Raw genomic sequence first — 121,926 nt, 5'->3', positions numbered from 1 at the left:
CTTGCCTGAGCTCCTTAATTCTCACGCGGCACTGCTGTGGGTCCCTGTTGTAGCCTCTGTCCATCAATACCTTGGAGATTTTTTCAAATATATTGGCATTTAGTCTTTTGGAACGGAGTTCTGATAGCATGGATTCGTCTCCCCATGAAGCGATCATATCCAGTACCTCCAGTTCGGTCCATGCTGGAGCTCTTTTGCGATTCTGGGACTGCATGGTCACCTCTGCTGATGAACTCGCCACACTGGTCAAGCAGGAAATGAAATTCAAAAGTTCCCGGTGCTTTTTCTGTGTACCTGGCTAGTGCATCTGAGTTGAAAGTGCTGTCCAGAGTGGTCACAATGGAGCACTGTGGGATAGCTCCCAGAGGCCAATCTGTCAAATTGTGTCCACACTACCCCAAATTCGACCAGGCGATGTCAATTTCAGTGCTAATCCCCACATTGGGGAGGAGTACAGAAATCGATTTTAAGAGACCTTTAAGTCGACAAAAATGGATTCGTTGTGTGGACGGGTGCAGGGTTTAAATCGATCTAATGCTGCTAATTCAACCTAAACTCGTAGTATAGACCACGGCTAAGACAGTGGAGAGCCAATAAACGGAGATCATAGATTGTGGACCAAGGACACTTGAAAAGAAAATAATCCAACTGAGATCCCCAAATGTATAATAATGGGTGTGGTTCCAACCTGACTTCCACAGGGTTCACTGGTGTAACCCCTTGACTACAGTATAGTTACTGCTGATTTACTCCAAGGTAAATGAGATCAGAATTACACCCAATGATCTTAGAAAAAGCAAGAAATCAGGAATGGTTTTATTGAGAGTTTGGTTGTAAAACTGTGTAGGATAAAGTGACAAAGCAAGAGTAGTGCAATGAATGGAAGATGAGTCCTAGACTGGAATAGTTTAAGGGCAGTATGCCAGGCTCTGCTTTCAGTTTACATATGCCACCCCACTGGAGCCAAAGCAGCAGCACACGTGGAACTGAGAATTTGGCCCAAGGGAGTTACACCTGGGATTGAACTCCTGAGTTCTAATCTTGGCCATGGCACTGACTCTGTGTAGGATTGGGCATATCCGGGGTGGCTTTCAAAGGGGATGTCTGGGACATGCAGGAGAGAAGTCGTATTGTCTTTGGCCACTCAGGTAATTGAATAGTTTTCAGAGGTGAGGATGTGCTGTACTCAATGCTTGATAATCCAGATGCCTCTCTGGGCACCTAGGCGGCCTTAATGCTCATGTTCCCCCACTGCACTCAGGCAGCAGGATTTTCAGAAGGAAGCTGTTACAGAGTACCTAACTATGTTTTGCTCAGTTGTTGGCAAATGCTGGAGATTCGCGTTAGTATCCTGGGCTTCCAGCAGGAAACCAGGCTGGGTCTGTTGTTTTGGGAGAAACACAGAATTAGGAATAATTTAGGACATCACAGAAGGACAAGGGGCTTGTCCTTCATTTTTAATCTACCTGCTCAGGGTATCTGTAGGAGGAGTGTGCAGAAAAGAGATGGACTCCACATAAAGGGTTAGTGCAGGATATTTTCACACACAAGCAATCAGTTTCTTGTAGGAATGTAAGTCCAAATCAGGAAATAACCTTTGCCAGCATCACAACAAACTGCCCAGGGGTCTCTGTCACCCCTCAACATGGTGAATTCCACTCTGTGAGCTACGAGACTGACTGTGAAATGGCCATGAGCTGAGGACACTCAGTTTTTTCAGTACACAGGATCAGTACCCAGGGTCACCACCTGGGGAGAGCTCTCCTCGGATTACCAGAATTCAACTGTGCCCCATGCTCAACCAGCTGCCTGCCATCCTTGGACTTGGGTTCTTCCGAAGAATAGGCGCCAACATCATGGAGGAATTCATTCAGAGTGCCAGTTTCAGTGGGGACAGGGGAAGGGGGCTTCGGGCTCGGGCAGGGGATTGGGGTGCAGGAGTGGGTGAGGGCTCTGGCTGGGGTTGCGGGCTCTGAGGTGGGGCTGGGGATGAGGGTTTTGAGGTGCAGGAGGGGGCTTCAGGCTGAGGGGTGGGTCAGAGGAGTTCAGGGTGTGGGGCGAGGATCTGGGCTGGGGAAGGGGGTTGGTATGCAGAAGGGGGTGAGGGCTCTGGGGATGAAGGGTTCAGGGTGTGGGAGGGGGCTGTGGGTTGAGGCAGAGGGTTGGGGTGCAGGGGTAAGGGTTTCATCTGGAGGTGCAGGCTCTGGGGTGGGGCCAAGGATGAGGAGTTTGGGGCTTTGGGTTTGGGGGTCTCAGGATTGGGGCATGGGCTTACCTCCGGCGGCTCCCTATCAATGGCGCAGCAGGGCAGGGCAGGAGGGCTAAGACAGGATTCCTGCCTGTTCTGACTCTGCACTGCACCCCAGAAGCGGCCAGCAGGTCTGGCTCCTAGGCGGAGGCATGGCAGGTGGCTCTCCGCACTGCTCTCACCTGCAGGCACCGCCCCTGCAGATCCACCTGTGGGAGTGCTGAGGTGGTGTTCGGGATGGGGGCAGCACACGGAGCCCGGTGGCCCCCTGACCTAGGAGCTGGCCTTGCTGGCCACTTCCAGGTTACAGCATGGTGCCAGAACAGGTAGGGACTAGCCTGCCTTAGCTCCACAGCACCGTCGACCGGACTTTTAACAGCCCAGTCAGCGGTGCTGACCGGAGCTACCAGGGTCCCCTTTCGACCAGGCATTCTGGTCGAAAACCGGACACCTGGTCAACCATCCCAGTACCAGAAATTTACTTCTCAACAATTAGTACTGAGTAAATGTAAGATGGAAAATAATTTGCTTAGAAATTACCTAGTTGATTGTTCTACTCTCCCTGGGCAGGCAGGGCCAAACACACCCAGCTGCCCCTGGCAGAGAGCAGCTCTGAAACTGATTTCACAATATGCTTTTCTATGCTAGCGAAGGGGACTATATAGTGTGGCTGGAGCCCAGAGAAAAAGTTCTGCAGCGACAGGAAGGAGTTATGTTTGTCTGTTCCTGATTCAGGATGAGACTTCTTCCATGCTGCTCTGGTAACACTCTCTCTTCTTCGTCTTTTACCACTGGCTGCAATGCATTGTGCCCGGTTTCTCAGGGATGTAAAATTACATTAGACAGAAGGGCGAGAGCAGGGAAAGGTTCGGTGAATCAGCCCTAGCTTTCAAAGGCAGGGTAATTTGTATCTGATTAATCTTCAGACACATCCGATCACATCAAAAATAGCTCAACTCCTCTCTGAAGATAACATTCCCAGCAACATGTGCCTCAGCCATTTCACATTGTTTACAATTTAGCAGCTCACTTGCAGTCGCTGCATCCCCCAGGCTTTGTATTTCTTCATATAGCAAGGGCTTAGACTTGTGGTGTGAAACTGACCACTTTATTAGGTGTGACTGAGATGATGTTGCTCCTAATGTTTGGCTGATACACATCGTTGACTGTGTTCTACTGCCTCTACGATCACATTCTTCATTTTAGTGTGTTATTTACAAGAATGATTAGCCCTAATCTATAATTTTACAGCTATAAGGAGCTTTAAGTTAAGTAGTGAATAAAACCTCACTCCTATTCTTCTCACAACACCCTGGTGAGGCCTGTAAACATTGCTATCCCCACTTCTAAGGGTTGCTGGGCCATTAAAAGTCCGGTCAGAGGCGCAGCCGGGCTAAGGCAGGCTCCCTGCCTGCCAGGGCTCTGCGCAGCTCCCAGAGGCAGCGGCATGTCCCCACTCCATCTCCTACGTGTAGGGGCAGCCAGGGGGCTCTGCCCAGTGCCCCTACCCCAAGTGCCAACTCTGCAGTTCCTATTGGCCAGGAACTGCAGCCAATGGGAGCTGCAGGGGTGGTGCCTGAGGACAGGGCAGTGCACAGCAGAGATATCTGGCTGCGCCTCTGCATAGGAGCCAGAGGGGGGATATGCCGCTGCTTCCGAGAGCCACCTGAGATAAGCACCGGCTGGAGCCTGCACCCCTGGCCCTCTCCCACATTCCAACCTCCTGCCCCAGCCCTGATCCCCCTCCCACCCTCCGAACACCTCGATCCCAACCCAGAGTACCCTCCTGCACCCCAAACCCCTCATCCCCAGCCTCACCCCAGAATCTGCTCCCCCAGCCAGAGCCCTCACCCCCTCTCATATCCCAACCGACTGCCTCAGCCTGGAGCCTCTCCCACACCCTGAACTCCTCATTTCCGGCCCAACCCCAGAATGCACACCCCCAATCGGAGTTGGAGGCCTCTCCCTCACCCCAGCCCCCTGAGCCAGCCTGGTGAAAATGAGCAGGTGAGTGAGGGTGCAGAGAGCGAGCAATGGGGGATGGAGTGAATGGGGGCAGGGCCTCGAAGAAGGGGAGGGGGCAGAGGGCGGGGCAAGGGTGTTCGGTTTTGTGCGAGTAGAAAGTTGTCAGCCCTACCACTTCTCAAAGGGAGGAGCTGGGGCAGTGAGGATAGTATTTTTCAAGTCTCAAATGGCTTTTTGTGCACTGTGTCTGGGTCTCATTGTGTGGCTGCCTGCCCAGGAATTTCAGAGCAGGTGTTTAGTCAAAGTCACATCCCCCGAGTACTCAGAGGACTGAATGCTGCAAGAAGGTGGTCTGGGGCATTGTTTACAGGCACAGCACAAATACGACAGTGAGCTTAGATTCACAAGAATGATCTGTGAAGAGGACTTTGACTTTTAGATGTCTGAATTGGACTGGTGGATCATTAGTACACGTCCTCCAAAAAGACTGATAGGATATTGTTGATGTGCCCGTGTGCTAGGTGCTGTACAAAGACAGAACAAAGAGACAGCCCTTGTCCCAAAGAGCTTACAATCTAAAGTGCTGTCCAGTCAGAATAATGTCATTTTACATTCTCTTTGCTGTTGCTTTGCGTTCATGTACTTGACTACATTAGGTGCAGGGAAGCAGTGAATTGGGGCCATTGTGTTAAAGAACATAAATCAAGAAAACCTGCCAAAGTGGTAGACTTTGAAAAAATACTTGAAAGTTGGACTTTTTGCTGAGCCAGTTTGTTAAAACACTAGCTCTTTGGAGGTGTGGATAAAAAATACTGATGTAAATCACAGATTAAAATTACCCTGCCAAAACTTCTAAATACCTACATCTTGGATATTTGTGCACCTCATCTATTTAATGGGTGAACATTACAATATGGATTTTCTTATTCAACCATTTCCCATTCAGCATTATTTTCTGCTTTCACTGGATATTTACAACATTTTTTCAGGTCAGTCATGATCAAGTTCTGTTATGCTCTGATTATTATTGATAGACAAAACCTGAGTTGTGTAAACTGGGGGCCTTGGTTTAGTTTCTAGTGGAAAAAATGTCTCCACCTCAAAACCCCCAGCACAATTGGCACTAACTAGCACTTGTTGAAGCCTTAAGAGAAAGGCCAAGGACTGAACAGTGAATGATCTACCCTTTCCAGCTCTCACTCCAGGTCTGGTTTGAGGCTCATTGGCACATGTGAGGAAATGGTGTGGCAAATCTTATAATTTTGATGCCTGTGTTGCAGAGACAGGATTTTAGTCTCTAGCTGTCAATCCAGGTCTTTTCACCAGCGCTACATTCATTCAATGTCTATAACAAGGAACTTTGCAATGGGATCCTGCCTTGTGATTTTAACCCTTTCAGATTTCAGCCGATCTTTATATTTGGGCAATATTAGCAGACCCAAGCCACTGTCCTGGAACTGGATCCTCATGGGTAGAGATCTGACTGCAGGATCAATGTCCAAAAACTCCCAAGTTTAACCTACCACAAGGCTGGAAAGGCCTGATCCAGTAATCCATATCTTTGTTCTATAATCTGAAGCCAGATAGCATAATCTTCCAAATAATTTTTGGGTTCAGGTACTCATGGGTTATGGTTAGGAAAGATCCCACTGTCCTCGCCTGTCATTGTTGGATCCATTAGAAGTCAGAAAAACAGATTATTTGAGTGATCATGTGCTTGTTTTTCAAAAAACTAACTTGTGTGGCGTCGTGGTGCCAATGAAATACAGAAACATTTCTTTCAGAGAGGAGCCTATCCTATGCTGCAAAGTTCAGTTCTCTTTCCTCCACAGTGTGGATGTATTTTAGAACTGTGGTCCAGCTGTAATGTGTTTTAACATACATAAAGTTACAACTTTCTGTGATTTACCTCTTTAGGTTTCAAATTGCCGAAGAGATGTTAGTATGTGTATGTGCAAAAAGGAGAATGCTAGTGTCTTGTTGAAAATATGGAATAACTTGTCCAAGAAGAACCATTGTTTTTATTTTAAAGGTATGCTCCACATAGTGTATACAAAAAAAAAAGTAATTGCTACATATTGTTAAATGCTTTAGTTTGACTCATCTCAGTTTTATAAACAGCATTGGCAGGGGAACTAATTCCATCAGAGTCAGTGGAGAGAAAATTGAGGGAAAACTCTATTCACAACAAATCAAGATTTAACTGGAAAGTTATCATTACTGTATCAGAGGCTATTTGAAGGTCATGTTGCTTGGAATAACTGGAAGGCTTGTAACTGACAACAATAATCTTTCTGACAGAAGCTCACTCTTTGAAATTTAATGTGAAGTTTTCCATAGGCCCTCATTTCTTTTCCAAATAGCTTTGTATTTCCCTTTACTATGCTTCCCCTTTCTCTCTCACAATTAGCTTCATATTTCCATCATTTTTTAAAAAAAGCAAACAACTGAGGATGAAGGAATCTAAAGGGATGCAAGTTGTACCTTATTCCCACTCTCTCCACGTGTCTATCACCCATCCTTGGCCTTCTTGAATTATTTAGACTACTTTCTAAGACTATCTTGTGCCTTTAGGCACAGCCCTGACAAAGGGTAGATGAACAAGCTGGGGCCACCCAAGGAGTAGTCCTGAGAGAACCTGGGGACTTGGACACATCTGTAAGGCACAGTTCTCTCCCTATGTCCTCACTGCACAAGGGAGAGGAAGGGTGCAGTAATTTGCTCCTGGACTAACCCTTTTTTCTCCCCACCTATCCACTCCACATTCTCCTGTGCACAGCTGGAGCCCAGATCTGAGTAGCCCACGCAGGGCCTAAGGTGGAGTGCTACTTCGCTTTACATCTCTGCACAGGCACAACCTAACTCTCTTAACACCTAACACTTCATACCTTTCTCATAGGATCTGACCCTCAAGATGCTCCCTATTCTTCTCCCCCACATTCTGGCTTATCTTGCACTCCTATGTAATGGGAGGAGGATGGGGGAAGGAATGCGGGAAGCTGTGATTAAAAAGAGTAAATGTTCAGAACCATGTTCTTTGGGGACATGCTCCAGTTCTCAGAGGTGGAAAAAAAACCATGAGTCAGAAGGGAGTGGAGTGGAGTGGTAAATAGAACAGAAAAAGGACATGGTTACAGAAAATGTGGGCATGCCCATTGGCCAGAGTTTTTGCATGCTGAGCATTCAAAATGTCAGACCTCCTAGGTGCTCATCACTTATTCCAGCCACAAGCAGGAGTGTGTAGTTTCACTGGGCTCTCTGTGCAACCTCCACCCGAGCTAGCCTGTGGAAATGGGAAACATAGAACCAGGCTTTGGCTGAAGCAGCTCATGGCTCTGTGGCAGTCTTTGGCAGGAGCCAGTAGGGTACATACAGTACCTCCTGTCATAGGTGCTGACTTTTACTTTTCCCCAGGGGTGCTCCACTCCCGCTCCACCCCTTCCCCCAAGGCCCCGCCTTTGCTCTGTCTCTTTCTGCCCCTGCTCCGCACCCTCCGCCAAGGCCCCACTCTCGCTTTGCCTCTTCCCGCCCCCAAACCACCTATCAGCTCTTTGATCGCATCCCCAATAAGCTGTTTGGTGGCACCCCAGATTAGCTGATGCGGGGGTGCCACCAAACAGCTGGTGGGTGCTGAGTACCCACTATTTTTTTTCCGTGGGTGCTTCAGCCCCGGAGCACCCAGGGAGTCGACGCCCATGCCTCCTGCCCTTGGCATTCATCTGTGATGTTCTGGAGACCTCCCTATGTTAACACGGCCTCTGCCTCAGAATCTTCATCTGCTGTGGTGAGGGATCAAATATGGGGGCTGGGGCCCTTATTGTGGCTGTTTTCTCCTCAGAGAATCTGCCCATCCAAGAAGAAAAGGAGTACTTGTGGCACCTTAGAGACTAACAAATTTATTAGAGCATAAGCTTTCGTGAGCTACAGCTCACTTCATCGGATGCCGAGCTGTAGCTCACGAAAGCTTATGCTCTAAATTTGTTAGTCGCTAAGGTGCCACAAGTACTCCTTTTCTTTTTGCGAATACAGACTAACACGGCTGCTACTCTGAAACCTGCCCATCCAAGGAATCTGGGTTGGAGTGCAGAATAGATCAGAATGCAGGCTCTTTGTTGCCAGGTCTGTGTTTACAAGCTGGAGCAAAGCACTTTCAACAGAGAACATATGTATAAACCCATCCCCTGTTGTGGGACCAGCTACTGGTTGAGCACTGTTGACAGGGAGGGCAGCTCTAGCAACCATTCTCACAGTTACACCTGCAACGTCTATGGTCCAAATGCCAGGCAGAGGGAACTCAAACAAGTTCCACTGCTGGTCTTGCTTGTGCACAGAGGTCAATGGAGGAGATTGGTGAAGGCCGCAAGGCTAACAGCTATGTGGGAATTAACACTTCCTTGGCTATAAATAACATTTTCTATTAACGTACGTTCAATGATTCAGCATTTCTGAGACACATCACTAAAATAAAGTGTGTGGAGGTTTGTGAGGGATGGAGACTATATTTGGATCTAAAATAAAGGCGCCTATCAATGTGTGGAATGGATGAGACGTACGATTCTACTAAGCAGAGGGGACAGGTGTTAGCCCTGCTTCTAAATATCAGCTCAGCAGTAAACTGGATAGCAGAAGCCAGCCATGTTTAATCCATATATTGGTGGCCATTGGGAAATGGGAATGTTAATGGCCATTCTCTCTCTGTGCCAGAGCCGAGTACCTGGATTTCTAACTGAGAGCAATGGCTGAAAAGACTGATCTGGCACAATTGAGCGCCTGGGTTGCCTTAAGATGAGACTGTCTTTCTTTACGAGCTGCTTCCTATAACATCACACTATAGATTGCGCTTGTGATATAGCTTTATAAATTGTCAAGATAACCACAGTCCTCTTTACATAAGGTCGATGTAGAAGTTGTCATTTTGTTGGGCAGCTTTTGAGCCACCTGCTTAAGGCATGTATACATAGCACAAGCAAAAGATCATATCTTATTTTGATATGATTTCATCGCAAGGGTTTATTAGACTGAAAACAGCTTTTAATTACTAGTGACACTCTTAATCCACCTCTGCTTTATTTAGCCTAAAGGGAAGTTTCAAAAGGAAGTGTTTTTACCCTTTCTGATACAACTTCTTGGCATATATAGGTCATCTTTCTCTAGTTATACAGAATCCTTAAATGCAAAAAAAGTTTGGATGTATAAAATCACTTGGATCTGTTGATGTGCACTTGGCAGGAAATGAATATTACTGTTAATAGTGCGTTCACCCAGTATAATCTCTTGTGATAATTTGTAGTCAGTTTAGGATGATTGTCATGTGGAATATATCAGAATAATTTCAAATAATATATCTCTTTGATATTGTAACACATATCCTAGTAATGGGAGCATTCAATAGTAATACATTCGTAAGGGTTCACATGGATCCAAAAGCCATAGTAGGTTTGTGGCACAAGTGTCTATTTATATGTGTCTATCTTGCACACCTAAACTACAGACTCTTTCCCCAGTGCTGGATCATCTATTAACATACTTCACTCAGATTAAAAGAATCAAAATATAGAGAGCCAGATCCTCGGGTGGTGTAAACTGGCATAGCTCTATTAAAGCCAGTGGCTCTATCCTAATTTACATCTTCTTAGGATCAGGTCCATATAATTTGTTATTGGTTCTTACAAAAAAACAAACAAAAACCCCACCCCACGAAGGAATAAATTATGCTTTACACTGTTATTTTATCGTGTGACATGAGCAAAACAATAAAATAAATGTGTAGGTCTAAACATTGTGCAGTAAAGAGGAATTTAGTAAATAGTTTTGGATTAAGCAAATTGTTTTTAAATATTCTTTATCAAAGACAAATAGTGAGATAGTTTTGGCATCCCCAATGCTCTTCCTTAATACTACTTTTACCAGAAACCAAAGAGCGAGCATGTATGAGTGAATTAAGTTACATTCTTAAGTAGAGCGTGAAGAGAGTTTTTTCCAAAATATTCTGAATTTTTAATAGTGTAATATTACTGATAGTCCTTCCGATCTGGTATAAGATCAATGTAAGGCAGGGAAGTGAATGCCTGGTAAGGTTGCCAGTGTTGATTGGATGTATTCCTGGCAGTTTCATCACATGATATAATCTTTAATTCCTGGAGACTCCAGGACAATCCTGGGGGGTTGGTAACCCTACCAGGGTATGTTTGAAGATGACACTCCATCTGACTTATAAGTAAAAAGGTTTTATTTTTAAATTCTGACAGCACCTCTTCCTCCCAATATTTATTGAAATTGGGGGCAGGGGAGGAAGCATGTAATAAAATCAGCCAAGTAAGACAGGCAGTTTCAAAGGATAGGAGTATAGTCAGGGTTGGAAAGGTTTGATATATTTTTTTTTTAAAATGGATTTCAGAAGATAACATCAGGGACTTGAGCTATAAGATTCAATGTTGGATCCAATTTCTGAATACCCCAAGAACTGTGGTGTTTTGGTCAGGGGTTTTAGACTGGTATTTCTTTCCCAGGTGTGTGTAATTAAAAACACAACTTGTCAACTAGTACTTGTTACTAATTCCATATTTATTGTCTGTAGAAATTAAGATTCTTAAGACTCAGACAATATCAGAATAGTTGATGATCATAACATTTTATACTGTTCATACCAATGTTTAGATTCTCTGGTGATTGGTATCCTATACATTCCTTTGATACATTTATCAACTGACAGTTCTAATTGACAGCAAAAGGAGGAAGCAATTCTCTATAAGTGCATCAGGTAATTTTAGTGATAGACAATTTTTTGTGTATTCTTGAATGGAGGGAAATTGACTGTTACCAATATTTACTGAATAAAATCAGATCTTTTACACTAATCAGACTTCAGCAAGGGGAGCAAGGATAAGCAACTTGAAAAACACCTTCAATTTCTTGTGCTTGAGGAGCAGCTGCTCAAGCAACATGGGCTCTTTTCCCAGACTTTCACAGAATGCAGTGATGCAGATATGGGACAAACAAGTAACTTAAATCACATGAGCAGTCCCACTCACATGCCTGTTTGCATGACTGTGCAGCATAGGTCCTGGAACTAGGAGTCCTGGGGGTCCTACCGCACCCCTGGCTTGAAGTGGTTTTCCTCATATACAGGGTTTACAGTTTGGTTCAATGGCTCTCAGCACCGCCATTATACAAATTGTTCCAGCATCCCTGTTTAGTTTCCTCTCCTGAATGAAGTATCAATGAGGTCACTTAAGCAGCCTGCTCAAGGAGATGCAAAACACTCTATTTTACAGCTGTGTATCTCCCTTTAAAAAGGTCTTCTGAAAGGAGCACTCACACAAGGGTTTAAAGCAGTGGTAGGCAACCTGCGGCCCACAGACCACATGCGACCCATCAAGGTAATCTGATTGCAGGCCCTGAGACATTTTGCTGATGTTGACTGTCTGCAGGCATGGCCCCCTGCAGCTCCCAGTGGCTGCAGTTCGCTGTTCCCCGCAGGGCTGGCTCTAGGATTTTTGCTGCCCCAAGCAAAAAAAATTTTTGGTGCTCCCCCGCTCCACCCCCTTCCCCAAATCCCCAGCCCGCCTCCTCCCCCGGGTGTGCCGTATTTTCCCTCCCGATTGCTTCCTGCGGCTCCCCGCAACACACTGCCCTAGCTCACCTCCGCTCTGCTGTTCCCCTGAATACACCACCGCTCCGCTTCTCCCCACTCCCTCTCAGGCGAGGGAGAGGCAGGGCGTTCAGGGGAACAGGCAGAGCGGAGGTGAGCGAGGATGGGGGAGCTCAGAAGTAATGGGGGGGGATAGAGGAACTGCTCCCCGCCCCCAGCTCACCTCTGCTCCACCACCACCACCTCCCCCGAGCACACTGCTGCTCCGCTTCCCCTCCCTGCCTCCTTCCCAGGCTTGCTGCGCAAAACAGCTGTTTCGCGCACAGCAAGCCTGGGAGGGAGGAGGGAGATAGCGGAGCAGATGCGGCGCGCTCAGGGAGCAGGCAGAGCAGAGGCGAGCTGGGGCGGCGGGGGCACGTTTCTAGGGGCGCATAGCCGGTGCCGAAATGCCGCCCCAAGCACCTACTTGTTTTGCTGGTGCCTAGAGCTGGCCCTGGTTACTGGCCAATGGAAAGCTGTGGGGGGTCATGCATGCAGACTGTCAACGGCCTGCAGGTTGCCCAAACTGGTTTAAATGCTCTTACCTTTAACTCATAAAGCCCACCTAACAGTCCCCCAAACAAGACTTGAGCTTCCAGCAGCTGCTTCTTCTGCTATAAGGCCTCACACTTCTTAGCTGTCTGGAGAGCTCTGTAGCCCTTTCCCCTGTTTGCTTAGTGTCTTTCCCAGTCTTCCCTGCCTGGAAAGCTTTTATAGTTTTTCTCCTGTTTGTTCAGAGTCTCTCTGGGTGCACCTTTGCAGTAGCAAGTCTCATAGCCTGGGTTAACAATGTCAGGCTCGCACTATGGCACTGAAAAAGCTGTGTAAACATTGCTGCTTAGGTTGGAGCTCGGCTCTCTGCTCCAGGCTGAGCCACAGCTACACAGCTATTTTTAGCACCATACCACAAGCCTGAGTCTGCAGTCCCAGGCTCTGAGACTCACCACTGCTCACTGTGTAGAGCTACCTTGCCACATCTCCCTTTCTGGAGAGTTTTTTGTAGTCTTCTCCTGCTTGTCCAGGGTCTCACCCAGGCTTCCCTACCTGGAAAACTTTTGCCTAGTTCAGCTCACTAAGGCTGTCTCTACACTGGAGACCTTACAGTGGCACAGCTGTACCAGTGTAGTTGCGCTGCTGTAAGATCTCTCACATAGCCACTCTGTGCTGACAGGAGAGAGCTCCCCATCGACATAATTAAATCACCTCCTACAAGCGGCGGTACCTATGGTGGCAGGAAAAGCTCTCCTACCCACATAGCGCTGTGCACATTCCCACTTATGCCAGTGAAACTTATATCACTCAGGAATGTGTTTTTTTTTTTTACATCCGTGAGTGACCTAAGTTGTAGTATAGACATGGCTTAAAAGCTTCCTTTCTTCTCTAGAGCTGTTCTTTCTTCTCAGGAGCTTCTTCCCGCCCCCAGCCTTTTATTAGGCCCAGCTGCTCCTTTTTTTAATGACCTGTCTTCCAGCTACTTAAGCAGTTCACTGTTTCCTGGTGGACCTGGTTTGGTTCGTTCCCTTCAAGAAGGCTGGGCATCTGTCTCCTTTAAAGGGCCAGCCCTGTGACAGGTATATGTGGGCATGCAAATACCATTGCAGTTCTGTTGTGGCAGGGAAAAAAAATTGCAATGTGGTTGTGCTGAACTGTGTAAGGTCTAAATGTCAGGGGTGTGTGTGTCAGCACCCACTTGCACAAACATAATTATGTCTTCAGTGCTCATGATCTTTCTTTCTCATCCTCATGGTATCAGAGCACATTAATCATAAGAGTCTTTAAACATTTTGATTGCTCTGTGAACTGTTTCTGCCCCATTCAGAGAGTTAATTATTATTACTAAAAAGCACATGAAGAGGATATACATGAACAGAGGCCTTTTGATCCTGGATTATCTTTAGACTCTGAAGGCTGCTGTGGTGATGAAAGGGAACCATCGTTTGTTTTGGATTTTAAGTAACTAGTTAAAATTAATAAATAAACCTTTAAAATAAGACATTTTCTATCATTGTCAAGCTGCCTTTTAAAGGAGTCAGCAGCTTGTCTCTAGAGAGTTGTTCGTTGAGTAGGGCATTAGACTTCGCTCCTTGTTTTTTTACGTCTATATTAACAAATCCCTGTGGCTTTTTTTATTGTTTTAATTTTCTGCTGTCATTCGAGATATTACAGTGCCCTATTGATACCTTACATAGATACATCTGTGTCATGCATTGATATTTAAAGAATTCAGAGATGAACCCAAACAAAAATCCTGAATCCAAATGCTTCACATCTTTGAGGCTTTAAAAATCTGGGTCCAGATTGAATCTTGTGGCTTAAACCCATACTATTTAAAAAACAAGCCTCCAGCCCCAAAAGGTATACACTCCTTGGACATATCATCTTGTAGTCTGCTGTCCTCTTCATTCTGAGGTCCTCTTCCTTCCACTTCCATGTAACCCCAGAGTTGGCAAATTTCTTTCTGGTCCTGCATAGTTTGCTGGCAATGCAGGAACTTGAATGCTATGGACAACAACATTCAGTGGTGGGAAAAGGATAAACAAGATCCAAAGTCACCAGTAATTCAAGGCTTCACCCATCTCCCACAACACTTTTTCTCCCAAGTGCATTCCTTCCAATCTTGGAATTCCTGATCTTTCCCCCAAGTGTGGCAGCTAAGCTCAGAGAGTTTGTGGGCAGCAATCATCTGTGTTGCTGCAACTCAGCCTGCTGCTCTCAACTTCTGACTCACTGTTCCCTCCGGGTCTCCTCTGAATTTGAGACCATTTTCCATGTGACAGCACAGTATATTCAGTGGGTCTAAGCCTGAATCCTTTATTCATACTAAACTCTCATTGAAATTTGAGGGGTAGAAGGAGAGTCTTATGGTTAAGGCACTGGACTGGAACTCAGGTGATTTGGGCTCAATTTCTGGCTCAGCCTTGGGCAAGTCCCTTAGTGTTTTTGTGCTTCAGATTCCTCACCTGTAAAAATGAAGATGATAATAATACTGTTACGAACCTTAATGTTATAAGTAAGTTGAGATCAGTGGATTGAAGGTGATATATAGAAATGGAAAATAGTCAGTCAGTGGGAGTTTCGATTGAGAAAGTTCTGCTGGATAGGGCCCAGGTACAGCAATGTTTTTGTAAGGGACTTCTCATACTGTTGCTCTCTTTCAAACAGCCAAGACATTCGGATTATGATCTGTGTGTTTATTATAGACTTATATCAATAGCATTAGTTTGTTAGAATATCTGCAAATCATATTATACCCTCTTTTCAAAGTTTGCCTTCCTCTGTTGATTGGATTTGGGAGCTCTGTGGTCAAGAGACCCAAGTCTCAGGCACTGCTGCACTCACATGGACCTCCTTGCAGGATCACAGCTTGAGAGACTGTCTTTGCTGGAAGCTCACTTGGATACTTGCTTACACCAACATGGTGTTAATTTATATAAAACTGGTTCTACGAACATTTAACATTACAATCCACACATGTCAATTTGCAGCTAGATCTTTCTTTTTCCTAGAATGGGTTAATTCTGCAATCTTTGGAGGATTCTGCTGAGTCTAGGGTTGCCACCCATCCAGTTTTCCCCGGACAGTCTGGTTTTCGGCTTCTGTGTCTAGATGCCATTTGACAAGCCCTGATGTCCAGTTTTTTTTATTGGGGGGGGGGGGAGAAGAGATGGAGCAGGGGCTGGGCCTTGGGGGGAAGAGGCAAAGAATGGGGCAGGGCCTCGAGGGAAGAAGTGAGTAAGGCGGGGCCTTGGAGGGAAGAAGCAGAGCAGGGGGTGGGGCTTCGGGGGTCCAGAGAAAGGACAGCCCTTAGAAAGGTGGAAACGCTAGCTGAGTCTGTGTGCTCAAATAAAAAATCATAGGGCCTGATGCGGTCACATTTATTCAGTTGAGCAGACCCAATGGACCAGTTCCTGACAGGTACTGAGCACATGCTACAACCAGTGCCTTCAGTGAGAGTATTGCTTGGGTAAGTACCAGAGGTGAAAGTAAGCCAGTCCGGTCTGGTCCGGCGTACTGGCAAGAGCCAGTATGCCGTGCCGGACTGGACCAGCTTCCCCAGCGGTGATTTAAGGACCCAGGGCTCCTGCCACTGCAGGGAACCCTGGGCCCTTTAAATCACCTCTGGAGCTCTGGCAGTGGCGCTTGGGCGGCACTTTAAAGGGCCCCAGGCTCCCTGCAGGGCAGGAGCACTGGGCCCTTTAAATCACCGCTGGGGAAGTCGGGTCCGGTCCGGCACGGCATACTGGCTCTTGCCGGTACGCCGGACCGGACTGCCTTACTTTCACCTCTGGTACTTACCCAAGCAATACTCTCACTGAAGGTGAGAGTACCTACAATGCTCAGTACCTTTTAAAGCACCCCTGAGCCCTGGGTCTCCCAGCCGCCTCTGCAGGGGTGATTTAAAGGCCCCAGGTCTCCCAGCCAGAGCCCCGGGGCCTTTAAATCACCTCTTCCAGTTGAGGCCATGCCCCCACTCAGGACTCCGGCATACTGGTAAATCCTTTAAGTACTTTCACCACTGATAAGTACCGAATAAAAACTTCATTATCTGATCCATTGACTTTACTGGTTCAATTAGTGTGAGTTAGGTCTCAGGATCTGGCCTACAACATGGTTATAATTTCTTTGCATTCTTTTTTAAAGCATTGGTTGGTCTATATAGGGCTGTCAAGGGATTAAAAAAATTAATCGTGATTAATAGCATGATTAATTGTGCTGTTTAAACAATAATAGAAAACCACTTATTTAAATATTTTTGGATGTTTTCTACATTTTCAATATATTGATTCCAGGTTACAACACAGAATACGTTTACAGTGCTCACTTTATATTTATTTTGATTAAAATATTTGCACTGTAAAAACAAAAGAATAGTATTTTTCAATTCACCTACTACAAGTACTGTAGTGCAATCTCTTTATCATGAAAGTTGAACTTGCAAATGTAGAATTATGTACAAAAAAAAGGCATTAAAATAAAACAATGTAAAACTTTAGAGCCTACTAGTCCACACAGTCCTGCTTCAGCCAATCACTCAGACAAACAAGTTTGGTTGCAATTTGTAGGAGCTGCCTGCTTCTTATTTACAATGTCACCTGAAAGCGAGAACAGGCATTCGCATGGCACGGGTGTAGCCGGCATTGCAAGATATTTATATGCCTGATTGGCTAAAGATTCATATGTCCCTTCATGCTTCAACCACCCTGATGACAGATTCTGCTTGATAACGATCCAAAGCAGGTTAGACCGACACATATTCATTTTCATCATCTGAGTCAGATACCACCAGCAGAAGGTTGATTTTCTTTTTTGATGGTTTGGGTTCTGTAGTTTCCGCATTTGAGTGTTGGTCTTTTAAGACTTCTGAAAGCATGCTCCACACCTTGTCCATCTCAGATTTTTGGATGGCACTTCAGATTCTTAAACCTTGGGTCGAGTGCTGTAGCTATTTTTAGAAATCTCACATAGGTACCTTTTTTGCGTTTTGTCAAATCTGCTGTGAAAGTGTTCTTAAAATGAACATGTGCTGGGTCATCATCTGAGACTGCTATAACATGAAATATATGGCAGAATGCAGGTAAAACAGAATAGGAGACATGTAATTCTTTTCCAAGGAGTTCAGTCAGAAATTTAATTAACCCATTATTTTTTTAATGAGCATCAGTATGGAAGCATGTCCTCTGGAACAGTGGTTGAAGCATGAAGGGGCATACGAATGTTTAACATATCTGGCACATAAATACCTTGCAACGCTGGCTACAAAAGTGACGTGCGGATGCTTTCTTACTTTCAGGTGACATTGTAAATAAGACAGCAGGCAGCATTATCTCCTGTAAATGAAAACAAACTTGTTGTCTTCGCGATGGGCTGAACAAAAAATAGGACTGAGTGGACTTGTAGGTGTAAGTTTACATTGTTTTGTTTTTGAGTGCAGGTGTGTAACAAAACAAATCTACATTTGTAAGTTACACTTTCATGATAAACCGATTGCACTACAGTACTTGTAGTAGGTGAATTGAAAAAAAACATTTATCATCTTTACAGCGCAAATATTTGTAATAAAAATAATATAAAGTGAGCCTGTACACTTTGTATTCTGTGTTGTAATAGAAATCAATATATTGAAAATGTAGAAAAACATCAAAATATTTAATAAATTTCAATGGTTTTCTATGTTTCATAGTGCGCTTAATTTCGATTAATTTTTTTGTAGTTAATTGTGGGAGTTAACTGTGATTTAATCGACTGCCCTGTCTATATGTCTATTTAAACAAACATTGCAATAGATACTCATTTGATTAACTAGTTTCTTACTATATGTAGTGCTCCTGCCCTACTATGTCTGGACTAGAATGTTCTAACTTTGCACAGAGTTCAAGTTTAATATTTACTAAAAACAAATGGAAGGGGGAAGCAAAAACCTTATAATACAGTACAAACATGAAAATTATGCAACAGAGAGCAAGACCAAGCCTCTGTGATTGTGTTGACTAAACACCTCCTGCAAGGTCATGAGTGCCCTTGGTTAATCAGTGGGAGTTGATGATACTCAGTACCTTGTCATATGAGGCCATAGGGATATAATATTTTATCTGGGCCAATAGAGATGTGTTATATTAATTTCACAGGCATTTCAGAAACAGATACAAATCCTAATCAGAAACTGCATTAGTTAAGAAGATAATAAATACTTAAAGAAATATGCCAATGGCTTCAGGACTATTAATGAACTTATTTTAAAATTACTGGGCACTTCTAGATTCTGCAGACTCAATTTTCATCCAGCATCCAAAAATATGTGTGCACAATTTCAGGAGCACCTGTTTATGTAACCCTTTTGCCTAATAGGGAGATATCTCTTTAAGAGACCCCTGGTGGGGGGAGGGGGAGAGGTAGGAGTAACTGTGTCTGGGTCATTGTGTTTTTTTGTTTTTTTTTAAACTGAATATGTTTAATATGGAAAACCACAGAAGATGGTTTTGTTACAGCTGCACATTTTTCACGGATCATAGATGCAATGACACGTTGGCACCTGGATCACTGCAGCACAGCCAGGAAGCGGTTCACTTATACTGTACATTCACAATAACGGGCAGCAAGCAGCACTTGGAATCCAGCCTGAACGATGGAGACTGATGGTTGCTAGGCAGATTAAGCCACTCCACATCCAGAAGCTTCTGGAATTGGGTGTGTAGTTTTGGGTATGCTCCAATAAGTTCCCTGTTGTTAGGGTCAGACTTCATGAGGGCAAGCATTCAGGACAGCTGCATTGCAGAAGGCCATGGTTCTGTGTGAGTTGGGAGAAGCTAAGCCCAGAAGCAGAAAAGCAGGCTATGATCCCTAACTCTGAAAGCATTTTGCAGCAGCCCCTCTAACGGAAGCCTGGGCAATACTAATTACAGCAAGGGGAAATTGGGAGGGAAAAATAACTTCTATTTTAATTGTATGCTTTGAATGTTTTGATTTTAGCCAGACTCTTCTAGTTAAATTGTCTCAACTAGTCTGATTCACCAACTTTTCTTTAAACGTAGTAATGGGGAAAGAGTCATTTATATTTTGCTATTCTCAATTTTATATTTTCTTGTAGCAGGGTTTTCTTTAAATCTATACACGTAACTGAGGAAGCACTGGAGGGAGGCGGAGGAATGGGGACACGGGGGGGTGGGGAGGGGAGCTTGGCTGCCAGTGGAGGTCAGCGCCTATGGCGGACCACAGGAAATAACTCTGCCACGTGTTTTGAGACCCCTGGTTTTGAAGTACTCTTCCATAGCCACTTTTTTGGGGGATCCATAAACCACATTTTGTATTCTCATGCCAGCTCTGCAAAGCAGTTAACTATGAAACCCTATCCCCAGAGCTGTAGAAACACCATCAAGCTACTCTGAAGCCAAATAAATGAAAGTTGATGTTAAACAAAGACAGCCATGTTAACTTCAGCCCCATTTAAAATCAATGGGGAAACAATTAGTTTTGTACACTGGAAAAGACAAAAATAAGTGGAAAAAATATGTTGTCACAAACAATAGAGAGAAAAACCCTGCACCAGACAGTCCTATTTTTATGGAGGAGAAATCCCTATCATCATTCAAGATAATGCAAAATAAATGAAAAGTCTAAAAGTTAAAATGATGATCTAAGAATAAGGAGATCCAGGGGCCACTTCCAGTTATACCACTGATTCTCTGTGTTCATGCAGTTACTAATCTTGTTGGGCCTGATTCTCAGTTACTCTATGGACTCTTTGTGCCACTCTGGCAACATAAAAGGGCCTTCAAATGGGGAAAAAACAATACCCTGAGTATGTGTCCTACCTAGCTGGAGCAGAGCTGACGCTTCTTCCAGCCCAGCTGCTCCAATTTATACCAGGGTCTAAAAAAGCCCTTGCCTAGCCTCTCCATCCTGCCTCATATATGGAAATGGAGCAACTGAGAATCAGGCTCTCCGTCTGTTTCCTCAGCTGTAAAGTAGGAATGATAATACTATTGTACATGTCACTGGGCGGTCATGAGGCTTAATTAGCAAATGTTTGTAAAGCACTCTGAGGTCCTCAGATGGAGGGTATTGCAGAAGTGGAAAATATTTACTCAAGTAAAATAAATATATAATCAAATCAATAATACATAGTGCTTTGCATTTCTATAGCAAGGTGTAATGCAAATATCTCAGATTGCTTCAAGATATTAATTAATTTAGTCTCACAATAGCCCTATGGTACAAGGAAGTATTACGCCCAATTTACTGATGGAGAAACAGAGGCACAGAGAGCTTAAGGTGACTTGCTTACAATTATATCGTTCATCTGAAGGAGAGCTGGTAAAATAACCCAGCCTCATGACTCCCAGTTCTCTGCTCTAGCTGCTAGACAACACTCCTTCCAAACGAATAAAATTATCAGAAGCATTTAAGAAAATCATCCAGAAATAAAACACTACAACATCCCTCAGTTGATCCAATTATCTCATTCTAAAAAAAGTTTTTTAACACCTCCCACACGTAACAGCAATTTGGCAATATTAACAGTGCATAATCAAGAAACGAGGCTGTGCTACTGGGTAATGTATATCCCATTCTGTGTACGAGATTTTTATTTCATTTTAATAAATATAAATGTTTGGAAATGTTTAATTTTTAAGTGTCTACTGGACTATTTGTCATAATACTACTCATTATATTAGCCTAATATAGATGCTACAAATGTCTCACTGCAGAAACATCTGTAGGTAGATTGTATAATTCCTGGTGATGGTAGGTAAGAGGGTAGATTTTTGCATCTTTGTCGCTCTGATAGTTATTTTTCTGAAGGTGAAGAGCAACATGGGCAAGTAGTTAAAGCATGGGACTGGGAGTTAGATTTTCTGTATTCTACTCCTGGCTTTACTGACTTACTGTGTACTTTATTATCATTCACAGTACCTTATTGTATCACAGTTAGAAAACGGCATTGGGAAACTTTGCACTCTGACTAGTACCTCTGATGATATCCGAGCATAACACCCAGAATATTGTTGTAACTTGGCATCTTATTGGTTTAAAGGCCTGATGTTCAGTTCTGATAGATGGATTGTGAAATAAATGTATCTGCTGCATCTAAGAAACACTAACTGCTTGTTGACTAACAAATTTATAGAGCATAAGCTTTCGTGAGCTACAGCTCACTTCATCGGATGTATTTTCTAAGGTGCCACAAGTACTCCTTTTCTAACTGCTTGTTGACTCGCTGCTGAAATGAGAACACCCTTATATTATAAACTTATAAAATGGCTACAGATGTATCTATAATTCTATTGTATGTAGACACCTTGATACTATGGTGATTGGCACATTAGACATGCCTATACAGATATGTAGTATATGGGGTCTTTTATCATATCTGCAATGATAGTGCTGTAGTCTGGATTATAATGATAGAAAATGTGGACCAAATGTGAGATAGAGGGAGCCAGAAGGGGCCCAATACAAATATCCTTGTGACACAAGAACCCCTCAATGCTGCTATGTACATTCTGGTTACCAAAGAATGTCATGTGAAGTCATAAATGAAAGCCAGGGTCACTCTGGTCAGTAATATCATTGTCAAATGTATGTACAGATACTGTAGGAAGTTACATATCTATACTGAAAACATTTTAAAGTCTGTGTGAAGGCAGGGTTGACAAACAGGTTTTCAGTTAGACAAAGGATGTTTGTTCAAGTGTCTGTTTGGCAGCATGTAAATTAAGCATTGTAAGCTAACACAATGGATGGACATTCCCATTCAAAGTCAACAGGGAAGAGCACACAGCTAAAACAAGCAATGGTGAGGTTATATTGTCTCTGAGTACATACAATTAACTTTGGAGATATAAGGAGAAGGCAAAAAGGATACCCCCTTATCCTGCACCTAGGAAGTAAACTGGCAGTGTGTTTATAATCATGAAAATGGGATCACAATCAGTTTGGCTGAAGATGCTGCAGAAGGCTTTGGGTGAGATAAACTTCTTAAGTTTAGTCTCTAGAAGCATGTTATGATTTTGTTTTTTTTATATGTAATCTTTTGTTTACATTATCCTTACACACTATTTCTTGGATCATTGGTAATAAACTTATCCTTGTTTTCACTATAAATATATCTTAAGTGCTGTGATATTAAACAAAGTGCTGATCCTGAGCTGAATCATACAAGCTAGTATGTACACTGTTTCTTGGGGACAGGAGACCTGCTATTTCTGTGAATGTTCAGTGCATATGAGGTTGGACACTACAGGGGAACATTTATAAGGCACTTGGGGAGTAAGAGAAAAATCAGGCCCAGATATTTTCGGGTGAAAGGAACTGCTTATCCACCTAGTTCCTCCTCTTCCTAAGGTTAAGAATGACTAGTTTTCAACAGTTATGTCTGTGCTGTATGTAGCCTTGTAACTACTATGATTTTGTTTTCTGTGTACTGTACTGTTTTCTGTCCCACTTACTGAGGGTGTTACCCACTGTAAACTTTCTCCACAGGGACTACAATGGTAAACTAATAATGAAAAAATCAGGTGTTCTGGTACATAACACCTCAACCCTCTGAAAAATGCCTTCTACATTACTGTCCTTTGGTCATTCTCCTATTCCTCCCTCAAGTCATATTTCTGGGCAGAGTTCCTCTGGGCCATGTCCACTGGCTCCCTGGATACCTTTTGAGGAGCAGTGGGTGCTCTCTGCTCAGTGTCCCCCTCTGGATCCCTGATTTTTATTTGTTCTCCCTGAAATTATATGAAGCCTGGGTTTGGTGTCTCCTCCCCTTAAGATGAAGGAGGGATGGGCTCTTGCCTATCCCCAGTGCTTCAGTAGGTGCACTATGATGGGGTGTCTACTGCACACAAGGCCTGACTAGCTAAAAAAAAGGCCAATTAACTCTGTGATAGGCTGCACCTGGAGGAGAGTCAGGGCTGATAAGTCCTAATGGCTGATGAAACCCAGATGGGGGAGGAGCTGGGCTATGCATAAAGAGAGGAAGTTGGTGGTAAGGGGGAGGAATGGGACTCTTTAGAGAGGATGGGTGTTGGTAAGAGACAAGGAGGAGTCCTAAGGGAACAAACCCTAGGATCCTTCCTGGGAATATAGACTCTGGCAAGAACACGAGAGAGTGTGAAGTAGCCATAGGGAGCAGAGGAAGCTCCAGTGGTAACCTGGGGTAGGGGGACAGGTATCTGATGTTTAACCATAAAGTCTGGTCAAAAAGGGGACCTGACAGTGTCCAGTTAGATCTATTGACAGGATATCCAAAGTCAGTTACTGTGGGTGGGGGAGGCACTTGGTCATCATCTGCACCATTCCCTACTCAGATGGGGCTGTCTCTTACTTGCATCGGGTGGCTGCAGCAAGCGAGTCCCTCCTGACCCGGGGAGAGGTGGAGCGGGAGGGGTGTCTTTGGGGAAGAGGTGGGGCAGGTGTGAGGCCTTGGGGGGGAAGAAGTGGATGTGACACTATACCTCCAAGCAGCACCCTGCAACCTCCATATTCACCACTGTCATATAATTATGATATACTTTGTACAAAATATGCCTTGGGAGTAGGATGACCAGATAGCAAGTGTGAAAAATCATGACTGGGGTGGGGGATAATAGGTTCCTATGTAAGAAAAAGCCCCAAATATCAGGACTGTCCCTATAAAATTGGGATATCTGATCACCTACCTACTCGTGAGGTATCATTTTCAAAGTCTTGATCTGTTGAACATATATGCTATCATTGTTTGTGAAGTTATGAAGTTTTACTATGTGTGTTGTATTGAAATATATTGTGAGTTTAGGAACACCCACAACCAGCCTTTCAGGCACAACAGTGGAGTAGCCAGAGGTGCTGATGGCCCATTAAAGGGAAGCCACACTCCTAACAACTATCCCAGGAACTGTATACAATGGAGACTTCTCAGAGAGAGTGTATATATATATATATACACAACGGAGGCTGCTTGATCCACGTCATAGCAAAATATCTTTTCAGCAAGCTGGAAGAAACTATAAAAGAAGGGGAGCGACATCATGACTTGGCCTCACTCCCCCCACAACTCAACACCTGGAAATAGGTCTGCGGGACAAAGATTTTGAACTGGGGAGGTGGTCCCGTGATGGATGAGAGTTCCAGCCTGTATGTGTCCTGTTTGTACTATCTATCAGGGTTAGACACTTCTTGACCCAAATCCTGTTTAGTTTATAAAACTAAGACTATGAATTGGTTTTATTTCTTAGGTAATCAACTTTGATCTCTATGCTCACTACTTATAATCACTTAAAAATCTATCTTTCTGTAGTTAATAAATCTGTTTTATATAAACAGTCTGTTTTGGTTGAAGTGCTTGGGAAATCTCAGCTCTGTGTACAAAGGCTAGTGTATGTCCTCTCCACATTGAGGGAGGGGTGGACTGGGTGATGAACTTACACTGGTCAGGCTTCTGACCAAATCAAGATGGTATATTCCGAGGGTGCAAGGCTGGGGAGCTGGGGGAATTGGCTGGAGCCTCTCTATTGTTGGTTCATGAGTGGCTGGGAGAAGCATTCATGTAACTCAGTTGGGTGTGTTCCTGCCTGTGGATATCTGTGTAAGTGCAGTACCTGCCAGAGGTTTGTACAGCATCACAGTGTGAGAGGAATACCCCAGGTTGGTGGGGGAGAGGTCTCAGCAGTCCCACAGTTCAGGTTGCACCCCAGGAAAAGGTGGAGTGTGGGAGGTTCTATATCTCCTGCTGGAGTGTCTGGTTTTTAAATATTACAAAGTTGGCAACCCTAACCTGAGAGGGGAGGAAAGAGGGCAGAAGACTGAGGAAAGAAGGTAGGAAAGAGCCCAGGGAAACAGTGACAGGGTCTGAAATTGGGTAGGCTGTGGTTGCTGGGGCACAGGATTCCTGGGCTGGGATCTCGAGTAGATGGTGGGCCTGGATTCCCCTACTAGCCATTGGGAAAGTGGTATAGTCTGGGCAGTGAATTGGAAGACTGGCTGGGACAGTTAGGGACTCTGATACCCTGGAAGGGGAATACTATAGTGACCTGGCGGGAAGGCCAAGCCACGAAGAGGGAGCACGCTGTCATAAGGAGGGAGTAACCGGACCTCAGAGAGAGAGAGAGAGAGAGAGAGAGACCACAGGGTGAGCAACTGAAGGAGGGGGCATCAGACTGGTCAAAAGCTAAGCTCCAATGAGCCACAAGGAGGTGTCCCTGAAGTGAGTAATGAACCCTGTCACATCCACCTTAATATTTATAATCTGTGTGAAGGAGCAGCTGCAATTTTCTGAGGCAGAGTTAATGTAGTATATTACAAATGAGACACATGGTCTACTCTCTCTCATGGAAAACTTACTTTTTGTTCTTGTTTTCCCTCTGTGTAAAATAAGTTATTCAGATTGAAGCTATATATTTTTTATTTGTACATGGAAAATATCAATTTGTGGATAATATTATTCCACAAACACATTTATTTTAGGGCTAACTTGTGCCCTCCAATTTCTGAGATGTGCACATAGTCAAATAAAGGAAGCTCTGGAATGGTCTACTGCTGGTTTTTAAGAACTCACAACAGACAGTATGGAGCTTTAACAATACAGTAAATGTATTCTAAAATCAAAATTAAGATTTTTTTCTGCATAGTACTGTGCAAGCAAAATATTTCTGAGAAATAGGAAAACCAATTAGAACACATTAAGAATATGGGTCAGTTGGTAATAAAATTGATGCCATCAAGCCAGTGATAGGATATTTAAAGGAGACACAGAGTAGCTGGAGTTGAAGTGGATCCTCTTTTGTGGGGCAAAATGACCTTAGAAAAAAATTGCTTTAAGACATAGGAAGGATTTGGGTTTGTGTGTTGTCCTGGACATAATGTCATAATTTCCATTTAGTTCATATAACTTTGAAGTCTTATCTGTGCAGTTAATGAATATATCTTTAGACAATTTGTGCTCTGAAAGCCATTATCTAATCTTGATGTAATTAGCCTTTTCTGCTGAATTATTGGGAAACTGGGAATCTAATTTGCATATGTCTCAATTTTTCCTCATTATATATAGCACCTCATTGATTAGGATTAAAACACCCATTTATTCCATTTAATACTGCCATCCTGCTTTTACTTATTGTAATTTTTAAAATTCAGAAGAATTATGAACCTAAAACATAAGAACTTGTACCTTATTTCTACATCATCTGGTGTTTCTCATTTTCACGTAGAGTGTCCTTTATCGAGATCATGTTCGGCACTGGAAATCTACATGGAGACCATATTAAGGTGTGTGTGTGTGTGCCCATTTGTGACTGTCCTTATTGTCATGCTGCTTTCCCTGTGAACTAGTCCTTCCAAGGGTACAAATAATCCAAGTTTAGGGGGCACTGATAGGGTGGAGGTATATGTGTATTATTGTCCCATTCTTGAGGCTGGTCAAAGTTCGGGGCTCTGGAGGTGTTCCAGTTGGGAATAGAAATAGGCATTTCTTTGCAGTTTTGTTTAGCTACGAAGAATGTACGCACAGTGCACAGTGCATGGGGCATTTGACCTAGGGAAGCCAGAAGGGTTTAAACTACATCCAGGTCTAGGACAGGCCAAGGTAGCTGAGGCGCATGCTGACCTGAGTGGGGACAGAGACACAGGCAAGGTGTGACGAGAGGGACCACACCACTGCTAGTGACAGGAGGAGACTCTTGGTTCTAGCCTTGGCATCTCAGGGGATGGACCCATGATAACAGGGGTTCCTAGCCACCAGCTGGGACCTGTTGGGGGCACGTGCTAGGGAGCTGTGGCCAGAGGAGACAGTGGGGCCCGGCATCCGCCCGCTACAGTGAGGGGTCAGGGACCTGGGGTTCTCCAGCGGGTATTGCTCTCCCCCTCCCTGCAGGGGGCGCTGCTCTCATTTCCCCTTCCTCCTTCCAGGGGGCGCTACTATCCCGCCTCCTCCCACCTATCTTCTTCGCGCACCCGCTTCCTGTTAGTCCCACCCCCTGAGTCTGCGGTGCGGTAGTCTCTAGCTCCGCCCCTTTGTGACTCACTAGCTAAATCCGAAACGCGCACTGATTGGCAGACCTGCTTGTCAATCCCGGTTCGCCCCACCTCACTTCCCTGCTCGGGGCGGGTTGGGCTGCCAAGCCGGGATTAATCTTCCGGGGCGCGAAGATTGGTGTATAGGAATGTCAATCGTCGATTAGCTCCACCCCTCCCGGTCAGGTAGCCCGGAAGATGGCGGCGGCGGCCGGTTGCGTTCTGTGAGGGGAAGGGGGATTGCGGGGTCCGATGCCGCAGACCGCCGGGCCGTGGCCGAGGGGGGAAGCGGCCGCTGGGGGCGCTCGCCAGAGACCCTGAGAGCCAAGTCCCCGTGTCCGGCGTTGAACGTTGGGGCCTGGAGCGGGCGAGATGCGGTGGCGGCTCTGGGGACGCTGCGGCGGGAGCGGGCAGCGGCGGGGGGCGCTGCTGCCCCTAGGACCCGGGCTCGGACTCAGGCTTTTTTTCCTCTTGCTGCTGCTGCTGTTGCTGGAAGACGGGGAGGGGGCTCCACTTCCGCAAACAGGTGCAGGTGAGAAAGGGTCGCAAGCGCCTCGCCTAAGGGGGTCCGGAGCCAGGGGAGCAGGGCGCAGTGGGATGAGAGGTGAGACAGGTGGGGGGAGAAGGGGGGACCTATCGTGCGCGGTGGCGGGGGAGGGAGGAGAGACCTACTGGGGGGGGGGGAGTGGGGATGAGAGACCTGCTGTGTGTGGGGGGGGGTGCGAGGGGGGAGAGACTTGGTGTGCAAGGGGGTCAGAGGGGTTACGGGGGCGGGGGGAGGAGAGACCTGCTGTGCACGGGGGGTGGGGGGACTGTGGGGGCGGACTGTTGTGTGATGAGGTTGTGGAGGGAGGAGGAGGAGGAAGGAGACTTGCTGTGTGAGGAGGCTGTGATGTGTAGTGGTTTGAGAGGGCTGGCCGGAAGCGATGAGGCAGATCTGGAAGGCTGTAAACTGGGAGGAGCAGTAAGGATGGGGATGAGACACACACCATAATCCTTGCTGAGGGTGTTCATTGTGATTTGGGGAGGACAGGAAGGCTGCAGTCTTGGGGGCTAGGTGATTCATGGTGGGGGTGGGAAAGCAGGGTCAAGTGTATCCAGTAAATTCTCCCAATATAATTTTGGTAACATTTGTGCTATTTAGAGTTAGGGCGGAGCTGCTCCCCTTCCTTGTTCCACCTACAGGATGTCACATTTAGCTAGAAGAAAAGGAGTACTTGTGGGACCTTAGAGACTAACAAATTTATTGGAGCATAAGCTTTCGTGAGCTACAGCTCTCTTCATCGGATGTGCTCACGAAAGCTTATGCTCTAATAAATTTGTTAGTCTCTAAGGTGCCACAAGTACTCCTTTTCTTTTTGCGAATACAGACTAACACGGCTGCTACTCTGAAACATTTAGCTAGGTTTCAGAGTAGCAGCCGTGTTAGTCTGTATTCGCAAAAAGAAAAGGAGTACTTGTGGCACCTTAGAGACTAACAAATTTATTAGAGTGTGTTGTTATGGTATGTGCTAAGGGTTTTACCTTCTCTGAAGCATCAGATATTGGCTATTGGCCAAGTCAGAATCGTAGATTAGATGGTCTGGTGTTCCGATCCAGTTGGGCAAATCATGTGCTTGTATCATTATTAAATGTTATCTCACTATTTACCTAAGTCTCTGGAGCTGTTGAATTTTGTAGTTTCAGAGTAGCAGCTGTGATAGTCTGTATCCGCAAAAAGAACAGGAGTATTTGTGGCACCTTATCTATTTCCACAGTTTTAAGTTCTTTGTATGGCTTCTACCTCTGTCGCCCACAGCTATGAGACCTTTGTGTGATTCTCTTTTTTTCTAATTTTGGGAATGAATCACTGAGACTAACATGCAGAGGGTGGAGGCGCCCTAGTACAGATGTTGCTTACCCTGTTTCTGGCTAGACTGCTGTAATTTTTTACTTGCTGCTTGTAGTTTACCTTTGCCTGTCACACTTGTTTGCTGGCTCTCGGCCTCCATTGGGTTTTCCTCCTATTTTCCTGTACATCAATTTAAAATATGGTTTTGGAGGAGAAAAAAAAACCCTCTGTGTTGGTAGTATAATTTGGTTTTAAAAATCTTTAGTGGTTTTGGGAATGATGTAGCTTATTTGTTTATTTGTATTATATTAGGGGCTAGAAGCCCTAACTGAGCCTGGGACCCCATTTTGCTAGGCACTGTACAAAAGCATAGTAAAAATGGTCCCTTCCCCAAAGAGCTTTCAGTTGAAATAGACAATATGGTCAAAGTTTGGGAGAAAGACATACAGCATGCAAGCAGAGATTAAATTATTTGTCCAAGGTGCCACAAGAATTCTGTAGCAAAACTGGGGACTGAACTCAGTTCTCCTCTATTTTAGGCCAGAGCCATAACCAAAAAAACTACCCTTTCTCCTGAATTTTCTTCTGAGTAAGTAATTCTAAATTGTTTATAAAGCACTTCTTTAGTTTATGTAAAGATGAATATTTGAAGAAGAGAAATGTAAATCAAATGTATATGCTGCTTAAGAACAGAATGGCAGTTTTCTCACCTGTGAATTTTAGGAAGGTTATCCAAATAGGATAAATTTGTCAACAGGCTGTATGATTTCTACATGGCAAATTCAGTTTTGTGATTTTTTCCTTCCTTTCCTAACTGGAATGCAGGGTTTGTTTTTCTAGAGTGATCTCAAAAGCAGAGGACTTTTCCTGATTATGTTGGACTCATTCTCAAAGTATCTCTGCTTTGTTTTTTTTGTTTAAGTTCCTTTTTACTATCAGTATTATGTAGTGTATCTTACAAACCTAGAAACTCAAAACATTCGTTTTTAGTGCTAATAACAAGCTTCATCCTCAGTCTGGAAGATTGGGGCCAAAACTGAATAGATGCTATATGGGATATAGTAATAAAGATGTATTAATAACCTAAACATGATGTGCCATGTACAGTGCAGTTAAAGAGATACTAATGTATAGAACCCTTCGCTTGAGAAAAGAAGTTATTACTGAAAGGAGTATTGTAGCTCTGCATGAATTCAGTGTTAGACCAAAAGACATTGATTACTTAATAGACCAGTTGAACTCAACCTTTTTCATACTGGGAATGCCAGGTGTCAATAGATCACAACCACCACTTCCCATTTTATGACCCCCAACTTGAGTCTTCATGTTCTGTCTCTGGAAGTAAGCATTTAAAGCAAGCCAGTGCCGATCAGTGTAGTATTCTGCAAGAGTAGAGGAATGTTCAACATGGAAAATTCTGGGGTCTTCTCTGAGCTTAACCAAATGATTGACTTTTGCCATGAGAAAGTCAGTGAACTTTGACGTGGAAAGGGGAACTGCTGATGTTGCCTGGCCATTTCTTTGCATAAAATAGTGGAGGTGTGCATTGGTCTTGCCTCTTAATAAATGTCAAAACTGTTACAATATCATAGTACCTTTGTCAGTTCCGCTGGCATCCTCTTTACTTCCAAAGCTTTAGTGTATTCACTGAACAATGTGTTCAAATGGCTTGGTGAGTAAGAGACTGACTTCTAGTCCCAAGGCTGCTATGAGAGTTCCTGTCATGGCTCAAGCGGCACTGTCAGTGTAAATATCGGTATAGCAATACCAATCCAGCACCAAGTACCAGTTGTTAGAAAGCTTTTCTTTTTTTCTCCTGTAGAATAACCTGCCAGTGGACAAAAAAATTGGCAGTCCTCATGTATGAGCCCTTTTCACTTGTACTGAACAAATGCTAAAAATTGGGTAGAAGACCCATTTGTAATTTTATCCTGTTGTATTGAGTAGCTCTGTTCCCAAACATCTGCAGCCATGTCACGAATTCATCAGGTGACTGCATCATGAAGAGAAAGTGCTTTGATTGACTGACAACAGTAGATTCCAACACAACATTTAATGACATTTGAAATAGTCTGCAGTGTTTCCCATTTTTTGAAGCTAGCAGCTTTCATTATTTGCAATGACAAAGTATGATGCTCAGGAGGAAGTCATGCTTACAAAATTGCTGCTGCTAAGTCATATAGGTTTGTAAATCTGTAAGCTTTTGCTTGAATAATTCAGTCGGTTTCTTTCATAAAGATGGATTATAGGTCTCCAATGAGCTCAGTTGTACCTCCTTTTTAATGTCTGTATGCATGCCTCAGAATCCTTTGCCAGCTATTGTGACTGCTCCTTTGAAGAATTTTGGTAGCTAACAAGCATTCTGGGTGGGTGTGTGTGTGTGCGCGTGCGCGCACGTGCATGTGTGCCCTGAGGCCATGAGAGGTAAGTGAGGAAGGGGTGAGAAAAACTGCTCTGTTGCCAGACTGTCTTGAACAGTGTAGGGAACAGGCACTGTAATCAAGTTAACTTCCCTTTGAAGCTAAAGCTGAAGACAAATTGCAGCTACAGGCGGTTCCCAGCAAGACAGATGGACAAAAAGATTACATAGGACACATGACTAGAAAAAGTTGAATTCCATATTAAAAATAATGCTGCATTTTGTGGCATCATGGAAACATGCTAGATTCCATGACCACAGAATTGCAGAGTCGCCATGGCCTTGATTGAGATGAATGAGGCAGTTCATACATCTTGGAGTTATTGTTTTTTAGGCTGTTTGGAGACTCAGACAGCTATTCCTGCATCAATTTACGTTAACCTCAAAAATCTGAGCCAATCTTCCCAACCGTAAGGGTTAAAAATACGCTTTTTTTTTTTTTTTTAAACAAACAAACCAACAAACAAAAAATGGGGAGGAAAGGGAGAAAAAAGAAGGATGGCTGTGATCCCCTGGTGATTGCAGCCCAGAGATCGAGTGCCACTGTGGTACACACAAGAAAGTTACATGGGAAGGGAAAGAGTGGCTGAATAAAGCACCAGCTAAAAGTAGATTGACCAAGATCAAGTTAGTTGATGCTGTGAATGTAAAACCTAAGGTAAAAATCTGGATGGTAACATGCATAATAATTGAGAACTGGAGTGAAGGCTTAATCTTGAGTCATGAAAAAGTAGATGTCTGTTGCTTACAGATTTACCCAGTATTCCTTCAGCACAGAGAAGTCCGTAGAATGAAGCATAGTTGTTAGCTGTGCTTGGAGCCTGTGGAGCATTAGTGGTTTTAAACCTGAACACCTTAGGATGAGAGGGCTGTCTTGTAAAGTTTTTATATTTTGTGTGGCACAGAGCTAAAGGGGTTGGGGGAGAATACTCTTCTGTAAAGATCTGTGTTTGCAAACAAATCTCTTGCACCATCATTGGACACGTCTGCGTTAGCACCTGGTTGACTTAAGTCCAAAATCAAACCCCTTTCCAATATTGCCAGCTTCTACCCTCATATCTGACCTTATACTCTTAAAACTTAACTCAATCCCCTCCCCACAAAAATGAAAATAATTGAAATTAACAGGATTACGTACCTCCCATTGAACAAAATGTCTGTCATGATTATAATTCCAGAGTCCCTGTCAAGTAATAAAAAGAAGGAACAGAAATTCCAAAAATAAATTCTCTGCTGTGAAACTTGAATAGGTGGTAGAATTTTTTCTGAGAGTGGGTATGTCTGACTTTATATGTATGAAGAGTTATTGTGAAAATGGCTTAATAAAAGAAATGGGTTTTGCATTTAATTCAATATGCTGTGAGGTTGACTGTCATGTTGCTTTCGCAGGAATAAGTTCCATTGTCTGGGTCTGGCTCCCATGAAAAGAGTTCTGTTGGTGTTCACGAGCCTGTATTGGTTGCCAGTTTTGCAGTTCCAATGGAGTGTAGCTGTTAAAGGTGGTCATCATGGTCAATAACTGGGAGATGATCTGCTGTCTATCTTAGGCCACTTTTGGAGAAGGTTTTGAGTATTAGGGTGGACTTCTGGAAATAGACTGCATATTCAATGGAGAGTCAATGTTAAGAGCAGAGCATTGTGTGTGGTGTGTTCGTAACCACCTACATGGGACTGTTGCGTTTTGTACTAGTTGAAGCTCTTTCAGAGTGTGGGTTCATTTCTAGTTAGTACTTGCACTAATCTAGTTTGGTGATCACTGTGGCCAGATGTATGCTCATAGGATGAGGTATAATCTTCTAGACATCTGTAAGTGGAAGTGAGAGACTCTCTCAGTCATAGGCAGTTAGGAAGCTGAGAAGGACCATGGGGACAACTTTACAATCGATTGGCTGTTGCCCCTGACAATAGGAGATGTTATTGAGGAGGCAAGTCCTTAAAGGCATTTCCTTCTTAGAACTAGTGTCTGCTAGGTCTTGCCTTGGTTCATCTTAAACTAGCTGCTTTTGAAATAGGTGCTGTTCTTCAGTAGGTCTTGGAAGAGCTGGGAGACAATAGTGTTGAAATCTGCCATTAGGAGATGTGAACTGTGTATTGGTAGAATTTCAACTTGTGTCGTCTACCCAGCTTTCTTCAAGTTGAGGAACTATAGTTGAATTTCTTTTCTACCTCTGATGGTTGTCACTTACTATTATATCTAATTTAATTTAAATTGTGAAGCACTCGGAGTTAATTTCTGCGAGTCCCATGCCATATCTACCCCACTATACAAGTGACAAAATGGGATATTTAATAATCTTCAGCTAGGTGCTATAGAATTTGCATATTCTTGGAACTAAGCTGTTTAAGTGGTTAAACAGGCTTTTTGTAGCCTTTGCAGGGAAAAGGGAAGGATTAGAACCACCACTATCAAAGTAGGTAAGATTATACATCCTGCTATATTATGTGCTAGCACATGCTTCTGTTCTTGAATGTCTTAGGGTTCACCCAACTAGGGAGGTGTTAATTTCAAGGGCATATGTCTGCCAAATGTACTTAATCTGTAAACTGTGTGTGAAGTTTAATACACAGCTTCATGGCTCGCTATTCTCTCAACAACGTATTAGCAGCAGATGCTGGTTTTGAGAGGCCAGTGTTTCAATCCTTGCTCAACTGCATCAGGATCCACATGGCCAGTTAGTGAATGACAGATTAGGGTGCTTTAGATATACACTCTGGTTTGCTGTGCAGTAAATTGCCATATAGACAAGCCCTTTAACATGGGAGTTTTAAAAAGCCTGTGTGAGAGGTTCAGATGTAACCTAATAAAAACTCCTGTATGTGGTTATATCTTTCTGCTATTTTATTGGCACATTGAAACGAGGGAACATGTTTAGTCTCCACTTAAAATAGTTTCAGTGGTCTGAAATATATTATTTTTTCAAAATACTAACATTGTGCTGAAGTTACCACATTAGCAGAAGTCAGATAAATTTATAGTGTATTTTCTTACTGAGTACCAGTTGCTAATAGATGTTTGCAGTACAATACAAGACAAATAAGAGCTACCTGAAGCTGTATGAAGAGCGTGTTTTAATTTTCTTTACTTTCTTTTAAAAAAGATTGAACTTCAGGTTACATTCCTTCACCAGTTCCTGTTAACCTGTGCTTGTTGCTTGATCGCAGTGTGTCAGAAGATGATGAATGGTGCTTTCTGAGTAACAGACCTAGTGTAAAACATATAAATGCTGTAATTATAAGGGCTGTTTGATTTTTTTATGCAACGATGTATTCTATTGTGCCACTGCAGAAATAGCTGTTAAAGGCATTAACCTGAGAAAAATTGTTGTTTTTGACTAAGAGTTGCTCAACAGAGCACAGGAGAAAAAAATGCAGGATGACAGGAATGAGGCGAGCAATGGAATGCGTTTCAGAGTCTGTCATTCTGAATCTAGGACAGTCCACTGATGGTTTTGTTTTGTTTTATCCTACAAATTGGACCTTATCAAGAATATGTATTGTGACATAGTTTTAAACAGGCTAACTGGTTTAAGGTCCTAGCCTGTCGTCTATATGCATTCAAAACTCATAGACTTGAGTAAGAAAATACTAGGAATGGCACCATCATGTTTCCATGTCTATGCATGCTATGGCCCTGTAGATATTTAGATAGCTCTTAAAATGTATTTTGGAGACTTTGTAGAGCAAATAAAGGTCTGATATGGTCCTTCTCCTGAACTGCTAACAATCTAAAAATCAAAAGACTTGTGAAGACATCAGGTAGAATTTCCAGAATATTTCTCCATTTAAAACAATTGCTAACATGGAAGAAAAGTCGAAGCCCCTATAGTTTCTCACCAATAGGTCTTCTGTTTGGATTTACACTTTACCCCAGAGCCATTGACATTTGCAAAACCATATAATCAATTTTACAGATACACATGAGATTGCACGCTTCAAACCTGCTCTCAGTAATACCTTGATAAGGCAAGCCCTCAAATAACATTGTCCAGAAACAGAGAGGCCTGATGCTTATAAGTATGAAGTAATGAACTGGAAAACCAAAGAATGGCCATAGAACTACCTGGGACACTTATCTAAGTATTTCAGAATAATAGAGACTACTCTGGATCTGACTCAGTGTCAGGGGAAAAAAAAAAAAAAAAAAGCTGTTGTCCACTATCACATTAGTATTGTGATGTTAACTCTCAGTAGTAATATTGCTCACTCCCTACATGCTCCCCCCAATTCACCTTGCTTATGGATTCTATTTGTGTCCTCCATTGGGCCCCACAAGCTACCATTGCCCTAGTTTAATCCTAAGTGTATAGATGCATATGTGAAATAAGTGTTCCCTTCAGGTTTTTACCTTGCTCAGTGCATGTTCAATTGATACTCTTATGACAACTTCAAGATTAGCTCTGTAGTAACGCCATAGTTTTGCATGGAGTGCCAGGGGACTCTGGACAGTTTTGACAGCCTCAGCTAGAATGCTATCGTGATAGTGCTGTGCTAGAAGTAGATACAGCTACAAGCATAGAGCCACCATGTAAGTAGCTACTCCCAAAGAGGGATATTAAGTCATGTAATGGGACTGCAACATAGCAAATACAAGGAAACTGCTGAAAACTTAAAATCGGATACCTCTATGAAGCCCATCCCTTTTCCTATTTAATTCTATATAGACACTCATAAAATCATCACTGTGTTATCTGAGTACCTTCCAGTAGTCCACTAAGTGACATGACTGAAATCTGTCATGTGTGCCTTGTTCTTTCTCTTATCTTTGCCGCAAAGGGAGAATTGTTTGTTCAGTGTAGTGTTTTCTTTTGGTAGGGTTTTGTTGTTCTTGGTCTGTTATAATTACTGTTTGTTAGAGTAAGCAATGTTGAAGTGCATCTTGTACTTAGAAGACACTTGCCTTGCTGTTGAAAGCCAATACTTGATATTTTGTAAAGAGAATGTACTTTTGTGTGCATAGGTGCTAAAATTGACAGATTATCTCATGCATGGAGTAGTTCATTTACTGACTACAAGACAAACATAGGGAGAGCTGGGGACCTAAGCCCATATAAATCACTTTTGAAAGGCACCGTGCATCAAAGTAACTTTCCTTGCATTAAGAATACTAAAACACAGATTGAGGCATCCGATAGTGTGTTTATGCTCTAATCCTGAGAATGCCAGCATTGTTTTCTCATCAGGCAGTCTTCAGAGTGACGACTTGTGTACTTGCATGTATGAACAGTGTTTGACTTCACTGATACACACCCATGTGTTTAAGCTTATCTGTATAATTTTCACTAAAATTTGTTTCTGAGGAAGAAACTACCTTGTATATTCAAAAATAATTAAAATCTGCCCAATACCTATTTCATCAAATCTTTCTGCTGACTATATAATTAATATATAGGCACTCAAAGGATAATGAAAAACTGCATTTTGTCAGACCTTTATTGCTGCAGGTTATATATTGTAATTTGTGACCAAATGGCTTGAAATCAGGGCTGTTGATTAATCGCAATTAATTCACGCAATTAACTCAAAAATGAGTCTTGATTAATCTTGTTTAACAGTGCGATTAATCAATAGAATACCAATTGAAATTTATTGAATATTTGGGATGTTTTCAAATATATTGATTTCTATTACAACACAGAATACAGAGTGTACAGTGCTCACTTTATATTAAAAATATTTGCCCTGTAAAAATGATAAACAAAAGAAATAATATTTTTCAGTTCACCTCATACAAGTACTGTAGTTTAATTTCTTTATTGTCAAAGTGCACTTACAAATGTAGACTTGTTTTGTTGCACTCAAAAACAAAATAATGTAAAACTTTAGCGCCTACAAGTCCACTCAGTCCTACTTCTAGTTCAGCCAATCACTAAGAAAAACAATTTTGTTTACGTTTACGGGAGATAAGCTGCCCGCTTCTTATTTACAGTGTCGCAGGCATTCGGATAGCACTTTTGTAGATAGCATTGCAAGATATGCTAAACATTCATAGGCCTCTTCATGCTTCGGCCACCATTCCAGGTGACATGCTTCCATGCTGATGGCATTTGTTCCAAAAATAATGCATTAAATAACTTGTGACTGAACTCCTTGGGGGAGAATTGTACATCTCCTTCTCTGTTTTATCAGCATTCTGCCATATATTTCATGTTGCGTCAGTTTTGGATGATGACCCAGCACATATTCATTTTAAGAACGCTTTCACTGCAGATTTGACAAAAGGCAAAGAAGGTATCAATGTGAGATTTCTAAAGGTAGCTTCAGTACTTTACCCAAGGTTTAAGAATTTGAAGTGCTTTTCGAAATCTGAGAGGGACGAGGTGTGGAACATGCTTTCAGAAGTCTTAAAAGAGCAGTATTCCAATGCGGAAACTACAGAACCTGAACCACCAACAAAGAAAATCAACCTTCTGCTGGTGGCATCTGACTCAGATGATGAAAATGAACATGCATTGGTCTGCACTACTTTGGATCGTTATCGAGCAGAACCAGCCTGGGTGCATGTCCTCTGGAATGGTGGTTGAAGCATGAAGGGACATATGAATCTTTAGCGCATCTGGCATGTAAATATCTTGCGACGCTGGCTACAAGAGTGCCATGCGAATGCCTGTTCTCGCTTTCAGGTGACATTGTAAACAAGAAGTGGGCAGCATTATCTCCTGCAAATGTAAACAAACTTGTTTGAGTGATTGGCTGAACAAGAAGTAGGCCTGAGTGGACTTGTATGCTCAAGTTTTACATTGTTTTGTTTTTGAATGAAGTTTTTTTGTACATAATTCTACATTTGTAAGTTCAACTTTCACAATAAAGAGATAGCGTTACGATACTTGCATTAGGCAAATGGAAATACAATTTTTTTGTTTTTTACCATGTAAATAGTTGTAATCAAAAATAAATATAAAGTGAGCACTGTACACTTTGAATTCTGTGTTGTAATTGAAATCAATATATTTGAAAATGTAGAAAACACCCCCAAATATTTAAATAAATGATATTCTTTTATTAACAGCATGATTAATTGTGATTAATTTTTTAGTCACTTGACAGCCCTCCTTGAAATGTATACATTTGAATTTTTACTAAAAACATTAACTGAAACAATAGCATAACTTTCCATCGAATGTGTAGGATTGCAATAAAATGAATTTAGCTGAGAGGGAGACAGTCAGCCCTGATATATAGGCTGAATGATTAACACAGTGTTCAATTTTATTTGCAAATACCTTTACTGTTCACTACGGATGTTCAACATAGATCTGTACACTGTGGGTTAGAACATTTCTCGTGTGTATGCAGCTTCCAGTGTACTGTACCCTACAATATGTTTTTTATTTGCCTCTTTATTTCTAATAGAAGAAAGTGGTGAAAATCTGATCTGTGCTTATAAGCTTATAGCATCTTATTTATATGTAAAGATCATAGCGTCTAACCACTACATAATGCTGTAAGATTTTTGAAACAATCATATTTTGTGTATTAATGACTTGCAATCTAATATGCTTGCACAGATGTCATTTTGGAAAGTAACATATTTGCTTTTGCTGGCATTACCTTCAATTATAAAATTGCCTGACTTACGTTTGAAGTAGTGTTAAGTTAATCACGGTAACAGTGTGGTAATAGGAACACACTGGATTTTGTATTTATTTTTAGTGATTTTAGTGCAGTAGTAGTGAAGCAATATTCTTCCATGGGATTCATCATGCAGAGATGAAAAAGATTTCAGTTCCCCCAAATAGGACCAAATTTTGCAGCTTCTACTCACATTTTAAGTAGCGTTTATTCATCTGTTATCCTAAATGCCTAAAAGTTGCAGTCCGTAGTGACTTAAAAGAAAATAGTTTAAGTGAAGCGTATGTATTTCACCTTTTATTATGTAATGTTGGGAATTACAGAGCTCTTTCTTCTCCCTCTCTCTGGAATTTCTGTGCTCAGCTGTCTATTCTGAGGTTGTCATCTTCTACCGCTTTTTTTTCTCCCTTCACTAGCTTCCCCAATTGATTGCTCTAGCTTCACATTCTTCTTGTAGCTTGGAAAGTATGAGTAGCCTCTCTTTTAAGGCTGTTGTTTTGATGCTCCTTGCTAAACCAGTCAACAGAAGCAATATGTTTAAATTCTGTATATTCATCCCAACGTATTTTCAAGGGATTATGTTGGAGTGGGCAAACTTTTTGGCCCTAGGGCCACATCGGGGTTGTGAAATGGTATGGAGGGTCGAGTAGGGAAGGCTGTGTATCTGCAAACAGCCTGGCCTCCATCCACTATCCACCCCTGCTCCCTGTCTCCTGACCACCACCCCCCTACCTCCCAATTTCCGCCCTATCCAACCGCCCTTGTCTGCCCCCCAGGACCTCCTGCCCCTTACCCAACCCTCTCCTCTCCCCGCCCCCTTGCCTTGCTGCTCAGAGCGGCAGGACAGGCTTATTCGAAAGCCTGGGAGGTGGGCGGGTATGAGCCACGCGGCGTGACCGCTGTTGAGAGCGGACAGTGGGGGGCAGGGCCGGGGCTGGGGGCTAGTTTCCCCGGCTGGGGGCTCAGGGGCTGGGTAGGACGATCCCGCTGGCCATAGTTTGCTCAACTCTGGATTATGTGAAGAGGAGACAGATATTGCCAAAGGGCTTTTGAAAAAATCTGATTTGTATATAAACATTTTTTCAAGCTTTTAGACTTCAGTGCTGTTAAGATTTTCTTCTGAAAGCTACTTTGCATATTTTAAAACTGGCATTCATAGTCCTTAATGAGCCCCTTTTAATGTAAATTGCATGACAATGCACTTAATATGTTAATTCAGTAGTAAACAAAGCTCATAAACATGACTTTCTTCACTCCCTATATCCAATTCTAAAATGTGGTAAGCACAACAATAAAAGAGTAGACAGAAAGTTTGGATTCTCAGACATGAAGAATTAAGTCATGAGGATTTGGAAACTAGTAGTTTAGAAAACTTTATAAGTGGGTATACAGGTTTTAGCACTTCTAGCCACCTATAACTTCTACTAATCCCGTTTCCATTGTTAAAAGGGTACTATATCCCGAGTATACTTTTTTATTATTAACTGCAAACTGATGGTTCAATAGACATCTGTGTTCATTATGTACTTTCATCAGACAAATATACAATATTTTGGGATAATCCAAGGAAAATCTATTATAAATGTGTGAATTTTCAAATCCCCATATCTGATGCAGTCTGAGATTGTTTCATGCTATTATTTTATTTGTGTCATAGATGGAACTGCTGTGGTTCTTGACTTAGTACATGTCTGTCTTCAGAAGCAAATAGGAAATTCCAGTCTAGGTTTGTGTCTCATTTCTTGTCTCCCACGTTTACTGACAGAACAAAATGTGTGGGGATAGCCAATTTGTAATGTTGCAAGTAGTTTTTCTATATTGTGAAAGGAGATGGTAACATTTCACAGGGAACACATTTTGGACTGTACAGCCAGCTTACCTTTTGAAGAAAAACCTTTCAAAGATTTGCTTGAATTAGTCTAGTGTTGCTTCCTTCACAAGGAGCATTTTAGGTGCAGTCAATCTCCAGTAAAAATCAACCTAGATTATATAGTATTCCCAAATCAGATTTTTCTGACAGTATACTTAACACATGTCTTTTCTAATGGTCCTACATTTTATGATTTGGTTTAAATTAGAAGGTCAAAATAAATTCTTCAGCTCTCCAATTAAGGTTATCTCAAATTGATTGCAGCACCTGCGAAACCACAGTAATCTTACTACTTATATCTCAGATTCAACAGAATAAGAAGTAAACTATTTTCAGTGCTCTACGTAAGGTTACTGATGACAGAGTGCTGCCTAACTGATTTTACGAATGAGTTGTTGAGTAACAGCCTCACCTTTTCTCTAATTATATTAACAGTACTTGTCTAACACAGATTAAAGTCTGCTTTTTAACAGTCCAGTTTGATTGCTTGAGAAATAATTTTTCAAAATTAGCAAGAGCAAAAATTCCAAACTTCATGAAAAGAATGTATCTGATCTCTAAGAGTGAATGACTTTAATTTGTGTGTTTAGTGAATAACTGAAAAGTAAAGTAAGAGTAGTACAGTTTTAAATCAGCTAATTTTCTTATTCTCTTTCCACATTTAACAACTCTTTTGGAGGACTACTATGTTTCAAATAGGCTGTTTTCCTTGATTAAAGTACTGAGATACTGTTTATGTACCTCATTCTGTATAGCTAGAATAATGTTTTCAAAATTTAAAATGTTAGTTTGAGCTAGGATTCATATTCTTTAAAATGTAATGAGTTATTGTTTTGCGGCCTGTTTATATACTTTCCTCAGTTAATTTTCCTGTTGACAGATATTTTTTCCCTTTAAAGAGTTAGAATTTCTCATCCTCATGTTAGGATAGAGATGAGGGTTTTAGGTTTCTTTTGTCTAGGCAGTTTTGCATAAGAGAACTCCTTTTCATGGAATTTAATATCGCATGACGCTGGTGAACACCCCACCCGTATTACAAAAAAAAAAAAGACTTGCTAAATTATAAACACTCTTTTGTTTTGTGTTTTAAATGCCACTACAAGTAGGGTATCTTACCTGAATTTTATAGAATTGCAGTAGGCAAAAAACCAAGGTATTAAGGACCTGAGAAGGTATGTAACTTTACTCAAACAAATAGTCCCATTGAGGGCAATGGGATTTCTCATGTGCTTAAAATTAAGCATGTGTATGAGTGTTTGTAACAACAAGGGCTAAAATTTTATTTTCACTAAATGTCTTTTTGGCTGGCATCAAACCTGTCACTTCAAAACAATATTGCATTTGTGTTAACAGTGCAAAGTTATTTAGATTTTTAGTACATTAACAAAATTATTGTTATACACACAGGCCAAAATTGTACCAAAGCGTGGGATTTTTAAAAGCACCTACATGATTTAGGTACAAGTCACATTGAGTTTAGACTGCAAACCCTGACAGAATATAGCCTGGTCAAAGTGTCTCAGCTTTCTTGACTTGTGGAAGTTGAATTCGTTGTCGGGGAGTGATGTTTGCAAATAAAGCATGGACTATTTGCTTAACTGTCTTGGGTTTGTGGTGTTTCAGTAGTAAGCATGTTAATGAGACCTGGGTTTGTCCTTTTCAGCAGATGAATATTTTAAGAGTGGAACCTCTTAAAGTAGTTTTTTAAAAAAAAAAAGTCTCTGTAAAATTTGAAATTCTACTATTAGGAAACTAAAGAAACAAGTACAGAGTATATTTTTTAAAACCTTGTTTGAGCATTAACTTTCTCTCCTTGTAAAACTGGTGTCGTAGTTGTCGACCTCAGTCACAGAAAAATATGTATAATTATATTTTATAATATTTATAAAATTTTTATAAACTACATATTTTTAAAATAGGCTTTTCATAAATCACAATGTCATGATTGTAATATTTGATGTCTTTTGAGCAGATAGTAGGAATAAATAAATAAACTTATTACCGCTAGAAAGGGTGGGATTCCTGGCCAGTCACAAGATATAGAAACTTAAAACTATCACTGGTTTTTGACTGAATATAGAGGATCTGATAGTGATGTTCTGGTGATTCAAAGAAGAGTGCCTGTTACACTACTTTTTGTTGCCAGAGCAGTGAAGAGCACCCTGATTGTAAATATAGCTCACAAAGTGTAATTTTCAGTCAGTGCTTTTACCTGAAACACAGCTAGGAGGGAAAGAGAAAGTTTTGTGCAACTTCCTTTTATTTAAAAGGCATTTACTTCTAAGTGTCAAGTAGCTTTCAGCCATCCTAGAGGAAATGGATTTGTGGGCAGAGAGGTCTAAGGTACAAATTAAACCTTCAAACAAATATACTGATTCATCAGTCATTTTCAAAATTTCTTGTTTTAAACATCTCTAAATTTTACATTTTCAGTGTTATAGGTACTGTTGCTTTCAGAATTCAGAAAATTTGGGTGCGTGTATGTATGTGTATAACTTCATATACTATACCCAGCCTTATTAATAGAGGAAACTTGAGTCAGAGATGTGGAATAGATTATGCGACAAATTGCTGATATTTCTAAATTATTACAAATGAAAAATATATAGGCATTATGTAGAAGACTTTATTTGAATGCATATAATTTGTTTTGCTACCAGAGCTCTTTCCGTGCCTGGCTACATAATTCTGACTCCAAAGCAATAGTTGACTAATCCTATGGTGTACTAAGATGTCTGTTGTGTTCAAATAAATAGTCAATATTTACAATAGCGGTGTGCGTGTAATCTAATTAAATTAGCATGCTTAGAGCCATTTTGAGGGAATAAATCAAAGCACCAACTACAGTTGAAGTCTCAACTTCTGAACTTTATAATTTCTGCGTTAATATTTCATACTTCTGTTTAAGTAAAAATGTTTAAACATCGTAAAATACACCAATATGACCTTTGTAAGCCATATTTTGATTAATTATGTCAACTGAATTAATTTTAAAATGTGTACAGAATAAGTGAGGGGTTCTTTTTCAGTTTAACTCTCATGCTGAAGACCAAGACAAAAATCTGTTTTACAATTAATCTGTTAAAGCTTCAACACTTAAACCCTGGAAAGAATATGGAAAAGGTAGAAACAAATGTTTATACATGTTGTCTCTGTAACAAATAGTTGACCTTCAATAAGTAAAGTAATTGTGTCAGAAATAATTCCTTTGATTGTAGACCTACACTGTTTTTGTTCAGATCACTTGAACATTGTCCACAGTAATTTAAGGTTATCTTTAGGGACAATTAGTTGACTACTTTTTCCTTAAGTTCTGACCCTATATCAAGATGTCGTGTTGGGTGGATGTTCTTAGTCATGAAAGTGTGTCAGAGTGCATTTTGTTTCAAGGTGTAGCTTTTGATGTTAGTAAAATTTTATGGAAACAAGAGAGGCTTTATGTACTTTAAATAGTACAATATTTTTAAAAGACTGTAGTATCTTTAAAAAAAAAAAGACAAATTAACTCAAATTCTTAGGCTTTCCTAAGCTTGGTTACTAGTCTGCTAGGGTGGTTTTATAGATGTCAGTTTTGATCTAAATGGTATTATATAATGTTCTTAGTCTGAGGTATTCCAGCTGTCCCTCCCCAGCCCGTTCCATTATTTTTGTGTATTACAATGGTTACTTAGTATTAAAAGTGAATGGGAAGGTAATTTAGCAGTCACTCAAGACTTCCAAATAAACATTAATATTTTCTAATTGAAAATATGTTCTCCTGACCAAATCAGGTATTCCCTTGCTGCATATGCAAGGTCAGAAAAGTCAGGGAATCATTATGTATTGATGTGTTGGAGCAGAAAGGGAAAGTTTACAGAGGGGCAACAAAAGGAAATGTTGAATCACTTTGTGCGTTGGAGTACTGACATTCTGCAGCAAAACACTGGCAAAACTGGTGAGTCTGCAACTGAGAGGATCCACTGGCTTTAACACCTTTGTTTGGAGGAACGCAGCGGGCATTAACACGCTCCCCTGTTGGGTTTGGGTTGGGAAGCAGATTATACCACCTCCAAACGCCTGCCTAAATTTACTGCATAGAGCTCACTTATTCAGGTTGACTAGGTTTCCTGGGATGGAGAATTCCTTTAAATGTTCACAAAGGAGCCAATAGTTTTAAAAACTATGTAAGGTGAAAAAGAATGGTACAAGATGCATCCCTTTAGTAGCACCACAGGCCACGTTCAGGTTAAGGAACTGAACCTCTCTTGGTAGTGATGTTACTCTAACATAATTCCTACTCTGCTCAGCTTGCCTTGCCATCCTTGTCACCCAGCCTCCCTTTTCTTCATTTCTCAACACTGTGCTCCTACTCAAACGCACTTCTTCTACCCCATCCCACAATACTGCTCCTCCCGATTCCCTAGTTGACAGCCCCTACATACACACACGCACACTGCACTTGTCTGGACACTCAAGTAGTACTGTTTGTTTGTATCGTGGTAGTACCCCGCCATGGTCCAAAAACCTTATTGTGCTCTGCTTTGTATTTAAAGAACAAAAAGAGGGTTCCTGTCCTAAAGAGTTTATAGTATAAATAGAATCTTGGGTGCTAACTTTTCATAAATGAAGTAAGGAATGACAAGGTTAAGGTAGAAGAAGTGTGTAGTGCTCCATAACTCTTAATTGTACACTAACATAGTCCATAATTCTGAGTTAAAACTGTACTCTAATCTTTTACAGCAATGTTAGTGGTCTTCATATTAGGGCTGTCAAGGGATCTTTAAAAAATTAATAGCAATTAATCGTGCTGTTAAACAATAATAGAATACCATTTAAGTATTTGTGGATGTTTTCCACATTTTCAAATATATTGATTTCAGTTACAACACAAAATACTACAACACAAAATACAAAGTATACATTGCTCACTTTATATTTATTTTTGATTACGAATATTTGCACCTAATACAAGTACTGTAGTGCAATCTCTTGATCATGAAAGATGAATTTACAAATGTAGAATTATGTACAAAAAATAAGACAATCAAAAATAAGACAATGTACAACTTTAGAGCCTACGAGTGCCTTCAGTCCTATTTCTTGTTCAGCCAATCACTCAGACAAACAAGTTCGTTTACATTTGCAGGAGATAATGCTGCCCACTTGTTTACAACGTCACCTGAAAGTGAGAACAGACGTTTGCATGGCACTGTTGTAGCCAGCGTTGCAAGATATTTACGTGCAACATACTCTAAAGATTCACATATCCCTTTGTGCTTTGACCACCATTCCAGAGGACATTCATGCTGATAACGGGTTCTGCTTGATAATGATCCAAAGCAATGCAGACCGTTGCATGTTCATTTTCATCATTTGAGTCCAATACCACCAGCAGAAAGTTGATTTTCTTTTTTTGGTGGTTCAAGTTGTGGTTGTTTCTGCATTGGAGTGTTGCTCTTTTAAGACTTCTGAAAGCATGTTCCACACCTCGTCCCTCTCAGATTTTGGAAGGCACTTCAAATCCTTAAACCTTAGGTCAAGTGCTCTAGCTATCTTTAGAAATCTCATATTGGTACCTTCTTTCCCTTTTGTCAGATCTGCAGTGAAAGTGTTCTTGAAATGAACAACACGTGCTGGGTTATCATCCAAAACTGCTGTAACATGAAATGTATGGCAGAATGCAGGTAAAACGCAGAGCAGGAGACATACAATTCTCCCCCAAGGATTTCAGTAAAAAATTTAATTAACACACACTTTTTTTTTTAATGAGCATCATCAGTATGGAAGCATGTCCTCTGGAATGGTGGCTGAAGCATGAGGGGCATATGAATGTTTAGCATATCTGGCACATAAATACCTTGTAACACTGGCTACAAAAGCTCTATGTGAACGCAGGTTCTCACTTTCAGGCGACATTGTAAATAAAAAAGTGGGCAGCATTATCTCCTGTAAATGTAAACAAACTTGTTTGACTTAGTGATTGGCTGAACAAGAAATAGGAATGTGTGGGCTTGTAGGCTCTAAAGTTTTACATTTTGTTTTTGAGTGCTGTTACGTAACCAAAAAAAGTCTACATTTGTAAGTGTATAACTTTGACGATAGAGATTGAACTACAGTACTTGTTTGAGATGAATTAAAAAATACTATATATTTTGTTTTTTACAGTACAAATATTTGTAATAAAAATAATAGTGAGAACTGTACACTTTATATTTTATGCTGTACTTGAAATCAATATATTTGAAAATGTATAAGAAACATTGCAAATGTTTAATAAATTTCAGTTGGTATTCTGTTATTGTTTAACAGTGCGATTAAAACTGCAATTACTCGCGATTAATGTTTTTGAGTTAATCACGTGAGTTAACTGCAATTAATTGACAGCTCTACGTCCTTTCCTCCCCAAAACAACCCTTCCTCACATTTTATAAGGGTTTTCATTACATGTACTTTGGTGCACATGCAAAGTCCTTTTATCTGTAACCTGAAAGACTATATGTCTTGACATTTTGGATTGTAACAACTCCCAGATTTATCCTTTGGATTTATGGTCAATTATGCCAGCTCTCATGCTCATGTTTGTATTTCCTTAACCTTTTTACAGGTTTTGAATAACTTGAGTTCATGAATGTGAGACAAATGGCAAGGGGTAGCATTCTTGTTTACAGTCTAATAGCTGTGTTGGTCCATATCGTGAAAGAAAACCTGCACAATGCTTTAAAAAGCTTAAAAGCATGACTTTGCTGGACACTAAAAATCATGGACTCAGTAAAAAGACATTGGATTTATGGCTCAGTAGAAAAATATGTAACTCACTAATGCTCCTTTGTCTTATGACTGTGAGGTATTAACTGCCCACTTCACCTTTAATGGTCTCTTGCAACATGTATTAACTCAGGGGTAGGCAACCTATGGCACGTGTGCCGATTTTCAGTGGCACTCACACTGCCTGGGTCCTGGCCACCGGTCCAGGGCTCTGCATTTTAATTTAATTTTAAATGAAGCGTCTTAAACATTTTAAAAACCTTATTTGCTTTATATACAACAATAGTTTAATTATAGAGTAAAGACTTTATAGAAAGAGACCTTCTAAAAACGTTAAAATGTATTACTGGCACGCAAAACCTTAAATTAGAGTGAATAAATGAAGACTCGGCACACCACTTCCGAAAGGTTGCCGTCCCCTATGTTAACTCCTTTGCTTAATAGGTTTGTTCCACCTTGTATATAGTTGTGGCACTCTGAGTGCCTTTCCAAGACTTGAAGAAGAGCTTTGTGTAAGCTCAAAAGCTTGTCTGTTTTTGCCAACAGAAGTTGGTCCAATAAAAGATTACATCATCCACCTTGTCTCTCATAAGGGCTAGCATTGGGAATAGAAAGCAGTGTTCTGTACCAGCTTTCCCACATGACTGTCGTCTTCCAGCTATAGATATTTCCTGGGCTTGTTCATTCATGATATAATTTGTGACAACTGAGAACTAATTTAATACTTCTAAGCAAATTTGACCTAAATTGAAATAACTTTTGCAGACCTGAATTCTGTCTATTGCACATGTCCACTAGCCTGGTTTTTATATTGCCCTTCTGTTCCCCTTTTGGCTCTGTCCTCTTCACTCTTGCTCTGTTTCACAGCACTATTGGCTCCCAGCAGTCTGCCATGTCTATGGTGTCCTATGTGCTCTTAAGACTCTTCTGATATTTACTGGTTTCAGAGTAGCAGCCGTGTTAGTCTGTATTCTCAAAAAGAAAAGGAGTACTTGTGGCACCTTAGAGACTAACAAATTTCACTCTATACGGCTAAATTCAGTGCCTTGCATAATCACAGGTTTCAGAGTAGCAGCCGTGTTAGTCTGTATTCTCAAAAAGAAAAGGAGTACTTGTGGCACCTTAGAGACTAACAAATTTACTCTATACGGCTAAATTCAAAATTTGTTAGTCTCTAAGGTGCCACAAGTACTCCTTTTCTTTTTGAGAATACAGACTAACACGGCTGCTACTCTGAAACCTGTGATTATGCAAGGCACTGAATTTAGCCGTATAGAGTGAAATTTGTTAGTCTCTAAGGTGCCACAAGTACTCCTTTTCTTTCTGATATTTACTGGATGCCAGCTCAAGCTGTATCAAAAACTGAATTAATCGTTCTCCTGAAGTTCTCCCTTATTTTATCATTTTCAACATCTTTTAGTCTCCCTTTCCACATGTCAGCAAGCTTGCTGTTATATTTGGCTCCTTTCTCTTGTTCCATCTCATAAACTTGATCACTAAATTCTTTCAGTTTTGTCCCTGACGTTTAAGATGCTCTCATTCCTCTGTTTGCACTGTAAAAATCTTGTTCAGTCGTAAATCTTCCACTTCATTTCTTTGGGCTTCCTAACACTTGAATCACCTTCAGCTTCACTACAAAATGATTGAGTGTGATTGTAACATCATGTAATGCCCAGTGGCTGAAGCAGGTTGGGGCAGTCCAGAGCGCACCTTCAGGAAGTGGTGAAGTTGATGTTCAAAGCTTACTGGGTTGATTTGCCTGCGGATCTGGTAGGCTCCTAGGTGCTCATGATCCAACTTATGTGCAATCTATTCGTTTTGAGTTATTTGGCCGTTAGACATACTTCAGCCCTACTGAAAATGTAGGGCCCTCCTGCTGGTGATAGTGACCATGGTGTTTGTATAGCGCCTTGGCTGCCTCTGTTTTGTTTCAGCTCTTCCTGTGTTTGATGAATATGACGACACAGATGTAAGGCAGTAGGAACTATGAATGTTGTGGGTAGTGTGGGGTGGGAACAGAAGTGGAAGCCATAAGTGGCAAAATGTGGGCTCATCTTGGTCAAGGCGTGGTCTGCATTGTTGTATATGAATTGTGCATATGGAAGCTGTAAAGCTCAGTAATTTTGGTGGTAATAGTCCAATACCTGGTTCAGTCTTTCTGATTGTTTATTTGTGGATGGTAGGCAGTTGGTGAATAGAGATGCATCACTAGTAGGTGGCATGCCTCCTGCCAAACCCAAGATATGAAGTAGGTTCCCCGGTTTGGAAGGCTGTAGAGCAAGGGTGGGGAACCTTTTTTCTATCATGGGCCATTAAGCCACAGAAAAAATCAATTGCAGGGCACACAGAAGTAAAAAGCAACTTAACTTAATATATTTCTCTCTCTCTCTCTCTCAAAAAAACAAACATTCAACTCACCTGCTTTTTTTTTAGTATGATGGCTGAGGTTGCAAATTCAGTCAGATAGCAGTTTTTCACACTACAACCCTTGCAACCCGAACACCGTAGGCACGCATAGGTGGCTTGGGGACATTACTGGCTGCTCCCCGCTAGAGCACTGGAAGCACGTGAGGGCCGAGGACGAGGTATGCGCTGCTGGGCTCCAGCACTGGCTGTTGTAGGGTCATAACGCACTAGAGTGGCTGGAGGCTTCACCTTGCCCCAGTGTTGCTGTTACAGCTGCTGTCTGCAGCTTACCTCCTTTCAGCTATTGTCATAGGTCTGTATGTTTAAAAATACTTGCTTTAGGCTGGATGAAATTAAGCAATGTTCTGGATCCAGCCCGCGGGCTGTAGATTCCCACCCCTGCCGTAGAGGGAGAACATGCATGATGAGACTAGCAATATCCTCGGCTGTGGGAAGAAGTGCCCCAGTAACGAAAGGCACTGCTTTTGTCAGTTGGTCCATTACTATCAATGTGGTTTGGTGTCTCTCAGGTTCTGTTAGCTTGATGACGAAGTCCGTTGTAATATTGGCCAAAGGCCTTGAGGGGGTCTTGGTGGGTGATTTGCTCCTGGGGGCTCAGCATCCCCTTGGGCTCCTTTGATGCCATACTTATTGGATCCATACCATTCTGGAGTAGGACGAGCTTAGGAGGAGACTGAGCAGTGTGAGCAAACTAATGCCCAGTGCCTGAAGTGGGTTAGGGGCAGTCCAGAGCTGTGCTCAAGTGGTGCATGGGTGGTCTGGTATTCAGGAGGTCATCCGCTATTAGAAGCGGTACAGAGCTATGGTCTGAGTTCTTGTAGGGGAGTTTGTAGCTGGGAGATCCAGTGCGAAGGACTGGGTTGGCAGGATAGATAGGCGAGGTCAGATGAGGCAGCAGGGCAACAAGGCCAGGTGGTCTAGGCAGCAACCAGGGGTAAAAACGTGTTGCTCAGACAGCTTCCTCTTCCTGTTGGGGTCTTTATAAAGTCCAGGTATCCAATGGAAATGCTGCCTGTCCACCCAATCAATGGTTTGGGGTGTAATTCCTTTGGAACTGTAGATCCTTAGCACTAACGCTGCTGGTTGGGGCAGTGTTACTCAGCATTACTGCTATGGCACAGAGGCTGGGAATGTGGTTTAGGTACCCAGCAGGCCTGAATTCAATACTGGGGTCCTGTTACAGCAGACACCCTCTCTGAAAATCCCTTCACTGGCTTTCTGGCCTCCCAAATAAAATTCAAACTCATTCTTGCCTTGAAAGTAACCCTCAACTTAAATCTTCTTACTTCCCTGATTACTTATTTATTTGTTTTTACTTAGCCACACTAGTTTCCCCTTCACACAATCCAAACCATCTCTTTGTATGTCTGCCTCTTTTCCTTCTTTCATACGTGGAACTGACTCATCTAGTCAAACATGCTTCCCTTTTAAATACTCATTAAAAAGTATTGCAAACTAGTTTGTTACATATGTGTGTATATATAGCTTCATATTTCTTTTAAAAATAAATTCTCATTCTGAAGATGTATGTCTTGGCATCCTCCCAATTAACTATATGAACATGTCTGTCTTTGCCCTGGTTCTCACTCCTTGTTCCTCCCTGTGTTGTCATCTTAATGCAGCTATTCTGGCAAGGACTTAATTTGTTTTGGTAAAATGTCATGCAAATCTGTGACTATGTACGTGATAACCCAGTTTATCTATATGCAGTATTTTTGGACATTTTTCATAATGTCCCTTGTAAAAAGCAGTTGATCCTAATCTATTATTACAATGCTCCAAAGGAAGGTGAAAAAACTTCTAGGTATTTGCCAATATGTCATATTTCTCCACAAGCCATGCTTAATTCTGTGGATGTGAACAGGAATTATCGGAAGCACTGAGGGTATGTCTACACTGCAATTGAATACCTGAGCTGACCCGGGCAATAGGGGTTTAAAATTGCAATATAGGTTTTTGGGCTAGAGACGAACCTCCAAAATCCCACAAGAAGGGAGAGTCCTGGAGCTTGCGCTCCAGCCCGGGCCCAAATGTCTATACTAGTTTTACAGCCCCCACAAGCCCAAATCAGCTGATGGGTCAGCCATAGGTGTTTAATTGCAGCATAGACAGATACCCTAAAATTCATTTATATCTTGCAAAGTAAATAGTGTTTGGCAGTGTAGGTTTTAAAGAGTGTTTAACTTTAAGACTTAAATACATATGCAGTTTTAAACAAATTTATTTATTTCTAGGGGAAACAGCTGCAGCTGAAGTTTCTTCCTCTTTTGTGGCTTTGGCTGCATGTAGTTTAGTAGTCCTGGTAATACTGCTTGTGAACTGTGTGTCCTGCTGTAAAGATCCAGAGATAGACTTCAAGGTAAGCATTGACATTAAAAGTGATACAAAAGTAATCTGGGATGGATAATGATATAACTAATGTACAAATGATTCAGAATATCACTCTACAGTGGATGTGATTTAAACATTTTTCCTCTCCTGAAATGGCCAAATTCTGCACTTGCTTAGATGCTATGCAATACCACGGAACACAAATAAGTGCAGAACTTGGCCCAGAGTGCATGCTACAGCAAGTTACTTGTAATTTACTACAGTAAAAAGTTATCTTAAATGTATATATTTGCTAATAATTTTACTAGTTGTTTAATGCTTTGCAAGACTACATGATAAAGATCAGTTTTTCCTATATTGTCCTTGTTTTGTTTGTCTAATTGCCATTTTTACGTATTGACAGGATTACAGAACTTCTGTTAAATCATTAGAAGGTACAACCTAACAATAGCTAAACTCTACCTAGTGGAAAAATTCTGATTAGTATTCAGATACAGCTATCTTTGTGACCTCTGTGAATTTGGAATTACTTTGAATCATTGGAAGTAAAGCTTAGGCTCAGCTGCTTTGAGATAATGTAGATGTTTGATCAAGTTATTTACATCATCTGAGGCAACATCTTTTGAAATCTCTCTAATTTTTAGCATATCAGACTAGCAGTGCTTCTACCTCATAACCCTGTGATTAAATGAAAAAAGAATAAAGTTATTGCTACTGATTGTTTTTGGAAATGCAGGACTTCTGGGAATCTTGTCTTCAAATGAAGTCCTTTTTTAAAATGGAAGTGGTTTGTTGAAAAGAATAAATTTGTTCAACTACTAGAGAACTTGAAAAGAAATTAGATCAAAATGATTTAAAACAAACAAAAAAAACCTACGTAAATATATTATTATAACACACATTACAGTTGTCTCTGGATGGGGCCGTTTGTTACTCCAGAGCTGCTAATTCTGATGTAGTCAAGTTTTCATGTTCAAATCTGATACACTGTGAAAGAATATATTAGTCTTCCAGTTTGAAGGCAGTAAGATTCCTTGTATCGTGGTTTCCTAACATCTTTGCCCTTGCAGGAATTTGAAGATAATTTTGATGATGAAATAGATTTTACACCACCAGCAGAAGATACCCCATCTGTTCAGTCTCCAGCAGAAGTGTTTACTCTTTCAGTTCCGACCATTGCTTTACCAGCTCCATCCCAGTTTCAGCCAGCTGCAGGTGATGTGAACCTTTTCTTGCTATGAAACTGAAGATGACAAAGTGATGGTCATTTAGTATTCTAGTATCTGAAATATAGTATTCATATGTGCATCTTGTTTATATTGTGTATATATTACACAAATCTATTGTTTATTTACTAAAGAGTTTACTGACTGAGTCTTACAAATAAACATTTGCCTAATCATTTTTATTGCAGCATAAGAACTTTATGAAATCCAGAAAAAATTTGTTTTTCTGTTAGATACAAAATAAAATGTATTCAGATTCCCTGTCTTCAGAAATCAGCTATAAAACAGTTTTCAGACTCTAAATTTTCAAAAATGAGTATAATTTTTGCCTCTTAATAGTCCTGGTTCATGGACTGTTCTCAATGAAACTCGTAGAATTTTAGCCACTGACTTAAGTGGGAGCAAGATTGAGCTTCATTTTAGCAGATTTTGGGGGGATCTGAAACATGCACCTGTAACCCTGTTTGTCACACCATTGGCTTATTTTTACTGAGAACATGCTTTGCTTCAAATTTGTGAGTATGATGCTGAAAAAATGGAATCAGATTAATTTTTCCTGTGATTAAAAAGGTTTCATGTATACTTTAAAAAAAAAAAAAAAGGCACAGTCCCCATATAGGAAACTATAGTTACCTTTAATTTAATTGCAGCATCTCAAATATTACACACAAATTACTATTTAATATAAAATATGGAATTATTATTTTCAGATGCACTTAACGCTTCTCATTTAATACAAAGAAATCTCTCTGGCAATGCATTCTTAGCCAACTGCAAGTGTTCAGAGACGAGACCCAAAGGAGACTTCAGTAACTATCCAGAGTTTTAAAAAGAAAACCATTAACTAAATGACTTCTAAAATTTTTGCTTAAGAAATACAGTATCTTATATTTCAGCAGTGTGCATGCTGAATTTTCTATACATCTGCTACCTATTAATGTGGTCTTTCCTGATTACCAATGATTCCATGAGACTGTCTAACTTTGCCACAAGAATTTTCTCTAGGCAAATATATGAACTGGATTGCACCTTTAAAATGCTTGGAAGCTTTGAAGTTAAGTGAGAATTATAAATCACAGTGATTTCAGGTGTCTTTTTACTCTCATCAGAAGCTATCTATTTTTTACACAACTTTTTGAAGGCCATTGATCCAGACTGTAAAGTAGACTAATACCTTTGGAGCATTTTGTCTGGGGTAGGAATGGCTTAGAAATGTCTAGGAATTGTCATGTCCACTATGTATGAGCAATAATCAGTGTAATTTAAAGGTATTTGAGCCCATGTGTTAAATCTGTAAGTACTGTAGGTACATTTGCATGATGTGCTATGAAATGATATACTTTTATTGTGGTTCAACAAATCAGTGAACTCCAGGCCTTGATACAATGGAATATAACAGCTCCACAGGAACTGTCCTAGTCGGTCATGTCTGGAATTCACAGGCTGAAGAAGGCTTAAAGACCCCTCCAAACCAGAGATCAATGGTGTCTGTTCTCCATTGCTCAGGGTCCAATTATAAGATTTCTGGCAGTCAGCCTCCCTCATCTGTGTATGTAAACCCATGCTTGAAAAATGTACTCAATTACTGCTAGCTTGAGCACTAAGCCTACTGCCATCCCCACAAGTTTACACCACCTTCAACTTAAAAGGAAAAAACATTTGTATACTATGTATAAAAAAATCTTCCTGTTTATGCTTTTAAAAATATTACTACCAAGTCTGGCCAAAAAGTAGAAAAAAATTAATCCTGTTTGGTGCAATTCAATAAATATCTTTGTCAGATAGTGTTCAATTAGGCTTACTTACTGTCACTATTGCATTTGCTTTTCCTCTTTTCCCTCCTGACTTCATGCCACTTTTTCTTTTTTTTATATTAGACCATGGTGTATTTCTTTCTGAGTTGTTTTAAACATATTCCTGCCATTCTCACCACCCTTCTCTTTCTCAAAGTTTTGGTGTTTGTCGGTTCCCTTATATTTTCTCTTATTTTCTCACAAAACTTGTGTGTATCATATGTTCCTGTTTATCTTTATTTTATCAGTCATTTACACAGTCTCATGCCCTACAGGCAGATGTCTGGCAGAAATTTCTAAGCCTTAATAGCCAAAAGACTAAATTTACTAGACACAGCCTAATATGAAAGGTGAGATTTGGGAGGGTCTTATGTCTAGAGACAATAGCAGGTATAACGTCAGTCCCACTCCTTAACATACTGTGAAAATCGGAAGGCGCTGGGATTCCTATTAGGGTTCTCTCTTTGGACCCTACTTGTGAGCCCAATCTTTATCTTTCTCCAGGTAGTAGGTTTTTATACATAAAGGCACCATTCAATTTCCTGTGCCTTCTCCTAGTTTCCTTTTACAAGGGTGAAGGAATACTGTTTTTCTGCTGTCCTCAGCCTTCTGGTTACAATGAGAGGAGTCTCTGCTACTCAACACATCTCCCAGGCTCCATTTAAAAAAAAAAAATCTATATCTATACACCTTTCTGGTAAACAGATCTACTGCTTTCCTTTGCTGTTGCTCTTAGTTATTTTCATTCTGCTGGTGTTGGGAAAAACTATCAGTTTTACTGTTGTCATGAGATTCTGAATATCAGCAGTGAAACCTGACAAGGCTAGTTAATGTTCATTCTTCTGCAGGTTGCAGAAAAATATGAGCAGCAATAGATGCTCTGGATCTGCCTGTAGAAGAGGACAGCATTATACCAGTTAGCCTTCCTAATACGGTCTTTGCAACCTTAAGGCCTTGAAACTTTTTTTGGGGGGGGGGGGGAAAGCCTAGCTTTAGCAGAAGCTGATGGCACTCAGATGATTGAAAATGCTTAGGTCTCAGTGAGGGAACTTTTAAACCCTGTGTGGGACAACTTACTGCAGACACTCAATTCTCCCCCCCACCCCCCCAAAAAAACCCACCAAAAAAACCCCAACAAACCAAAAATCTTAAACCTGTGAGATGAAAGATCTAAAAAGCAGCAGACTTTCTGAAAGAGACCTGTTTTCCCTTTCTTGCCCTCTTTCTTCTATTTGCTGATATTTGCATTTTTCCCTCTTTTTGTGCTGTTTGTCTCTTTGTACCTGGGTTTTTGTTTTTTTTCCTACTTATTTTTAAAAACAAAGTTGAGAGCTGTAAAGGAAAACTGATTAGGATTAATCAGCTGCTTCCTTAAGCTCTGCAAAACTGACTTTTAAGCAAAACTGACTATGATCACAAAATCTCAGCACTTGATTTAATGCTCTCCCCCCCCACCTCTTGTCCAAAAGAGGAGATTGTCTTGTCACCCCAGCAGATTGCTGCCTCTCCCAAAGATTGTTTCATTTGCTAGGCCTACACTACAAACTGTTACTGTCATAGCTGTATTGATTAGGATTGTGATGACGTTATGGTCCCTGACTGACACAGTTGTGCTGAAAAAGCCCATGGTTTAGACAGGTATACTGGCAAAACTGTTCATTTTCAGATATAGGGTGTTTTGCTTTGGGGGGGGGAAGGAGGGCCTGGAATAAGCTATACTGGTAAAATACTCCTAATGTAGACCTGGCCTACAGTGGCAAAAATGGGAGCTACCACTAGAGCAACTCATAGTAGCAGTGACAAAAGCTGTACTGTACAGTAACTCCTCGCTTAACGTTGTAGTTATGTTCCTGAAAAATGCTACTTTAAGTGAAACGACGTTAAGCGAATCCAATTTCCCCATAAGAATTAATGTAAATGGGGAAGTTAAGTTCCAGGGAAATTTTTTCAGTCAGACAAAAGACATTATATACATATACAGTATAAGTTTTAAATAATTTTAAACAAATTATTTAATACTGTACTCACCAATGATGATTGTGGGGCTTTGTTGAGGCAGGGCATAATGGGGTTGGGGCGCAGGGGCTTGCCCCCACTCCGCCTGTCCAGCGCTTTTGCTGGGGAACAGGGTTGGGGGCTTGCCCGCTCCCTGGCTTAAATGCTGGGCAGGGGGAGTGGGATAAGCCTCAGCGCCTCGACCCTGCTCGCCAGCTGGAATGCCAAATGGGCGGAACGGGGCAAGCTCTCACTCCCTGACACCACTCCCCAGCTGGAATGCCGGGTGGGCGGAATGGGGCAAGCCCCTGCACCCTGACCCTGCTCTCTGGCAGGAGTGACGGGTGGGTGGGTGGAGCGGGACGAGCCAAACAACCTTATAACGGAATGTTCTCTAATAGGTCAGCAACCTAATAATGAAACTGCGTTAACCGGGATGACTTTAAGTGAGGAGTTACTGTACTGTCAACAGGGATTAGGTCTCTTTATCACTGTGTTCCTTGTCATTTAGATGACAGAATGGTTAAACACATCTGAGCCTTGTCTACCCTGCAACTTCTTGTTACTACCAGTGGAGCTGCACTGGCAGTGAATTATGGGTATATTTTTGCCAGTGTAGATAAGGGCTGAGGGTTTCAGATTTCCCAGCAGTTGGCCAAGGGGGCTTTTCATGTAAAGTACATTATTTTAAAAAAAAAATTTTCCGTCACATAGGTAGAAGCTGCAATTAGAGCAGCTGGGGCGGTGTGTAAAGAACTGGAGCTCTGCTGGTAAGGTGGCTAATCAGGGCTTGTAAAAGTAGTGAGTATTCTATGATTTGCTGTGGGCTTGTGTTCTGCCATTTATGTAGGATTCCTGTAAACAGTGATTTAATAGATTCGATGATGTCTATTGCAGATATATTTACAGAACCAAATGCAAACTCAGCTGTTTTGACTTTCTTGCTTTTGTTGGTTTGCAGTATATCGGGATGTGTTGAAAGCTAAAGTTTACACGCCATTCTTAACTTGCATTACTGTGCAAAGTTATTTTGTTGGTCTTGGATCAGTTTCTAGTTGAATCTGTTTAAAAGCCTAAACAAGTTGAGAAGTGTCAGCCTTGGCTTTCGTTCATCTGTTCTTAGGTTAGCCTTGTTTTAATACTTTGTCATTGTATATGTTTAACTATGTTTTCTACTGCTTAGCTTAATATGTGCATTGTATTGTAGTGTATTGTAATTAGTAGTTTAAGAACTAATTTTTTTTTAGCATTTTAAGATCATGCATTATTTCTTCAACAATAGCATAGGTAATTTTGGGCATTTTGAGTGGCTTGATGTGTGTCTATTTTTTGTTTTCTATAACAGAAGGATCAAAGTCTCAAGTTGTACGTCAGAGTCTAAACTATATTCAAGAAATTGGAAATGGCTGGTTTGGAAAGGTAAAAAGTCCTCCTTTAATATTGTAGTTCTGCAGTTGACAGTTTATTCCCAAGTAGAGACCTATATTACCAATTAAAATTATATTTATTCAAAATAAGAACATGACAAGAAGATTGTCTTTAGAACTTAATTTGTATTGCTGTTTGTATGCACTTTGTTTTCTATCTCATTGCTGTCTCTCTAATTCAGATGCAGTGTTGCTTGACAAAACATTACTTAAAATAGTCAGAAATTCCACTTCAGTAGACTGAGTATGTAAATCGCTGTTTTAATTTTAGCAGCTTTTTTTAGAAGCACTTTAATTTCAGTTTTTATTTTTAAAAAATTTACATAATTTTTTTAAAATGCAGAGGATTAATATCTCTGTGGTGTAATTGAGGTAAAACAGGAAACCAGATACTACTACTTTAAATGTGACTGAAACTATGTAATGTAGAAATTGTTTGTTTTTCAGGTCCTGCTTGGGGAGATCTACTCAGGTACTAGTGTAGCAAGAGTAATAGTGAAGGAATTAAAGGCAAATGCAGGTCCCAAAGAACAAGAACAGTTTTTGAGAAATGGAGAACCTTACCAGTAAGTAGCCTCTCATATCTTGGGTAACTTGAAGATAGTCCACGCTACTGATATATACGTAAGCCAGGGAAAGCTGTCTTGTTCAATGTTATGCTTTTTTATATAATACTCACCTCTGTCCTCCCTTTTCAGTCTGTTAATATAAAGTAAATGTTGGTAGTTTAAGAAATGAAAAATACACATTCAATATTGTCAACACTAAATTATCAAAAATTGAGTCAGACATATCCCCCCAAATCATGAGATTTTTTTTTAAATAGTGCAGTTTGTTTTTATTGCCTTCCAATTTTTGAGCCTTTAAGAGTACACTTGGTTTGCATTCTTAGGCTTTTCTCTGTGGGCATGAGGGCTAGAGATTTTTTTTTAAATTGATGCTGAGATTTTCATGTAGTCACTTGCCTCCGGGAACTTGAGCTTTGGAGAAAAACCAAATATAGTGAAACTTGTGATAAAAATCACAAGAGTGGGCAATGGTTTACATACTTTATTTTTTTAACAAACTTATTTTAAGCACCATATTACCTGTTTTTAAACATTAAACAAATCTTAAATCCACTCAGTTACTAGGTTATACAAATAGCTTTTTATTGTTGCGTTTGGGTCACTTGCAGTTTAACTTGGTGGTGGGAAAAAAAATTATTAGTAAAGAAGTTTGAAAAATCAAGCAAACTTCAGTGCTCACTATCTTGCTGTACAGTTTGTAAACTGGTTTCAGAGTAGCAGCCGTGTTAGTCTGTATTTGCAAAAAGAAAAGGATTTATTTGAGCATAAGCTTTCGTGAGCTACAGCTCTAATGAAGTGAGCTGTAGCTCACGAAAGCTTATGCTTAAATAAATGTTAGTCTAAGGTGCCACAAGTACTCAGTTTGTAAACTGTCCTCCTTGCCAAAGGTGCCAGTAATTCTGCTTTCTTCGAACGATGGTCCCTGTTTGTATTCCACATGTGGGATATGCATGTGCACATGCGCCCGAGTCCAGAATTTTTTGCAAGCAGTGTCTGTTGGCTTGCACATGTGCCGTAGCTGTTCTCTTGCTCCAAACTGAGGGCATAAAAAGTGGTGTGAGCTGATGCCTCTCCACTTCCTTCTTACTGCTGCATGGTCTGAGATGGAATCTTTGGTGTAAGCTCCTTTCTTACTGTGTCATCCTGTAAGATATTGTATATAGTTTTAACAATTGCAGTAGTTTTTATAATATAGTCTACATAGTATAGTTAGTGTTTTTCCCCATTTTCTTCCCTGGGACTTCCCCAATCCCCGAGAAGTCTGGGATTATGCCCAGGATTCTGGGGTTCAAAATGGTGTTTTGTTCCCTCGCTCCGTTTTGGTGAGCAATGAACATCACCACTGCCTCTAGTACCTGGGTGAGGCTCGTATTTCTGCCAAACACTGCATCTGCCTCCCCCCTTCCCCTAACACCACGTGTTTCTCGACACTGTTCCCCCTCTCCAGTACCGAGAAGGAAGCATAAGAAATGATGCTCCAAGCGAGGACACCCAGATACTGAGAAAGGACAAACAAGGGGAGTGCAGTGGAGTGTGACCTCTGTCAGGCCTCTGCTCCAGTCCTGTTCCGATAGCAGTACTGTTGACTCCACTATGCTCACAGGTGTCATTGAGTCTAGTGCGGGACCACCCACTGATGCCAGGGGGACATTGTGGTGCCTTCCACTCCAGAGGCCTTTGCAGTGGCCAGGGACCTGTTGACACTCCCAGTTCTGCCAACCCCGATGGGACAATTACCAGCCGTGGCAAGTGTGTCGAGCAGAAGGGAGCATGTTGCCCTGAGCTCATACCTGGTGCAGGGCCCTTTGGGTACTGACCAGTGGAAAAACGACCCTTCTGTTGTCTGCGAAGACTTCCCCAATGTGACACCGATCCCCAGACCCTCAGCACCGGTCGATAGGGGAACAGTACCCTTCTTTTCCATGGTCTCGAGGACTCTTCCTCTGAGTCCAAGGTGGAGTCCTGCATGGTCTATGTTCCACCAGATCTCAGTGTGGGCCCTCTCCCCAGCACCTGGCCCGGAGAATAGTGGTGGCTGATGCAGGCCCAGTGGTCATTCTGGAATCGCTGGAGTTTTTTCCAGTATTGGGCCTCTGTCCAGCCATTTCTATTTGGTGGTATCCGAGAGGAGGGCTCCTCCGCTGCACCATCCAGCACCTGACCCAGATTCTGGCACCGAGGCAGGTACCGACATGCAGGACTTGGGCCTGGATGAGGTGGTCAGGACTGAAGAAGAGGAGGAAGACCCCCTGATGGTACAGGCCTCTTCCTCCTTGTGATGGGGTTGGGACTCACCACCGCTGTGCTTCCCACTGGCACGTCTGGGAATTAGCTTTGTCCATTGCAGAGCGCCCTCTGCTTGTGGTGTGGTGTCCTGTCTGTCATCTGCTGTGCTGGTATCCGGACTTGCGTTGCTCCCCACTTGGCGACGTCCACTCCAGGACACTGCCCTCCGGCAGTGCTCCCTAGTCCATCCTTACCCCCTTCTGTGGGGGGGAGGGGGGAAATGACAGCAGTCTTCCAACTCACTCCTGCCTCAGTGGCCAACCACAACCCCCAAAGTCCAGCCCCTCTGCTCCCAAGGGCCGGTTGCAGTCTGTCACGGCCACTCCTCCATAGCCAGGTGCAGTACAAGGGGGAAGGAGGGGACCCAGGCCCACCCACTGCTCTGGGTCCTGACCCAGGGATTCTCTAGTGGTGGCCTCTCTCCCCTCATTTGTCCATCCTTCCTGGGTCACTTCCCCTCTTACCCCTTGCACCCCTAAGGCCTTCTGGTTAGGTCCCGCAGTCTGACAGGTATCAGGCTGGAGCTCTCCTCTGCTCCCCCAAGCCTGCCCAGCACTGCGCTATCCAAGGTGCTGGTCTCCTTATCTCAGGAGACAGACCTTCCCCTCTGAAGGTCTGGGAGAGACTGACTGCTTCTCTCCTGGACAGTCTTTATATAGGGCCTAGCGTGGCCCTGATTGGCTGCCCTCTGCTTGGCACTGATTGGCTGCCGTTCTGTGCAGCCACTCTGGCCTGTTGTAGCCTAATCTTGTCTGGGGGTGGGGCACGGCCCCACCACACTCCTCCCCAGCTGAACTGGTCTCAGGGCTGAGTGTCTCGGTGCCACAGGATGACTTTAGAACTTACCAGGAGCTTCTAAAAAGGCTGGCTTCTAACCTGGGGCTAGAGATGGAGGTTCTTACAGAGTCCTCACATAGCCTCATTGACTAAGATGGCCCTACCTCTCAATGAGGCCGTTACAAGTCCAGCCAGGACCATATGGCAGACCCCATCTTCTCTCCCTCCCACATCAAAGAGAGCAGAGAAAAAGTATTATATGCCTGCCAAGGGGTACAAATACTTGTACTCTCACCCTCCTGCCAGGTCCCTGGTGGTCACAGTGGCCAATGAGAAGGACAGACTAGGGCAGTTAGGTGCCACCCCCAAATAAAAGGACTTAAAGAAACTAGACCTGTTTGGTAGGAAGATTTATTCAAGGGATAGGTTACAGCTTCTCATTTCCAACCAACAAGCCTTGCTTGAGAGGTACAATTACAACATTTGGGATTCTATGGCAAAATTTAAAGACTTGCTGTCACAGGTAAGAGTTTTTCTGCCCTGATCTATGAACGGAGGACCATAGTGAGAGCCTCCCTCCAAGCAGCCTTAGGCGCCACTCATGCGGTGGCCAGAACAATGGCTTCGGCTGTTGTCATGAGAAGGTACTCCTGGCTCCAATCCTTAGGGCTGCCACCTGAGGACTAGCAGTCAATCCAGGATCTTCCCTTTGAGGGTACCTCCCTGTTTTTAGAAGAAACTAACTCAAAGCTCCATGGTCTGAGACACTCCAGGGCTACCCTCAGATCCCTGGGCCTCTACTCCCTGACATCTTTGAGAAGCATTTCAGGCTTCAGCAACTGGCCTGCTTCTCCGTTCCACCACCTTGCTAGGACCTGTGTAAGAAACTGAGCAGGGGTTACAAGTGCAGGCAGCCGCACCCCTCCACCTCAGTCTTGCTACTGGGGTCACACGGATATCCGGGAGGCTACAAACAGAACTTTTGAAGGTGTGCCTGAGGGCGTTACATCACTTTCTGCATTGGATCCTGCCTCGCCCCTGCACTCTCTCTCCACCACTGCATATTTTTGTTCCCTCGGAAGGAGTTTCCTACTGAGGTAGAGAGTTGGGTGTTCCTCCTTCCCAACCGTCTGTGATAGGACGGCCCCCAACCCTACATCCGATGTATCTGTCTGCAGAATAAATTCCTTGGTGAAATCTGAGGCTATCAGTATGGGGTTACTGCAGAGGGCAGTCTGTAGGTCTGTGAACGCTCTCTCTGCTGTGTCAGACCATCTCACCAGATCAAGTCCATGGGCCTTCGCTACGTCTGTCAGAGGGCTTGCCCTTGTGGCAAAATGGGGAATAAATCGTCGGTAATACCCCACCACACCTAGGAATGCCTGGACTTGTTTCTTGCGACTTGGACAAGGCCAGTTTTAGATGGCCTCTAACTTATTCAATTTGGGGTTTTACTAGACCTTTCCCCACAATGTAGCCAAGATATTTGGCCTTTGTAAATCCTGTGGCGCACTTGGCAGGGTTTGCTGTAAGGCCAGCTCACCTGAAGGTATCGAGGACTGCCTCCTCCTTCTCTGAGTGGGTTTCCCAGTCTGGGGTATGAATGACCACATCGTCTAGGTAGGCAGCGGCATAATGGTTATGGGGGTGTAATAGCTTGTCCATGAGGCGCTGGAAGGTAGCTGGGGCCCCATGTAGTCCAAAAGGGAAGACAGTTTATTGCAAAAGACCCTCTGGTGTAGAGAACGCAGTCTTTTCCTTTGCATCTTCGGCAAGGGGAATCTGCTGGTACCCCTTTGTCAAGTCTTGGGTAGTCGAGTATCGGGCACTGCCCAGACGGTCCACTAGTTCATCTATGCGAGGTATGGGGTACGCATCAAACTGGGATACCTCGTGTAGTCACCGGAAGTCATTGCAAAACCTTGTGGTGCCATCAGGTTTGGGCACCAACACAATTGGGCTGGACCACTGACTGTGGGATTCTTCAACGATCCCCAGCTCCAGCATTTTTTTACTTCTGCTTTTATTCCCTCCCTTTTGGCTGCTGGCACCCGCTAGGGCCTCATTATTACTCTGGCCCCAGGGTTTGTGACGATGTGGTGATATGTCTCGGTTGTTCGACCCGGTTTTGTTGAGAACGCATCTTGGTTCCGACAGATGATATCAGACACCTCATTCTTCTGGTCTAGCGTTAAATTGGGAGACACCCTCACCTGTTTGGAGGATTTGGTTTCCTGGGGTAGGTCTTTTTTGGACAGCTGCGCATGCCTCTTGTGCATGCCAGGGTTTCAGAAGGTTGACATGGTATATTAGCTCTTGTTACCGATGTCCCTGTTGTCGCACCTTGTAACTTACTTCCCCTACGAGTTCAACTGTTTCGTAGGGTCCTTGCCACTGGGCCAAAATTTTACTCTCTGTTGTGGGTACCAACACCATTACTTGGTCTCCGGGCTGGAACTGCCGAACTTTGGCTTGGCGATTGTACTGAGCTCATTGGGCCTCTTGCGCCTTCTCTAGGTGTTCCCGCACCATGGGAGTGACTCGTGCTATCTGGTCCCTCATTTGTAATACGTGCTCAGTGACATTTTTCCCCTCATTGGGCGGCTTCTCCCAAATTTCCTTGGCTACGTCCAAGATGCCGCGAGGGTTGCGCCCATATAAGAGCTCAGGGAGAAAACCCAGTTGAGGCCTGAGGTACTTCCTGGATAGCAAACATAAGGTATGATAGTAGGGTGTCCCAATTCTTCCCGTCTTGACTTACCACCTTCCTTATCATAGCCTTCAGGGTTCGGTTGAATCTTTCTACCAGCCCGTCGGTCTGTCATCCACAAACTGAAGTCCTCAAGGTATGTATGCAGAGAAGGTCACATAGGTCCCTCATTAGTTTTGACATAAATGGGGTTCCTTGGTCCGTCAGTATTGCCTTTGGTAGCCCCACTTGGCAAAGATCCCCATTAGCTCTTTGGCTTTTGTTTTAGAGGCTGTGTTCCGCAAGGGGATAGCTTCTGGATACCGTGTAGCATAGTCCAGAATGACAAGTATATATTGGTGGCCCTGGGTAGTCTTCTCTAGGGATCCCCCTAGGTCCATGGCTATTTGCTCAAACAGGACCTCTATGATGGGTAGGGGTACTAAAGGTGCCCTCAAGTGGAGATAGGGACTGTGCAGCTGACACTCTGGGCAGGAGGCGCAGTATCTCCACACTTCTTCGTGTACGCTGGGCCAGAAAAATCTTCGTAGGACCCTTGCCAGGGTCGTCTTTACCACTAAATGCCCCCCAAAAAGATGGCTATGCGCGAGGCTTAATACGGCCTTCTGGTGTTTGTGAAGCACTAGGCGCTGCTCTACTGTCTGACCTTGTACTGGTGCAACCCGGTACAGGAGATCCTTTTTTATAATGAAGTAGGGGCCAGGTCCCTGGATTTTCCCTTCCACGGGGACCCTATCTGTCTCTGTTACCTCCTTCCTAATGTTGTCGTACTTTGGATCTTCAGCTTGGTCACATCCGAAATGTTCCTTACCGGGGCTGGTCTGCCTGAGTTCTACGGGATGGGTCTCTATTGCTTCTGCCGGTTCGGAGGCATTAGGGTTCGGGTCTGGCTCAGGTGCTTCTCCTTCCTGGATGGTCTCCTTTTCAGCTGCCCAGGTCCGCCTACCTACGAGAGCGACCCTCTGGCTTTGGGTCAGTAGAGTTCCCAAGGCCTTAGCTGCCCTTCTTACCTTTTTTGTCTTTCTGCCCCGCCTGGGAGTGGAGAAAATGTCTGGGGAAATCTCGGAGAAAATTGGGAGTTGACAGTCTACTGTGGACACCTCACTTGCTTCAGGGTCCTTCCCTTTCTTCAATCCCCCTACTGGGAGTAAGTCATCAAATCCTGGGAAGTCTCTCCCTATGAGCACTGGGTAAGGGAGTTTAGGCACTACACCTGCTGTTACCTCTGTAGCGTTCCCTTGGATTTCAATTTTTACAGGGATGGTGGGGTAGTAACTAACTGTCCCATGGATGCACGTCACCCCTTTGTTTTGCCTGTAGTAATTGACTACTTTTCACAAGCTTTCCTGAGATGAGCGTGATAGCGCTCCCTGAATCTATCAGTGCTGTGGTCTCTACTCCTAGCAGAGTAAGTGAGCAGACATTTTTCCACAAATCAGAGATTCACAATTTGGTTCTTGACAGCGTCTTTGCCCATTTAGGGAATGCTGACCTGGAACCTTTTTGCCTTATGGGAGAACAGGAAACTTCCTCAGTACTTCTCCAGAGCAGCCCTGGGCAAGGGCCCCAAGGCAGATGCCCTACTGGTGTCATGACAGGGTCACCTGGGATGTACCTTTCCTCCCATGCTATTGATACAAGTTCTATGGAAGATCCGCCAAAACAGCTTGAGTCATCATGATTGCACCCAATTGGCCGAGACAGTTTTGGTTTACGCATCTGCTTATGTTGTCAGTTCACCCACCCATGAACACCCACATGCTGCAGGATCTTTTAACACAGTATAAGGGCAGGTTCAAGCCCACAGCCAGGTATTTGGATGAGCATCAGAAATAGAGTGCTCATATTCTAAAAGGGTGAAGTCCATCCTTATTAAAGACAGAAAACACTCTATGAGAAGCTGTTATTCAGCAGATGGAAGCGTTTCTCCTCTGTGACTCACTAGTGTTCCTTTTGACAGGTTTCAGAGTAGCAGCCGTGTTAGTCTGTATTGCATGCATCCGATGAAGTGAGCTGTAGCTCACAAAAGCTTATACTCAAATACATTTATTAGTCTCTAAGGTGCCACAAGTACTCCTTTTCTTTTTACTAGTGTACCTTGTTTATGGAATCTGCTGGGATTCTTGCTAACTTAGAGTATCTACTTTCTCTCAAGTCTTTTGGTCTTGTGCTCAGTTCTCTGACTGCACATTTAGCAGTGATCAGCACTTTCCATCCTCTGATGGATAATCATACATATTCACTCATCCTGTCACAACTAGATTTCTGAAGGGGATTCTCAGATCCTTTCCACTATTGAAATTTGCACCTCAGTGGGACCTCTGTTTTGTTTTATATTTGCTCACTAAGCCCCCTGTTGAGCCTCTAGCCCTATGCTCTATGGCCTGTCTGTCCATGAAGTTGGTCTTTCTAATAGCCGTAATGTCAGTCCAGCGATATTGGATAGGTCATTGATGTACTGTAACCACTTGAAAAAGACAGCAGCCAAAATTAACACTCACAACACCTTGCTCAGGAAACTGGCTAGCTCAACCTGGGGTGCTTGCACTCAGGTACTTAGAACATCAGCCCTGGCCCTCTGCTACTCAAGAGCAGAGTATTGTGCTCCTGTTTGGTGTCACTTGTCTCACATGAGGCTGGTTGATGTAGATCTTAATTAAGCTATGTGTATTGTTACCGGGACTTTAAGTGCAACTCCATTGCCGTGGCTGCCATTACTTAAAACGTAGCACCGCACCATATTTGCCATGAGGGGGCCTCCATCATGCTCCTGGTCAAGATCTGTGAGAACAGCTACTTGCCTCTGTATTCAGACCTCTTCAATCACCTACCAGTTTGCCTCTCTTATAGACATCCTTTATGGTCACTTATGCCTCCACAGGGCGTGACGGTGGAATCTACTTAGTGTAATGAGTGGTTAGAAATGATAGTCATTAATCACTCTCTCATCACCGATGCAACCATCTGCCTGTCAGCTTTTGACTTGCCAAGGTACCTGTGGTCATTCCTGAACTGGTTTTAAACCGAGCAGGGCAATGGTGTGGCCAGCATTTTCAAACGGGGTTTCTCTAATGATCCATGATGTAGATGTGGTCAACTTCAGACTCTGTTGCACATCCTTGACAACTGCCCACTGACTAACTTCGACAGTGGCCTATTGGCTCTTCACTGGCTGATGACAATGCAGTCAAATGGCTGGGCATGCTGCACATGTGCTGAGAGAGTCAGAACAGAGCTGGGAGCACTCATGGCAGACTCACCATATACTGTCTTCTATAAAGAAAAGATCTCTTTGCTACCCCACCTTAGATTCATTCCTAAAGTAGTTTGAGTGTCATATGAATCAGGTAATCCACTTACCAGTATTTTTTCCAAAAAACACTGTTACGAAGAGAGATGGCTGCATTCTCTAGATGTCCAAAGGGCTTTGGTCTTTTATCTTCAAAGGATGTTAGACATCTAAACTATTTGTTTACATAATGGAGGGATCAAAGGGTCAAGCTAAATTAACCCAGGCACTTTCAAACTAGATCTCAGGTTGTATTACCCTTTGTTACAACTAGCTCATAGTCCCCCTCCAGAGGAGGTGAGGGCTCATTCCATTAGAGGGCAATGGCTGCATTGCTGAGAGAAAAGGAGTACTTGTGGCACCTTAGAGACTAACAAATTTATTAGAGCATAAGCTTTCGTGAGCTACAGCTCACTTCATCGGACATACTCCTCCTAAAGATGTGTAGGAGAGCTGTTTGGAGCAATTTGCATACCTTCATGAGATATTACGCTCTGGTCCATTCATCAACTGCAAATACAGCTCTGAGGACAGCAATATTACCGTCGACTATCGAATCTACATCCTCGCACCCAAGCCATTTGACTGTTGTCTTATTAATTTCCCATGTGTGTATTCCACATAGAGACTGTCACTCAAAGAAATTGAGGTTACTTACCTGTAACTGGAGGTTCTTCAAGATGTGTGGTCCCTATCTGTATTCCACTACCCCCACTCCATCCCTGCAGATTATTTTGAACTGCAGTAAGAATGAGAAACAGGAGAGGCATTGGCATGCACCACCTTTATACCCTCGATTCTGAGCACAAGGGGAGCTACAACTTAGGTGTAGGCCAGCTGAAAGTGCTTGCAAAAAAAATTCCTGACTCAGGCGCATGGTGTGGATACATATCCCACTTGTGGAATACAGACAGGAACCACATATCTCAAAGAACCTCCAGTTACAGGTAAGTGAACTCCATTCGTTTGGTCTCCTGGTTTGAGTCCAAGGATACTCAAGAGAATTGGCTGGAAACTAAAGGCTGAATCTTCATGTGCTTTTCAGGGAGTGGGCAAAAGTGGCTGTCATGTTTCCACTGCCAGTTCTGGGGGCAAAAGGGTCCCTGAATCAGTGGCTGCTTTAAACTACAATGGTTGTACAGGCCCACTGGGGGTACTGGAGCACAGTATGCCCCAGCCATGCCCTTGCATGCTCCTGACACATCCACCATGGGGAGAGGGGAAACAGGATGTAGCAGCATTGTCTTTATACCACTTGAGGTTCCCCACTCCAGGAGAATTCTCAGCAGTCTACTTAAGGCATCTTGAAGATTTCCTTGCACTGCTAGAGCATATCAAAGGGGATTTATTGAGTCTGAAAATCTACTTCTTATACTGTTTCTGTGTGGATTTAAATCTGACTTTCAAAAGAGAAAACAGATGCATAGTGGATAGTAGTATTCCATCATGTTAGAGCTATTAATGTATACTACTGTCTTTCTGACTTAAAATAATCTGTTTGTATTTTATTATAGCATTCTTCAGCATCCAAATATTCTGCAGTGTATTGGGCAATGTGTGGAAGCCATCCCATATCTTCTGGTGTTCGAGTTGTGTGACTTAGTAAGTAAATTTAATAGTGAAAATCGTAAATTTAGTAATAGTTTATAGTTAGAAAATATTGTTTTCTTTAGAGTATGTTTTAAGAGGTTTTTGTGAACCTCATTATTGAAACCACCTGTTTGAGGAATATTTCAGAAATGAAGAGTCAAATGAAGGTATTTTAAAAGGTAAATAACATTTATTTACTTTTTTCAGTTATTGACCACAAAAGCAATATTTGTTTATACTTGGCTCTCTAAGGTCAGGATTTGACTTCTAGTTCATTGTGGGACTTTCTAAAGAAGAAAATTATTGTACAGAAAGTAAGTTTTGCCACTTCGTTCTTTCTGGACAACAGAATAGATAGAATATCGCATTTTGAGAAGAAAAAAAAAAACTGCTAATTCTACGCATGAATGAGGCAGAAGTCCTGTGGGCGTGGAGGGAGGGAAGGAAAGGGGGAAGTACAGGATCATCTAACTGAAGACTGGTATCATAATGCATAAGCCCAAGGGAACCAAATAAAGGTTACACGGGTAACCTTAATTGATATATTTCCTAACTTTTGAGAATTTGAGTTTAGTGTTAACATTCTTTTAATGTCATTTATTAATGTAACTTCTTAAAAAATTAAGAACTTAAAATTTGAAGAAAAAAAAAAATTCAATAAGGTGGAAATCTGTTAACACTTCATATGGATTTTCATCAGGGTTTGGGATCTTTAGATCCACAGCACAGTTCTCCGGCTTCCAACTGATAGAATAGAAGGCTGTTATCTTTCTCGTGAATTTGCCACTAGAAGGACATGGTGATGAGATTTCCCAGTGGGTATCACAGCAATTTGTTAGACAGCAAAAGAATGTTGAGACTCGGGAATAATAGGCTTAATTTCAGGTTCTGTAGGGAAGGGTTCTCTTATAGTTAACAGACTCTTCTGTCCCTGCCCCTCAATCTCTCCCTGTCCATTTCTACTCCTATTTTTTCTGGTTTCTGCCCCTCTTGCGCAGTCAGCTTTCCCCTCTGTTCCTGATCCTATCCTTCCTGGCCCCAACACTCTTCCCCCTTGCCCCTCTACGTTCAAGTCAGGCAGCTTCTTCTTTCTCCATGCTGTGAGGGTGGCAGCAGGCGGAGCATTGAGAGCATAGGAAAGACAGTCTTCTCTGGTCTCAGTTCCAATTTTTGCTGCTACGGTAGCCATTGGCAGTGGGAAGAGCAGTTGCAGAGAAGGTTCTGCTGAGTCCCGGTAACCCTGGGTTAGAACATGTTCGGTCTCTGTTGGTATGGTGTGTGCACAGTCAGGTTGTAATGTAGATGCTGTTAGGAAATGGAGCATACTCAGTGAAAAACAGAATCTTTTGAGAATCTAGCTACATAACTCTAGCTAGCCTCTGCTGAGCATGTGCAAACTGAGATTTCAGAGGCTTGTAAACTGCCCAAAGGTAAGCATATTTTTTTATTGGCATGTTCCTGTGTGCCAGTGTGACCTCTTTGTCAAACTTCAGTTCCGTGTTCCAAAATATGGAAAGTTAGAGCTTCTCAGATGCTTTTTTTACTCAATTTTTTTTAATATGGGCAAAGCAAGTTATTTTCCCCTAAATTTATTTTTGGAAATGTATGAACCATTTTACCATAAATTTCCCAGAAAAATTCAGCCTGAGGCAGATACAGGTTGACATTTTCTGTGCCCAAATGGCTAATTTGGCAAAGTTGCAAGCAACTGAAAACAACTGTGTAATGGACAAGGAGCTGCTATTATTCTTAGTAATAATCTAAGAATACTGAGATGTAACAATTTTATGAACACTCTGTGACCTTGTCAGTGAAGTCAAGTTGTTGTATACTGGGTTCTAAGACTTTCCTGTGTGAATTCATTGATCTAGCTTAAGTGACTGGGGAAGAACTAACAGGAAGGCAACACAGTAGCTCTCTGTTTAAGCAACCTCTGACAAAACGCTTCCAGGGTCGGGCCAATTACAGAACTATGTTGTATTTCTAAGCCCCTGGCCAAAGTGACGCAGCTGTTCTATCAGTATTCTGAATGAAAAGACCAAAAGAACAGTAAACAGTTTAAAAAACCCTTCTGAGGAAATGGGAAGGTGGTGGTGGAGGGGAGTCCGTTGTCAACAGCTGTCAGAGGGACAGGTTGATAGAGAGAGGCTCTGTAGAAGAGTCTAAAAGAGCTGGATTTTTTCCCCCAGCTTCCAGGGAATGGTAAGCCTTGCAGACAGATGGACAGGGCAAACATAGGGGTTTAAAGGATTGTGGTTTCAAAGAATTCCTAAATTTCATTGCAAAATGTATGAAGACAGAAATAGACTCAAATGTGCATATATAATTTACAACAAAAGTAAATCTCCCAGAAGCAATAAAGTAGTGATTAGGCTTTGCTTGTAAAATTTTCATTGTTAATCAGTTTTACCAATATAAAATTCTTTCCCTAAAAGCTCAGTGCACAAGTATGATTGTATTCACATTAATTGATTCAAGCAATTTCGAACAGAACAGTAGAGTGAACCTATGACTTTTCTAGGAGGAAATGCTAGTTAACCTCCAAAGATGACTACACTGTTTTAATCATTGGCTTTTTTGCTCAGATTGTATTAGCTGGATTTAAATAAATTGAGGCAGATGAATCCCTGATAGAATATCAGTCATCTTTTCTCTTTATAGAAAAATGGTTTGAGTTTAGAAGAAAGTTGTGTTTTACATTGCTTATGTTAGCACAAATAAGCACATAATCAGCCCTTACTGCCATATTTCTGAGTAGTTAAATTATTTAACTTGACTTTAAAAATTACTCAATCTTAAGATGTACAAGTTGCCCTACTTCACTTAGTACAGAAATATTTTTTTATACTCTCGTTTGGTTTGAGACTTAACAGTTAACACCAGAATTTATCATGGTCCGGTAGAAGGTAATCCAGAGAAGGATTTAACTTGTAGGGGGTAAAATAAACTTTCAGTTTAATTGCAGCCAGTAAGCTTGACGGCCGAAAAAGTGGCTTTCATAAACCTGAATGCAGTTAAATTATCTCATTGTCATGGAAAATAACACCTGCTGGTTTCTGTTCCAAGCAAACTAAAAATTGTATCTGGAAGATAAAGTAATAAATGTATAATTAAAATATTTAGTAAATTAAAATTAAACAAGACTTGCCTGTATAATTTGAGTTTCTCAGACTGAATATCTAGCCTACCTGGGGGAGTTCTGACCTCTAGGGTAGGGTTCTATGTATTGTGATTTTCTTTTTTTTAATTCACTGAGAATACTTGTGTGCTAGATGCCAGACAGGCAAATAAGATGTAGTCCCTATCCCAGAGATCTTACAGTTAATCAGACATCATAAAGGAAGAGGTAAGGATAATGAAAAACAAGATTTACTACTTCAAGAACATGCGTGTAGTACTATTAAACTAATTTCTCTGGCTCATGCCTGTTTAGATGGTGGGGTGGGGGAAAAGGCTAGGAAGGGGTAATGTAAAAAGGAGTGAGATTAAAAGGCAATAAGATTTGGAGTGAGGGTGATGGAGAGGTGAGAATGGAGAGGGGAGTATGGGATGGGTGAGGAAGGGCCGCAGGGGTTTGAGTTCTGTGATTGGAGCAGTCCAAAGAAAACTCAAGTATAGATATCAGTTCTGATATCCAGAGTCTGCTGTTCTAGAATCTGCTTCTGCTGCTGTGGCTGCAGTAGAAACTACTGGTGGAATTTCTGGGCAGTTTAGGCAGCTATAGAAAAGTTAGTGCAGGGCCTGCCACCTTTGTCCCCAGATGACTGCTGCTAGGTGTACATGGGTATTTGCAATGACTTGAACCTTGCGTACTCTGCCATTCAAGTTTCCTCAGTTCCCATTGTGGTCCTGGCAAGGTTGGTGGCTAGAGTCATTGGTGCCTGGAGTGGCTTCATGTGGGTCTAGTGGGAGGCAATATATTATATATACTATAGCAATATCATCCACAGTAAAATCCTTCACTTTGTTACTAGTATTTGTGAAAATGTGTGAAATTCTAGTCAATAGAAAATAAATTTTCCTGTGTTAACATCTGCATGAAGAGGAAACTGATTTCTAGCAATAAGGAGCCTAAAATACAAATCATGTTTGATGCAGGACCTGTAATGCTTTCAGAAATTACCTGAAGTGACTATCCTTTCTGGGGATGAGAATTAATCCATTGTTCATGGCACTTCTGGCAGTAACGTGTCTTTGTGATAGAGCTAGGAAACTAAAAGTCAGGCCATTAAATTTATTTTACTTTACTCATTTTACAGAACTGAGAAGGAAGCAAAAGAACACTCTGAAAACCTGTAAATTTACACGGGTGGCTGGATAAGGAGATTAAATCCTAATTTTCACTTTGTAACATAAAGAATTACAGCTAACTTCTTTAAAATAGTTACTGTAGAAGAAGTATGTGCTTAATATATGTTACTTCATCTTAAATGATCCTGTTGCATGTTGTTTTGGGTGCAGTCTTCTGATCTACAATTACTTAATGGTAAAATAGTTACCATCTTAAGACGGTGCCAAGTTAGTATAGTAGCCATCTTATTTACCTTAATATATTACCAGCCAGATGCAGCCAACTTTTTTTTTAGCAGAGCAAATCCATTGATAGAATGACCTAAATTATGAGTAAAGAAAACTTTAGAATAAATGGAGTTAACATTTGTATTGTGAGATTGGCTTGCGTGTAAAAATCTACTTCTGCAGAAACTCACTCTCCCGGAGCCTACCAGTTCCATGAGCAAATGAGGTCAGAAGCAGTCTAGAGTTATTTGAAGTGCTCTGCATGTGCTTAGAAGATTGTGTTGCTGGTGAAGTCTCAAATAGTTGGACTCACAAAAAGAGCAGCCTTCCACTGACAGTAATTTTTAAAACTTCAGAAGCTAGGTTATTTGTTTTTACAAATGCTGAGCACCTCTTCATTTTGTCACAAAGTGTCAGCTGAGTACACTACTTGTTGAGAAGTAGCAGCAAAATGGCAGCATTCATTTAAATAAATTAACATGATTCACAGTGAGATCTAAGATGACCAGGGACAACTTGAATTTTCAGAACTTTTTATTAGTAAATGCACAATGCTGTAGTGACACAAAGGCTTTATAAGTATGTTTGGGATGGCTACATTACTTAGTGCTAAAGCCATGAGTAAGTAATGCGTGTCATCCCAAACAAATCCCAGGAAAGTCATTATACAGCCACATACAAATTGTTTTTGTGTCCTCCTTTACTGATACTTTTTATATTGCTGCTTGGAAGGTAGATTGCCAGAGTGCTTGTCTAGATGGAGAGTCAGTACATGGCTGTAAATTTACAGTGCACTAGCATGCAGTGCCCGAACTGTCTGTGTGGACCCTGCTACAGCACATTAAAAGTTCACTAGTGCTTACTGATCTGAGATCAAAACACACTAAGGAACTTCTAGAGCATGGCAGTAGTCCACATGGATGGTTAGTATGTGGCATGCTAATGTACTAATGTAGATTACCCCCCAGTTTGCTGTGCACTGACTCTCCCTTTTGATAAGCCCTTAATTACTGTGTACAGTGACAAACTAAAATGCATTTTAAGAGCCTCTAAACTGTCAATCATATAATCTTATTGTGATATACCAAAGACTTTATAGCACTGCGAAGCCTGGTGCTGATAACTCTCTAAATCCAAACATAAGAGCTTGAGTGGCATTTTGGAGAGATTTAGACTTTCACCTTTATTACTGGATACAATTATTGTATTCTTGCTTCTGGACATTTTTGATAAACTGGTTAATTTTGTTTGAATGTTTAAGAACACACATTAATTATTGGTTTGAGTAGCAGCCGTGTTAGTCTGTATTCGCAAAAAGAAAAAGAGTACTTGTGGCACCTTAGAGACTAACAAATTTATTAGAGCATAAGCTTTTGTGAGCTACAGCTCACTTCATCGGATGCATTTGGTGGAAAATACAGAGGGGAGATTGATATACACACAGAGTAAAACTATTTCCCCATGTTATTTCTCCCCGCCACCCCACCCCCCACTGTTCCTCAGATATTCTTGTTAACTGCTGGAAATAGCCTACCTTGCTTGTCACCATGAAAGGTTTTCCTCCTCTCCCCCCCCCGCCCCGCTGCTGGTGATGGCTTATCTTAAGTGTTCACTCTCCTTACAGTGTGTATGATAAACCCATTGTTTCATGTTCTCTGTGTGTGTATATCAATCTCCGCTCTGTATTTTCCACCAAATGCATCCGATGAAGTGAGCTGTAGCTCACGAAAGCTTATGCTCTAATAAATTTGTTAGTCTCTAAGATGCCACAAGTACTCCTTTTCTTTTTACATTAATTATTGTAAACTCTTTTCTCAATTGCAAAATGACTCTATTTCTAGCAGAGTTTATGGCAAGGACTCTATCATTTTTATATGATTTCCTTTGTTCCATCTGGTCCAAACTCATAAATCAAACCAGATGGAGCCCTGCAATGGACACATTCACCTGTGTATCATTTATTCACTGTATCACTTAAGTTCCATCCACATGCTGCCCTCCTGTGATACCTGAATTCTCACTAGGAATGTGGCAAATAAGGCATGCAATTGGCATTGAAAGAACTGGGCAATTGGGGACCACTTGTCTTTCCCCACTTCCAAGGTCAGCTCTGCTGGTTTGCAGAATGTTGTCTTTAGATGGCTTCACACCAATCTCTTTGTGGTAGCACAAGGCCATCAAGCCATATTTTTCATTTTGAGTATTATTGCTGTACATTGTATACATATGAAAAAGTGATTTAGAGTGTTAATTACTGGATGACTTGAAATGAAATACCTTAAAAGAAAAGTTTCAGAGTAGCAGCAGTGTTAGTCTGTGTTCGCAAAAAGAAAAGGAGTACTTGTGGCACCTTAGAGACTAACAAATTTATTTGAGCTCACGAAAGCTTATGCTCAAATAAATTTGTTAGTCTCTAAGGTGTCACAAGTATTCCTTTTCTTTTTCCTTAAAAGAAAAGTACCATATGCCTTAGAAGCCTTCTGTAAGAATACTTGTAGAGTCTTGAAACTTGATGAGGAGACTCTTTATTAAGAACAAACGTATGTTTAAATACTAATAATAACCTTGTTCACTATGAGGACCAAGTAATATGTCTTGTTGCTTCTTCATTAAGTATCTGGGTGCAACCAGTGTAATAGACAGTTGATAAGAATTTCCATCTTTTTTTACAGGGTGACCTAAAATCCTATCTCTGCAATGAGCAGGAGCATATTAATGGAGATTCACAAATAATGCTGCTACAGAGAATGGCGTGTGAGATCGCTGCTGGACTTGCCGTAATGCATAAACATAATTTTGTGCATAGGTATGCTTTCCAAATAAATAAGAATGTTTGTTTGTTTTGTTATGCTGCACTCTAAAACTCATGCAGACTTTTCTTTGTGTCGTGATTGAAATAAAAACAATATGTATCAAAGTAAGAAATTTTAAGATATGATTCTGAATCAGTTAGATAATATTTTTCTTCATTAAGAAGGGTTATTTGTATTCATGGAGTTGGTAACTAAATTGTAGCATTTAAATCCTATAACTCATACCTGATGAAATGCTGCAGAACTAAACGCAAGCGGGACTGGCTCTAGGCACCAGCAAAGTAAGCACGTACTTGGGGCGGCATTCTGGCCATCTTTTTTTTTTTTTTTTTTTTTTTTCCCCCTGGACCCACTCAGTCAACCAGTGAGCCCCTGCATTGGGCATGGCGGTGTGGTGGGCTCAGCGTGGGGGTCCTGGCCCGGGGGCGATCTCAGCCCTGGTCCCCTGCTGCTGGAGGAACGGGGCAATGTGGCTACTCCCCCCTGCTAACCCCCATCACACGTGTCACAAGTGGCGGAGGAAAAAACCTAGAGCCGGCCCTGAACGCAAGCAGCCACCAGTGGGTGAAGTAGACATCTCTGCTACCATGTGGAAGCACTAGTTTTGAAAAAGAATTGAGTTTGAGTTTGGTTGAGCTTGGGTGCATTGCTATGTTGTCTGAAGAAAATATGAGCATAATGGTTGTGTTTTCAGATGATCTGTATGTCCACTTTGAGGGTCAACAACTGCTTAAGTTGACTGTCCTGAGAAAGAATTTCAGAATCATTTTGTCTCAATGAATTCCCCCAAGACTTAGCATCTATATAAATAGTGTTGTCAATGAAGCTTATTAAATCTCATGATTCCAGACACTGCATACTGTCAAATCTTACTACATACTTACTTACTTATTGAAATCTTAACCCTAAAAATGACAGTTTATATTACAGTAGAAAATATATATGTCCCAAAACAGCATGGCTCAAATAGAGAATAAATGGAAGTAACTGCAAGGTAACTGCTTTCATAACCTTTCAAAAATTGCTGTCACTTTTTAAAAATCTCCAGTTAGTGCAAGACTTAGCTATAAAACTGTATACTTTGTTATGAAAGCTCTTATAACTTAGAGCTTTAACTTGAATGCAACCATTAATCAGTTTCATTACTAAAATGGAGTAAACTGGTTAAGATTGCATTACAAGGTGAAAGATTTGCATTAGATCCAATTATTTTTGCCATTTTTTGTTTGTTTGTAGAGTGAGGAGGTGAGGTTAATTGGTTTTTGAGCCAAATTCAGCTTCAGTTTAAGCATGTGCAATTCCACTTTTATAACATTTTCTTCAAATTACATTTTTACTTAGTTACCAGAGTTGAATAGCTAGAGTTTCAAAAGATTATATGATGTAATCTGAAAGTGATCTATTCTGATTTTTTTTTTAAATCTTGGAAAAAGTAATATAGAATTTTTCCTTTCCTTGCTGGCTGAACTGCACCTAGTGCAGGAAATAGTGTTTGAAAGTGGAACAGTGGAGATGTCAAACTGAAAAAGCCCTCATCCATGTATGATGATACTAAATACATGGGAATATTTTAAGAAACAAGATTAACTGAGGAGAGACTTGCTCCTGTGTGTGTTAGTCGTACATTCTGAAATAGCAAATCTGGCAGTCTTTGAGTCCTGTCTATGATTCTGTAGCTGTAGTTCTAACATAACATACCATTCCCGGCCTTCACTGGCCAGAAGCCTGGGACTTTGTTCCTTAAATTCAAGATTTCCCATGCCACATGTTGCTTAAATGCCACTGGATCAATTCAACTGTGACTTTGAAGTGCTTCCATTGGTCTATTTGCAGTATTATAAACAGCATATGTAGCTCAAATATGCATCTTAAAATAAAGACAAACTGAGAGAATAGAAACCACTTTTTCTCTCGGTGAGTAAAGTAAACCTAAATGTAAAGATGGCTGTGAATGTAAATCTGTTACTCTGCTTATCTGATCTTTTCTACATGCTGAGAAAAGTAGGGGTTATTGAATTACACAACTCAAATAAATGGGTGGGTTTCACAACTGTTACAGGAATAGGATGAATATGCATTTTAAAGTTAGGGGTCATTTGATATTTGATTTCCTTCCCCCCTAGTCTGTACCTGTGTGTCAGAATTAGTGAGACATTAGATAATTTGTAAGTTCATTCATACTACCAACAATATTACATAGTTGCATGCCAACAGCTGACTTGATTTCTGGAAGTACACAGTCTGTAAAATACCAGGTTTGTCTTAATTCCTATCTTATGACTTACAGGAAGTCTGTCGGTTTTATATTATACATTGTACCTGGCGTGTGTCTCTGTTTTTGCTTACATTGAAATACATTGTCTAACAAAACATTTGAAATAATGGGATTTCTTTTCATTTTAACCTTTTTTGTTTCTATTGCTCTTTGATCTCCTCGGGTTGGGGTCATCTTTTTTACTTTAAGTGTTAAACACATTGTGAGTGTGCCTGGAAATAATAATATACTTAAAGTAAATAATAGATGACTATTTTTAAAATAATTTAAACTTTGTATTTAATTTACAGGCCCATACTGATTATCTTTATTTAAACTGCGTGGTGCACACATGTTCATTAGTTTTACCAATATAGAATGTTACTCTTATCACCCAGGCAGATATATCAATTTATGAACAGACTTTTTTTCCCAGCTATCTGTATATCTAACATCTCTTGTCTTCAGAACAGAGCACTAGATACCAAATCTACTTGAAAGTGTTAACTATGGCGTAATCTTTTGCCAATGGAAAGAAAACTGTAAACAAGCTGGTTGTCTGAAAGGCAGCCCTGTGTTAGCTATTGCTTTGATGTGAAGATATGGAATGGGAATTACCTTGCTGTTGATGTTTTTGGATATGAAGAGACTATTAAACTGGTTGAACAGGAATTACTGAGGGCCAACTGGAGTGACTTCAGGAGGGAGACTAAGGAAAGGAATATTAAATATGAAAGGGGTTTCGTTTAATTTGTGCTCAGTGTCTCCTCATTTTACTAATTGGAATTTTGAGCATATAAAAATACATCTTATTCATTTTTGTTAACATTTGTAGAGAACCTCTTTATTAATGGCAGTAGGTCTGTGGACAAGACTATGGCAAGAGGTTTGGTTTAGGTGGAGTGATATAACACTTAAATTGGTGCTCTTGAAGATAGGCTAATAGTTCGGGCAGAGTTCAGGCATGTGCTGGGCAAGTTCCCCACAAAGCTTTACCAGTACATCTCAGTCCTGACCTGAAATTCCCTTTCTATTCCTGTCCTGTGTTCTTTTTAATCAGACTGCCAAGGTGCAAAATATGTGGTGATTCTATACATGTAAATGTTCATTAAAGACAGCACTGAAATCACCAAATTTATTTTTGTTTGTACCTAAGGAAGTACTATGCCTTGTTCTCCAGAGGTGGTGTATGTCTTGAGGATGCCTTTTGCACATACATGAGTATGTTATGTTTCTGGGTGTTTGAGAGAGCAAAAGACCCTAAAAGTACCAAAGCAAAATCCTTACTCCTCTTTCCCAAAAAAGATGTGGTATGCTTCTTGAGCTCTAACCACAGACTGTGATTACTAAAAGTCAAAGACAAAACACAAGGCATCCATTTTTCAGATAAGGTAATCGTGTGCCAAAGGCCTGTATATATTCGGATACTTTAACAGTTTTTGGTCCAGTCTATTCAGCATCCCAAGTAGTGCTTAAACTGTGGATTTTCATGACTGGGATGGTGGGAGAGCACACAATGAATTTTTAGTATTTGCATGTTAATAATACTTTTTTAGTTTGGTAGTAGCAGTGGTAGATCCACAAAGTATAATGTTCCCAAAACCTTTCTGGGAGGTGTTACTGATCCTCGGCCTGAGCTGACTCACAGTATTCTTTGCTTGCAAGAACTTAAAAAAATTAAGGGCCATGATAGCTTCAGTTTAGAGGGTGTGGGGAAATAACTTGGCACCAGAATATTTTGAAGATGTGTATATTCAGCAATTTCCAGATTTTTTTGGTTAGTTCCAAGACTGGAATACTTCTAATAATAGGAATTTCCATTTATTCTGATGTTTGCTCCCAGGTTTTGCACTGTAGTCCTGGTAGTTGTGAGAAGAATATGCATATGTTCATGGATTTTGTTTGGATAACTTTGGTCAAGGTTATTGCAGTTACTTCAAGGTCGTAAGAACCTTGACCAAATTGATTCTTCACTATCAAGTGAAGAAAAACACTATTTTTAGTGCTCTCTCAATTTCTTACCATCTTCTGGATCCAGTTCAGTAACCAGCTGGGATTGTAATACAAACATAGGAAAAAATAACTAGGATCAGAGGCAGTGACAATGCACTACCAGTCATAAGTAGTGCAAGGCTTAGGTCAGGATGTATCTGTGAAGGCCTAGTAACTTAGGTTAAACCAAACACCTGCCCTGTATTTAAGAAATAGCATCCTGTCCTCGTAGGACTAATGTAGAAACTAAGTGGAAGGTAGGCACTATGCTTAGACTTCTTGTCTGAACAAGCAAGGACTGAAATCAAGAACTTAAATGATGTTAAGATGGCCATCACCACCATCTCTTATCTATTCAAATCTCCACCTTGCACAATCTCAACAAGACAGCCAGTTGACTGAGACAAATGGTCCTCCCAGATGAATGGTAATTCAGCTGATAGGTCTTTTAACAGATTTGCATCATCTGGAGATCTGTCACTAGACCTGTTCTTAACCTGGGTACAAGATGGTCCAGAGTGGTGTTTTTTGCAGTAGTTACTGCAAGCCATTGATGTTAACAGTAGTTTATCTAGTAAGGTATTCAGTCTGAGATATTTTTTCCTTTTCCCAGCTGCACTTATTCTGTTGGTTCCCAAAAAGATCCATAATATCTGTGGGATTCTCAGTTTCAGACTGTAGCCCTAGTTATGAAGTATTCTTGCAACATAACTGCATGTCTCAGTGCAAAAGAAAGACCTTAGTCCAACTTTCCTTGTTTTCTTACATAATCTTTCTGCTGGGAAAAGTTATGATGACCATTTCAAAGGTATGATGTATGAAGTAGGGCCAGGAATAAAATGGTCGCATTCCAAATTATTTATTCAATGAAATACTCTGTTGCCACTCCAAAACTTTCTATTAACTCTGGATAAAGGACTAGCTGTTGAAGATTTTTCTATAGTGATCAGTAGCAATGCTAATAGGACTAATTTTCTCCGGGTTACCTTTCGCCATTGGAGCTGTAGAGGCCGGACTGCTGTGTGGAGATGAAATATGCTCATTGGGATCGTGGAGCTTTTAATATATGATGCATGGACTCAAGTTGCTTGCAAAATACTCAAACCCATTTTATAATAAAGCAAACACTATAAAACGCAGTGAGAGGAGAATGTCGGAAGCTAATCAGACTGTATTTAACAGAATTTGGTTCTTCCAACTAGGTCCCTTCACTTCTAAATACTTCCTCTGTCGCAGCTTCTATCAGACTGAGGCTGTGTCTAACTATATGCTAGAACTGTTATTTCCCCAGCTTGTTTTCACATACTCACTCTAGTGCTCATCAAGCTAGCACAAGTATAAATAGCATGGGTGGTGGTAGCAGAGTCACAGCTGAATCATGACACACACAAACCTATTTGAAAGTGGTAGGTATGTACTTGACATATCTCAGCCAGGCTTCTGCTGTTGCTTCCTGTACTACTGGGGCTATGCTACTATTTATACTTGAGTTAGCTGGCTGAGAGCTTGCACAAGTTTGTGTACACAATCACACCCCTAGCTCACGGTATAGAGGTAGCTTGAGAGTCCTCTGGTAACAGTTCTATATTTGGAAGTGTTTCCCACCATGCACCAGTTTTAAAGGGGTGTACTCTTCCTCAGATAGTGCAAAAACATTGAAAAAGGAGAAAATATAAGAGTAGAATTATGTTGGCAAGTGCCTTGATAGGCAAAGAAAATAGAGAATTAGAATTTTGGGTTACTGTAGTCGGAGAAAACCTTACAGGGATATTGCCCAATGCCACAATCCTTATACTGCAACAATGCAACTCGTTAGCTTGAGACAGATACGATGCATTGTAGGGCTGGAAGGGAGCTCAAGAACTCATCTATCCCATCCCCCCCCCTGCACTGTGACTAACCTGTTCTTAAAGACGCCCATGGGCAGGGATTCCACAGTCTCCCTTGGCAACCTATTGTAGTATTTAACTAAGATATTAGGGAAAACTTTCTAATTATAAGCAAACTTAAATCTCCCTTTTTGCAGTTTGAGCAGATCATTTCTTGTCCTAGCTTCCGTAGACATGGAAAACAATTACTCACTGTTCTTTCTGTAACAGTTCTTAACGTATTTAAAGACTGTTGTCAGATGCCACCTCAGTCTTCTTTCCTCAAGACTAAACATGCCTCATTTAACTTTTCCTGAATAGGTCAGGTTTTCTAAACCTTGTATTGTTTTTGTTGCTCTCTTCTGCACCCTCTAATTTGTGCATACCTTTCCTGAAGTGTGGAGCCCAGAATTGGACACGCTATTCCCGCTGAGTAAAGGGAATAATTATGACCCATGTCTTACATATGACACTCCAGTTAAGTCACCCCAAAATATTAGTTTTTTTTCACAACTGCATCTTATTAGCTCATATTCAATTTGTGATCCACTATAACCCCCGGATTCTTTTCAGCAATGCTACTGCCTAGTTGGTTATTCCCCATTTTGTATTTTATGCATTTGATCTTTGCCTTCCTAAGTGTAGTACTTTGCACTTGTCTTTATTGAATTTCATCTTACTGATTTTAGAAATAATTTTCCAATTTGTCATGGTGTTTTGAATTCTAATCCTGCTCTCCAAAGAGCTTGTGACTGTTCCCAGCTTAGTGTCATCCACAAATATTATCCATTATCTAAGTCATTAATGAAAACATTGAATAATACCAGACCAGGACAGACCCCTGCAGGACCCCACTAGAAACTGTTAACTGTTCAATATGGTCTTTCAACCACTGGTGCACCCACCTTGTAGTAATTTCATCTAGATCATATTTCACTGTTTGCTTATAAGAATTTCCTGCAGGACCGACAAAAGCCTTACTAAAATCAAGATGTATTCCCTCACAGCTTCCACCCTCCATTAAGCCAGTAACCCTGTCAAAGAAGGAAATAGGTTGGTTTGGCATGATTTATTCTTTACAAATCCATGCTGGCTATTCATTATACCCTAGGTGCATACAAATTGATTGTTTGTTGGTATGTTCCAGTATCTTTCCAGGTATCAAAGTTAGGCTGACTGGACTCTAATTCCCTCAGTCCTCCTTGTTCCCCTTTTTAAAGATAGGTACTATGTTTGACTTTCTCCAGTATGCTGGGACCTTCACCTATCCTCCATGAGTTATTGCTCGCAGTTCTGAGATTGCTTCCGCTAGTGCATTCACTATCCTAGGATGACTTTCATCGTGCCCTGCTGACTAGAATACATATAACTTATCTATTCTTAACCTGTTGTTTCTCAGTTCTAGCTTGTATCATTGCCCCTTGTTGTTAATAGTGTATTGAGTATCTGTTCGCAGTTAACTTTTTTAATGAAGATGGAAGCAAAGGCATGCATCTCATCCCAATTTAATGGTGATGTGTTTTGGATGCTTCAGCAATGAGGCAACTGACTTGACCCACTGTATGAAGTTGCAGGAGAATTACGTTTGACTTCTGGGCTCAATATTTCTGTCCTTGGAACTGGGAGTACCATGTCACTGCTACAGTTCCTCTAGCAGGTTAGGGACAGTATTGATGAGCTCCAAAATGCATCCCTTCCCTAAGCCAAGGAAAGTAGTGGATAAGAAAGGTTTTGTTTTAGAGCAGGGGATGGAATATAAAAACTTGAGTCCTCAACTGAGGATGAGTAGGTGATGGCTGTTACATCCTCTAAGATTCCCTGATAAGTAGAAAGCTTTTATTTTAATCTATATCTAACAGTTTTGAATAATGATTTATAATAGTACCACCAGTCTTAACTGACAATATGAGTGATGGTGCTGTAACACAAGAAACAATGGTTTTGCAATTATTAAATGAACAATTTTTTTTTTCAAAATGTAGCTAGGTTTGGTAGATAACTGCCTGTGGACCTGAAAGACACTCATTGCAAATGTTTATTTCTGGCAACACTATCCTGATGCTGTCAGAGTATGTGGTAAAGCTCCAGCATCAGTGATTTTGTTGTTAGTGGTAAATTCAAGCAGCTAGAATTGTATTATATTCATATTCTCTTCCAGGTTTTTTTTCCAGCTATAGTTGCCTGAAATTAGGTGGGAATTTCTTGTCTTATGGATGTAAATATAAATGCTTAAAATGCATTGCCAAGTTGTCTGTCAAGTGATGACATTTGCAAAAGATATTGTCAAAGGGGAACAAGTTCCCCTAGCTTAAAGGTGAAAAATGAAATGCTAATATTTTTATGTGGAGTCTTTTTTTTTTCTACAACCGCTATTGACTTACCATCATTAGCTGGAGCAGCTATAGCTACCTTACTGATCATGTGTACCTGTGATGAATTTATAGTGGAAACTGGATATGAGTAAGTGTTGGTGTTTCTCTAAGCTTTTGGGTTTGTTTCTTATGAGACAACTTCTGTGCACCTCTACTTTTTTCCTCTTTGGTTTGATAAATTGCCTTTTTATGGATATTTAAATTCAGTTTATAGTATATTTATATTAACAGGAATTTAAGTGCAACTTAATCATTATGCAGAACATTGATTAGTTCCTTATTATTTGTATAACAAATTTGTGCTATTGAAAACCATTTAAAATGCTTAAATCTAGTATCTAAAGCCTAAATTATTTGTATCTTCAGTTTTGACAGGAACTGTTAACCATGGCAGAAATGAAATGCTAGGTGTGTCAAGTAAGAGGGTTCTTTTAGATAGGGTAGAAGAACTGAGAACGCATATGATGCACAACTTGTCAGTTGGCATAAAATGATTGAACATACATTATCACAAACAGCTTTGAGCATTTTTTTAAGAGCATGCATAATTACAGCGGACCACAAGGGGGTAGTAATTTGCTGCATTTTGAACTTTGTTTATAATGCTCAACAAAGTTCATTACTTTTTATAGTCTGGCTATACTGAAAGGAGGACAGGAGACATTTTTTATATGGTTTTTAATCAGGCCATAACTTTACTATTAGATATCTGGGATTATCCGGTGGATAAAAGTGTGCAGCGTGGATAACATCATGTTCATTCAATAACTTCCCCGGGGGAGGGTTCTACCAGACGCCTTCCCCCCCACACACACACTTCTTTTTCCATCCAGGTGCCCCAGCCAATCACAGGGGGGATAAGGTGGGCTATAAGAAAAGGGAGTTGGCTCCCTGCTGTACCAATCATAGGTGCCCCAACCGCCCCTTCTCCTCAGTTCCATTCCTTTAATCAACATCTCCTTTAAGTCCTGTCAAGGCTCCTTCCCCACTCTGAACTTTAGGATACAGATGTGGGGACCTGCATGAAAGACCCCCAAGCTTATTTTTACAAGCTTAGGTTAAAAACTTCCCCAAGGTACAAACTTTGCCTTGTCCTGGAACCGTATGCTGCCACCACCAAGTGTCTTAAACAAAGAACAGGGAAAGACCCACTTGGAGATGTCTTTCCCCCAAGCCCTACACCCCCTTTCCTGGGGAAGGCTTGATAAAAATCCTCACCAATTTGTACAGGTGAACACAGACCCAAACCCTTGGATCTTAAGAACCAATGAAAAATCAATCAGGTTCTTAAAAGAAGAATTTTAATTAAAGAAAAGGTAAAAGAATCACCTCTGTAAAATCAGGATGGTAAATACCTTACAGGGTAATCAGATTCAAAACATAGAGAATCCCTCTAGGCAAAACCTTAAGTTACAAAAAGACACAAAAACAGGAATATACATTCCATCCAGCACAGATCATTTTACCAACCATTAAACAAAAGGAAATCTAATGCATTTCTAGCTAGATTACTTACTAACTAACAGTTGTAAGGCTGCATTCCTGATCTGTTCCCGGCAAAAGCATCACACAGACAGACCCTTTGTCGTCTCCCTCCCCTCCCCCCCCCCCACTTTGAAAGTATCTTGTCTCCTCATTGGTCATTTTGGTCAGGTGCCAGCGAGGTTATCTTAGCTCCTTAACCCTTTACAGGTGAAAGGGTTCTGCCTCTGGCCAGGAGGGATTTTATAGCACTGTATACAGAAAGGTGATTACCCTTCCCTTTATTTTTATGTCAAGTTCTTTATCAAGCCATTTCTCCAGTCACTGTACACCTTCCCTATGGAGTTCCTGCACTGAACATCCGTCCCACTTATATAATGAGTTGTGACATATCGTCTAACTCCTTTCATGCCACATGTCAACAAAGCCCTTCCCAAACCTGCTGTGGGGAAGGTGAAAAAACCCCAAATCCACCTAGGCCAGTCTAGGGGTAAGGGGAAAATTCCTTCCCAGCCCCTCTAAAAAGGGGCAGCTACTGCAATGCCCACAGCCGCTCTAGACCAAACCTGGTACTTCAGCATCTAAAGGGGAGGGAGCATGGGTGCTGCCTCAATCTGCTCCATGTAAAAGGGGGCTTCACTACATGGGCTGCCCCTTTTAAACTCTTCTGCCCATCTGGATTCCAGGGGATGTCAGTGTTGCTCCTTTTGCAGCAGTTTGACTCTCTTCCCCTACCCCAGCCTTAAAGCACTACTCCTTTCATTCCTCCAGCCAAATTCCCTACCCCCTCCCGCCGTCCCCCCCCCGCTTAAAGGTGCAGTGCAGTCATTTTCAGCACAGCATGATAGAAAGTTATCGTACTATTGGATTATGATAGATTATTTAACCACACTGATTATTCATTATTGGAAATCCTGGCATTTATTTTTAGTTTGGCACAGTGTGCTGTCACTTTCTAATATTCTGAGATTTAAATGGTATTGTGTTTTGTCTCTAGATTTGTCACACTCAAATTGTTCAGATAATTCTGATACCTAAAATATGTTGCGAAGGGCTTTCGTTTAACAGCATGCTCTGAAATGACTAACTTTGTGTGATAATAAACATGACCTACATCTATGATTGAATAGATGGTTTTTTTTTTTCCAACCAGTAGCAGTGGGAACCTTCAAAGTAGCCATGTGGTTGGTAGATTTTACTTTTTTGGGGGGGGGGGGAGGGACGGGTTAAAATAGCTTTAAAATTCCTTATAGGAAAAAACAAACATTGATGGCAAAATATTAATCTTTTTAAATTACAGAAACAAGAAAATTCACCTCAGGATTGCTCAGACTTCTAATACCTTAACTTCATGCACAGGGCATGATGTCAAATTCAGGTTGTGGCAGCACAATTCAACCACAACCTCCCCTTTGTATAAGGTACATAGTGGGCTAGTGCCTGGTCAGTGACTGATTATAGAATGCGCTGATTGAGAGTATCCCCTCTGCAGCCTCCTCCATTGGGAGCAGTCCTTAGCAGGCACTAGCATTACTTTCACTGCAGGAGATCACCATCTGCCTTTCCTTTGGTGAATGCTCTGGGAGATATAGTGAGGTGGGCTGGCATAAGGACGGGTCATTTGTAGCTCCTTGTACCATAGAAGTATATCTAGTCCAATAAATTTATTAATACTTACTCTTTATATAGAGCGATGGATAGCTTCTTAGTACATCAGTTGTTAAACTTGCACCTCTAGAAAAATGATTGACAGAAGCATAAATGATCTCCACTGTTCCAGTGCAACATAATGTAATCTTTTGTTGGCTTGTATGGCTTCTGAAATGCATTGAAAATGTAAACTACAGTTCTGAAAAAGAGCATATAAATATATTTAATTACTTTTTGTGATTACATTTTCTATAGATTTTTGTGCATTTAACATCATAATTGGTCTTTAAGCTCTGGTGTAGTCTGATGTTAAATTTAATTCCATTACATTCGCCAAGTTATTGATTTTTCTCTCAAACGTGTATTGAATATCCTTTTGTCTTGTTTTTTTTTATCATTATTGTACTCTTTGTTTTCCAGTGATTTAGCCTTAAGGAATTGCTTTCTTACATCTGATTTAAATGTAAAAGTAGGAGATTATGGAATAGGATTCAGTAGATACAAGGTAAGTCAATCTATCTGTTTTCTTTGTCTAAATCAATTTTAAAGAGATTCAGAGCAGTTTAAAATTAAAATGTATCATATATATATATATATATATATATATATATATATATATATTTGGACGAAACACATTAAGATTACAAACCAGTATTTTATGGGATGACTGCTTTTATGGGGTTATGATTTTGATCAGTTACTTTACAAATTAGATAATTGGTTTTCATATAAGTACAGGATGTATAAAACTTAACTGAATGTTAACGCAATGACATCGTTTATTAGAGAACTGATGAGTGGATCAAGAGTTCTTAACATGACTAAACTGTGATTGTGAAATGCACAGGGAGATGAGGCTACAAAACCAAAAAACCCAGTAACAATGGGGGATTTCAGCTAACCCCATATTGACTGGGTACGTATCACCACAGGATAGGATGCAGAGATAAAATTTCTAGACACCTTTAATGACTGCTTCTTAGAGCAGTTAGTCTTGGAACCCACAAGGGGAGAGACAATTCTTAATTTAGTCCTAAGTGGAGCACAGGATCTGGTACAAAGGTAAATAAAGCTGAACCACTTGGTGGTAATGACCATAACGTAATCAAATGTAACATTGTAGAAGGGGGGGGGGGAAAGACCAAAGAAACATTTAACTTCAAGGGGAACTACGCACAAATGAGAACGCTAGTTTAAATATAACTAAAAGGAGCAATCATGAGTGAAATGCCAGCAAACTGCATGAAAACTATTTAAAACACCATAATAGAGACTCAGACTAAATGTATATCCCAATTAAAAAGAAAAAAAAACCCAGTAAGAGGACCAAAAAAATGCCACCATGGCTAAAACGCAGCGTAAAACAGGTGGTTAGAGGCAAAAACACATCTTTTAAAAACTGGAGGTCTGGCAAGTCTCTGGCAAGTCAAGTGTAAATGTGTAGATAGGCAGTCCAAAAAAGAATGTGAAAAGCAACCAGCAAAAGACACATGAACTAACAGTAAAAAAAAAATGTAAGTACATAAATAGCAGGAAGACTGCCAAACAATCAGTGGGGGTTGCTTGGTGACTTAGGTACTAAGGAGCACTCAGGAAAGACATGGCCATTGCAGAAAAGCTAAATGAATTCTTTGCATTGGTCTTCACTGCAGAGGATGTGAGGAAGATTCCTATCCCTAAACCATTCTTTTTAGGTGAGAAATCTGAGGAACTGTTCCAGATTGAGGTGTCAGTAGAGGAGGCCTTGGAACAAATTGATAATTTTAAACAACAATAAGTCACCAGGGCCAAATCCTTCAGAACTCTGATATGAAATTGCAGAACTAACAACTGTGGTATGTAACCTATCGCTTAAATCAGCCTCTGTACCAGATGACTGGAGGAAAGCCAATGTAGCACTAATTTTTAAATAAGGCTCCTGAGGTGATCTTTGCAATTACAAGCTTGACTTCAGTACCAGGCAAATTTATAATTTAATTTGAAATTATAGTAAAGAACAGAATTATCAGACACACAGATGAACATGATATATTGGGGAAGAGTCAACATGGCTTTTGTATATAGGGAAATCATGCCTCACCAATCTATTAGAATTCTTTGAGTGGGTCAAGGGTGATCCAGTGGATATAGTTTACTTGGACTTTCAGAAAACTTTTGACTAGGTCCAACACAAAAGGCTCTTAAGCAAAGTAAGCAGTCATGGGATAAGAGGGAAGGTCCTCTCATGGATCAGTAACTGGTTAAATGATAGGAAACAAAGGGTAGGAATAAATGGTCAATTGTCACACTGGAAAGTGGTAAATAGCGGGGTCCATTGGTCCCTGTACAGATCCATGGCTGTTCAACATATTCAAATGATCTGGACAAAGGGGGAAAGAATGAGGTGGCAAAGTTTGCAGGTGATATTAAATTACTCAAGGTAGTTAAGGCCTACCTGCCAGTGAAGAGTTACAAAGGGATCTCACAAAACTGGCTGACTCAGCAACAAAATGACAGATGAAATTCAGTGTTGATAAATGGAAAGTAATGCACATTGGAAAAAAATAATTCCAATGATACATATAAAATGGTGTGTTTATAACTTGAGTGGTACCACTCAAGAAAGAGATCTTCGAGTCATCATCGATAGTTCTCTGAAAACATCTGCTTAATGTGAACTGCTAGTCAAATAAGCTGTAAAATAAACAATGTTAGGAACCATTAGAAAAGGAATAGATAGTAAGACAGAAAATGTCATAACACCCCTATATAAAACTGTGGTACACTCACACTTTGAATACTACATGTAGTTCTGATCACCCGATCTCAAAAAAAAAAAAAAAAAAAAAGACTTATTAAAATGAGAAGATGCAGAGACTAGCAACAACGATGGTTAGAGATATGGAATAGCTTCCATATGAGGAGAGATTAAAAACCTGGGATTGTTCAGCATGGAAAAGAGCTGATTGAGGGGGTGAGATGATAGAGGTCTATAAATCATGAGTAAGGCTATGATTTAGTCACGGAGGTCGCGGAAGTCACAGAATCCATGACTTAAGTGGTGGGGAGCTGCAGGGTTGCCTGCCGGGGCCAGGAGCAGCGGGGTACCCCACCGCCTCTGGAGACCCCCAGAGCTCCCAGCCACCACTTGCAATGGGGTTCTCTGCAGCTTGCGGGTGGCGGGGGAAAACCCCTGGGCAGCCAGGTGGCAGGTCCCCAATCTCAGAGTGGTGGGGGTACCCCATAGCTCCCAGCTGACACGGGAGCCCGGGGCACCCCACAGCCCCCTGCCCCCATGGGCAGCGGGGAATCCATGGAGCTGCAGGTGGCAGGGGTACCCCACAGCCCCCAGATGCTGTGCAGGTAGCTTCTAGCCCCTGCACAGCTGCCCCACTTCAGGTGGTGTGGGGATCTGTAGATACCCATTTTGTCCTGGATATTTTTAGTAAAAGTCACGGACAGGTCACAGCTTCCGTGAATTTTTCTGGTTTTGCTAGTCACCTGTCCCTGACTTTTTACTAAAAATATCTGTGACAAAATCTTAGCCTTAATCATGAGTGCTGTGGAGAAAGTGAACAGGGAGGTGTTATCTGCCTTTCTAATTCACAAACCAGGGGTCACCCAATAAAACTAGTAGGCAGCTGGTTTAAAACAAATATAAGGAAGTACTACTTCACACAATGTGCAATCAACCTGTGGAACTCGTTGCCAAGGGATGTCGTGAAGGCCAAAAGTATAACTGGTTTCTAAAAACAATTAGATAAATTTCATTCAGGATAAGTCCATCCATGGCTATTAGCCAAGATAGTGAGGGATACAACCCCATGCTGTGGGTATCTGTCTCTAAACCTCTGACTGGCAGAAGCTGGGACTGGACGACGGGATGGATCTTTTGATAAATTGTTCAGTTCTGTTCACTTCTCCTGAAGCCTCTGGCATCGTCCACTGTTGGAAGACGATACTGGGCTAGATGGACCATATGTCTTACCCAGCATGGCCATTCTTGTGTTCTTAAACTTCAACTTACCATTTAGGCTTGTATGCCCCGTCCTACAAGAATCCTAAAATAAAAGGAATGCAGGGGATGATGTAGAAGTTAAAATTTTATTAAACAAGATCAGGAAAAACACATTGTTGATCAATTTTGTAAAATATTGTTTGAAATGTAAGTGTTCATAATATTTCATAAAAAGAAAAGGAGTACTTGTGGCACCTTAGAGACTAACAAATTTATTTATTTATTAGAGCATAAGCTTTCGTGAGCTACAGCTCACTTCAGTGAGTGAGCTGTAGCTCATGTAGCTCACGAAAGCTTATGCTCTAATAAATTTGTTAGTCTCTAAGGTGCCACAAGTACTCCTTTTCTTTTTGCGAATACAGACTAACACGGCTGCTACTCTGAAACCTGTGATAATATTTCATATTAATTCAAACTATTATACTCAACAAATTGGATAGCGGAGGGAGAAGGGAATGTCAATTGAAATCCATTTTCTTACTTAACTGATTTTCCAAGTATTTTAGCTACTAAACCATTTCTAAATGTTTTTAATATGTTGGGTTTCAGAGTAGAAGCCGTGTTAGTCTGTATTCGCAAAAAGAAAAGGAGTACTTGTGGCACCTTAGAAACTAACAAATTTATTTGAGCATAAGCTTTCGTGAGCTACAGCTCACGGAATGCAGCCGATGAAGTGAGCTGTAGCTCACGAAAGCTTATGCTCAAATAAATTTGTTAGTCTCTAATGTGCCCAAGTACTCCTTTTCTTTTTAATATGTTGAGAACTGTTCTCTTAATACAAACTGATTTGAACTTTGATATACACTTGTGGAAGATATTCTTTTTCAATAGGGACCTCTTTGCTGCATAGAAAATTACCTTAATTTTTTATGGTGAGAAGGATGCTTAGATCACTTATTCTCTATGTAATCATTTTATAGAAAGATTTAAGGACCTTCAGAGAATATTTACTTGCCATTCTGCTGAAAGAAACTATTGAGAAGAAAGGAAGTGGCTACAAACCTCTTTTAATGCGAGAAATCGGGGAGATAAATTTAAAAAACAAACCTTGAAGCCCCTAGAAAGCATAAACTTGGATTAGCTTTTATTTTGGTTTTCTTTTTGTCATCACTAGGAGGATTATGTTGTGACAGATGAGAAGAAATGTATTCCTCTTCGATGGATTGCACCTGAGCTAGTAACAAGCTTTCAAGATAGATTGTTAGCAGCAGAGCAAACCAAGTATAGTAACATATGGTATGTAGCAGACTTTTAAATATTTGAAAGAATTGGAGTTCATACATTTTTCAGTATAAAATACACAATTATTAATCAATGTATTTTCATTGTAAGGAGTGGACTGAATTGACTGACTGTTGGCTTGATGTACTTTGATTTAATATTCTGCTATCATTCATTTTGTAGGAATTTTTCAAATTAATCTCGGTTGGCTTGAAATTGTACTTAACGCTCTAAATTTGCTGTTAATTTTATTTTGATGTTATAATCACTTATGGGAATATGTTTAGCAGAATAGGTTTTTACATTTCAGTTGTAAAAGAAATACTTCCTGTATACAAGGCAAACACTTGCCAGCAGTTAAGAAGTGAAACAGCAAATTATTTGGCCATTAAGGTAACTGTCGTGGATAATGTAGACCGTTTTGATAGTGGAGGCCAAAATATTATTCCTGGGTCAGATGTGGCCTTGGCACAATTCACTACAGCAGAGCTTTAACATTTGTGTCCCACAATATACCATTCATTTCAGAGAAGTAAAGTTAAATACATTCATTTGCTCTCATTTGCATTGGTTGTTGCCATCGGTTAATAAGCATGGTCTGCAAAGAATCCAGGCTATGGGTAAAATTTTCAAAATCATCTAAGTTCTATCTTCAAAGTCTCATTTCTTTCAGTGATATTTAGGATTCTAAATTACTTTGAAAAAGGGACTTTGGCTCCTGAGTCACTTAAGTGCTCTTCAAGATTTTACCCAAAATCCTAATTTCCTGTTGTATCTAGACAGTAGAATAAAATGCATTGAATAGTAGAATAAGTTGATTTCCTGTTTATTGCACTAGTGAGAATGCAGGTGGCCTGCGACAGTAGTGGCTCCAAGTCTCAGTTTGTAACATCTGTTCATCTTACATGCCAGATCCACAGATAAGACTGTGCTATTATGAGCTCATGCAGTTTAAACTTTAAGCATTCCAAGTGAAACTCTGGTGGCTATTCTGTGTATCATACACGGTAGATACTCCAGGGTTGGTTTTTTTAATAGATAAGTATCAGATCTTAATATTACTGATATTTTAATGTTTCGGGGGGGTGTGTGGTGTGGTGGTTTTTTTTTTTGTTTTTTGCAGAGATTGGGATAGGAGGGCAGGTTGGCCAGGGTGATAGTTCCTTATATTTTAAGGGATAAATGGATCTGAATAGACATTTTAGATAGGATGAGGGTTAAGGTGTTGCTGTATGTGTTCCTGCCATAACTCATTGTGTCTTTTGTTTATAACATTTATTTTACATAGCTGAGCAAGAAATGCTACACTTTGCACTTAAAAACAAATTTGTTCAATGCAGCGCAGTGGGATAGGCTGACCCTTACCAGGACAGAAATTAAATAAAAAATAATTCTTATAGTAGAATCCCTTAAGGCTCTTATGTTCCATAGGCTAAGGATTTTGATTTTTGTTGAGTTAGCAAAAGGCTGAATTGGAGCTGTCATATATATATACACACTTGTTTTATGCTGCTTGAGTAGAGGAGGGTTTGCCAAAAGCTGGCATCTGTAGCATTGTCTTGATGCTCTGATGTGCATCATTTAAAACAAAACAAAACCTGCTTTGATTTTAATCTTTTATTGGCATGTGTGTATCGCATCTAGCACAAGAAGGCCACTATATAATACGTCAGTACAAATAATGAATTGTTTAATAGAAAACTGTCACTTCTCTTTTTCAGGTCACTGGGTATAACATTATGGGAACTCTTTGACAATGCTGCTCAGCCTTATTCACACTTTTCTGACAGAGAAGTTCTAATCCAGGTCATAAAAGAGAAACTCGTTAAACTCTCTAAGCCACATCTGGAACAACCATATTCTGATAGATGGTAATTTTCTTTTTAGACTCTTTCTATTTTCAAAAAAACCTCTGAACTGTTAGAGGTTTCTCAAACGTTGTAATTTTTATACTATCAAAAATAAGTCAGAAGAGCTGCATATTCATATATTTCTGGAAAAGTGATTCTAGCTAACAAGCAAAAGGAATTGCAACAGATAAGGAAAGCATTTTAGCAAAGTATACTAATACAAAAGGAAACATCTTGAGTTTAATTGCTTGACGTAAAGTAATGAACTGAAAAGTGTAGTGTAGTGTCCATGCAGTGAACAAAAAGGGAATGCAGTTATTTTTGTATATCGTAACTGTTGAAAATATCCTTTTCTTCTTCACAGGTTTGAAGTTCTACAGTTCTGCTGGCTACCTCCAGATAAGAGACCAACAGCAGAGGAAGTACACAGACTTTTAACATATCTTCGCATGCAAAGCCAAAGGGACTCTGAGATAGATTTTGAACAGCAGTGGAATGCTCTTAAGCCAAACACTACCAATAGAGAATCAAATAACTCTGCATTTCCAATCCTAGATCATTTCACAGGAGATGGACTTGGCCAGGAGATGGAAGAAGTCCTCACTGTAACTGAAACAAGTCATGGACTCAGCTTTGAATATATCTGGGAGGCAGCTAAACATGATCATTTTGATGAATGCAGTCAAGTGAATCCTGATGAAGCAATGGCATATACAAACATTTTCTTTCCAGTTGAGGTTTTTGAAAGGTCACTTTCAGAGCAACGGTCTGGAGCACAGGATGAAAGTGGTCAGGAAGCTTCACTTACTGTACCTGGGGTGCTTCCTGTTTTTGATGCTCACAAACTTTCTCTTGGAAGTGATTACTATATCCAGTTAGAAGAAAAGGACAGGGGCAGTAGCATGAATTTTGATAATCAGTCAGCTGTACTAACAGAAGTTGATTATCAAGAAGTTGTACAAGACAAAAATTCTCTCTTCATGGTTCCCAGGGATGTTGATGCTGAAGAATCCAGCACAGATGGGGAGTTTTTCTACTATAACAGAGATCCTAAAGATGAGGCTTTGCATGTTACTAATGGTCCTGAAAGCCCTTTCCAGAATATATTTAGTGATATTGACAGAGCAGAGGAATTGACAAATAACAGAAATATATTTGACTTAACTGAACTAAATGATATTCATGTAGAATTTAAGCCAACAGTTTTAAGTTCAAGTGTAGAGGTATCAAAAGCAGTCAGTTATCCTTATAAGGAGAGTTCTAGTCCTGTTTCTGCAAATGAGGCTGTTTCCTTGTATGAAAATATGAGAGAGTCTGATTTTAGCGTGCTATCTGTAGACGAACTCTCTGATAACTTTCTGTTTCTTCAAGAGAAGAATTTATTAAAGGGGATATTGACTAACAAAGATAGCAGTGATGATATCAAGCCAAAATCAGAAAAAACAGATTTTAAAAATATATCAGAAACATCAACTAGGAACTCTCTGGACATTGAGGTAAAACTGGCTAAAAGTACACCAGACTTTTCTTTATTGCATGATGATTTAAAAACTGGGAACAAAGATGATCATGTCCATGTGCCTGCAGATGAAGATGTGAGTGTTCTGCTTCAGTCTCTTGCAGAAATACAGGTGCCTTCTGCTTCTTCACTTGTAACAGATGAGAAGTCACAAGATAAATATCAGAACCTCCCCATACTGAAAGGTGGTGATAAGTTTTCATATGTAGGAGTGGATAAAAACTCATCTCACAGTATTAATGATAGTCTATGTCAAGGAAAGAAACAAGGCATTGAAGATGCCGCCATTGAAATGGTATCCAGTAATGCCAAAAATCAAAGTTTTGGAAATGATTCATGTTATGGTGTCACACTTGAAATTGAAGAGTCTGAGGGACAAATAAAAAAACAAACACTTGTTAATTATGACGAAATTACTTTTGGGAGAAACCTTGGTGTAGAGAAAGGAAATACTAATAAGGAATCTATGAACTATGATTTGCAGAACAAGTCTTCTGTATTAGAACAGGATGATGGGGGTTTACTGGAGAACAACAATGAAACTTTCAATCATCTTCAAAAACATAGTGACGCTCCTAAAGAAGTGACTTTAATATCTGGCATTTCATCAGACTGTGTAAGTCAAGATAATCTGTTGGAAGACAGCTCATCATCTCCCTCACAGACTACAGAACAATCCATAAAAACACCAGACTCCATGGATTCATTAGATGTGAATGAGGTATTAGAGTCTTTAGGGGCCCAAAGTCCGCAGAAACTTTTGCCACCTGATAAACCTGCTGATAGTGGCTATGAAACTGAAAATCTGGAGTCTCCAGAATGGTCTTCACATCTTATTGTTGATGATATGTCTAACACAGACACTGCACTATGTGGTGTTGGTGATAGGAATGCTAGTGATTTGTCAGCCAATCCAGTAATCATTGTTTCTGCAGAAACAGCTTGCTCAGATTCAATAAATAGCAATAGTAACTTTGAAATAACCGCAAAGAATTTTGCTAATGGAAATCAGAACTCTTATAGGGACTCTGCCTATTTTTCTGATAATGATTCTGAGCCAGACAAAAAAACGGAAGAGATTGTAAACAAATCAGCAGAACCAACAGTAGATTCTTGTAGTACCTCTTCCAGCATAGAAGAGAATAAAACTGAAGATTATTATTATTTTGGAGATATACAGTCAAAGCACAGTCAAATAGAGGATTACCAGGACCCCAGTAATTTAGACACGCAGTTAGAATTAAATGACAAGTTGGGGACACAGAAAACTGATGTAATGATGCAGGTGTGTCCTGACAAATGGAATAAAGAAACTCCGATATTTGCAGTGAATTCTGAACAGAACTATAGGGGTGAAATTAAACTATGTGAGGAATCTCACAGAAATGTCTCTTGTGTTGGCACTAATACTTCAGAATTCCTTGCATGCGGAGACTTAAAGTCTATTCATAACATACACAGTCCTTCAGGTTCAAATGACATTGAAAAATCCTTGTGCCACATTGAAGGACCTAAACTGAAAGAGCCAGATATTGAAGGAAAATACCTTGGTAAACTTGATATTTCTGGAAGGCTTGATTCATCAGAGGATGGAGATGATGCAGATGAAGAAGATGAAAACAGTGATGATTCTGAGGAGGATATGAGAACTTTCCATATGCGTAGTCTTAGCTCTGACAGTGAAGATGAAACTGTGCATCAAGTGCCTGTGATACTTTCTGGTAAAGATGATGGAAAACATTTGAGAAGCCTGCTGAAACTTCCAAAATCTCTTAAACATGACATGCCCTCTGAGTATTGGAAAAGTGAGAAAAAGGCAGTAACATTCTTCGATGATGTCACAGTCTATCTGTTTGATCAGGTATCTTGACCTCTTACTAAGCATTGATTCTAGAATTTAGATTTTTTTTATTTTTTTTTTTTTAAAAAAGGACATGATCAAAATTTTAAAGCCCAGATTCAAGATGATATACCAGGAGACTTTGTTATTGTTGTCAAGTCTTTACAAACTTAGCCACTCATCTAATTAAAAACTAATAAACATGTATCCACATTAGGCAAGGACCTTTTGAAATTCCAAGGTTCGGTGCAGTGTATTGGTGCAAGTTAGTATTTATAAAGTGAAATGTAGTTTGCTTTACATGAAGAGTATGAAAGAACTTGAATAATCACATCTGTGCTGGATAGAAGAATATGGTCTTCAAGACTCTCATTTTGACACCTTTTACAAGCACTTCATTTGTCTGGGCTATTTTTTAATATATATCACAAATACTTGTATAGGTCAGGACTGTTCTTGTACTGATGGTAGAAATATTGCCATTTTTATATTTAACTGGTTTAAGGATTTGAATTCTAATATACTTCCAATCCAAGTATCTTCATTTACTATTTCAGACTAACTCTTTCCCTGCATTTCACTTATCCAGGGTGGATATACATGTATCTAATGAGCCTAAACTAAATTATTACATGTGGTCACAGTAGAGTAGTTCAGTATTTGAATTCCAGTACTATTTTCTTCTTTTTCTTCATCTGATACATGTGATTCTTCAAGTTAATCCAGTACAAATAAAATATAAATGCTTGATCTACTTAATAAAATCCAAGGTTACGTTTGTTTCCTTATTCACTTCATACAATAACAAGCTGTGTTTTTTAAAGCTTATAGCAACCCAGACTAGCGTGATAATTTTAAATGGAGACCTAATGTCAAGCCTTGGAAATGATGCTTGTGAAGAAGTGGATAAAAAATATTAAAAGGGCTATTGCATATTGGAGTAAAAAAATAGAGGTGACCCTTTTGCTCTGTGGCCTCTGCCATAAAAAAAATAGCAATCCTGTTGTTAGAGGAAAAACACCTGCTACCTTAGAACTATATCTCTACCAATATTTGGTCTCGTATTTCTTGGTTTCACTAACTGATTACATGTTAGTAGCTTTTTCCATATACCATGCCTACTAAACTTCTAATTTACTTCCCTCACTCTGAAGTATTATTAAAAGATAGAACTGGAATGGTGGTGGGTGGAACTGAAAGATGGATTTTGAAAATGAAAAATAGTTAACTAAATGGTTTCATGCAAAGACGACGACAATGGTCAGTCTAAAATCTTACACTTCATTGCTATATGCTTTTTTTTTTTTTAGGACCCTCTCTAAGTAGAGGACAGTAGGGGGGAGTTTAAAAGTTCACACTTCCTGCACTCATTGTAGTGTTCACCCGTGCAACTTTACTATGGATTACAATGTATAATATTTCAATTCAAATACATATATAAAATATAAATGGAATTTTGGCTGTGATCTTGGTTGAAGAGTGACTGTACAGTCTAAGTGGGTTTGGAAAATAACATGATTTTGGAACTGCTGGCATCTGAGTATATATTTGTGTGTGTGTGTGTGTGTGTGTGTGTGTATCACGTGTACAGTAATGGAATTGAACTAAATATTTTTGGGTTCTCTTAGGAAACACCAACCAAAGAGCTGGGAAACCGTGCAACAGAATCAAATAACCAAGGCTCTGCTAGCACTCCTGTCCTCTCTTCAGGTCTCAGTTACTTGAACAGATTTACAAATTCAGAAAGCTCTACTGATGAAGAAGGTACTTCTTGTTAACAAAACTCTATTTTAAACAAAACCTAGTTCTGGGTTCTTTGGTAGCAATTTAAATGTGTTTTTATGGAATATAATCTTCATAAATACGCTATACAACACTGCCTTCAGTTTCTCAATTTTATAAGATACTCTTTTTAGCAGGGCTCAAACATTTTCCTCTGACACATACTAGGGCCTGGAAGACTTTACTGGCCCTGCAGAGTATTCCTGTTCCTGGTGACCTGTTGTAACTGCTTAATAAACTGGATGACATTTATGGATTTAACTTTCCCACTATTCTTTCCTTGTAAATTTGTAAAACTTCATGCTTCCTTAAAAATTAAAAATTTATCTTCACAGTGGCTCCCTCTCCTGGTGAAGTCAAAGAAGCTGTTTGAAGGAAGTTCCTCCTGTCATATGAGAGGCGCTTCAATGGCCTAATGAAGCAAGAGGAGAAAATAAAACTGTCTTTTTTTTTCTTAAGTAATATTTCCACTGGGCCGTTGTAGCTCCTCTTGACCATGGAAACAAACTTTTCATGATGATAGTATGGGAATCTGTAGCTTCTTAAGCTTCACTAGGATAGAGACCTGGAGATATCAAAAAACGTAATTTTGTAAACTTCTGAATAGGTTCACAAGATTTATTATAGAGAACATAACATAATTAAAGATTTTTAATAAAGAATAATCTTTAAAAGTCAGAATTCCTACCTTGCATCCCCATTCCGTTTAATTTTCCACAATAATATTGGTATATATCTCAAAGCCATTAGTTAGCAATTTATTGCTTTATTTCTTTGAAAACGAGTTCCCCTAGCTTCTCTCAGATAGCAAGCAATATTGTCCTATAGCAATTCTCAGTAACAGCCACTAACATCCGATTGGAACTGAAATGCTAGAAAATGTTGGGATTTTTAAGGCCCCGTATTTTGTGACCTGTACATTCTACACCAGAAAGCTAGTAACGTCAGATTTCCTTCAGCATTCATTTGTAGCCCCAGTGATTCCCTAAGATACAGCAATTTTTTAAATTGAATTGTATTTCTGACAAGCAGTTGTTTTTATGGAGCGGGAGTGTGATATACCAAGTTGTACTCTTCAAATCCAGTACAATTTTTCACTGCTTGTTTTTTAAACTGATTATTTTTACACCACCTTAAATTATGTATATCTTTATCAATTATGATTGTTTATTGTAGGTGGAGGTTTTGAATGGGATGATGATTTCTCTTCTTCAGAACCCTCTTTTATAGCTAAGTCAGCAAATAACCTCATTAGTTCTAAGCCGCCTCTTCAGACTTCAAAGTACTTTTCTCCACCTCCACCTTCCCGGAGTCTTGAACAAAACTGGTCACATTCATCACCTTATTCCAGGTTCTCTATCTCTCCTGCAAACATTGCAAGTTTTTCTCTTACACATGTTACAGATTCAGATATTGAGCAAGGAGGTAAGTAGATTTAGGTTTCTTTCAAGTAAACAGTGTATATTTTGATGACCTCTGTAATATTTTTGGCTTTTAAGTAAGGCCTGTTCTTAATAGCTTGTTGAACAAGTGTTATATTAAAATATAATGCAGAGATGTAAATAATGCAAATACTGTCAGTGAATGGAATATAAATCTTGGTGTTGAGGCCTGTATTTGTGTGTTTACTGTCTTGGTAAATCCAAATAACTTTTTCCGTGCTAGTAAGATCTTAAATGATTTTCCTGATTAAACGAGTCATTTATTAATAGTTCTCATACTGGGCTCAAAACATTTTAGATCAAAATAATTGTGTTTTTGTTGCTAAATGTTCTCCAGAAAAACCTGTGCACATGCACTGCCAAAATTCTGTTTGTTCCTAAAGCAGAGAATTACGTTATCCCTTCTAGGAAAAACAATAGGATTTCTACCTTGGCAGCCACTCTGTGGAGCTTTGGAAGGAACCATGCTCACCCATGAAGAGGAAAAAATTATAGCTTCTAAAGTATTTGAGAATCTTTCTATGATGGCCCCATTACTGGCCATAATTTGATTTTTGTTTTTATTTCACTAGTTCAGGACCTTTAAGAGCAGTATTAGATTATTGTAGTACCTACATTTTGTTTTATAATCTAGTTTTTTGTAGGAAGTATGTCCCTGAGATTCTGCTAGGGATTGCAACGTCTTTTTAGAGCTTGATCTGTTGTGGGTAGGGAATTTCTTAAGGGAGGGTTTAGCAGTAGACCCATATACAGTAATGTTAAGGTACTGATGATATTTCTGTACTGAGCAGTTTCCTTTATATTCCTGGCTCTGCTAAAGTGTTCCTCTGTATATTTTAATACCAAAATGCCTTAGAAAAAACGATAAAATAAGAATAGGGACAAACTCGGAAATAATTTCAAAGTATCATTATAAATACAATATTTTATCAAGAGATTAAAAATAAATATTAGCCACTGAGGTTCCCTGGTTCTCAGTTTTTATAAAAAATGAATCAGTATTAGTTTTATTTGCATTGTATTATATTTGCTGCTTAGTAATCTATTGATAAGAGATGTTTTAGAGATCATACATCACTTTCTCATGTGACCTAAACAGTGACATTGAACTGTGTGATTTAAGCAGATGTCCCTATGTATGCGTGTGCCACATGTTTAATGTTGGAGTAGCTGAAAGTTTAAAAAAAGGAAATTTTAACCAGCACTTTAGAAAGTGAACCAGAATGTCATGTTCTTGGAAAAGTCTAGCAAAGAATTAAGGGAAGACTTGTACAGAAAATCCTTAGTATATTTTTAAATAATAAAGAACACGTGCAAGTATCTTACCTATGTCTTCTGACTTTTCCTCTCCTAATAGGAAGTAGTGAAGATGGAGAAAAAGATTAGATGAGTTAGTTTCCTCACTGGAATTACATGTGGTACATACCCACTCTGGACTAATGTCTGATAGACTCTGTCTAAAACTTAGGTGGATCTGCTGGAGTGAAATACAGGTAATCAAGAAATACTAAGACTTAAAACAAACACTGAAAGCAATGTTAAATCAGGACATTAATTTGAATGTGTATTTAACTTTGTAATGTATTGGTTTTTAAATCAATGCAATTTGCTTTTCATTGAATGATGATTATGCCGCTGTTTTCAAGTACTTGAAGTATTCAGATAATTATTTGTAACAAACATGTAAAGCAGTTACACTACATTCTGGTTTATGTATGGAATTGTATCATATTCTTTTTATATTTTTCCATGTAGTTCGTTATCTATTGAACATACTACCTGTTGTAGAATTGTGTATAATTGTCCTGTGCAACAGGTGCCTGTGTTGTTGAAACTGTATGAATGATAGTTGATCAATAGTGAGCCATATTTATTCTGAAAGATATCACTTGCTACATATTACTTTGCTTACTGCAATTGCACTATAGATTTTTCTTCCCATGTTCCCCAACATTGTATAGAATCAAAATCTTAATTTTTTTTCAAGAAAATTAAGACAAATTGAATTAGCCCAGTTAATCAGTTAATTTTATACTGTTATAGTCTTTGCTATGCACTGCACTTGTAAAACAAACATAATTTCTGAGTGTTATGTTAGAATTGCTGGAATCTTACATGCAGTACCATTTAAAGTGGTAGCTACTACAAATTGTGAGAGTGACTGTATTTCATAGGAAACTTGGGGAGGGATGTCTGAAATATCTTTGGGATCCATTTTGGATTAAGTGAATATCTTATTTTCACTCTTGAAAGTGATCATATAGTAGCACCCTCCTGTCTAGTCATATTTGATGGCCTTTTTGCATTCCATTAAAACTGTCTACTTTTGGTGGGAGGGAGGTATATGTTGGCCCTGAAACCCAGTTTCAATGCAAATTATCTTGTAAAAAGATTAATTTTAATAAAAATTGACCCATCAGGCCTACCTGGCTGCTCACTTGTTCATCCTATGAATTCTGAAGCCCAAATTTATTTTTTTTAACTATGGATTGGGCCTTCCATGTCTCCTTCCAGTTCAGAAACCTGTAGATCCTCCTATCTCAATTACTGCAAAAACTATTGAGTATTAGGATTAACAACTGGGGATTTAAGCATGCGAATAGTCCTGCTTCTAAATCAATAGAAAATTGGCATTCATACTTTGTCACCCACAGAACTGTCCAGGCCTGTATTAAGATATTGGCAGGGCTCCATGGTGCTGCTTGAAATGTGCACTGATCCAAAGATGTAAGATAGTAAAGCTTGCCATTAAGCTGTCCAAGTGAAGTGAACATAGTTTTATCTCTCCATTACAAATCCAGCTGGTTTTAATTAATCCTTTAAATAAGTTGTCTAACAAGTTCCCTCACTGTCTCACTAAATACAGTGGGCAGTAATTCCTTCGCCTGTGAAATGCATTATGCAGCCGCAAATGTGGGGCCAGATTGGAAAAAACTGAAAAATGCTGGCATTTAGAGCTTTGTGGTCAACGCTGCTATCTGGCTGTACAGCATACTGCATCTTAGTAGCATAAATATTTTTACTCTGCTTTAGTATAGGACTAGTCTTTCTGCTGAATAGGTCTAGGTACAGAAAAGCTAAGAATTGTAATCATCTGCAGCATAAAGAACTACATATTTTCAGCTGTTAAGCTCTGTTTGATGTTGCAATTTTATTTTATACACTGTTTGGTTTAAAACTGGGCATTGGTTTTAAGTGACAGGAATACAAAAATGTAGAATGAATATATATATATTTTTTAAAGAGTTATTTGGCCCTTACAGCTAGAATGGCTTTCATACCCCTCAAGGGAAAGAGATTAGTTCTAGAAATAAAATGAATTGCTGAGATACTGAGTTGTCCTACTGAGGAGCTCAGGTCCAGAGGGAACCTGAGAGTCACAGGGAGACTTGTACTTCAGTGTGAGTAACATAATAGAAATTTACTGTTGCACATGCAGAGCAACAACTTTTCATAGAATTTTACAACATATCTTTAAATGCAAAGCCAGTTCTAAATATACACTTACAGTCTATACTGTAATGGGTTTAAAGGAGCTTTTACGTGGTATGCTCTTTATACATATTAAAATATAAATGATAGGCTGTGGCAGAACTAAACATCCTATTAGTTCTGTAATACAGACTTTTAAAAATTCCTTAAACACAACACACCAGATTAAGGTGTCTCATCAGTCTCTGTATTTTTCTGTAACACTTGTATATTACCATAAATAAAAAAAGCAGGGAAATCCAAAATTAAGAATGAAACTCCATATGCTGAGTCTCCAAAGAATGTATGGAATTGTCTACCCCATGTGTGCTGAAACACCTAAAGTATCACAGGGTTAGAGAAGGAGTTTCAGCCTTAATTCTGAATCTCTTGATTTTGAACATTAGTTTCTGAGGTTAAATAAAAGCTAATATAGTTTGACTGGGATATTGAGATGCAGCTTCACTTTTGTTCCTTTTGTAACTTCAGAAATTTAGATTATGGAACAGATCTTGTGCAGCTGAGCAGTATTTAACCTTGCATTCAACACATCAGGATTTTCTCCCATTCTCTTTAGTGAGAGTACCATGTCTTAAAACCTTACATAACAATGAAAGTTTACTCCTGTGTCCAAATGGACTGTTTGCTAATGAATTGCCAAACAGACCTTTTTTTTGTTCAAAATGGGATTTGTGTGTGTGTGGGATGATATACAAAGTGTTTCTTTAGCCATATTACAAAGAAAAATCATTGTTATATCTGTAAATTGCCACACTTCCTTAATCTCAATGGATACTAATTTCATTAATCCAATTCACTAGATTAAAATTGTAATCAGTTTTTTGGAAATGTATATCGTTAAATTTTATTACAAACCACTACCATGTTCAAGTGGTAAACCACGTTCCAACAATGAATTATGCAAGGAAGGCAAATTTGTGGAGTAGCTGAAATGTAATCAAGTTGAGGTGATTTGTCAAATGAGCAATACATTAAATTCTGTAATCTCTTGCACTAGTTACCCAAACGGTTTCAGTTTTAGAAATATTTGTTTTTTTCAATGGTTTATTATGAGGGTTGATTCCATTTTAGTTTCTTCTCTAATAGAAGGTCTTGATTATTTATTTAAATGGTAAAAGGCATTATCTTAATTTGGCTACTTAAATATCTTACAAAAAAAGATCGCATCTACAATCTAAAATGGAAGCTAATGTGATTTTAAAAATTTCTTGGTGAGAAAATGTGACTAGATCACACAGAGATGCCAATGAAATGAGAAGTCAATTTTTTTATTTGAAACACCTGTACCTTCCCAAGTCCCTAACCTTCAGCTGTATGTTGTACATGTAAGCTGCCATTTCCATGGAAACGAACAGATTAAACACTTTTTTCATATCCTTGGTGATGCACTAATGAAAGCCATTCAAGCCTCTTTCTTTTATCAGTATTTTAAGTAATACATTTATATGTAGTATTGAATCTTTTTTCATGAGGGGCTGGTTGGTAGGGAAATACTTGTGTTGTTTTTTTTTGTTTTTTAACTATTAAGCACTATGCTAAAATTTCAGTGATAAGTCAGGTGTTAGTGACATGGCTATTTGTTGGATTTAGTGAAAGGTGGAATCAAAGTATATTAGCCTTATAAGAAATAGCCTTAAAATAAGAATGGAGTGTACAAAATTACTTCAGCTTTAAGTCATACAAAAATATCCTTAAATATTAATAAGTTTTGGATCAAGTCTTTGATATGAAAAAATCTAGAGAGCGTACAAGAGCATATAAATATATTGAAAATAAGTATTTGTGATACCAGCAGCCTGTTTTTCAGATAAACTTGAATATGACTTAAAATGATTAGTTTTATTAAATTGTTTGAACTTGCACAGTCTTGGGTGTAACTTAATGATAAATGGTACTGATGTGTATATATACAATGTTTAATTCAATTTGTAAATGAGAAGCTATATAACAAAATCATAGGTATGAGGTTTTCCTATTGTAATTTAATACAGGTATGAAGTTTTTGGCAATATATCAGAGTTGATGAAATTTCAGGTCAAATTGTCTTGCAATTGTGTACATTTTTAAATTGTAATATTTCTACTGTATATTGATTATCATGCATTGTGTGATTCAATAAATTGCTTGTAATTTAAAAACACTATTTAATATTCAAAAATAAAATACAGTTATATATTTATAACCTTCATGTCTATGTTTGTTTATTCTTAGCCCAACTCAGTTCTGGTACTTGTTCAGCTCTTCATTTCAGTGAAATCAGTGGGACTACTTGTGGGAGTGAAATCAATGTGTTCATAAGCGAGAAACTGGGCAGCATCTATTCTACCCCAGGTGCCTGAAGCCCCAGACCCTTCAACCTACACAGCACAACAGAGCCTATATGAGAGGGTGTATTTTAGATTCCTGATCTCTTCTGCTAGTATGTGTCACCATCATTTGAACATCATATTGCATAACACATACCCTCTACAGGAAAGCACTGTTCAAAGTATAGCATAGATTTAATTTGTAGTAATATCTTTCAAGTGAAAATGTGTTTAAATGTGTTAGCATCTGAAATCATCACTGTGGGTTTTGCCATAATTATGTGAGGTTCAATAAAGACTACACATTAATGTACATGTCTTTATATAAACAAAACAAACCCTGCTGTTGTCATGAAGTAGGCATGGGTTCCTGCTTTTTGGCATAAGGAGGTCTCAGTAGAACTGACATACTCGCTGTTTTATTGTGAAGAGGTTGCATATCAGTTCTCCCTTTACAGACAATTAACGGGGTGAGTGACCTTGGTATAAACCTCTGAACTCCTGTTTTCCTGGTTTACATGATGATGGAAAACATTTTAAAATGAAAAAAATAATGTAAATGAAGTACTCAAAAATGCTTCAGTAATAAGACAATTCTTTATGCCTGGGCCTTCTAAAGCTGCCATTACCAACACCACCAAAATTGCATATAGTGAGAAGAAAGATGGGTCCTTGGGTAGAGGATTCTAAGTCTCAAGACTTGGACTCTATTTCCAGCTCCTCAGCAAACTTCTTGTGTGACTTTGGAGCAAGTCAAAAAGAGCCCATGCTTCCAAAAATGGCATTCAATGCGTTAGATTTTGGATGCCCAACTTAGGGGCACTTTCATAGTGCTGAACACCTGCATTTCCTATTGACTTAAATTGGAGTTGTGTGGTCATCACTTCCTCAAATGAGGCCGTATGTGTCCCACATTAGCCATATAAAGTTGGAGGCCTCTTTTGAATATGTGGGCCAAAAATTCTATATGCCTCAGTTTTTCCATCTGTAAACTGGGGATAGTGCTTCCCTAGTTATAGGTCATTGAAGCTTAATGTTTGTAAAGCACTTTGATTTCCATGTGGCAGGATAGGCACAAAGTATTTTTGTGTTTGCAACTCTTGACTCTTTCTTCTACTGTAGCAATGTGAAAAACATGCAAGAAACTAAGACTGAAAAATGGAAACAGTGCAAGAAACTTGTGAAAATTTTGAACAGGTGAACATATTTAAATACAGATGACATAATTAGCTACTAAAAAGAAATCTATTATAACATTTGTACTTTAAAAAATGCAACTGAAATGGAATTTTAGTGAGGATGAATTTGGCACAAAATTATAATATTTCAGAATTTGTAGCATATATTTAGTGAACAGCAATATAGTTTGTGTAGAGTTAACATGGTAAACTGTTGCTGTGCTACTAATTTCACTACTTGTGTTTCTGTCTTCAGTTTAGGAAGTGACAAAACTACTTCAAAGTGCACAATATATAGAAATAATTCTTTCATAGACCTTTTTCATTGTAATGATCCTAAAATGCATTTAAAGATTTTAAAAAATGCTTTCAATTCTAGCCTTCAGGAAACAAATAACTTGGGTTACACTATACCATGGAATATATGAATCTTTTAGCATCTGCCTTTAAGAAATGTAACTCTGCAGTTTTTTTCCAACTTAAAATTCCGTCCATGGATTTTAACCAACAGACACTTCACTTAAATCACAGGAGAAGCTTTAAGTAGGCAAAATATAATGGCTAAGGTTGAAATTTGACTAGGACATGGGGGCTTTTCCCACAGCCCTTGAAGATCCCATGGCCCTTTTATCACTTTCATATCTTACGGCCCTGAGCACCGCAGTCTCTGAACACCTCCCAGTCCTACCCATTTACCGCTGCAACGTTCCTGTGGAAGGGGGAAGTGCTATTCACTGCATTTTATAAATGGTAAATTGCAGCACAGAGAGACTAGGTGACTTGCCCAAGGTGTTAGTTTGTAGTGGAATATGGAATTGAACCCAGTTCTGTGAAGTCCCAGTAGTGCCCTATCACACACCCATCCATCCTTCCTCTCTAGGGCTGAGTATTTGACCAGTCAAATATTGTCAAATGTCAAAAATGGTCAAATATTTTAAAGCAGTAACTTATTAGAACAGTAACAAAAAAGAGTAAGACTTCATTGTCTCTAGGAGGCTTAGCCTTAAATTCTTATGCCCAATTATAATTACATATAATTAAAAAGCTAGTGTATTGGGTTATTTTAGTTCAGAAAAATGCAAAACAAATTGCCCTTAAAAAAAGATGGAATAGTACCATCATGCGGTCAAAAACGCAGGCCCCCACCTCCCTCAGGGAATTCTTGCTGGAATACTGGACTATATTTAACCATGGACAAATAGGTCAATTGACCAGCTTGCCAAGCCTGTTCCTCTTTAATGACAAGTAGTCACGATGACCTCGTTATCTGTGCTCCGTCGGAGAGGCTCTCGCAGCAGAGTGCCAACTGCGATCGTGTCGGATGGAGCATTGTTTCAGTCCTGACTGGGAGGGAAGAGTTTCTGCCTGTTGCATCACCAGTCCCACTTGCAGCACCTTAGTGTTGAACTGGAAATCCCCCAGCCTGCTGCCCCATCCAAAACCAGCGCGGTCTCGGTGCCCAGCTGGAAGCGCAGCCCAAAGCAGAGCCCGTCTTTTCATAATTTAAAACCCCCAGACATTTGGGAACACTGAGTGTGCAAGCCGAAGCTGTCCTCTGGTGAATTGACACAATGTTTGCAGGCAGAGAGCCCTGTGCTGCCCTGAGGGGGGGCAGCTTTCCTGGTGTGTTGTTTTCATAGGGATTAGAGCATTGGCCTGGTAAGCCCAGGGTTGTGAGTTCAATCCTTGAAGGGGCCATTTAGGGATCTGGGGCTTGGCCCTGCTTTGAGCGGGGGGTTGCACTAGATGACCTCCTGAGGTCCCTTCCACGCCCGATACTCTGTGATCATATTCTTACAGGCTTAAGCTGTGTTCGAACAAGTTCTCCAAGCTATTGGACAAACGGGCTTTTCTTCACAGGGCGGGCCCATCTCACGCTTAACTTGGGCCGCACAATGCCGCCTTCTGGGCTGCAGGAGCGGGCGCCGCCGCCCGCGCGAGAAGGACCCACGTTCCCGCCGCGCTGCCCCGTGGAAACCGCAACTTGCCCCGCGGCTCTGCGGTCCGGGCTCTGCCCCCGCGCAGGGGGCGCCCCGCCCGCAGCGGCGCCCCCTCGCCCTCCCCCCGCCCCGCTGGGGATTTGCAGGGACGCTCCCGCGGCGCCAGGCTCCGCCTCCCGCTGGCTCCGCCACTAAAGCGACGTGTCCTAGGCCCGCCGGGCGGGCAGGCTGCGGTCGCGCGCGTCTCAGCCACCTGCGAGCCGCCGCGCGCCCGGCGTCCCGCCCTCCGCGCCGGCTCCCAGGTACGCGGGCCGGGCACCAGGCTCCGGGGCGTGGCGGAGGGGCGCCCGCTGTCTGAAATTGCACTGGCCGCTCCAGCCCCGCCGTGCCCACCGCCTCCCCTGTGGAGCCCTCCCGCGGGGCTCCGGTCCCTCCGCCCGCGGTAGGTGTTTTCTCCGCTCTCTCCCTCCTGTGCCTTCCGTCCCCCGCTGCCCCGACCGAGTTCCTCCTCTGCCTGCCCGCTTGCTCCCTCCCTCGCTAGCCTTCGCCTCTCCTCCCGCTCTGCGAGCTCGGAATGCCACCCCGGCCCCCTCTCCTCCCCCTGCCCCAGCCCCCAGTGCCACCCCCCTTGCATTGCCCAAGCCCCTTGCTGACCCCACACTCCCGCCAGGACTCTCCCTCGTCTCCCCTGGAGGTAGCGCCGAGCCTGCCCGGTGACACTACCGCACTGTGGGCTACAGGAGGGGTGGGTTTGGGGGTGGGTCTGGGGTGGGTAGCTGTATTTGAAAACAACCTTCCCCCCCAAGCCACTTCACGTACCCGATTGTCACCTGTTATCCTTAGTCTACTGGTTCCACCTGGCTCCGTGCTCCCCTTAATCTGCCAAAACCTCTTCTCCTAGGAACTCCCCCCTTTCCTCTGCTGGCTGCCACCCCAGTCCAGGAAGGTGGGTGTCTGTCAAGGAGCAGCTGGTTGCTTTCCCAGTGGCAGTGCCTTCTGCAGGGGAGGCAGGGATTTGGCTGCTCTCCTTGGTGCCTATTTGCACGGTTCCATCCTTCTTCTGATTTGCCATCTCTCCTAGAGAGTGAAGCTCCAAGGTTTCTCCTGGCCTGGCTTTGGTTCTTCTTTTCCCCAATATCCGCCCTGTCCCCCAGCTGTCTTCCTCAGGCGCCCATGACTCTCAGGCAGCGTGGTGTGGGGCTGGTGGGTGAAACCTGAGATGCATTCTTGTCTTGCTCCCCTGGCAGCCTTGGGCTGGAGGCCCCCAATCAAACCACTTTGTGAGGTGAGCATAGGTCCTCTGCTGGAAAACTTGAGTACCCTGTGATGAGGTATGAACCCAAAGAGTGGCCAGAGTAGCTGGCACAGGGCAGCTGGAATGCTGTGAACACAGAGAAAGGAGCAGCTGAGGATGCTCCTAGGTGGCGGCGGTGATGTCGGTTTTCCCAGCATCCTCAATCAGTTTTACCCTCTACTGCAAGAGGTGGTGATGTGGAGTGGTGGTGCACCTCTCCTGTCCTTCTAGGAGAGGAGTTAAGCTCTATGGCCAATCTCTAACAGCAGTCCAACTCTCCAGTCACTTGCATTTCAGTGCATCACCAGAAATATTTTCTAAGACTGGAACGAAGGGGAGTAAATGGACACCCCCCCATTAATAACAGTCATCAGCACAAGGGGGGCTGCTGCCAGATGTCTGCCATTGTACCAAGCATTGGCACAGAGTGGAGGTGGAGGGTGCTGCTGCATCATCACTGTCTTATGGCTCATCAGCCTGGAAGGAAGGGGCATTACGGCACCTGTGCAGGTGCCCTGTCCCATGGCACAGGAAGACTAGACTCTGCCATGCTGCCAGTGTTAGCTAGATTATTGACTTGGGAGGTGTAGAAATTGCTGTTATACTAAGTGTCAAAATGGCTATACCCTGGCCATTAGCTGGTGAAGGAAGAGAGGCTACAACCCACTCCCCCTCCTGCACTGCTGCTACAACTGCAGGAGGAGGTACTGCTGCCAGCATGCCAGTCTTTACTGTGCAGCAGGAACTCTGTCGCTGGTGCACCATACAGGAGTTTTCACTGTGGGTGCTGATAACAGCCAGCCTCTAAATGCAACAGTCCAAAATAGCAAGGTGGTGTCCCTGGAAGAGAGCTGGGAAGACTATCAATGAGGAGGAGCAGTCTGAGCCTTCCACCAGTTGTGGACAAAACTGACGCAGCTGGCATTTTAAAGGCAAGACAAAGCAAATGACAAATAGGAAGGCATTGGCTTGTGAATGAGAAATGAATACAAATTTGAGTTAATGGCTCCTAAAAGTTGTCTGGATGGCATGAAGAGAAGGTGGCGAGACAGATGGTGAAGTTGGGAGAGCTGTGAGAGGAAGCAAGAGAGCAACACTCAAAGGAATGGGGGGAAAGAGAAAGGGGGCATTCAGAGGACAGCATAATGTGTTGACTTTGCAATGTGAGTGTGTGCTGCTGCCCACAAACAGGACCTCCTACTCTCACAAGTTTTCCTTTAGCTCCAGTGGAAGAAACTTGCCTTATTTGGAGCTGGATATCCAGGGATCTAGTCCCAAATTGATTCTGTGTGCATGCACATGGATGTGATTCAGCTCATAAGGAATGGGTGCCAGGAGCTGGGAGGAAAGGGAGTTTATAACTAAGCCTTTACTGACAGTCATACTCCTGTCGTGCTTCTCACATTCTGGTTTGCTGACGCTAAAGAACTCTTTACGCTGTTGAGATCTCTAAACTGGAAATGCTGCATCTCAGTCCAGCCTTTAAATTCCTTTCCTGTTTTCCCTCAGGACAGCTCTTGCTTAAGGGAACAGACTTGGCTCACCAATGTTTGCAGTCACTTTTTTTTTTTTAATATTGTTCTGTTTCTAGTTGCTCATGACAGACCAAATTCTTCTCTCACTTAAACTAGTGATATCATTGTAGCCAAGAGGAGAACTTGGCCAAATGTTTCCATTGTCCGTCTTCCTTGTAATGCCTTACTCTGTGGTTATAAGCATTGTCACATTGTAGTCATGTCAGTTGGCCTGTGGCATATGTGAAATGGAACTGGACTGAAAGCCAACAGGCTCTATTGGACAGGATCCCATGTCAAACACTCATTTGGCTCCAGTTTTAGCATGCTCATTGGCATTCTCAGCAGAGAGGCCAAGGACTGAATGAACCTGGAGAGGATCTCGCCACAGAGAACTACAGTGGCCTCGCCTTCAATTAGAGGGGAGGGGCCCCAAACAGAGGCCAACTGAATCAGACAAATGAGACAATGAATGTTGCCAGTTGGAGACTGAAATCCAAAGCAAGTACATTATGAGCAGATGTAGTACAGGCTCCCTCCCTCTTCCCCTCACCCCCCCTTCCAGTCCCACTAACATGCCTGAATCAAGATGCAAATACATCACCACCACCACTGCCCAGGTGCTGTGGTTAAGAGGATCCTCTCCAGGGGCCCTACTTCCATCCACAGAGCCCAGATGGGCTGATGTTAACAATCAGTAAAACATATACTAATAAATAAAAGGTCCAGCTGGTAGTTTCACAGTATTTTGCAGGTAGATGCTGGTACAAAGCAAAACAGCACAATGACTTTCCATTTGTTCAGTTTGAAACGTAACGACAGCTGAAGATGTTGATGTTATGTTTTTGCAGCATGTTGATGTCTAGTACCAGAAGATTAACTTAGTGGGAGAACAGGCTGGGTGACGTTTCCCCACCATCTACTGAAACATGAAGACCAAAAGCAAAAGAACGAAGCACAGGCTTGCTGTTGACAAAGAAGCCTTTCTTGGGGAGACAACTTTGAGCAAAGAGGAACCGGTGAAATGTTTGCGACGTAAAGAAAGGAGAAATGGCAGAAACAATGAGAGCAACAAGACTGGTACAGTCAAAGCCAAACATGCTTGGAACAACAAAGACAGACACTTGAGGCGATTGGAAAGCAATGAACGGGAGAGGCAGAGAATGCACAAGCTCAATAATGCATTCCAGGCCTTGCGGGAGGTTATCCCTCATGTGAGAGCTGAGAATAAACTTTCTAAAATTGAGACTCTTACACTAGCCAAAAATTACATTAAATCACTGACTTCCACCATACTCCATATGTCCAGTGGGCACCTTCCAACTGTAGAAGGAACTGGGGCAGCCAGTAGCTCCAAACTGTACCAGCATTACCAACAGCAACATGGCGATGAGGAACACGATGAACAGCTAAAAAAATACTCCACACAAATTCACAGCTTCAGACAAGGCAGCTAAAGTTAGCTACTGGCCTCATTCTCTCTTCTCCACACATTCCTGTATATTTCAGCATTTGGAGGATTAAGGGGTTATTTCCTCCTGGGGGGTTTCTTTTTTGTTTGTTTTTGGAAAGACAAATGTTTAGTGACTAGATCTCATAGTTCTTGTTGAAATTATCCTAAATTGTAGGTCAGGCTTTTCAAAGAGATTAGTGATTTTGGTTGCCCGATTTGAAACACCTTCTCTGTTCTTATAGTTTTTGTTTACCTGCTTTGTTTGTAATTTTCCTGAGGTCAGAATGTTCTTTTAATTTGTAATGAGAAATTGTTTGATTGTTCAACACCCAGATTGCTTTTGCAGGGCAGGCTTTATAAATAAATTATTTTTCAGTGGGCAGGGGTGCTCTGCACATTAGCAAAATTACTCTTTTTATAAGACTTTTACTTCCTCTAGATAGTCAAGTTCGACCGTCTTCTCGGCGCTCCACCAGGGCCGTGACCGACCCCGGCAGGGCTGATCCGAGGACCTCACTAAACCATCCAATCGGTAGTAGCGACGAGTTGGGCACCCAACAGTGATGTCCTAAATCACTAGTCATTATTTAAAACTTAACTTCTATTACTCCAGAAGTGACACCATGTAATGGGGAATCTTGGTGCAGAAATAATGAAGTTTATGGCCCGGTATAGTACTTTGGAATGTATACAGCTACTGGAGGGACATATCTAACTGACCTGATGTTTGGATAGCAGGACTAATTTCTTTAACCACAATTACCTGGATTTTTTTCCCTTGAGTTCTTAAATATCCTGCTACTCAGAGGGAGGAACACATTTTAATGACAATAGAAACATATTTTGAGTAGTTTAATTAGTGTGATCGAACAGGTATGAATACTGCCTAACAAAATGGCCTTAGATCAGACCCTAAATGCCCTAAACCAGCACTTCTCAAACTTCATTGCACCGTGACCCACTTCTGACAAGAAAAATTGGGGTGCTACATGCCGTGGGTGGGGGCATGTAACCTTAGCCCGGGGTGGTGAGGCTCAGGTTTTGGCTTCAGCCCCGATGGGGGTGGGGCTTGGGCTTCAGACTTGCTGTGGGCCAGGGCCAACACCAGCCTTGGTGACCCCATTAAAATGGGGTTGCGACCCACTTTGGAGTCCCAACCCACAGTTTGAGAACCCCTGCCCTAAACTCATTGAAGTAAATGGAAAGGTTCCAATTCACTTCAGTGGGCTTTGGGTCACGGTCCTAAAATGTAGTCCTACAAGTACACTTAAAATGCACAATAATTAATGTGATCCTTGTTGCATTATATATATTTGAAAGTGCCTTTTAACAGAAACATTAAAAGAGATTTGTTAGATTGTAAGCTCTTCTATGCAGGAGCTTGTCTTTGGCTGTCTTTGTACAGCACCCAGTCCAATGGGACCCCAGTTCCATTTGGACCCTTTGGATGCTATTGTATTATAAATATTTAACAGTTAATTCACTTGTGATCTTTGCAAAAATGATGTGATTGCAGAACAAATGTTTTATATATTTACAGGTTGGACAATGATAATCTGTGCTTTTAAAATGAACTCTGCTAATAAAGCCTACATTGTAATCAATTAGGATTCATTTTGGGCTAGGTACTATAAAATACAATAAATGAAACAGGAGATAATGAAACAAGAAAAGAAACTTTAAAAAAAAAAGTTGGAATAAAAACTTCCATTTCTCCTAGCCCTGCTCTTCTTCACCTCCCCCCCAGACTAACAGTTCTTTGTTTGGAAATGTTGCATGTACAGCATATGTCACAACTGTCCCCACCTATGGCCATAGAGTGCTGATGTTAGCAGGACAGTTATGCTGCAGAGGGGGCAAGGGCAGGATTTAGGTGCTTATGTTGGCACAGGATGTAGCTTCATGGGCCCTACCTTTGTCCCCACAGAGTAGGGTAGCGCAAGGGGGAAGCAGGCTGGTGGCTGAGTGAGGGAGAGATTGGTGGATCCTTTGCAGGGGGTGTTGAAGAGAACAGCTGCAGAGACTAGAACATAAGAACGACCATACTGGGTCAGACCAATGGTCCATCTAGCCCAATATTCTGTCTTCTGGCAGTGGCCAATGGTAGGTGCTTCAGAGGGAAAGAACAGAACAGGCAATCAAGTGATCTATCCCCTGTTATTCACTCCCAGCTTCTAGCAAAACCGAGGCTAGGGACACTCAAAGCATGGTGTTGCATCCCTGCCCATCCTGGCTAATAGTCATTGATGGACCTATCCTTCAGGAACTTCTCTAGTTCTTTCTTTGAACGGTATTATAGTTTTGGCCTTCACAACAGCCCCTGGCAAAGAGTTCCAGAGTGTGTTGTGTAAAGAACCCATGCAACCCAAGGTGCTCTGTGTGGAACAGGAAGCAGTTCTGACCCTTATGAGTGTGTCTACACTGCTATAAAAGACTTGTGGCATGGCCATGGCTGGCCTGACTTGGGTTCGTGAGGCTCGGGCTGCAGGGCTAGTGTAGCTGTTCAGGCTTGGCCTTGGGCTCTGAGACCCACCCCCTTCATGAAGTCTCAGAGCTGGGCTCCAGCTTGAGCCTGAACATCTACACTGCTATTTTTAGCCCTGTAGCCCGAGCCAGAGTTGACTGACCTGGTCTCAGCATTGGTGCCATGCAATATAGAGAGACCCTATGAGTTCCCTCTACTCTAATGCTTGGTGCAGTGTGGAGAGACTTTGTAATGTGATATTTATTCCACTGGATCGGTAGTGTGATGATGATTTTATCTGGAATACGTAAAGTGTCAGAGACTGGCTGTGAGAGAGACACGTTTCCATCTTCTGCGGTAGCTACCTGCTGATACAACGGGGAGCAATGAATGTTGCTTTTCACACACTGTGTTCTCTTAACTGCAAGGGTTGGATTCTACCACCTCAACTTGAGTTCTTCCCAATGACTTTTTTCCCTCCCAAAAAAACCCCATTACTTAGTGAGAGGTGTTTTGAACTAATCTCTTCCTCACAGGGATTTGAATGGCAGATCAAACCATTGAGCCATCTAGGCTAGTATCTTCCATTGTGCAGTGCCCACAAGTGCCTGTAATATCTCTAGGTTAGCTTAGTACCGTGCTCTACTGGGGAGGGGGGAGATGGATAACAGTGTCCAATCAAGGTATTTTCTGTCACTTGTGCGCTCTTTTTGTAGATGGATGGGAAGAGATTATTTATTAAAATATAACTGCTCACTTATCTACTGCAAACTTGGCTTCAGTGAACAAAACCCCTTCTCTCTATAGCAGAAGCATATTGCTAAAAGGAGGAAATCTGCTAGGTGCTGAGGGCCTTTCATGGGTTTTTTTTTTGCTTGATGAAGCAGAAGGAAAGGAGCCAGCACCTCAGCCGATCAGCATGTGGAAGTGGGGGAGCCTGGAGCCTCAAGGGCAAACTGTAGACTTTCAATCTGAGACCTGCTGAGGTCACCTCTTGTGCGTGGGCAGCCTCCATAGGGGAGGCCTCCTTGCAGCGATGCAGACTCTTCAAAGAGGTGGCAGACCTGCTAGTATTCATTTTTGATAGAGGATTTGCCCAGAGAGCTCAATCAACTGCTTAAAACTATTTCCTCCAACAACAAGTGAACTTCCGAATGCATGTTTCATTTACGCATCCTCACCTCTTCTGATGCAGAGGTGAAATCCTGGCCCCAGTGACATCAGTGGCAAAACTCCCATTGATTTCAGTGGTATCAGGATATCACCCCAGACGTTTGTGTCTGCCAGAGGCCATAGGGTTGCCAGTTTTGGCTGGATGTTTTCCTGGAGGTTTCATCACATGACATAATCTTTTATTAAAGATTAAGCTTTAATTTGGCCAATCCTGGCCAAGAGGTGGCATTTCAGACTCGATGGCTCAGTGGTCTGGACTGGCAAATCATAGGTACCTCTCCTAGCAACAGACTTGGGTAGTAAAGCCCAGAACTGCTGAACTTGCAGAAGCACAAGTGTGATGGGGTATCCACCCACAGCAGCCCTAAAAGAGTTCAGGAAGCCAAGAAAGAGCCAGTTAGTGTGATAGGCCACACATGAGGGGATTAGGCTGTAGATGCAACTCCTGAGCCAAAGCTGAAGCTCAGCTGAGCAAGTGTGGGCTGGCAATAGCAAGGACTGTAGTGAGGAAGTCTGCCACCATCCTTCTCTGTGTGTGAGAGAAGGCAGGAAGACACCCGGGGAAAGAATTGAACCCCTGGGAGCTTGGCCCTTGTGGAGGACATACCCAGGAGAGAGCAGGGTAGAGGAGACAGTCTGTTGGAGATAGGGTTGCCAATTTTGGTTGGCTGTATTCCTGGAGGTTTCCTCACACGACATAATCTTTAATTAAAGATTAAGCTTTAATTCCTGGAGACTCCAGGACAATCCTGGAGGCTTGGCAACCCAAGTGGCAGGTGGCGTAGGCAGCAGCCCAGGGAGAGAGCAGCAAGGTTGGGGACTGAGCAGACCTTGGCTGTGTGTTGCGGGGTCCCTGGGCTGGAACGCAGGGTAGTGGTTGGCCCTGGGTTCCCCTACGCGCCAGTGATGGAGTGGCATAGCCTGGACCAGTGGTTCTCAATCTGCAGGTATGCAGAGGTCTTCCAGAGTGTACTCAACTCATCTAGAATGGTGTTTCTCACCCTGGGGGTTTAAGCAACCAGGGAGGTCATGGGATGGTTTAGGGGGATTGCAAGTGCAGAGCTGGCATTAGGGGATGGCAAGCAGGGCAACTGCCTGGGTCTCCATGCCACAGGGGGCCCCGCCAAACTAAGTTACATGCTTCAGCCCTACTGCCTGGGGCTCAGGTTTCAGACAAAGCTCACAAGTGAAAAACAGGCTCAAGTATCCCAGTGACATGTAAGTACAATATTTATATGCCAATTGATTTTATAATTATTTGGTAAAAATGAAAAAGTAAGCAATTTTTCAGTAATTGTGTGCTGTGACATATTTTTGTCTGATTTTGTAAGCAAGTAGTTTTTAAGTGAGGTGAAAGTTGGGGTATGTGAGACAAAACAGACTCCTGAAAGGGGTACGGTAGTCTGGAAAGGTTGAGAACGACTGGCCTTATCAGCAGGGTCCAGTAAGACTTTATACCCCAGAAGGAGAAACCACAGAGTTTGGCTGGAGTGCCAAGTCACAAAGAAGCCCCTTAAGTGAGAGAGAGGGGGGTGCAGGGTAAGCAAGAGGATAATGGGTTGAGAGCCTGCAAGGGCAGCTGTTAGACCTGGAACAGAGCTGTTCTCCAGAGGAAGTGCTACCCATGGTGCGTACCCTGTGATAAGTCTAAATAATGTGACAACCTTCCTCCTATTTTGGTTTTTAAAAACCCAGTTCTCTATGGGCCTAGAGCCTTGGTCTGGCATTTAAAGTCATTGTTGCAAACAAAGTGGTAACCAGACACTGGCCCAAAGTGAATTAGGCTGAGGGCTCTCATCTGCCTACATGACAAGCAATGGGAAGGGGCAGATCGCTTTAGCAAATGCTTCCAATATGTAACAAGTGCAGATAAGTATGTTCAGGATTTTGTCTCCCCTCCCTCCCCCCGCCCCACCCAAAATGAATTCTAGTGACCCCTATGGCAGCTGGAGAAAGCTGGCTTAGGAGGAAAATGGCTGCAGCAGTTGGGAAGCTGCCAACCTGGAAAGGCTAATGAAGGTCAGAAACATTTTTAAATATGTTAATTGCAATGTAAATACTAGATTGTTTGAGTAAATGTTGAAGTGCATGACAGGAGCAACACGGCAGCCATTTATGCCTGTCTCTCTGGGTCAACTAGTTTTTGTACAACTATGTTTTAACTAAATGAAAAGGGGAGGGGAGGGGGTAGTTGCATGTCACCATCCCTGGGCCCAGTGCACGTTTTGGGGCCATAGTACCTGCTCTGCACCTGCTGCAAGGATCCTGGAGGCAGCTATGACTGGGCGGAGGCCCTGGTAGCCTGGCTGTCAGTGACTGTGGCCAGAACCACT

The 121,926-nt window shown here is 41.2% G+C and overlaps 2 protein-coding genes across 5 annotated transcripts; both read left to right on the top strand.

Moving 5' to 3' along the window:
- The first annotated feature begins 27,462 nt into the window (after nt 1-27,462).
- Nucleotides 27,463-109,340, top strand: LMTK2 (lemur tyrosine kinase 2). Of its 2 annotated transcripts, XR_006274925.1 has the most exons (15): nt 27,483-27,858; nt 52,421-52,545; nt 53,588-53,732; nt 58,877-58,950; nt 59,406-59,524; nt 70,104-70,191; nt 77,370-77,503; nt 89,549-89,633; nt 94,240-94,361; nt 96,068-96,217; nt 96,561-99,576; nt 101,184-101,319; nt 102,514-102,762; nt 104,137-104,272; nt 108,483-109,340. XR_006274925.1 is itself a non-coding variant. In XM_038419400.2 (14 exons), the coding sequence occupies exons 1-14, from the start codon at nt 27,699-27,701 to the stop codon at nt 104,163-104,165; spliced, it is 4,632 nt and encodes a 1,543-aa protein (XP_038275328.1). In that variant the 5' UTR covers nt 27,463-27,698; the 3' UTR covers nt 104,166-108,453. The 2 variants fall into 2 exon arrangements, 1 of the variants encoding a protein (XP_038275328.1); XM_038419400.2 differs by lacking the exon at nt 108,483-109,340 and having other exon boundaries at nt 27,463-27,858; nt 104,137-108,453.
- A 2,527-nt stretch (nt 109,341-111,867) lies between these two features.
- BHLHA15 (basic helix-loop-helix family member a15) lies at nt 111,868-117,526 on the top strand. Of its 3 annotated transcripts, none has more exons than XM_043494488.1 (2): nt 111,868-111,997; nt 115,355-117,526. In XM_043494488.1, the coding sequence occupies exon 2, from the start codon at nt 115,433-115,435 to the stop codon at nt 115,958-115,960; it is 528 nt and encodes a 175-aa protein (XP_043350423.1). In that variant the 5' UTR covers nt 111,868-111,997; nt 115,355-115,432; the 3' UTR covers nt 115,961-117,526. The 3 variants fall into 3 exon arrangements, with proteins under 3 accessions (XP_043350423.1, XP_038275747.1, XP_043350422.1); XM_038419819.2 differs by lacking the exon at nt 111,868-111,997 and adding an exon at nt 112,007-112,137; XM_043494487.1 differs by lacking the exon at nt 111,868-111,997 and adding an exon at nt 112,553-112,980.
- Nucleotides 117,527-121,926: the final 4,400 nt, after the last annotated feature.

This window comes from Dermochelys coriacea, chromosome 10 (genome assembly GCF_009764565.3).
Source record: "Dermochelys coriacea isolate rDerCor1 chromosome 10, rDerCor1.pri.v4, whole genome shotgun sequence".
Taxonomy (NCBI): domain Eukaryota; kingdom Metazoa; phylum Chordata; order Testudines; family Dermochelyidae; genus Dermochelys; species Dermochelys coriacea.
The sequence above is the reverse complement of the archived record's forward strand: the minus strand, read 5'-3'. Positions and strand labels throughout refer to the sequence as shown.

Coding starts and splice junctions, on each gene's coding strand:
- LMTK2 (XM_038419400.2), top strand. CDS start 27,699: ATGCGGTGGCGGCTCTGGGGACGCTGCGGCGGGAGCGGGCAGCGGCGG. Junction 27,859..52,420: donor ACTTCCGCAAACAGGTGCAG/GTGAGAAAGGGT, acceptor ATTTATTTCTAG/GGGAAACAGCTGCAGCTGAA. Junction 101,320..102,513: donor AAGCTCTACTGATGAAGAAG/GTACTTCTTGTT, acceptor TGTTTATTGTAG/GTGGAGGTTTTGAATGGGAT.
- BHLHA15 (XM_043494488.1), top strand. CDS start 115,433: ATGAAGACCAAAAGCAAAAGAACGAAGCACAGGCTTGCTGTTGACAAA.